The sequence below is a fragment of the Malaclemys terrapin genome, chromosome 3, assembly GCF_027887155.1.
Source record: "Malaclemys terrapin pileata isolate rMalTer1 chromosome 3, rMalTer1.hap1, whole genome shotgun sequence".
Classification (NCBI taxonomy): Eukaryota; Metazoa; Chordata; order Testudines; family Emydidae; genus Malaclemys; species Malaclemys terrapin.
The window spans coordinates 76,049,983-76,177,695 of record NC_071507.1 but is presented as its reverse complement, the minus strand read 5'-3'; the positions used below and the strand labels follow the sequence as shown (position 1 = coordinate 76,177,695).

General features: G+C 42.2%; 2 protein-coding genes across 2 annotated transcripts; one reads left to right on the top strand and one right to left on the bottom strand.

The window, feature by feature from the left end:
• Nucleotides 1–347: 347 nt before the first annotated feature.
• Nucleotides 348–42,772, top strand: GPR137B (G protein-coupled receptor 137B). Its single transcript, XM_054023163.1, has 7 exons — nucleotides 348–845; nucleotides 18,012–18,061; nucleotides 25,806–26,028; nucleotides 33,612–33,765; nucleotides 36,231–36,355; nucleotides 40,018–40,142; nucleotides 42,608–42,772. The coding sequence occupies exons 1-7, from the start codon at nucleotides 477–479 to the stop codon at nucleotides 42,717–42,719; spliced, it is 1,158 nt and encodes a 385-aa protein (XP_053879138.1). The 5' UTR covers nucleotides 348–476; the 3' UTR covers nucleotides 42,720–42,772.
• An 11,977-nt stretch (nucleotides 42,773–54,749) lies between these two features.
• Nucleotides 54,750–117,619, bottom strand: ERO1B (endoplasmic reticulum oxidoreductase 1 beta). The gene is made up of 16 exons (XM_054022680.1): nucleotides 117,321–117,619; nucleotides 103,581–103,700; nucleotides 92,330–92,413; nucleotides 91,310–91,351; nucleotides 82,844–82,926; nucleotides 80,265–80,338; nucleotides 76,894–77,014; nucleotides 76,755–76,801; nucleotides 75,367–75,378; nucleotides 70,916–70,942; nucleotides 68,032–68,124; nucleotides 67,354–67,600; nucleotides 65,781–65,850; nucleotides 59,326–59,412; nucleotides 57,438–57,571; nucleotides 54,750–56,235 (listed from the first exon to the last, which is right to left on the bottom strand). Exons 1-16 carry the CDS (start codon nucleotides 117,420–117,422, stop codon nucleotides 56,175–56,177), a joined length of 1,404 nt encoding a protein of 467 aa, XP_053878655.1. The 5' UTR covers nucleotides 117,423–117,619; the 3' UTR covers nucleotides 54,750–56,174.
• Nucleotides 117,620–127,713: the final 10,094 nt, after the last annotated feature.

Below are 127,713 nucleotides of genomic sequence, written 5' to 3'. Positions count from 1 at the left end.
TTAAAAAACAAAACAAAAAACAAACAAAAAAACTAAAAACCACAGCATCTGACTTGGCTATCACTAGTAAAAACATCAAGTAGCTGCTTCCTACATAACACACCAGTGTTACTGACCTCATCTTAAATCAAGATTAGCATGTTTAGGAAGGGGTTTGGTTATAAATTGCACAGGGAGGAGATGGGTTTTTTTTGTTTTCAGAAGGATGGGCAGGGGTTGTCCACAAACATCAGCAAAGAGCACTGCAGCCTTCAGAATCGTTCCCTGCCAATTGCTGACACAGGCAGCCCTAATGAATCATTCTGAATTGTGATCATGTGCTACCAGCCGTCAGTGAGCTGCCAAAGAGGAAGTGCAGCTTGTTTTCTCTCTCATTTTCTTGGTTCCTATGCTGCTGTAGGAAGATGAAAGGAGGAGGAAGCAGGAGCAGAAGCAGCCAAACTTAACAAGCAACTCTTTACGATTTCTGATCTCAAATGGAGGCCTCTGAGTGGGACCCACTGAAAAATGACACCCTGCCACCGACCCTGACACCAGCTGTCCCGCCGTATGTGAAGCTGGGCCTGACCACTGTATATACTGTTTTTTATTCCCTCCTCTTTGTGTTCATCTACGTCCAGCTTTGGCTGGTCCTCCACTACAGGCACAAGAGGTTCAGTTACCAAACTGTCTTTCTGTTTCTGTGCCTATTTTGGGCCTCGCTTAGGACTGTGCTCTTTTCATTTTACTTCAAAGATTTTGTCACAGCAAACTCTCTCAGACCCTTCATCTTCTGGCTTCTCTATTGCTTCCCAGTTTGCCTCCAGTTTTTCACACTGACACTGATGAATCTTTACTTCACTCAGGTAAGGAATGGACATTTCTGTGCCTGGGTTGATTAAGTACTACAGAATTGTAAAGCTTTGCTTTTTTTTTTTTTAAGAGGTTTGTAAGAGATGTGATTTCCCAGGCAGGGAAAGAAGTACATTTAATGTACTTAATTTGGAACTTTGTGTTTTGGAAGGCAAGTGAAAACTGCTACAATGAAGCAGCCACCCTGGGGAGAAGCAGTAAATAAATCTGTTGCCGAGTTAAAGGTGACATTTAACCTAAGGCTGAACAAATTGTACTGAAAAACTTGGAGTTATTTTACAGTGGCTGTCTAAAGTGCAGTTCTGCTCAAAGGGACACTGTAAAACCTCCTGGCTTAGCTGTTCTGCGTGCATTCAGAATCATATTGCATGGCTTTACTGACAAAAAATGAGATCTTGTTGTTTACTCCTGGTGGTACTGCAATGCCAGTATGAGTCATTGAGCTGTCTATTTTTCTTTGTGTATCAGTAACAGAATTGTTAACTAGATTCCTATTGCAGGCCCAATTTATTATTCTTATTTGTATTACAGTAGCATCTGGGGGGAAGCCCCAACTGAGACAAGAGCTCCACTGTGTTAGGTGCTGCACAAAACACACAGTAAGAGAGAGCCTCTGCCTCAAAGATCTTGTAATCTAAATAGACAAGATGGAATTGAGGGAAGAAAGTATTATCCCTGTTTTACAAATGGAGAATTGAGACAAAGAAAGGTCAAACAAGAAACTGGGATTTGCGACTAGAACTCCTGAGTCCTACTGCCTTAACCACAAAGCCAAACTTCCTCTGAATTCTGCCCTTAGATTACCTGTATCAGTAATGGGTCATCTTTCTAGCATACCCGGTAGCTGGACCTCATGGGTGAGCGTGCAGATCAGTCTCCCTGCTTGAACACTCCACAGAGACTACCTTCTAGAGTGCAGGTTGTAATAAAGAGTTTGTGATGTGGACTACCTATCCATTAGGTCCTAGACCGGACTGATTTTTTTTTTTTAAATACACACACCTTCTAAGTGGTTCCCAGAGATAACAACTACTGTAGGTCTGCAAATTACCTTACTGAAGAAAAGTGACTGGCTTCTGAAACCGAGCGCCACTAAATAAGAACTATAGAACCGCATGTGGTAAGGGTGAGAGCGGATAGTGGCCCAGGCTTGCTATTATAAGATGGTGATTCCCTGGCTATTGTGTAATGAATTTGGTGGTGGTCCAGTTTCCAAGAGACAAGTGTCCAATATCACACAAAATCCATCGGTCACCATAGTTGGCACTAAATGGTACCCTGGGGCCAAATTCACACACACATGCAACTCCCATTGAAGTCTTCTGAAGAGAGAATTTAGTTTCTTGGCTCCCAGTCAAGAAGCTAAGGATTAAGTGAGCATGGAGAATGCAGTGGGGAGGCTTAGTAGTATAGGTTATTGATTCCTTTCATCTCAAGGAAAATCCAAGAGAGAGAGCAAGCAACAGTTTATATCTCTGTACTCACATTTTCATTTTACTTGGATTATAACATTGCTGCCTGGTAGCACTTTGAAGCTATGTAATGAGTATGGTCAAGTGCAGTGCTTCTCAACCTGTGGCCCAATCAGCACACAGCTGCAGCCCATGTGACATCCTCAGGGCCATACAAGTAGATATATATTGTGTAGATGCAGCCCACATAATACATGGGGAGCTGCATATGGGACCCACAGCGGTAAGTAAATTGCGATCCACTAGACCAGGGGTTCTCAAACTGTGGGTCTGGACCCCAAAGTGGGTTTTGAGGCTGGTGTTGGCCCTGGACCCCAGCAAGTCTGAAGCCCAAGCCCCATCGCCCAGGGCTAAGGTTACAGGCCCCAAGCCCAGGGCAGAAGCCCTTGGGCTTCAGCTTTGCCCCCCCCCCCACACCCGGAGCCGCAGGGCTCGGGCAGATTCGGTCTTTCCTCCTGGTGTCATGTAGTAATGTTTGTTGTCTGAAGGGGGTCACGGTGCAATGAAGTTTGAGAACCACTGCATTAGACTGTAGTGCTTAAAGGAGGGCACAAAGTTAAGGCTCCTGGGTTCTAATTTTGACATCAATTGTGCTGTGTCACCATGAGCAAATCACAAGCTCACTAAGCCTTACTTTGCCCCTCTGTAAAAGGAGTATAATACTGACCTGGTGTTGTGAGGCTTTTAAAATTATACTTGCAAAGGACTTTACGAGTAATGACTGAAAGGTGCTAGAGACAAGCAAATTATTACTGTATTTATTGCCGTTTGCTTCCGTGCTAGTTAATCCCATGGAAAATCCCACTTGTAATAAGGCTCCACCCAGCTAAAACAAGGAGTTGAGTTTAGAAACACAAGCACAGCCATTGTGGAAATATAACCTAATACATGGAACAAATTTATACATTTTTAGTTCACTTTTATTAGTTCTTTGCTTCCAACCAATAGGGAGATGGTTTGTCTTATAATTAAAGATGTTGAGACTGTCTTTTTTACACCTACATTTCCACAGCAGACAAGCAAGAACTAGTGTGAAAGGGGTGGGGAGAGAGAATTTGTTTTCAATAATTGCTTTAACTTCACAAACCTGTTCAGAGGCAACTTTCACCCCTCGCAGAAGTAGACTGCAGATGTGCCTCACTGCATGAAAGCCAACTGTTATTTAGCAAGAAGAAAAGAAGGTAGCTAGCAAAAGCAATAAAGATGTGAAGCTTGGAATGAGAGAGACAAGATGGGTGAGGTAATGCCTTTTGTTGGACCAGCTTCTGTTGGTCAGAGAGTCAAGCTTACACTGAGCTCTTCTTCAGGAGTAAGGACCCTTTATAAATAAGGCCTCAACTGTGCCTTAGATAAAATGAGACATAGTGGCACCAGCACAGCAGGGGTTTTCCTGAGTTTTGAGCGTCACCTGCAGCAATAAAACCCCCCAAAGGAATTGTAATGCAGTGTGGGAGGTTGTTAAACCTGCTGGACCAGTGAGAAAAGCAGTTACAGATAATCAAGGTTTTGACTGACACTGACTGGTATCCTTGGGGTTGAGTGCTGGCTGCCGCTTGGGAGTATACAGACTTTTACTGTGCAGGGCTTTTGATGCCCTAGATATGGCATAGGGTGCTAGAAGAAAGCATATGTAATAGCAATAGCAATCACTTCTCTTCCAAAACAAACTGCTGCGGGAAGTGCACATGTTTCCAGTAAGGAAGACAAAGATCCTGCTTCTGTGTCCATTCATTGGTCTTCTAAAGATAGGAAATAATATAACCCACTCCTTAAGAGTAAAGCTTCCTCTGCTTGGAAGCTATGAAACTACGTGTCAGGTTAATGTAAGAACAAAACAAACAGCAGAGATATTACTTTTGTAAAACAATAGCAGGATGCCTGCAAATAATTACACAACATGAGCTAGAGCAACTGATACATCAGGTAACGTATGGATTGTTAATATGCCTTCCTGCCTCCAAGGAGTGTCTGCAAAACCTGAAGTTCTGCCTGTCTGACATCTGCCCCTCCCCAACCCTACAGGTTTAATTTAGCTGTTCAAAAACAATATATTTCCTACTTTAATTGAATTGAGATGGGTTGGCCTGGAATTCAAGAACTTTCTTATTTGCAGCCTCCCTGGTCGGGGTCCATTTCTCCTCTCTATCTCTGATCTACATTTGTTGTCACTTACAAGGTTGACCCAATAAAAGTCTTGAGATTTTGGAGGCAGTCACAAGAGCCTAAGAAATCCTTCAAAGTCTGAATTTAGAGACATGGACTATGGGTCAGATGAGATGCTAACCCCCCCACCCCCCTTTGGGAGGAATTCAGGGGTAGGGTGGCATGTTTCATTTTGTTTTGTTATGTTTCAGAGTTTAAATGTAGTACTTGCAGCACAGAAGTTTTGGGTGGGGGACATAGGTTAGGGTGCAGAGAGGTTGGGTGGAGAGGATGATGTCATGCAGACCTAGAGAGATGCTGGAAATCCCAAACCTCCCCCCACTCCCAGGACACATACAAAAAGCTTGTTGGCAGATCATAAGTTTAAACCATCAGGGTCGGTAGGGTTACCATATTTCAATACTGCAAAAAGAGAACACTCCACCCCTGGCCCTGCCCCAACTCCGCCCCTTCCCCAAAGTCCCCACCCCAACTCCACCCCTCCCCTGAGCACCCCGCATTCTCCCTCCCACCCCCCGGCTGCTGCTGCACTGGGGAAGTTGCTTCGGCCCCCGCTGTGGTGGAGAGTGGCAGGAGCCGGGAAAGTTGGAGCCCAGGGAGGAGGCGGTCCCCTTACCATACCTCCCCATTTTCCCGGACATGTCCGGCTTTTTGGAAATTCCTCCCAGACGGGGATTTGAGGACCAAAAAGCCAGACATGTCCGGGAAAATCTGGACGTATGGTAACCCTACCCCAGAGCCACCTCCCGCCCGCCGGAACCCCCAAGCCTCACCCCAGAGCCGCTTCCTCCCTCCCGTCGGACCCCCCAGGCCTCACCCCAGAGCCACCCGCTCTCCACAGGGCCCATCCTCAGCCTTCTCCTGCCTCAGTGCCCCTTCTCCTGAGAGCCTGCCCTCCACAGCCCCCCCACTCTCCACAGCCCCTGCCTCAGAGCCCCCCACCTTCCATAGCGCCCCCCACCTTCCACAGCACCCCCCCACCTCAGTCCTCCCCTTCACCTCCCTCCATAACCCCTACCCTTTATTTCCCCACCTCCTCCCATAGCCCACCCCCTCCACAGCCCCCCACTCTCCACAGCCCCTGCCTCAGAGCCCCCCGCCCCCTCCCATAGCCCCCTCCCCTCAGAATCCCCCCACCTCAGAGTCCCCCACCCTTCACCTCCCTCAGGGGAGCCTCCAGCCGGACCCGGCGAGGCTGTGGCAGCTCAGGCTGTGGGAGGCGCTGCAGCACGGGCCCTTACCGGGTGCGGGAGCTCGGGCGCCCGGGAGCCGCCGCCACGTGCCGAGAAACTTTCCCTTGCGCTGGGACCCGCCCCCAGGCAGCAGCTCTGCCGGGGGGGGGAGGCAGCCTCGGCTGCACGGACTGCTGGCGGGGGGGGCTCCTTGCATGGCCGGGACAGAGGGGGGAGACTGAGGCTCTGCCAGAGCCACAGGGGATACTCGGAGGAGGGAGATGCGGCCATGGGTCCCCCGCACCAGCAGCTGGCTGCAGAGACACCACCGCTCCTAGCCCTGGGGCGCAGGGTTGCAGCAGCACAGGGAAAGTTGCAATCTGCAGGCTAAGCAAGCTGACACCCCAAGAGGAGAGGGGGCAGTGGGTAGGGTTATCATATGTCCGTATTTTCCGGACATTTTTATATATTTAAAAATTCCTCCCGGACGGCAATTAACAACTAAAAAGCCGGACATGTCCGGGGAGATACGGACGTATGGTAACCCTAAGGGTCGGACACTTCCCAAGCATTGCAGATGACTTGAAGGAGGCTCTGTGGTGAGGTGTAGGGAGGTTCCATCCGCAGGGGAGGATGGCTAGATAGATCCAGTCCTACCAACTCCTCATTTCCCCTCTCCTCTTGGTATCCTGACTGGGGAGTTTTCCCTGCCTCACACAGCCGCCATTGCCCACCAAGAAGCAGGGTTCAGTCAACTGAGGGCAGGGAAAATCCAGTACAAGGCTTTAAGTGACAACCTAAATGGAATTTTAATTAATGTGTATGTTATCTCTGAGGGGAAGACAAGGGAAGTTGTTATTTAATTATTTTATATAGAATTTTACAATGTAATCTAGCCAGTAAGGGACAGAAAGTTCTTTTCATTAATAAAAAAAGGCAGTAGAAATCAATACACAATTGTTACAAAGTTTTATCCAGCACTTATTCATTTAGAGAGCACTTTAAATGTACCCAGTGCTTCCCAGGAGTAACACTACAGGTGGTAAAACATAAGACAATAGTCCTGACATACAACATTACACTCTATGCCGTGGCTACATTAGAAAAATTAATACCTGCACAGGTGCTAAGTTCTGGTATAAACAGGGCTCAGGTGTTTTTACTGAGCAAATGTTCATGACTTGATGGTAAATAGCCCTAGCATCTATGCCATTGCTACCAGCATTGGTGGTGGCTGGTGTATTACAGATACTGTGGGACAAGGTAAGAGTCAATGAGGCAGAGGTATAGGCAGGAGTGGGTGTTGCCAAGTGCTTTCAAGGTGTGAGGACAAACTCGCATGGAACATGGAGGAAGTGCAAAGATGGGCAAAAGACACTCGACTTCACAGGTCCCTGAAATGAGAACTGATAACGAAGGGTGAATTTCAGGCCTGTGCAAAAGTCTAGCCCAAGGCCTATGGAGTGCTTAAGTCCTACTCTAGCCCTCAGAGTGAGGTGTGGTCTTGGATCCAGCTCAGGAAAAAGGAGTTGGGTCACCTCACACTAACAACAAAGAGTCTGGTGGCACCTTAAAGACTAACAGATTTATTTGGGCATAAGCTTTCGTGAGTAAAAACCTCACTTCTTCTTTCACTCTATGCATCCGAAGAAGTGAGGTTTTTACTCACGAAAGCTTATGCCCAAATAAATCTGTTAGTCTTTAAGGTGCCACCAGACTCTTTGTTGTTTTTGTAGATACAGACTAACACGGCTACCCCCTGATACTTGGTCACCTCACACTGTGGCTCTAATCAGCTTGTTTCAAATAATTTGATTTTCAATGTTAAAACTGGATAGAAAATTTCCCCACTGTAGACAAGCTCTAGGAATGAGATTATTTGATGCATCAACTTGCAACCCCAGGGGGTAAGAGGTCGCGATAACACTTTTGCATACTCCTGATTCTGGTATACTCCTGGTGCCAGAGAGACCTGTGGTGTAACGTAGACAACTCTTGCTGGGGCTGTCTAAGTTATGACAGCTTTTCCCTGGCTGCCTTTGGGCACAGAGATATCCAGAATCTCTGCACTGCGGCTCTACCTTTCCTGCCACAGCCCCACAACTGGCACACCCCCTACACTGGGCTTTGCTTGGGGACTTCAGAGGAGAACCTGCTGCTGTTTTTCCCAGGTCCTGCAATAGAAGAATTCTCCCTGGCTGGATCTGGGACTTTTAGAACCCTTTATACCTCTCCAGCCAGTGGTTTCCTCAGGAATTGAAAGGGGGGGGGGAGGGTGTTTGAATTTACACGGGGGGGGGGTGTCAGGGCCGATGAGATATATAAAAAGAGATATGAATAAAGTAAACGTTTTGTTAGGATAATGCAAATTTAACATAAGGATAATGCAAGTTACACCAAAACACATAACGGGTCTAGATTTCTAAAAAAATAATTTAAATTGACTTTTGAAAAGTAAGCCATCATGGGATAAGAGGGAAGTCCTCTCCTGGATCAGAAACTGGTTAAAAGATAGGAAACAAAGGGTAGGAATAAATTCAGTTTGCAGAATGGAGAGAGAGAAATAGTGGTATCCCTGAGGGGTTAGTACTGGGGCCATTACTGTTCAACATAAATGATCTGGAAAAAATGGGTAAACAGTCAGTTGGCGAAATTTGCAGATGGTACAAAACTATTCAAGATAGTTAAGTCCCAGGCAGACTGTGAAGAGTTACAAAGGGATCTCACAAAACTGGGTGACTGGGCAACAAAATGGCAGACAAAATTCAATGTTGATAAATGCAAAGTAATGCACATTGGAAAACAATCTCAACTATACATACAAAATGATGGAGTCTGAATTAGCTGTTAAATACTCAAGAAAGAGATCTTGGAGTCATTGTGGATAGTTCTCTGAAAACATCCACTCAATGTGAAGCGGCAGTCAAAAAAGCCAACAATGTTGGGAATCATTAAGAAAGGGATAGATAATAAGACAGAAAATATCATATTGCCTCTATATAAATCCATGGTACGTGCACACCTTGAATACTGTGTGCAGATCTGGTCACCCCATCCCAAAAAAGATATATTGGAATTGGAAAAGGTACCGAGATGGGCAACTAAAATGATTAGGGGTATGAAACAGAAGGAGAAATTAAAATGACTGGGAATTTTCAGCTTAGAAAAGAGACGACTAAGGGGGGATATGATAGAGGTCTATAAAATCTTGACTGGTGTGAAGAAAGTGAATAAGGAAATGTTATTTAATCCTTCACATAACACAAGAACTAGCAGTCGCCCAATGAAATTAATAGGCAGCAGGTTTTAAAAAAACAAAATGAAGTACTTCTTCACACAACATAAAGTCAACCCGTGGAACTCTTTGCCAGGGGATGCTGTGAAGACCAAAACTATAACAGGATTAAAAAAAAAAAAAAAACTAGATAAATTCCTGGAGAATAGGTCCATCAGTGGCTATTAGCCAGGATGGAGAGGGATGCAACACCATGTTCTGAGTGTCCCTAGCCTGTTTGCCAGAAGCTGGGAATGGGCAACAGGGGATGGATCACTTGATGATTACCTGTTCTGTTCATTCCCTCTGAAGCACCTGGCCTTGACCACTGTCGGAAGACAGGATACTGGACTAGATGGACCGTTGGTCTGACCCAGTATGACCATTCTTATGTAAAAATTAATTATAATAATAAAAATGCTTAGTACAGGAACTCCCCAACATAATGGCCTCTCAAGATAGCAACAATGTGAGATAACAACCTTGGCAAATAATGCATTAAAAAAAAAAAAATCTTGGCCTACTAGGAAAATATTTATATAAGTTTCCATTCCCAGTCACAAATCTAGCATTCTGGAGCAAAGTCACTAAAATATAGTCCAACAAACAAATGTTTATTTAACGTGCCCCTCACTTTTTCCTCCACTGCACCCCACTCACCGGTGTTGTCCTTGGTCAGTGGAGACTCAGAGTTCAGAGGTGCTTTCACAGGAGTTCACCTCCCAGGTGGGGGGCAAGAAGGCACCTTGCTCGTTCCTCCAGCTACTCACTGTTTGCTCTAGCCACTGCTGTTCATTGTGGCACCGTTCACTCCACCATTCTGTTGCCAATGCCAAAGTCACCTTCTGCTACCACCTGCCACTGTGACCTCTGCAAGTTGGTCTCTTGAGGTTCCACCCAGCTCTCAGTGATTTCAGCTGAGTTCTCAGTGGGGGAACCTCACTGCTAGTGCAGTCTTGGCCATCTCTTCCACAGAAACTCTATCCCCACAGCAGGACTAAGCACTTACACCTGATTATCAGTGATTTCAGCTGCAGTGGTCACTTAACAGAACAAAAGACTATCTATGGAGCCTAATCAGCTCTGTCTTTAAACAGTGGAGGGGGACTGGTCCCCACCCTCTCTCTTGATGCCCTCAATCAGCACAGGCTAAGTACAGTTCTACTGCCCTTTACTCATACAATAAGAACAACAACATTTCTTCCCCCTCCCCACCCACATTCAAGTGATTTGTAACCCAACCCCAGCCAATATCTATCACTTGGGCAACACAGCTCTGTTTGCTGGATACCTAGGTAGATTAGGTGTGAATGTAAATACAATCTGGTCCTGAAGCCTTTCCCCCCAGCTCATCACTAGCTGTCAGGGAGAGCTCATTTAGACTTTGCTTACAAATCATCATTTGAAATTATTAGGTTGGCTAACATCACCAAAATGAATGCACTGATATTGTCATAAAAACAACAGCTGATTAAGGAAGCTAGTCTATGTTCATACTTTTCAAATCTATTATACTTTTTCAGATACATGTATTTTATCATACACTGTATATGCTTTTAAAGTGTGTATTAATGTTTCAATTTCAATTCAAATCTCCAAACAGTCACTAAATTGGCATGTAACTAGTTCACAACTGGGGGATGGGGGGGTTGGGAAATTCAGGGGGGGGGGGGTGTAGGGAAATCACTGTCTCCAGCTCTTACACTGGGGTAAAGGGGCCAGAGCAGGGAGAGATTCTCATCCTAGATCTTCAGTCTTTCAGGAAAAAAAACCAAGGAAACAAGGCAGGATATTTATAATTTAAAGAACAATCAGTAGGAAAAAATCTTTTAAGAAAAATAATCAAGTTTTTTACGCATGAGAAAAGCAGCAATGAAGATCACAAGCAGAGTTTTCCTTTTGCCATTCTCCTAGCTTCTGGGGGATGGTCTGAAGAATTTTTTAAAAGGGTCTCTTTTCTACTTGCTTTCCACTCTGTTCTAGCCTGGCTTTCCTCATTCTGCTGAAAGACCTTGGATGACTCAGATGTTGACTAGGAGCTTTCTTAGTCCTTCAGGGAAGGGGAGGGTCTGTTGAAGCTTTAACAAGCTGACCTTTTCTTCCAACTGCTTGTAGGGTGTTTGAGTTAAACAAGTGTTAAAAACAAAAAGGTGCATCGCCACTGGGAAAATCTGTAAGGGCCAGATTCTGATACTCCCACCCACACTGAAGAGTACCTTACTCTGTGACGAGCTGCATTAATTTCAATGGGGCTACTCATGCGAGTAAGCATTGCAGAATCAGACCCTCTGTTTTTCTGCTTTGGTGACATGGTGGTAAGAATGCCTATGCCCTTACACTACATCTTCTATTATTACTGGCAGCCTGGGAGCTGCACTAATGCAGAGGAATATTTACACATTTCCCTAGCATTGTTTAAACAGTTTGAATAAAAATCACTTATCTTTGATAAAATTCAGATGCAGCTTCACTAAAATGTACAGTGAATCCAACACAAGCCCCTTTAGCACTCTTTCATCTATACTTACTGCCCTGCAGTATCTACTCTTGGTAAATTCTGCAACCAGTTTTTTGTAGGGTAACCAAAGCTAATTTAGGACAATCTACACCTCTGTAACAGCTCTTTACATCAGCTCTTAACACTTATGTTGAGTACTACTTTGCTCATGAAAATAGTCCTATTGAAATTAATGGTAATACTTGTGTAAGTGCTACTCTATGTGAGTAAGGGTTGCAGAATCGGCCCCTTAGTTAGATGTCACTTGCCTGATCTCTGCAAGGTCATGATCCTACATGTTCTCCAGTTAGGGTGACCAGACAGCAAATGTGAAAAATCGGGACAGGGGGTGGGGGGTAATGGGAGCCTATATAAGAAAAAGCCCCAAATATCAGGACTGTCCCTATAAAATCGGGACATCTGGTCACCCTGTCTCTAGTCATCCAGAATGTTGTCTTCCAAGATAAATGGGATAAACAAAAGCTGAATTTCTAGTGCAAAAAGCATGCAAGAAAACAATTTAACCCCTGACTCCCCACAAAAAACCTGTTGGGCCTTGTTTATACATCACAGAGAGGCAAAACCGGGCATAAGCTTTTTGCTTATCTCCTTTAAGCAGCAAGTAAAATAAAACAACATAAAACCTATTTCTGAAGTCCTTTGAGTACATATTATTAGAGGTGTTTAGATAATTGAACACAGAATATTATGACACTACTATAAGGGATAGTGCCTGGGTTTGTAGGCAGCCCAGACATTTGACTTACTTTAAAAAGATTAGAAACCGTTGCAGAAAATTCTCTAGACTTTCAGATTTTAAATGAGCTATTATTTTGTAGGGCCTATTGAAAAGCTAGGCTCCCTCTACTGGCTGTAACTCAACAATAACCATCTCCAGCGAGGAGGAGGCTAGTGCACAAATGAAGACATTTTCTATTATAAGAGTTATATTCTGTAAATAGCTGTTAAATAAAAAACAGCAAATGTTATTTCAGCTATATTTAAAGCACATGGAAAAAGTAATTCTAGTGAAATGGAAAAGAAAAGACCAGTGGGAGAAAAATGGTTTTAAAAGCAAATCACCCACACTAAAACATGCAACATAATTAAAGGGTTTTTTTTTGTTTTTTTTTTAAAGTGGTGAGCAGGTTCCTTTTCAGTCCATGGCAAGGAAGCTGAGTTTAAATTCCCCCTTACAAATTGGGTTTACTTAGAAAACATTTTAACCTGTGAAATAACTAATGATGCTTCCAAACCATTTTTGATAATCATGAATCTATTCAAAGTGTGTGGGATATTTGTTTTTTAAATAATGTTATTTGAAAGAGGCTAGGTGGATAAGAAAGTGAAACACAGCACAGTCAAAGGGAAGATTATGGCAGGTGGGCATTTCAGTCAGGGTATGTCCTCACTGTCAGAAAAAATATATATGTTAAGATAACTAACATGCATTAGCTATTCTGCTGTAAAATCCTAGTGGTGACAAGGCACAAGAAGTTTTTACTGAGGTGTAGGTTGGTGAGTTCAATCCTATATCCCTCCGCCAGAACTGCCCACTCCTAGCTACATCATGATAAACATCCCAGTTCCTTGCCTAGATTTTGTTGTAATAATTGGGCCTACCAACTCACTCCATGTTTGAGCCTAACTGTGGGAAAGTGGACGAATGTTTATAAAGTATCCCAATAACCTAGAACAGTAAATGTTTCTGGGAAAAGGTAAAGACAGACTAAATTAGTCCAAACAGAGAGGCCTATTGATATAACTCAAGGCCTGTGTTAAGATCATGCCTGATAAACAAAAGAAGTAAGAAAAGTTTTTTTGGTGAACATTAACAGAAGAAGCAGCTGTCTGCTAACAACTGCTGCATGAAATTTACTATCATGACTGTCACCCTCACCATCTCCTGGGACCCTGGGATCTACCGTAACACTGTTGGGCCTTTGTCATCCTGATCCCAAGAGACATCCTGACCAGTCCGGGCCAAGAGAGGGGCCCAGATAACACTGCCACCTCCACTGCCTGCAGCTAAATTCCAGACATCACTTGGGATGTGAGATTTTGACACACCCACTCACTCTTGTGTATCCTTTTCCTTCCTTATTTCTCACCCACCTTATTTCTTTTTCCTATCCTACTCTTTTTTCCTTCTGTCTAATGAAAGTCTGGCTTAGCTGGCCAAGATTGTATATTTTCCAATGCTGCTGAAAGCTTCTGACCAGAAAAAGGCAGTTAAACGCAATGATCTGATACTGGTACAAGTTTGCCAGGTCTTTGGATGGCTAATAAGACTCTGAGCCATGCCTGTGCTTTTCCAGCAGTGAGGTTGCAAGTGAAAGTCAACACCAGAGACAGAAGCTGCATTTTTAAAAAATGAATCTTTGCTGTTCTTTTCTCTCCCCTCGTGTGTGTGTGTGTGTGTGTCTTGTTTTATCCTCTAGGAAATGTGATCAGAATTCAGACTTTAACAGTAACAACAGCTTCAGCTCAGCTCTTAGTGATGTGCAGGAAATAATTGATGGCTTTGAGGCAATGGGATTCCCTCACCGCGGCGGGGCGATAGATGGAACACATATCTGAATTTTGGCCCTTGACCATCTTACAATGGAGTATATCAACCGAAAGGGCTACTTCTCCTGCAGGCACTGGTGGATCATCAGGGCCATTTCACTGACATCAGTGCCGGAGTGCTCAGGAAAGGTGCATGATGAATGCATCTTTAGGAACACTGGAGTGTATAGAAAGTTGCACATTGGGACTTTCTTTCCAGACCAGAAGAATCCAATGGGGGATGTGCAAATGCCCATAGTGAACATTGGAGACCCCACCTATGCCTTGCTTCCATGGCTCATGAAGCCTGACTCTGGGAACCTAGACAGCAACAAGGAGCGCTTCAGCAACAGGCTCAGCAGGTACGGAATGACCATTGAAAGTGCCTTTGGCCAAATAAAAGGTCGCCGGCACTGTCTTTTTTGCAGGATAGACCTCAATGAGGAAAATATTCCAATGGTCATTGGGGCCTGCTGTACTCTCTCTACATAATATTTGCAAAGTGAAGGGGGAAAAGTTTCCCCAAGGATGGACTGCAGAGGCTGATCGACTGGTTTCTGATTTAGAGGAGCCAGATACAAGGACAATTAGGGTGCGCAGCAGGAGGCTATTTGAATCAGGGAGACTTTGAATGAGCATTTTGACAATGATTCCCAGTGATGCATTCGGTCAGCCAATGATTATTTGCTGCCTTGAATTACCTCTGTAGTGCTTGCTTCCTGAGCGTTAATTGTAGTGAGCAAATATACCTACCTATAACCACTGTGTTTCAGTGTTAGCACTGATCAATATGTGTATTTCAAAAATAAAGACTCATTTTATTTCGAAGATTTCACTTTAATAACAGGAAAAAACACAATTTTGGTCAAACAGGACATGACAATGAGGAACAGTCTCGCAGTTAGGGCTCTCACAGCTGTGTGTAACTCCAGTTTTCATTGGGAAACCAATTCCTAGGCATGGAGTGCATGGGGTACATGCAAGGAATGCGGTGGCGGAATTTGGGGAGGGCATGGAGCAGAGTTTTGTAGTGGCTGCAGGGGGAGTTGTGCCCGGATGTGCTCAGATTGCAGGGTGAATGAGGGACTTCATCATCTCTGTCTAGCCCTCCAGGAGCTTTATCATCCTCTCCTGTTTCTAAGTCCTTTCCAGGCTATTCAAGCTGAGTTTTTCATTAATTGTCTCCCTCTGCTCTTGTTTTGCTATGTGCTGTATCTATTGACTGCAGCACTTCATGAAACATATCCTCTTTGTTCACCGCCTCATCTGACAGAGGCACTACGCTGGTGTGGAGGAGGGGGTCCTCAAGGGCACATCTGCAGAAGCCAAAGAAACAGTGAATAGACACAGTATTGTGAGTGTCCTCAGAGCTGTGAATCACAAAAGTTATACACACTTCTTTCTCAGTGTTCCTAGCCTAGAACACAAGTTGGCCCAAGTCCCAAATATGGTGAGTTCGAGGTGGGGGGGTGATATGGGGGAATGGGCAAGAAGGGACAAAGAGTGGCTCATGAAGGGGGTTACTACAAGCAGATAGGGAGATTATTTTAAATATTAGTACCCTTTTCCACAGGCTAGGGCACTCAAACCCGATATCTCACTCCTAAGGCTAACCCAGGATGCAAGTGTGCATCTCTTGCATGCATGTGGATTCAGACTGGCTCCATATGCAGCTTGCCTGTGTGCCGCTCTAATCCTTGCAGAAATACTTTTTGGGCGGAGCAGCAAAGTTTCATATAGTGGGGGGAGAAATAAGGCAGCTCTTCCAAGGGACCTTTGGCAGAGGATTGAAGAATACCTACAGGAAAGTTTCCTAGAGATCACTATGGAGGATTCCAGGGACAGCCCTGTGTACATTAACAAACTTTTCTGCCATGGACCCAGAGCATAGAGGGATAGGCTCTGTTGTTAATTTCTGTCCCTTATCCCTCCTCTACTATTTAACAAAGTACGTGAGAGCTCAATCTCTTCTGACCGTGAAGTATCAAAGCAAAATGAGCATTTACTGGAGCTCCCCTTTCCTGCATCCTGCACACCAGAGCTGGACTGCTGGGACTGGCTAGACCCTCCAGAGTGGAAAAGAGGTCCTGACTCACTGCACTACCAGACAACTCTGCCATTTGCTCCAAGTCATCTTCGAGCGCTACTTCCTCATCCACCACTTCATCATTGAGGTTGAGTCTGCTGGCTGCTGCCTCCAATCCCCGCTGAAGTATCTACAGAGCTCTTGGCAGTGGAGGTGGGGTTGCCACCGAGGATGGTGTGCAGCTACTTAGAGAAGCGGCATGTCTTCGGTGCCACACCAAAGCAATGGTTGGCCTCCCTTGCCTGCTGGTATGCCTGCCGGAGCTCCTTGATTTTAGCACAACACGGCTGCATGTCCCTTTTGTGCCCCTTCTGTATGCCACCAGCAGTCAGCCCAGAGGTATCAAAATTCCTACGGCTGGAGTGAAGCTGTGACTACACAGCCTCCTCTCCCTATAGACTCAGCAGATCCAACAGTTCTGGTGTGCTCCATGCAAGAAAACATCTGCTGCAGAAAGCCAGCCTGATCAGCTGGTGCGCATGCTGAGCAAACAGGAAGAGGAACTTTAAAAATGTCTGGGCCTTTAAATCGGGGAGAGGTGCATAGCTCAGCACCTTCAGGGAAGCAGAGTTCAAAGTGTTGACCAGAGTGGTCAGGATGGGTATTGTGGGATACCTCCTGGAGGCCAATTAGGGCGACAAAACCAAGTGGAGTGTCTACACTGATGCTGCATCGCTCTAACTATGTTGCAAAAAGCTTTACACCGCTTGTTGAGGTGGTTTTATTATGTGGGCATAGCAGGGGCGTTACATTGGCAGGAGGAACATTTCAGTGTGTATACCTCCACTGTTTTGTCAAAGAAAGCTGACTTTTGTCACAAACTGTGTAGTGTAGACAAGGTCTTACTTAATACTTAACATTTCAAATGCGTTAACTGTTTTTCCTTCTGTTCTGTATCTTTAATAAAAGGTTTTAAAGATTTTAATGGTGTGTTTGTCAGGGTAATAAGCAGGCTGAGGTCTCTGTATACCAAATGCTGAATAACGTTTAAAACTGTTTAATATTGGATAGTCTCGGGATGGTCATGTTAACACCTTTGACTCTTTGGGCTCATATATTCCATTACAACAGATTTTACAGCAAGATAACTAATGCTCCGTAGCTATCTCTCTGTAAAAACACACCTTTTTTGGCAATTAAGATGTAACCGGAGAGAACTGAATAAACTTCAGTAGGGCCTTGGCTACACTTGCGGATTCACAGCACTGCCGCGGCAGCGCTGTGAAGCGCGAGTGTAGTCACGCCACCAGCGCTGCAAGAGCTCTCTCTCAGCGCTGCAAGTACTCCACCTCTCCGAGGGTAATAGCTTGCAGTGCTGCGAGCAAGCGTGCAGCGCTGCAGGCGCTGATTACACTGGCCCTTTACAGCGCTGCGCTCGCAGCGCTCAGGGGGAGTGTTTTTTCACACCCCTGAGCGCAGCAAGTGCAGCGCTGTGAATTGCCAGTGTAGCCAAGGCCTAGAATACACTCGGCCTGATTCGCATTTAGCAGGCCCCTAAAGTGGATGCAAACATTTATACCCAATTTAAGGCCATGCTACACTGCCAGGTAAAGGTGTCAACAACGGCTGGTCTACACTAGAAAGTTGCACCAGTATAATTATGTTAGTAAGGGGGTATAATTATTTACCAATATAGTTATACCAGTATATGTCCTAGTGTGGATATAGTCATAGCAGTATAAAGATGCCTTCTCCTGATCTAGTTAGTTCTGATTCCTGAACCGGACTAAGTTATACCAGTCTATCTGCACTAGGGTGGTTTTGCCACTTGGTATAGTTTAAGTGGCAAAATTTTCTAGTGCAGATAACCTGAAGGTGCAAAAAACATTTGATGAATCCTAATAACCTGTGACATGTAAGATGTTTTTTTTCCTCAGGATTACACTGTATTTCTTCATTTGTATTTACTTTGTGAATGATGCAATTTTCCCCCCTGTTATTGCAGGTGATTTTCAAAGCTAAGTCAAAGTACTCTCCAGAACTACTTAAATACCGGTAAGCACTATGCAAACATTTCTTGTGGTAAATATTTTAAAATGATAGGTTTGATGCCCACTTCTGCTAGTAATTTAGGAATGAGCTTAACTTTCCAACATTTAGCACCTGAATTCTTTAAAGTATTTATTTATTTAGGAAGTTTTAACAAGTCTACAAATCCTTGCCATGTAAATATCAGAAACAAAACAATCATTACAACAGTTGGCTTTTGTTTACAGAGACATTAGACAAGACTATAATCATCAGATCTATCTATCCATCTGCATTTTTATACAATTCTACTCAATACTGTTAATCAGATGTGAGTAGAAAGCATTCAGAATGGATCAGTTGGCTACTCACTGACAGGTTCATGTAGAAGCTTTTTATATTTGGGTTCAGCTGAATGCTCAGGGATAGTTGGGGAAGGTTGTGTCAAGTGAGGAAAGAGCATTCAGTTATGTGTGTCTTGGTCAGAGCATAGGTTCTGACAACAGGTGTGTGTGTGTGTGTGTGCGGGGGGTGGCACATGTTTGAGTCAGTTACATGTTTTGGTAAGAGGAGGAAGAAAGTTGAGAGGACAAGGAGCCAGGGAGGATGGATTCAGTCTGGTGACTTAGTTGGGGGGCACTTGGATGGGTTTCCAGCAATGTAGAGAGGTAAGGTTGTAAAGGCTGAGGGTTTATGTTGAGAGATATGGCTGGTGTCTTGCTGGGGCAGGAGGGATTGTCCCGAATTATCAGGAGGTTCATTATAAGGTGCTGGTGGATGTCCAAGAAGCTGAGAGAGAGATTAATTAATTAATTTCTATTGAGGCAGTAGCCAGAGGCCTCAATCAGGATTGCAGCCCATTGTTCTGACTGTTGTACAAGCAGAGTGAGAGAGGCAGCCTCTGTCCTGAAGAGTTTACAAGCTAAAAATGGCAACTCAGGCTGAGAAAATGGAATTATCTGGAATGCTAATCTCATAGATTATAAAGCCAGAAGGGACGACTGTATTTATACTTTGTATTAAAACAAGACAGTATTTTCAGACTAGTTATTTGGTTTGTTCGCATCCCTACTATTCGGTAGTACATGGTGCTATACCAACCATTAAAGAAATAACATTTTTCCTGCCCTGGAAAGCTTACATTCAGGTTTGGTATTGATACAACTCAAAAGGTAATAATCCAGAACAGGAGTTTAAGAGCTGTTTGGTGGAATACTAATACAGTAATTGGAAGGTTTGGTGATGAGACAGCTATACATGGATATTGGTTGAACAGTGTGTGAAACAGGTAGTTTTGGAGAAGACAATTGAATGAAGAAAGGGAGGATACTTGGTTGAGACCAGCTGGCACAAAAGGTGCAAAGATGAGAACAGAGAGTGAACAAATGTGTAGCAAAGAGAGAGGCTGCACAAAGCCTGGTGATGAGAAGATGAAGGTAGAGAAGTGAACGAGGATAATGTTGCAGAGGGCTTTGAAGGTGAGGAACAGAAACTTTGAACTTCCTCCACAGCTACAGATATTTACAGTAATGCCTTTTTCTACGTAATTTAAGAAATGCATCAGTGTCAAACAGGGAGTTATTAGAGACTTTCCATTCTGAAGTACATAGTAGCTGTACAATATGTCTGAGGCTTAGTCTACACTACACAGTTTTGCCATATAGTGATGTCAACTAGGAGTATGGGGAAGAAAACCTCAACCCCTAGCTGACATAGCCATGCCGGTCCTAAGACTCCAGTGTAGATGCAACTAGGCAAACAGAAGTGTGCTTCTGCCGCCACTACTAATGTTGTTTGGGGAGGTGGCTTTAGCAGAAAGGCTCCTTCTGTCAGCATACGCTGAACCTACACTACGGAGCTCTGCCAGCATAGCTCTACCAGTTTAGCGATACGAGCAAACCGTTTGTAGTGTTGACAAACCCTGAGTCATGCACACACTGTCCCAACACATAGCTTCATACATGCACTACATTTTTTCCTATTGCATTCAAAACATTTAGGCATGGTCTCCACACAGTTTTTGTACGTGTATAAATAACGATGGTGGTTAGGAATGTGAATTTTTTCTTTTTGTCTTACACAGGTATCACTAGATTGGTGTAATCCCTAGTGTGCCTCGTATTGGTATAGGTTATTCCCCTTCTGGTACAGAATAGCTGTACTGATATTAGTACATTTGTATCCGTTATAACTGCATCCACGCTCGGGAGGTTGTGCCAATTTATTTATAATGGGATAGTGAAAGAGGTACCACATTTGTGAGTAGACAAAGCTGTAGTAATATTGGAATCTGTACTAACTGGATTTGATTTGTCCTTATTTCTGAATATTGAATTCCTCATTTTATTTTTAATCTGTTTAAAAAAATTTCTGCTATAAAGATAAAGTAACCAGGATGTGATGATGTCACAACTGTATAAACAAGGCAGCTGTGAGAGGGTGTGTTCTCAGGCCTGTATTTATATAGATCAAGAATAATACAATTTCAAGATAGGAAAAAAATTAATAAAACCCACCTTCACAGAGCATACATGTAAAGAAAACTTCTCTCTGCTCTCTAATAGTATCAGACACTTTGGCAAAGGGGCTCATTGTTATGTTTGTAATAAAACAACCTAACGTTTTCCTCTGCTTTGGGGGTTTGTTAAAAACAGAATGCTTAAGCCAAGCTCACCTTTCTGTGAGCTCAGGTTGTTATCAGCAGGCCTCAGGCAATTTATGATTTCTCGTGGAAACCACATATGAAATTTGATAGTTTCACGTGATTAAACAACCAGGCAAAATTGGTGGTTTCAGTCAAACTTTGCTTTGAGTTTTTTGGTACAAATGAACCCAAACGCTCAAAGCAAAACTCAAAGGATGTGCACAAATGGAAACTGAAACAACAGAAAGCATCTGCATGGACCCTCTCTGAGCAAACCCCCAAATGTTGCACAGCCCTAGTTATGTGCCAAACTCAAGATCAGGATTATGGACAATGGGGTGATACTTAAGGACTGAAAGTTACTATAAGGTAACTGGCAGCACCCTATAAATTCATAAATAATGTACTTGTCACAGGGTGGCTGGCCCTTCTAAAGGGAGATAGTTCTCAGCTGTGATGCAGTTGATTTACCTCTCCAGGTGGAGACAATGCACATGCCTAACCAGGCTTCTGAGGGAGTAGAAAAACAGAGGCTGTGGGTAGCCAAAGGAAGAGATTATAGAGTGAAGCTGCAAGGAAAGCTAATGTTTCCTGCAGTGGTCCCTGAACTTGGGGCAGGGTAGAAAGAACCAGCTAGAAGTTTGGTTTTCCTTTTGGGGAGAAGACAAAGAAGCCAGACCAGGCCGTGTGTCTTTTCCTGAGGTTTAGGGAAGAGGCAGTTCCTCAGGGAGGAGGGACTGTGCCCAGATTACAGCTGGGTTCAAGGACCTTTTTTTGTTTATTTTGGAACTTTGTTTTATAAAAGCTCCAACAAGAGCTATTACTGGACTTGTGAAAGCCTCTTTGTGAGTTACTGAGGAACCAAGAGGGAGAAACTGAGGTAAGACACTGCACCATCATCCCTGGCCACAAGGGGGTCCAAGGGAAGCGGCTGAGCTGTTACAATACTGAGATCCTGCATCTGGAAATCCCGAAGGGAGATAAACAGTCATGTTGCCCATGAAATTTCTGTTTTATCTTGCCATTTGAATAGATGATATGCCATGGAACTCAGGGCTTGGACTGGACCAGCGTGCGGCAGTATGATGTGGCAGCACCTCTTCCAGACTGCCCTCTTGTTCACTGGCCTCTAAGCTTTCATGAACCAAAATTAAGTCTCTAGCTGCTATGGTTGCTGAGATAAACTCAGTTCATGTTTTTGAGGATAAGTGATGCAACGTGTCTGTTCACAGTTTTAGAACCTGATACAATACCTGTGAAATGGGTGACTTGCCCCAGTCTTTTCAATAGTTGCTAATTCAGAGGCCCAGTGAGAACCCGTTAATTGTCAGACCTGTTCAGTCTGCTGAGGACTGAAATGCTTTGGTTTGACTAACGTTACTGGGCTCAGTACCGGGGTAACTGGGTGAAATTTAAAGACCTGTGGTGAACAGGAGGTCAATCTAAATGATCTACTGGTCCCTTCTGGTCTTAAACTCTATGAAATCATGAAACTATGAATGGGGAGAGACGATCATATTATAAAGAGCTGTACAAACTGTGAGTTACAGCTCATCTTGACATCAGGATTGTATGAGTGGCAGGGAAGTACTAACACTTTTGGCTGTCCCCAATCCAGGATCCAAATGCAAGAAGACTGGTACAGCCCAGAGCACATCTCAGTCCCTCTAGTGGGGAACCAAGGTCAAAATGTCTAGCGGGGCATACAAGCATCACTGAAGCCCAAGAAGCCTAGCACAGCACACAGGCATGGGAGTTTTCAGACCCCACTGCAAGGGAGCTGAGCCAAAGGAACTCAGAGAGCATGCATGATCACATTTGGAACTTCTGCACAATCTATTGTGAATGGTGGCTCGGGGGCAGAATTTAAGAGCACCACCATTGAGGGAAATAGTTTTCCTAATCTGAGATAGAAAAGCAGAGTACTTTGTGTTGGGGGCATGCATTGAGAAGTGGTAGGGGAAGGGAATGAGGAACAGGCATGCCCATCGCTTAAAGCCTTTTGTGACCTTGCTTACATTTTATTCATAAAGTTACAATCACTAGAACAGGGAGCATAATTCTTCAGACCAATTCATTTCTATGAAAGATAAAAGTTGCAGGACTAACGTGCCCTTGACATTATTTTGTGGAGTATGAGGGAGATGTTTCAGAATGCTCACCCTAAAAACTTCTGCAGGCTGGAATTTGATCTATAAATAGCATTAATGAAAATACCCTATCCTTAAGGTTCACAGTGAGCACTATCTTCCTTCTGAGGGGTAATTTCCACCTCAGGCCATCCATGCTAACTGAAGAATGTAACTGGAAAAAATCAGATTGATTCATAAACGTAAGTAGTGGCTTTAGGCTCTTTAGTTCTCCCTGTTCCATATAAAAAGGCTTTCAAGGGAGCACCCTTTCTTTTCCAATGACCAGCTCTGGCAAAAGGGAGAACTGACTCATTTTGAAATGAGCTAACAATGCCGAGAGCAGGGGAGCCAGGCCCAGTCAGGTATTGCCACTGTGCAGTTATTGCGGGGCAGGCTAGCTTTTCAGCCCTGCCCAATTCCCAGTCCTCCCCTCTGCTCCGTGCTGGTGACCCTTCTTAAAACTTACCTGAGATGCACTGCAGGGTCACAACCCACCATTTGGGAAATACAGCTTCATTAAATCACAGACGCAAAGAAAAGTCTCACAGACAAACAGAAATATCGTGGTATCTGTGACATTTCTAACACCATGACAAACCTGCAGCCCTACTCATGATTCAACTATTAACCTTTTGGGGCAATATTTTCCACTGCTGTATAGGTGAGTGAAACTATTCTTTACCTTCTGAATTTAGATTACTCAAAAGATAACCTGGGCATATATCCCAACCCCAAGCCAAACCTCCAAGCAGACCCTATGGCAGAGGTGGATTTACAGTGAAACACAGGGTGCCCTGGCATGGGGGCCCCCCAACAACAGGGGGCCCCAGGGCCGGGCAGTTGCGGGGGCAGAAGCTTGGTCCTGCCGGCTCCTGGGGCTCCTGCTGCAGGCTCCGCCCCCACCGGCAGCCAAGCTCACCCCTCCGCAGTCTCCTCCCCCACCCCACACTTTCCCTGCCGCTGAACAGCTGTTTGCCAGCATTCAGGTTGCTCCGGGAGTTAGGGGGAGGAGCGGGGCCGCAGTGCACTCGGGGGAGGAGGTGGGGGCGGAGCCTTGGGGAAGGGGGTGGAGCAGGGGTGGGGCCCCCACATTCTCCCTACACATACCTGCCCCCTGCCGTGAGCCGCTCAGGGCAGCGGGCTGGCAGCACCCCCACAACCCCAGCCCACCCCCGCATCTCCCTGCCCTGACTCCTGCACCCCTCTCACATCCCCGCCTGCACCCCTTGCACCAAATAGGAGCTGCCCAGGTAAGTGCTCCACACCCCAACCTCCTGCCCCAACCCTGAGCCCCCTCCTGCATCCTAAATCCTGGCCAGACCCTGCACCCCAACCCTCAGCCCGCTACTGCACCCTAACTCCCTCCCAGACCCTGAACCCCCAGCTCAGACTCCTGCATCCCCCTCACATACTCCCGCCACCTGCCCTCCCTGACTCCTGCACCCCCACACACATACCCAGACCTGATTCCTGCACCCCTCTCACACACACACAGCCCCCCCGACTCTTGCAACTCCCCACACCCCATCCTCCCAACACCTCCAGCCCCCTGTCCACCCTGAGTCGTACATCCCCACCTGCACCCCTTGCACAAAATGGGAGCTGCCCCAGGTAAGCACTCCACACCCAACCCCCTGGCTTAGCCCTGAGCCCCCTCCCGCAACTAACTCCTGGCCAGACCCTTAGTAACTTAACAGAACTTGATAATACTGAAATAAGTAATCAATAAGAATGGTAACACTTTTGCTTATTTTTTTAATTATGAGACTGATTGTGATCTTGGCTCTGCTACTGCATATGGGAGTAAAGGAGCATCCTTATGTTTCTGCATGGACTTTGCATTGCAATGTTGGGGAGGTGTGGAGAAGAGGGAGAGCAAAGCACCTGCTGTCAAGTTGCTACCCCCTCTCCTGAACAGATGGCTGAGGAGGGGGCAGCTTTCAGACTCATAGTTCAGGTCTTGCTCTGATCTTGGGCAGTGCAGTTATGTGCTGTCCTTCACTTGGAGTGGGTTGCAAGGTGCCAAGCTGCCCCAAGTTTTAATATTTAGAATTCTGAATGTTCCCTCAAAGAAGCTGCATGTGACAAAGATATTTGGGGGAGGAGAAAGAGGGGTTGGGTAGCCAGCTGCCTCATGGCTTTTAGAGTTTAAAAAGGGCTTCCTCTATTTGACATAAAATATGACTTTAAAAAATGGGTAGTCAATGGGTCTACTCATGGTACTCAGGGCCGCCCAGAGGATTCAGGGGGCCTGGGGCAAAGCGGAGGAGCTGCAATGCTTGTATTCACCCGACGGAGGTCAGGGTCTTCCGCGGCATTTTGGTGGTGTGTGGGGGGGCCTTCAGTTGCTCCGTGTCTTCGGCAGCACTGAAGGGCCACCTGCTGCCGAAATGCCACCGAAGACCCAGGCCAGGCCAGGCCAGGGCTCGCGGGGCCCTTGCGGGGCCTGGGGCAAATTGCCCCACTTGCCCCCCCTGGGCGGCCCTGATGGTACTGAGTGTGTACAATACCCAGGCCTAAAGCCATGGTGTTCCACACAGCTCGACCATTCAGCCAACAATGGCTTCCTCACGCATGCTGAGTCTGGTTGAATGGTCAGAGGGGTTCCTGCGAGGTATGTTGTGCAGAGCCTAGCAAAGTAAACACATCTGTTTAAAATAGATGTAAAGATCTGTGTATATTACATTTGTCTTATACATGCTTTTCTCCCGTATGTGTTAAGACTACCCCATCTTTCATGCTTTATCCCTTACAAGTAAGTATATGGCTTGAATATCAGTTTATTCTGGATTTTAAAAATAGTTGTGAAATCAACTGTAATCATCCTCCAGGCCACGTAGAGCATTCTGAATCAGTTTGGTGTAGCTAGCTCAGTGTGTCAGCTGGGACAGCCTTGACGCAGGGACAGTATCTTCCCTTGCTCTGTGTGCTGCTTCAAGCACATTGCTGACACTTGCTAAACAGTAGTTCTAAACACCTGTTTTTCCCTCTCCAGGTTGCCTCTCTATCTGGCTTCTCTCTTCATCAGTCTCCTCTTCCTCTTGGTGAATTTAACATGTGCTGTGTTGGTGAGAACAGACAATTCAGAGAGGAAAGTCATTGTCTCTGTCCGGGTGGCAATTAATGACACATTGTTTGTTCTGTGCGCCATCTCACTCTCCATCTGTCTGTATAAGATTTCCAAGATGTCTTTAGCCAACATTTACTTGGAATCCAAGGTAAAGTACATTTTAGAGATCATTAAATCTTACTGAAGTATATTTTCAGTCAAAGGAGACAATTTAATGGGACATGACTCAGGTTTAAAAAATTATTTAGACTCTAAGGTGCCACAAGTACTCCTCATTGTTTTTGCTGAAACAGATTAACACGGCTACCACTCTGAAATCTTTAGACTCTGCAACAATAGATATTAGTTCCAGGAATTTCAATGTAGCCTTTCATCCTTCTAAAACAGATCAATTGAATACCATGTAGTTTACCAAGATGCTTTCTGCTCTGCATGGTTACTAATGCTGCCATAGCACTTTAAATAAGAGTAGGAGTTTGCATAAGTTGTCATTGGCCAGAATTTATCACATACCTCAGCTGTGTTTCAGTTAGCTGCTGTCCTCCACCTCAGACACAGGCTACGTCTACACTACCCGCCTGAATCGGCGGGTAGAAATTGATCTCTCGGGGATCGAATTATCGCGTCTCGTCGGGACGTGACATTCGATCCCCAAATCGATGCTTGTACTCCACCAGCAGAGGTAGGAGTAAGCGCCGTCGACGGGGGAGCCGCGGAGGTCAATTTGCCACCGTCCTCGCAGCGGGGTAAGTCGGCTCCGATACGTCGAATTCAGCTATGCTATTCGCGTAGCTGAATTTGCATATCTTAAATCGACGCCCTCCGTAGTGAGGAGGTAGCCACAGTTGCATTTCAGTGCTACTACAAGTAGATAGTTGAAGAGCAGTTTTGGACTCCCTCAGTCTGTCAATTTACTTTAAATCTTTAAGGGAGTGGCATGTCCATGAAAATAAACAGTAACACAAAATATGAACTGTCTTTCATGAACAGTGCATGTCCTTCTGTCCATGACTAAGGCTGTATTTAAAAATACTTCAGCTTAATAAAAATGGTCCAGTAGAAAAGGAGATTCACTTAAGATCCTGCAGCAGGTATTCTTTAAGGATATAGTCTGTTATTTTGACAAGTTTGGGATCTGTTAAGTAGACAAATGGGCAGACTCATAGTTAGTGTAATGCTATTGAAGCCTATACATATTTGGCACAAAGTCAATAGAGGATATTCTGTAACATTTATAAATAGTAAAGGAGGACTTTATTTTCTCAAAGATCCCTTGACTTTCTGACTTGCGCTAGGAGTTTAAGTCTGGAAGTAAGTGACTAGAGTTTAATGAAAATATATTATCCTTCTCATCATGATGAAGCTACCAATACTGTAAATTACAATTACTATGAAGAAAATAAATAAAATTCTTCCCTGCTGGTTGGCTATCTAATTACTTTTCCTACTTAGTCAATCTGGACATAGCATGCAACAACCGAAAGCCCATGACTGATTGGTAGATTTCAAACTGCAGCTTTGTGCTTTTCAGATTTTTCATTCGCTAACCAAACCGGCATGATCAGTGGATTTGTTTTACTATAAAGGAAGTTTATCCACTTCATGCAAATCATCGAAGCATGAGCTTTTGTAATAGAGAGGTATTTACCAAGTAGAGGTTGGGATAGATTCCTTCATTCATTTCCTCCTCCCACTGGAAATCCAATCTGTTTTACATGAGCAAAGAACAACAACTCTGAAATTAGTATTGAGGCGATGGAAACATATAACATGCACACCAATAGCTGAACCTGGAAGTATGAATAACCGCTAACTTATTGACTCCTATTGAACTGAAATGGGAGTTTTGTTTGTGTAATTATTGTAGGATTTCATTACATGTTTAGTTTACAGCTCTGAAAGCTGGAGATTGTAGCCAAGTGATTTTTAGCTTGAACTGCTAATGTTGTTCTGAAATTCTTAGTAAAAATCCATCCCATGTGGTTATATAAAATTGGAATGGTAGTAGGGTTACTAACTTTCTAATCGCACAAAAGCGAACACCCTTGCCTTGCCCCACCCCTTCCCCAAGGCTGTGCCCCTGCTCCTTCCTTCTCCGAAGCCCTGCCCCCACTCACTCCATTGCCCCTCCCTCTGTTGCTCACTCTCTCCCACCCTCACTCGCTCACTTTCACCCATCTGAGGCAGAGGGTTGGGAAGGGGTGAGGACTCCAGCTGGGGGTGCGGCCTCTGGGATGAGGCCAGGGATGAGGGGTTTGGGATGCAGGAGGGGGCTCTGGGCTGGGGGATGGGACCAAGGAGTTTGGAGTGTGGGAGGGGCTCTGGGCTGGGGCAGGGGGTTGAGGTGTGGAAGGGGATATGGACTCTGGGCTGGGGGTGCGGGCTCTGGCATGGGGCCAAAAATGAGGGGTTCAGGGTGTAAGAGGGGCTATGGGCTGGGGAAAAGGGTTGGGGAGTGTGTGGGGGTGGGGCACGGGGTTCCACGAGGGACTTTGCGGTGCAGGCTCCAGGTGGCACTTAACTCAGGCGGCTTCCGGGAAGCAGCTGGCATGTCCAGGGGGCTCTGCATGCTGCCCACGCCCACCACCCATGCAGCTCCCATTTGTCATGGTTCCCGGACAATGGGGGCTGCGTAGCCGGCACTTGGGTGGGGGCAGTGTGTGAAGCCCCCATGGCCACCCCTATGTTGAGGAGCCGAGGGACATGTTTCTCACAATATTCTTGCCAGCAAGTTAAAGAGGTATGGGCTGGATGAATAGACTATAAGATGGATAGAAAGCTGGCTAGATCGTTGTGCTCAACGGGTAGTGATCAATGGCTCCATATCTAGTTGGCAGCCAGTATCAAGCGGATTCCCCCAAGGGTCGGTCCTGGGGCCGGTTTTGTTCAATATTTTTATTAATGACCTGAAGGATGGGGTGGACTGCACCCTCAGCAAGTTAACAGATGACACTAAACTGGGAGGAGTGGTAGATATGCTGGAGGGTGGGGACAGGATACAGAGGGACCTAGACAAATTAGAGGATTGGGCCAAAAGAAATCTGATGAGGTTCAACAAGGACAAGTGCAGAGTCCTGCACTTAGGAAGGAAGTATCCCATGCACTGCTACAGACTAGGGACCGAGTGGCTAGGCAGCAGTTCTGCAGAAAAGGACCTAGGGATTACAGTGGACGAGAAGCTCGATATGAACCAACAGTGTGCCCTTGTTGCCAAGAAGGCTAATGGTATTTTGGGCTGTATAAGTAGGAGCATTGCCAGCAGATTGAAGGACGTGATCATTGCCCTCTATTTGACATTGGTGAGGCCTCATCTGGAGTACTGTGTCCACTTTTGGGCCCCAAACTACAAGAAGGATGTGGAAAAATTGGAGAGAGTCCAGTGGAGGGCAACAAAAATGATTAGAGGGCTGGAGCACATGACTTATGAGGAGAGGCTGAGGGAACTGGGATTATTTAGTCTGCAGAAGAGAAGAATGAGGGGGGGGGGGGATTTGATAGCTGCTTTCAACTACCTGAAAGGGGGTTCCAAAGAGTATGGATCTAGACTGTTCTCAGTGGTAGCAGATGACAGAACAAGGAGTAATGGTCTCAAGTTGCAGTCGGGGAGGTTTAGGTTGGATATTAGGGAAAACTTTTTCACTGTCAGGGTGGTGAAGCACTGGAATGGGTTACCTAGGGAGGTGGTGGAATCTCCTTCCTTAGAGGTTTTTAAGGTCAGGCTTGACAAAGCCCTGGCTGGGATAATTTAGTTGGGGATTGGCCCTGCTTTGAGCAGGGGGTTGGACTAGATGACCTCCTGAGGTCTCTTCCAACCTTATGATTCTATGCTTCTGGGGAGCCTTGCGGAGCCATGTAGGGAGCCTGCCAGCCCCGCACCAACCAGACTTTTAATGGCCTGGCAGTGGTGCTGACTGGAGACGCCAGGGTCCCTTTTCGACTGGGTGTACCGGTCGAAAACCAGACACCTGGGAACCCTAAATGGCTGAAATGCCCACCTTGTGGTATTTGGCACCCTTCCATTTGACCCTAACATGTGCTAGCTCCCTCTGTTCAAATATCACCCCTTGCTAAAGTGCACAGCGGTGAAATCTGCACAGGGCCGGCTCCAGGCACCAGCTGACCAAGCACGTGCTTGGGGCAGCACCTTGGGGCAGGGCAGCGCTTGATTTTTTTATTTTTATTTATTTATTTATTTGATTCGGCAGCACAGCACTCGGAGGGGGGGGTGGGGGCTTCGGGTGGCGTGGTGCTCGGTGGGACAGGGCTTCGGGCGGTGTGGTGCTCGGAGGGGGGGCAGGGCTTTGGGCGGCGCTCGGAGGGGGGGCGGGGGGCTTCGGGCGGCGTGGTGGTCGGAGGGGGGGGTGGAGGGCTTCGGGCGGCGTGGTGCTCGGAGGGAGGGCGGGGGCTTCAGGCGGTGTGGTGCTTGGGGGGGTGGGGGCTGGCGCGGTGCGGCGCTCAGAGGGGGGCGGGAGCTTCGGGCGGCGCAGCGCTGGGGGGGGCGGGGCTTCGGGTTGCGTGGTGCTGGGGGGGGCGGGGATTTCGCCGGCACTCGCGGGGGGGCGGGGTGTACGGCGGGGTGGCGCTCTTCTTTTTTGCCTGGGGCGGCAAAAAAGTTAGAGCCAGCCCTGATCCTGCATGGTCACAGAGTCTCAGGAAGTGGAACTCTTAGTTCTACTGTGCAAAGTTGGGGCAGGAGTGGGAGGGCCAGATGTGGGGTACATAGCACTCACATAGGTAGAGCCCCAGTCTTTGGAGGTTCCTTGCATGGCACAAGCACAGAGTGCTTGACTAGAGTCTTGCCACTTCAGGTATCCTCAGCCCTCTGAAGAGGGCATGTAAATCTATTGCAGCAAATACGGTTAAGCAACCTTTGTGGCCTGTGAGGAAGGATTCCCCTTCCCTTACTCTCCCTGTGTATCTTCCCAGCACCCCGCTACTTAGGCTGGACACTGCTCTGAGGATTTGGCCCATAGTGGACAAAACATTTTTATCATGCTATTTTATTTGTTGAGCTAGAAGTGATTAAAGCTACACCATATTTAAATATTATAGTGCACTAACCTTCCCTGTATTCTGGCAAAAACAGCACTGAAAAATGCCAGCTGCTTTCTTCTGTCTTGTGGTGGCTGCAGTGTGGAGAACTGAGCTGTGATATCTGAGTCAGCAGCTTCTGTCAGCTTCCTCCTCTGTTTCCATAACAGCATAGTTGAGTCTCCAGCACAGAGTGCGAATAGAGAAGTGCATAACAACTGTTTCCTCTTTACAGCATTTCCTGTCGTTTGCTATGGTCTCACCACAGCTTTCACTGCTACGTACTGTATTTTTGGTTTCTATTCCCTCATAAATATTTGAGTCTCTGAACTCAGCACAAATGTCACTGCAAGCCAGGCCTGCCACCATATTATGCTCCTGTTGACGGGCACTTCTGGCAATATTTGCAGCATCCTTCTAATCAGATGGTCAGTCATGCTGATCTACAAAGCTGTGCACTTACATCCAGGACATCAAGCAGGCTGAGTAGTACCAGGGATACAGCGTATCAGATGAATCAATGTCTTGAGTAGTTTTGCTGCGAAGGATGTGCTAGCTAGTTTTTCATAAATGGTGATATAATTCTCAAATGTAGGGGCTGGGCCAGGCTTCTTGTGTTGGTAGGAAAAAATACTGCTTGTGAAGGGGGATGATCAATATTGGTATAACTATATTCTCTCTCAAGGACAATTTTTAACTCTGCTGTTGGCCAACTTCATATACAGCTCAGTTTTTACAACACTGAGGAAAAAACAGCGAAAGCCTTCCTTTCTCTACTCATTCCTCCCACCTTTCCCTCCATCCCAGCTGCTCATGGTCTACTTGCAGCAAAGAGGAAGGTGCAGACAGGACAGTGAGTCTAGTGAGTGCTATGAAATAACACCCCCAAAAAATCAGCCAGGCAGGCCACTGCTTGAGAAGACTCTACTGCTCAGAGTACCAGGGGAAACTCCGAAGCAGAAAGCACCCTCACACTGTCAAGAGTTAGGAACACAAATTCCACAAGTCTCACAGAAGGCAGAAAAAAGTCAATACTGCATTGACATGACATTTATAAAAGTGTAACATCAGCGCAACAAGGCAATGGAATGTGGCATCTCAAGGGAAAGCACTCCCACAGAGTAATAATTATAATTCTCTGTACTTTCCACGCCTCTTCTTACAGATGAACAAACTGAAGCATTGAGAGGTTAAATGACTTGCCTGAGGCCTTGCAGTTTGTAAGTGGTGGAGTTGGGACTAGTACCCAGGTCAACTGAGTTGCAGGCCCCTACTCTAGCCACTATACCATGCTGCATTCCTGTGTACAAAGAAAACAGTGCATCCTTGTACAGCTTGTCACAGTTATTTGTGGTCTCATGAAGCCATGCCCCTTCCATTTTGCCACAACTGTACAGCTGAAAAGAACATAGAAATGTAGAAGAAGAAATATTTTATGTGAAGGTTTGGTGACCATTGTAACCTGGTGAAATGACATGACATGATACTTAAGTAATTGTATCCTCATTGTCCTAGGCCTTTGATCCCACTGCTGCTTGCCTTTAAACTTTGTAACCCAGGCTAGAAATCTTGGAGTTATGCTTCTGCATGGGTGGGCCCTCCTATCCCTCACACTATTGTAAAAGGGCCCATGATAAGGTGGGCAACTCCCAGCTCTGTCAGGCTCTGGAGCCCATTTATGGTACTACATGCCTCCATTGAGGGAGGGAGAGGGAGTCAGGTGAGATGGAAACAAGGGTTTTCCCTTCCCCGCAGGGGCTGAAAGCATTACCTCTGCTGATCCAGAGAGCTTAGAACCCAAACTTTGTTCTCTCCCATTTGGTTGTGTAAAAGGCTGCCACCAGGGCAGCCCCACAGAGTCCTCCTTGAGCCTCTTCCCCTCCCTCTATTCTCTTATCTCTATATGTACCTGTCTCCAGGACAGAACTAACATTGATCCTTAGCCTAGTCCTGTCTGTGCCCAGAGATTTATGCATCCTTAATCAGATCTTGTCTCAGCACCTGTGATGCCGACTTTTATGGTCTCTCTCTCAATCCCTACCCTCTGAATTTCTGCTGCAACCAAGCTACTCTCAATCTTGCACGTGGATCACACCATTCCCCTACAAATTCTATCCATTTCCACATCCAACTGAAGAGAGCTCTATCGTCCAAAACACTCCAGGGCCCCATTCCAATCTACATTCCTGACCTCAAATTCACTTACTGTTCCACACACTCATCCTACTCCTCTAGTCTTGCTCAATGAGACTCTCCTGTTGATACCAAATTATAAATTGGGCAAATCTGCAGTGTAGGATGTGAATTCCTGTGTGCAATGTGTTTACCAATAATATCAGTGAAAGATCTGATATAGGAAGTTCTCATTCTGGGGTGGTGTTGTAGGTTGTATTTTTGCATGAGGATGGAATGGCTGATCTATCCAATAGGTTTTATTCCCCATGTACAACTCCTTTGATCTTATTTTAGGTACTTTAAGACTAGCACTTCCTGCAATATTAGAGAGAGTCATTGAACAGTAGCTGACCATCCTAAGAGCTGGAACTGCCACTCTTACCTGGAAAAAGATTCCCAGATTAAAAAAAAATAAATTATATCCCAGATTATACACAGTAAAGCAGAGCTCACCAACCCCATGCAAATGGTGTTCTTGCCATTATCAGACATAAGTACTAAAATATGTTTAACTCTCTCTTCTAGGGTTCATCTGTGTGTCAGGTGACAACTATAGGCGTGACCGTTATACTACTATATACCTCAAGAGCCTGTTACAACTTATTCATCTTATCATTTTCGCAAACCAAGAAAGTCAATTCTTTTGATTATGATTGGTACAATGTATCAGATCAGGCAAGTATGATGTTTACTGCTAACAAGTAAAACTGATCCTGTATACTCAGAATTGACAACAAACAAGAACTAATATAATAAAATCCTTTGGAATTTTTTTAAATAAAAAAAATACACCAAGTTTGTTCTGCTCCAAGAATATGATCTTTTCAACAGTAAAATGGTTAGGGAAAAATAATCCAGTCAGAAGAAAAAGCAGTCACAAAACCAACAATATAAAAAACTTACCTTCCGGTTACTGCACTTTATTTACATTTATTTTTAAGATTTATAAAGGCAACTCCCCTCTATTAAAAACAGGTGTATGGGAATTGTTTTATTTTTTACCTTTACTGAAAGAACTGTACTGAATAGTTTGAATCATATTTGGGTAGCAATGGAGACAAGTAGGTGACTCCATTTACAATTTAAACACATGGGCAAAATCCTGGCTCCTCTGAAGTCAAAGCTCCATTGACTTCAGTGTGGCCAACTCTCACCCCCCCCCCCCCCAAAAGAAGTGTTTTTCCTGCTCTATCAATAAAAGCGAGAATAGCTGTGTGTTCCCTTCACATAGCACCAGTTTTAACATATGATGATGGGTCAAGTTTTAATTAAACCAAAATAACAGCTAAGACTGAATGGTGGTTCACTCAGTTCCTGTTGAATTTCAATGGGAGTTGAATGCCTCACTCCCTTAGGTTCTTTTGAAAATCCCAGCCTTTGACCTTAGATGTTTACATCATTTAAAAGTAAACAGGATAATGTTCAGGTCCCAGTACATGGGTGTTGGCTTAAAATCAGGGGAGTGCAATGAAATGGGAGGTGCCGTATCCTACCTACATTCCTGGTCCATGTGCTTCCCCTAACCTGCCATGAGGTTTCATGGGACGTGGCAGCCTGTGATGCCTCTCTTACATAAAGGCCTAATTCATTCTGAATTTAGCAAAATATGAAATGCAATGCTAGCAATGCTGGGTGCCTTCATTTTTGGGTGCCCATGTCTACACAACATTTTGGAGCCATTGGGAGCGAGCCTCCCTACCCTGGTCAACAGACTTGTACTGAACTCAAAAGATTGTAAGTTGTTTGTTTCTCAAAGCCTGAAAGAGTTTAGAAAGCTAGTATCTTATTTTCTCACTTTCTTGACAGTGTAAGAGCCTTGCAGGCAGTCACAAGGACTTAACTATTCTCTGTAGCTTTTGGGTAGGGGAGAAAAACACTGTCAGGAGGAGGAGGATCATTTAAAAAGGAGGAAGGGAAAGGTATTGTACAAAATAAAATAGAATTTTGTATCTTTCCAATGGGGGTTTTATCATTAAGAATTTATAGCCAGGTTAATCTGCTGCTTTACTTTTATACGCAGCTACTGGATATTCCATCAGATTCCCTAATGCTTACATACATTTAGAGTCATAGACTTTAAGGTCAGAAGGGACCATTATAATCGTCTAGTCTGACCTCCTGCACAACTCAGGCCACAGAATCTCACCCACCGACTTCTGTAACAAACCCCTAACCTATGTCTGAGCTATTGAAGTCCTCAAATCGTGGTTTAAAGACTTCAAGGTGCAGAGAATCCTCCAGCAAGTGACCCCTGCCCCATGCTGAAGAAGAAGGTGAAAACCCCCCAGGGCCTCTGCCAATCTGCCCTGGAGGAAAATTCCTTCCCTGACCCCAAATATGGCGACCAGCTAAACCCTGAACATGTGGACAAGACTCACCAGCCGGACACCCAGGAAAGAATTCTCTGTAGTAACTCAGATTCCACCCCATCTAACATCCCATCGCAGACCATTGGGCATATTTTCCGCTAATAATCAAAGATCAATTAATTGCCAAAATTAGGCTATCCCATCATACCATCCCCTCCATAAACTTAGCAAGCTTAGTCTTGAAGCCAGATATGTCTTTTGCCCCCACTACTCCCCTTGGAAGGCTGTTCCAGAACTTAAGTCCTCTGATGGTTAGAAACCTTTGTCTAATTTCAAGTCTAAACTTCCTGATGGCCAGTTTATATCCATTTGTTCTTGTGTCCACATTGGTACTGAGCTTAAATAATTCCTCTCCCTCCCTGGTATTTATCCCTCTGATATATTTATAGAGAGCAATCATGTCTCCCCTCAGCCTTCTTTTGGCCAAGCTCTTTGAGTCTCCTTTCATAAGACAGGTTTTCCATTCCTTGGATCATCCTAGTAGCCCTTCTCTGTACCTGTTCCAGTTTGAATTGCACCAGAACTGCACACAGTATTCCAGATGAGGTCTCACCAGTGCCTTATATAACGGTACTAACACCTCCCTATCTCTACTGGAAATACCTCACCTGATGCATCCCAAGACCTCATTAGTTTTTTTCACAGCCATATCACATTGGCGGCTCATAGTCCTCCTGTGATCATCCTTTCACCCTAAGAAAGCTGATTTTTGTTTCTTATACTTTTTAAAACAAACTCATTTTTGAACATGCTCCTTTGACTTTTCAACAGGCAGATCTGAAATGTCAGCTGGGAGATGCTGGGTACATCGTATTTGGAGTGATCCTCTTTGTGTGGGAGCTGCTGCCCACTTCCTTAGTTGTGTACTTCTTCCGTGTTCGAAACCCTACAAAAGATCTAGTAAGTAAAACCTTTTCTGGGCACAACCTTCAGATAATCCTCAGAACTCAATTTACTGAATTTTAACTTTTTATTTTCAAACTGTTCTCAGTAAAAATAAAATACTCTTGATCATCAGGCTGGGGTGGAGAGGAATTGATATGGAGCCTAGAGCACACATGTATAAGGCAGCAGGTCTGGTAGCTTCCCCAACCAGGTTATTACTGTAGAAAATTTACCTGGCACTTGAGTTTGATAATGGGGTACATTTAATTTTTAGGGCACTGATTCAAAGCCAGCTGCAAGTTATCATCTGATCGCTGCTCAGTGGCACATATGAAAAGGGTTTGATGGTCCTAGCCCAATTCTCCGTGAAGTTTCCATACCACAAAAACCAGCACCACAATTGGCACGAGCTGAAATCTTTGTTAGCAGTTTCAGTGGGGTGTGAGGCCAAGGTTTGAAAGCTAAACATATGTTAGATTTAAGTAGGCAGAGAAACCAAAATATCTTCTCATAGCAGCAGGCAATTCCTCCAGATTAATATGGGGGACACTGGCAAATGTGTGGGAAAGTTTGCACTGCTGTTAGCTGTATAGTGCCTGTCCTACAGAAGAACAAAGGGCTTAATTCCCCAAGGATGGTGGGAGTGCTAACGTCCTAATGACAAAGCCAAGATTAACAAGAGAGTAGCAGATCTCCGTGAAAAAGCCTTTTAACTGTTAAACTTGAACTGCCATGGGAAACCCCAGCCATTTAGTTCTAGCCCTGTTCATTATACCAAACAAGCCTTTTAAAAATCCTGGATCCTTCACTGCCTAGGAATTAGCCCCATATAACTGTGAAGAAAAGAAACCAAATTTTTAAAAGCACAGATTAGGATTTTCTCTTAACCGTTACGTTATAGCAAGTTCATTATTTAAAAATTTGACAAGTTTCAGAGTAGCAGCCGTGTTAGTCTGTATCCGCAAAAAGAAGAACAGGAGTACTTGTGGCACCTTAGAGACTAACACATTTATTAGAGCATTTATTATTATTTAGCACTATTCTAATAAATGTGTTAGTCTCTAAGGTGCCACAAGTACTCCTGTTCTTCTTTTTTTAAAAATTTGAGTTTAGCAGTATTGCACCTGCTAGTGAATTTAGGATTGTATGAAAGGGATTCACAAAAATCAATCAGAACAAAGGGAAATGTTCAGATACTCGAAGACAAAAAGGTTTTTTACCTTGCAAAAAACTAGACATTTAGGGTCTGATACTGCAAATCTTTACTCATATGAATAGTCCCACTGAAGTTAAACAAGACAACTATGGACTACATTCTTCTGATAAACGTTAGTGGAAGAACAAGTTCTACACCTTTGCATCTTGCCTAGACAAGACCTAGGACTCTAGAAGTTTGGTGGGGTAGGTTTAGGAGGAGCAAGCTAGTCCTAATTTAAATAGAGAACTCTGTAACTTCACTCATCTTATGGGTACTTTTACAGGGGATATTTTCTTTACCTAACATTGCTGTTAAATGTGTCTGATCAAATACTACGGTTTTCATAGATTCATAAATTCAAAGATTTCAAGGCCAGAAAGGACGATTGTGATCATCTAGTCCAGTGGTTCTCAAGCTTTTGTATTGGTGACCCCTTTCACACCGTAAGCCTCTGAGTGCGACCCCCCTTATAAATTAAAAACACTTAAAAATATTTAGCACTATTCTAAATGTTGGAGGTTTGGGATGGAGGCTGACACCTCACAACCTCCTGATGGGTACCGACCCCCAGTTTGAGAACCACTGATCTAGTCTGACCTCCTGTTAACACTGGGCAGAGAACTTTCCAAAATAACGACTTTTGAACTAGAATACTTTTTTTTTTTAAATAACCGATCTTGGTTTAAAAATTGCCAGTAAGAGAATGCCCCACAACCCTTGGTGAATTGTTCCAATGGTTAATTACCCTCACTGTTTAAAAATGTATGCCTTATTTTTGTGTGTGTAGAAAAATAACAAATAGGTTTATGTGTATCTGTCACAGTGAGAGGAAAACTGAAAATGTTAAATAAACAACCCCACTACCGTTAAACCCACAACTTTCAGTACAAAAAAATCAACAAAAGTCCAAGCCCTAGATCCTTTAGCAAAGCAACATCATGAATTTTCATGCAAATTTGCCACAAGATGGAGTCCATGAGTCACAGGAGAGTATTGTAATATAAACACTTATTAATAGTTGCAGAACTACCAAGTACTTATTAATATACCAGAAAAGGATTGCCAATAAAAGAAGATTATATATGAAGCATTACTATTAAAACAAACTGCATCCACTAGTCCAAAAAATATCTAGAAACAACAGAAATTTAGTGAAAATCCAACATTTGGCTCTGCTTTCCTTATTTATAAATGGTGATCGCTTAAATAGAAAACTTTAGGGAAGTGTTGAGTTGGTTGCATATTTCTCTCCAAAATTAAAAACTAGAAACTGCTTAGCTCTATTCAAAAATAAAGTTTTGGTTCTTGGAATTGTTAAGGCAATACTCTTGTTTTGCCATCTTTGGTAGTTTGTTTTTGCCTGTAGAGCATAACTGAGTGCTCTTATGCTAACATTGCTAGAGTCTCAAGCACATGAACTGGGGGAAAAACCCACACGTTTTTACTGCTTGAGTTTTGGATTGTTGTTTCTTTAATACAAAAGGAAAAAAGACTGTAACTAGTTTTATGCCAAAGAACAATGCAGGATCAACCCTTTCTCTTGCTCTGGGCCAAAAATAAAATTATTGCCCCACCATATCCAAAGAGCATGGGGGGGGGGGGGGGGGGGAGAGGAAATGGGGAACCCTCCGATACTGGCACTGAATAGAAGAGAAAAAATCAAGGGTGTATGGGAATGTGTAGGACAGTGTCTTGAATCTGAGCCACACTGTGGGTCAGAGTGAAAACACACTAGTTAAACTAGAATGAAAATGTTTTTTTTTTTTTGTAAATGGAAAAATTGTGCGTAGGCCCCTTCACTCCCTCACCCAATGGATGTTTCCCCCTGGATTGGCCCAGTGGATAAGTCTATCACTGATGAAAGACATAATAGCATCCTATTCCCATAATGTAATCGGATATAGTTTCATAGGGACAGATGGGTCAGTTTCCCTGGGTTGAGGGGAAGCTGGTAGGGGATGCTGTGCCAATAAAGATAGGAGAGTGAATTTCAGGACACTGGGAGGTTGAACTAGAGGTCATTTGCCCGGTGGCTACAGCTCTCCATCCCCTCTCCTGGGAATTCCTCACCTCCCCAACCTTATTGTCCTACTGTAGCCCCTTCCTTTGTCTGCCAGTTCCAAACTGCTCTCTCTGAGGGAAGCAAGTGGATGGTGGTATTGGGAGGGCAGGCTGGGGTGGAGAGGAATTGCTATGGAGCCTAGAGCAGACATGTATAAGGCAGCAGGTCCGGTAGCACGAGCACTTCTACTCATTGGAAGTCGGGGGTTGTTAGGTTTAATGGGAGGAAATGGAGAAAGCAGAACAGGAGGCAAGAGCAAGGGAAAAAATAGTTTAACAGACTCCTGCCATATCTCTTGACTGGGAGCTTTTAATAAGAAGTCTCCTCAAGGGTATTCTTTAGAAAATGAACAGGTGGCATCTCTGACACTCAGGTACAAATTGGTGTAACTTTCACTGATGGATGGTTTCCCCCTAGACAAATCCAGGAATGGTACCGAGCCATGGATTCAGTCCACGATCCTATTTCTTTGACAACCCTCGGCGATATGACAGTGATGATGATCTGGCCTGGAACATTTCACCTCAAGGCATACAGGGCAGGTGAGGTATTGGGATGGTTATAGGAGGAGGAGATCAGTGAGGAACGATAAAATGTTCTACTTAGTTTATCATGATTTTTGACCAAATTCAGACCCAATACTTACCGGTAGGGAAAAAAATCTATTAGAAAGGAGAGTTCAGCAGGAAGATGTGGTAGGGAACAAACATGCATGTATGTGTGAGTGTAAGGCTGGCAGGCAAAGCATTAAAGATGGCAGCACATAAACATTACAAGGACAACAGAATGAAGATAGTTAGAGTATCTTAAATTAACAGCTATAACAGAGGGTGCTGGCCCTTTAAAGGCCAGGACCAGATCAGTACTTTCAGTTTTGAGGTCAGTCCTTTAAGGACAGAAGTTCTCAGACTTGTAGTTCAGTTGCTATTAGAGCTATAAGCTCGAGAGCAAGAGATGCTAAGAGAGGAAATGGTATGAAGGCAAACTCCTTTTCCACGGGCAGCGCATGGCTCCGGCATTTGTGGAGGCTGCCCTGAGCACCGGAAGCTCCTCTGTTGTCTGGACTGTGGCCTCATCCCCCTGCTCTGCCCCAAGGTCCTGCCCCCATTCGGCCTCTTCCTTGGCCCACTCCCACCCATTGAGTTGCTGCACACCCCCCACCCCGACTCCCACCACCTGCCAAGTCTCTCCTCTCCCCTACCCCCCCCCAAGGTCCCCACTGCTCACACTCTCTGGTCCTCCCCTGAGCTGAGTGCCCATTGCAGAACTTGAGCAAGTACAAAAACTAGGGGGGGGGGGGGGAGTATTCACGGCCTACAGGTACCCCTAATTGCCGCCTGCTGCTTACCAAGAACACTCCGAAGGGTTCTGGGCCAGGTGTAAGTGGCAGGGGGATCCTGGCCATTGCAGTCAGTATTGCTCAGGAGCCACCTGGCTTAGCACCGGCCGTGCGGACAGCATGGTGGTGCCGGCCACACACTGATCCAGGCCTGCAGCAGCTTGGGAGGGAGGGAAGGTCACACCCACTGACTGCACAGAGCATAAGGCTGGCCCGGCCTCTTGTCTTGTGTAGCCCTCCCACGGAAGGACTCAGCAAGCAGCAGGCAACAAGTATCTCAGAGGAGGGGCAGAGCAGGGACCGGCAGAGGTGGAGCGTGGGCGGGGTCATGGGGGGAAAATGGCAGGGGGCCTCAGGGGGGCCTCAGGGTGGAGCACAGGTGAGGCTACCACACCTATACCCTTTTCCTAGTGTGGGGAGAAACCTAAAGGGAGCAAGAACTACTTGTGGATCTCTCCACTGAGGAGACCTGGAAAAGAGAGGGACTGCAATGAAGACTCTCTAGTCAGAAGAGATGTGGGCATGAGACTTCATGAACGGACTGAGCTGGTGGGATGAAGCCCTGAGGGGAGAAGCTCCTAGATAACTTATTTTGTACTTGAGAATCTATTAAATCACATGCAAGAGGGGAGACTTTACTGTGAAACTTTACTCAGTACTAGGGTTAGGTCCAGGGAGTGTCCTTTTCCACTGCTTGCGAAACACAGGAAGTCTGTATATTTGAAATCCACCACTAGTCAGCCCCTTATTTTTAAAAGTATTATCAGAGGAATAAAAATACCATGAAATACCTTTAAGATGACGATTCCCTTATTATCCAATTCCCACCCATCTAGAACCCAATTTTTGTTTTTCATTTATTTGCGTATAAAAATTAACTTGGCTGAGTTGTGTGCAGCTTTCTCTCCGACCCACAATGCAACCATACTTCAACAAAGCTTGCCTGTTCACAGCTACCACACTATCTTTGCATTTGGGAAAAATCTATACGGCCTTCGGCATACCATAGAGTGCTTGGAGGACCTACATGTACTGGCACTGGTGGCAGTGTAGTCTGGGATCTTCTACTGCCCAGAGAACCAGGAAGGAAAAGAGGAGGATCAGCCAAACTGCTTACAAAAGGGCTGGTTGGGGAGTGCCACCCAAAGAACATAAGTGTTTGGAACTGTTTACCGGCAGACAACCATATGGCATCCTAGCCAAGCTTCCAGTTACTGACCAAGTATTAACCATGTTGGGTGTGGACACAAAATATGTTTAGATCCAGCAATGCTACTAGCTGGATCCAAGTGGTTGGGACAGGAATTTAGGCAGACTAGACATACTATTGTCCAACATCCTTGAACACCCTGATCCCTTGTTTGGCCAAGTGAAGCCATTTAGGTGGTAAAAACCTTCAGTCATTAATGAACTGGACAGGATTTCAACTGGTAGCCTAAAGATGGAAGTCTCTCTAGTTCATGACCAATTCCTTGAGCCCACATTACTGCTGAACTGGGATGCATAACTAAATAGCTGATTTAGACTTAAGTACAAAGTCTCCTGTCTACTAGTAGCACCTCTAGAATTTATGTAAACTATATTTATGAAGTTATAGTCTGTCCCATTTAAGTAAAAGACATACAGAGAATCAAGGCATCAGCCATAAATTCTTGTTTTGTTTTTTAGTTTCTCTCCAGATTATTATGATTGGGGACATCAACACAACAGTTTCATGGCTTACATAGGATCACTGCAGCCAGAGTCAACAATGGACACAGAACGACCAAGCCCGATATAGTTCCAGTCAATGACAGTATTAAGACATTCTATATTAAAAAAAATATTCTGAAAAACAAAGTTCAGGAATTTTCCTTTATCTGTTGGTTTTTAAGGGCACTGTTTTGTACAAGGAGCAATAGAGGTCTTTGTCACAGGATTCTCAGCATTCAAGGAAAGTTGTAGATTAAGTAATGGTTTAATGTCATTGTGACGGGTTAGATCACAGAAACCCCCTTGGGGCTGCCAACTGATGTGCCAAGACTACCTCTGTTCCTGCTTTCCCTGCCAGCTCGGGATCCCAGCACCCTGTCTTGCTGAGCCAGACATGCCCATCTGCTCCTACACAGACCCAGGGTCTGAATTACTTGCCCCAAAGCTGCAGACTTAACTGAAAGCAGCTTACAGAAGTGTTCTTGCCTTTAACACTCAGATGCCCAACTCCCAATGGGGTCTAAACCCAAATGAATCCGTTTTGCCCTGTATAAAGCTTATACGGGGTAAACTCAAATTGTTCGCCCTCTATAACACACAGAGATATGCACAGCCACCCCCCTCCCTGGGTATTAATATATACTCTGGGTTAATTAATAAGTAAAAAGTGATTTTATTAAATACAGAAAGTAGGATTTAAGTGGTTTCAAGTAGTAACAGAACAAAATGAATTACCAAGTAAAATAAAACAAAACATGCCAGTCTATGTCTAATACAGTAAGAAACTGAATACAGATAAATCTCACCAGTTCCAGTAAGCTTCCTTTTACAGACTAGTCTCATGCTAGCCTGGGTCCAGCAATCACTCACACCCCTTGCAGACACTGTCCTTTGTTCCAGTTTCTTTCAGATATCCTTGGGGGGGGGGGGAGGGAGAGGCTCTCTCTTTAGCCAGCAGAAGACAAAATGGAGGGGTCTCCCACGAGTTTAATAGACTCTCTCTTGTGGGTAGCGACCCTCTCCTCTCTCCTATGCAAAGTCCAGCTCCAAGATGGAGTTTTGGAGTCACATGGACAAGCCACATGTCCATGCATGACTCAGAACTATAGATAGCAGACATTGTTCACATGCTACCTTGAACGTCCTCAAGTAGACTTCTTATGTGGATTGGAGCATTCCAAGATCCATTGTTCCTTAAGTGCTTCTTGACTGGGCACTTAACTTTGCAAATTCCTTTCTAAAGAAGTTGACCAAATGCCTTACAAAGCTCACTTAGAAATCAAGCAAGTATACAGACAATGTTCATAACTTCAAGTACAAAAATTATATGTATACAAATAGGATGAATAGATTCAGTAGACTATAACCTTTATATAGATATGTTACATGGCACATGTAGCATAAAACATATTCCAGTTATGTCATATTCCCATCAAGCATTATGGGCTACATTGTCACCAGTCATGAAGCCACATTTTAGTTATTACATTGTTCTAAGCCTTGGTATTTTAGACTGATCCCACATATGCTTAACTTTATACATGAAAATACCCATGTTGCAGGATAAGGGCCTTAGTGGGCATAATTTAATCATTGTACTGTACATGATGGCCTATACATGGACCCTACAGTTTCAGCTGCAAGTGGTGTTTTCATATCACAATTAACATGGCATTCTGCATAGCTGTAGATTTTGTGAAGGTAAGATGGGGAAGCCCATTCTGTATCAGTTTACGAGAACAAGAAATAGGATATCTACAGCAATACTTCAGTAGAAAACCATATATGAGCAAAGGGAAGGGTTAAACACTGAGCAGATCTGGCGGATCTCAAAACTCCTGCTCCAGCTACATCTGCACAAAAGTCCAGGGGATGAATTTGGTATAAATTGTCTGGAGATGTGATGACATTTTTGAATTAAATATATGAAGCTTCAAAAGGATAGAAATCAAAGAGCATTGGAAACTTCAATCATGCTTGAGAAAATGGTTCTCTTTTGTGTAAAGCATAGTGATGCCCCACCGAGTTCAAACCCTACTGTGAAGTGAGAAACTTTTAGAAGTAGTTTTTAAAGTAACTCAGATGCCCCTTTGCAAATAGGTCAAATTATTTCTAGTTTAAATATAGATACTGTAAAATGATCTATATTTCCCATTCCTACATCTCAGCTATTTTCTCAAACCAATCTCAGAGATTTAATATTTAATAAACAATCCCACTTTGGTGTATTACTAGAGAAGGGGTTCTCAAACTTGGGGTCATGACCCCTCAGGGGGTCACGAGGTTATTACATGGGGCGGGGGGGGGGGTCGCAAGCGGTCAGCCTCCACCCCCCAAACTCCACTTCCCCTCCATTATTTATAATAGTGTTAAATATAAAAAAGTGTTTTTAATTTATTAGAGGGGGCTCGCTGTGTGAAAGGGGTCACCAAGTCAAAAGTTTGAGAACCACTGTACTAGAGCATCTCAAAGAAATAAAACAAGGATGAAGTTTTTTTAAGCTCATAAAAAACCCTAGAAGCCTTTTAATATGTGCTGGAAAATTCTTACATATTTAACATTTCCCATTACACGACACATGCAGCCTAGATTTTCCTTGAAGTGAGAAATATTAGGGTTTCCACTGCTCTCTCCCACTTCAAAAGCTTTTTCCTGTATGTTAAAACAAAAGTAGGAAGCATGTCTTTAATCTAAAAATCTACATGAAGGTAAAACAAGGGGGGAAATTATTTGCCTTGTAATTCTGCTTCTCTAAAGATATCTGGCAGGATTCTCACTCCTGGAGCTTAGCTCCTTAGCAGGACACTGGCAAAACTGTCATAACTCAGAAGATTTTTTTGATCATCCAGGGTAATAATAGGGGGTCAAACTTGAGCCAGTCTCTCATGTGACTGCATGCTACACTCTTCCAAGTGCAAATGTTGCCCTCTAAATATTTTAGTCAGTTCCTTTGATTTAGCAGAAGGCAAACCTCTGGCAAATAAAAACCCAATTAAAGATCAACATAAGCTAAAAAGTGTGCCTCAGGAAAATGGAAATACAAATGCAAAAGAACAGGGCCGGCTCCAGGCACCAGGCAACCAAGCACATGCTTGGGGCGGCACCTGGTAAGGGGTGGCCAATCTTGGGGTGGCGGGGGGCAGCGTGGCGCGGCATTCCAGGGGGGGGCCGCTCCGGCGGCACGGCGCTTGGTGGGGGGGGGGCGGCGCAGGGCGCGGCACTCAGGGGGGGTTCCGGCGGCTTGGCGGGGGGTAGGGGCTCCGGCGGTGCAGCGCTTGGCGGGGTGGGGGCCTTGGCGGGGTGGCGCTTTTTTTTGCTGCTTGGGGTAGCAAAAAAGTTAGAGCTGGCCCTGCAAAAGAAATACCCCTGAACAAAAGGCAACATCCAAACTTATGGGAGGTGGGTAGATGGATGATTAGCCTGAAGGATATTTCCAGAGAAGGAGAATGTGCATGGTAAGTTAATTTCTCAGATTCTCAGTTCTGGAGAGCAAGCAGCTTGATGGATGTCCCCAAAAAGATTAAAGTACAACTGCAACAAGCAATAAGCAAGACCAAGGCCAACAACAGGGTGAAAGAGAACCTAAATATACATTTATTTAGGTATTTATTTATTTACCTCTCAAAAGCCATCTGGGGAAATAAAAAAGGAACACTGGCCAACTGAAAATAATTGGGACACCCTGAAGGGATGATTTTAGTCCATGTCTTCATTTAGTTTACTAATTTCTTTGTAGCAGCTAGTTGTACTACTACTGCAGCTGTTTGTTATATAGAGACTTTGAAAAATTAGGGGGAAAAGAAAATGTTCTTAGTTTACTAACAGTACTATCATCACATTAATATGTTACCCACCAACACTTAACAACTGAAAGAAATGACATTAGAACAAAGTTAATTTCACAGTAAAAAGGTTCAAAATTATTCTAGTCCCAAAGACGACTTTGCAACATAGCATAGCTGCTTACTGTTTAGATATGAATGCATTTACTTTGTGCTAATTTCAAATATAGTTGCAAACAATTATCCAGCAATCAAAATTTCAGACCTAAAGTAGGAATACATTTTACAGTAAAGAAGTTAACATGACAATCTGTCAATACAGATTACTAGGCAGCACTGAGAGTCTGCTCAGTACAAAAGAAACCAAATGAGCTCTATAAATAATTCACCTGTACCTTCCAGTACTGCCTCATGAGAAAGCTGTCACCTAAGCATTGGTATAAGCACTCGCTTGTAAAAAACAAACAAAAAAAACCCATACAAAATTTGAAAATTCAATATAATTTTCAATTTAATACCCAGCATAAGAGTAAATTAAAATCTGACACACACAACTTGAAACAATTAATATGCAAAATAGGTGAGGTCAGGTTGTCTTATAGCTAAAGTACTAAGCATGAGCAAGCTAGAAATCTGGATGAGACCCCAGAATGCCAATAAAAATGATCTTCTGGCCTTCCCATATGATGCAGCTTTTAGATAGAAAGATCTTCCATTTTTTCCCTTTTAAATCACTTGTTTCTTGTTGACCAGTTCTTTCCCTGCCATCCAGAACCAAAGGTTCAGACAGATAGTCCTGAGCTAAAGAAGTATGTCATTTATTTGCTGCTTCAGTGCTTTCAGTCCACTGAAACAGGGCACAGCATAGGGTTAAATGCAATGCAAGTGCACACCCACATTCAGGTACTTGCCTTAAATAACATACATTGTATAAATGCTTTTACTGCCTAGCACTAAGATTAGTTTGCTAACTCAGTTGTTTACCAGATCAGATTTCTGGCTCAGCTTTTTACCTTGCTGTTCTCTTTCCTTGCCAGATAAGAAGGCATCTTTTCACATGTCCCAATACCTAAAATATACATTTTACATATTACATCCCACATTTCTGCTGAAGTATTGGGCACTCAGAAAGCACTACTGTATAATTTACTAATGGTAAAGTGCGTACAAGTATTACAGAAATAAATACAGGGAGTCCTAGACTTTATGATGTTCGACTTACAATGAACAGCACTTACGTTTCTGAATTGACATCGTGATTTGACTTATGACAATTGGTTTCAACTTTACAATGGAGTGGATTGTGGTTCCGAGTTACGACCTTTTGACGCAATTTTCGGGAACCAATTTTGTCGTATGTCCAAGGACTACCTGTATGTTTAACTTCATATTCACTACAGCCTTCGTAGAGTCTAGGAAGATTTTTTTTTTTTTTTTAAGGAGCAATTCTTCTGGATGATGAACAAGCTAAAGTTACTCTAGAAATGAAGATACCCAACATACCTTTTCAAGATCTCCAGAATCCATTTGTTTAGCCAAACCAATCAAGTTAGTCTTAAAATTAAAAAAAGTTACCTTGATTTTCTAGGACATGGTTCTATTTTGTGCAGCTCCCTCCTGCTGAACTACATCAAAAACAGAATCATAACACAAAACTGAGCATGCCAGATGAAAATTTTTGTCCAACCTTTAATTTTTGGGGGTGTTACTTTGACAAAACAGTTGAAAAGTAAGATCTTGACCCTACAAGGTAATGAACATCCTTCTCTCTCAGTAATTTCAATAAGTTTGAAGTAGGCTTCTAAAAAGCCTGTCTTTGGAGGGCATATTCTGCTCTCTAGGGAGCCAGTTAAGATATCAGCAACTTCTTTAAAATATCCAGAACAGAAAGTTAAAAGGTTTCTTGAATTGACTCGTAAGTATATGAAAAATGCTGCACCCAAAGCACAGCTCAGAGCATTGAGTCTTTCCCCTGAATTGGTAGGTGTACACCTTTAGTTTTCTTTTTCAATCACTAGCATATTAGTGAATTTTGAGATCCACATTAATGTAGGTGTAACACCGAAAGACCTCAGTCATCAGCAGATGGGATTGAACCTGGGGCCTCTGGAGCTTAGTGCATGAGCCTCTACTGCATGAGCTAAAAGCCATATGGTGTAGAGGAGTCTCATTAATCTCTAAGTGGTCTCGGCACCACTAGATGGGACAGAACACCATACCCAGGAGGTAGGTGGGTGGGTTACATAGGCTCCTCCTTAGAAACCAGAATGTAATACTTTGGGCTCTACTGCCATGCCAGGGCAGAATCAGAACAGCCTGGGAAATTTATTATGGTGCTTGCACAAAAGTATTTCAAGATCTATTGCAAATCAATAGGAATTACCCCCAATTTCTTGAATTTATTGGCTATGTACATTTGTAGCTGTACTTTAAACAACTAACACTTAATCATGGTAAATTTGTATTTTAAACAAAGTGGACAAAATTAATCCCGAATCCCTGTGTATCTCCACAGAAACAAATGGACTTACACTATGGATGAATGTGACCAAATGTGTTACCAAACAATGAGCTTAGTTTTGATTTCAGACACTACCAAGTACGCCATAGATTAGCTCTCAGCTAATCAAAGACATACATACACAAAGGAATGAAAAGTGTAAGATTAAAAGACTCAACTTTAATCACATTACAATTTATTTACTATAAGCCATTAAACAGATGGTTGTGGCAACCTTCACTGGTCTTTCAACATAGTTAACTGTGTACTAGCATCCAGATTTGTGATAAAGATGCTCTGTGAAAAATGCATAAAGATGACAGAGCTATTTAGCCTTACATATTAGGACGATTAAGCAATTAAAACAATTAATTGCGATTAATCACATAATTAAAAATATTAAGTGCAATTAATCGTGCTGTTAAACAATAGAATATTTATTTAAATATTTTTGGATGTTTTCTACATTTTCAAATATTTTGATTTAAATTGCAACACTGAATACAAAGTGTACAGTGCTCAGTTTATATTTTTATTACAAATATTTGCACTGTAAAAAACAAAAATGGTATTTTTCAATTTCCCCATTGTAAGCACTGTAGTGCAATCTCTTGATCATGAGAGTTGAATTTACAAAATGTAGAATTATGTAACAAAAAAACAAAAACCCTGCACTCAAAAATAAAGCAAGGTAGTCTCTAAAGTTTTACAAGTCCACTCAGTCCTACTTCTTGTTCAGCCAATCGCTCAGACAAACAAGTTTGTTTACATTTGCAGAAGATAATGCTGCTCACTTCTTGTTTACAATGTCATCTGAAAGTGAGAACAGGCATTCACATGGCACTGTTGTAGCCAACGTCACAAGATATTTACGTGCCAAATGCCCTAAAGATTCATATGTCCTTTCATGCTTCAATCATCATTCCACAGGACATGCATCCATGCTGCTGACTGGTTCTACTCAATAACGATCCAAAGCAGTACAGACCGATGCATGTTCATTTTCATCATCTGAGTTAGATGCCACCAGCAGAAGGTTGATTTTTTTTTTTTGGGGTGGTTCAGTTTCTGTAGTTTCTGCATTGGAGTGTTGCTCTTTTAAAACTTCTGAAATCATGCTTCACACCTAGTCCCTCTCAGATTCTTGACGGCACTTCAGATTCTTAAACCTTGGGTCGAGTGCTGTAGCTATCTTTAGAAATCTCACATTGGTACCTTCTTTGTGTTGGTCAAATCTGCAGTGAAAGTGTTCTTAAAACAAACAACATGTGCTGGGTCATCATCCGAGACTACTATAACACAATATATATGGCAGAATGTGGGTAAAACAGAGCAGGAGACATACAAATCTCACCCAAAGAGTTCAGTCACAAATTTAATTAACACACTTTTTTTGAATGAGCGTCATCAGCATGGAAGCATGTCCTTTGGAATGGTGGCCAAAGCATGAAGGGGCATACAAATGTTTAGTGTATCTGGCACGTAAATACCTTGTAATGCCAGCTACAAAAGTGCCATGCGAACGCCTGTTCTCACTTTCAGGTGACATGGTAAATAATAAGCGGGCAGGATTATGTCCCGTAAATGTAAATAAGCTTGTCTTTGCAATTGGCTGATCCAGAAGTAGGACTGGGTGGACTTGTAGGCTCTAAAGTTTTGCATTGTTTTGTTTTTGAGTGCAGTTATGTAACAACAAAAATCTGTGTTTGTAAGTAGATTCACTTTCACGATAAAGAGATTGCACTACAGTACTTGTATGAGCTGAACTGAAAAATACTATTTCTTTTATCATTTTGAGTGCAAATATTAATCAAAAATAATATAAAGTGAGCACTGTACACTTTGTATTCTGTGTTGTAATTGAAATCTATATATTTGAAAATGTAAAAAAAATCCAAAAATATTTGATAAATTTAACTTGGTATTCTATTGCTTAACAGTGCAATTAAAACTGATTAATTTTTTGAGTTGATCACATGAGTTAACTACAATTAATCGACAGCCCTATTATTTATAAAAGACAGTTTCATAATGAGAGCCCAACTTGCTGAATAAAAAAAAACCTGATTATTTCCCATGTTTAAAAATAGAGTTAATTTCAAGAATTCTTCAGACAAACGTTGTGGCCAAATGGCATACATTGAATGTATTTATAGCCACTCAGTGAAGGATCATGGGAACCACACATGAACATCCATGGGCTGAATTTGGCCCTTGTGTATAGCTATGTACTCAGAGCTTATCTGCATCATACATCACAATACAGTTTAAGTGGTGACAGACATGTGGCAGTGTTATATATAATTAAAAGTCTGAATAATACATGAATTTACTTTTGTGTAGGATTTCTCCAAAAAGAATCTGACAGCCTGCTCATTTTCTTCTAATGGGTCGTTTGGGCAGAGTCATCCCTTGGGTACGGCGAATCGGGGTGACTGACCCCGGGCCCTGCACTTGGATAAATTCATGAGGAGGCGGGTGGAGAAGTGAAGTGGGAGTTAGGTGGGCGAGCGGGGTGAAGAGGCTAACAGGGAGGTGAGCGATAGGCGGGGGAGTGAGGAGAACCCCCCCACCAGAATCTTCTCCACCCCCCCAGGGCCTCCTGCTCGCCGGTAGGCCCCGCAGATCAGCACCTTCCTCTCCCTCTCAGTGCCTATCGTGGATCAGATGTTTTGTGGCATCAGGAGGTCCTGGGCGGAGGGGAGAGGAGCGAGGGCAATGAGCGCTTGGGGGAGGGGGCAGAACTGGGCTGGGAAGAGATGAGGCAGGAAGAGGCGGGACGGAGTGGGGGTGGAGCCTTGGGGGAAGGGGTGGAGCCTGGACAGAGCCAGGGGGAGCACCTCCCGGCAGATTAGAAATTGTGTGTGTGTGTGTGTGTGTGTGTGTGTGTGTGTGTGTGTGTGTGTGTGTGTGTGTGTGTGGAATAAAAATACAACATATGGTAAGTCTAAAGAAAAGAAATGGTATCTTCAATGAAAAAAAACCCTACAAAGTTATACCCACAAAAGGAAGATGTGTACCAGCAAAATAATTTAATTTGCATTTTTCAGATTCTGATCTAGATAAGAAAGATTTGTAAATGTGTGTGGATCCCTCCAAGCAGTCCAAGCCGTGAATTTTGGATTGTGAGAAACATGCTACATATTTTCATAAATTACTTTAGATACACCAAACATTCAGGTACTGTGGAGTTCTGAGGTGTAGGTGTTGTGGATGCTTTTGCTTATAAATTAACATATTAAAGACTATTGCCCAGAAAAAGCACAAAACAATGAAAGTCAGAGGGAGGATAGGTTTTTTTCCTTCCAACCATTAGAACGCAATTCTAGAAAAACATGGCCCCACGTGGCATTTCATGCATATACAGCAATGTATTAAACACAAGGAACACACTGAAATGGGAAAAACATTTTTACCAAAACAATTTGCAAAGATCAGTATATCTGTTACAGTTTAACAAGTTTATTCATCTCCACCTGAGGCACTGGGATCTTAAGTTCAATAAGAGTGTCTTAACAGTTTGTACCAGATCTTTTTTTACTGTCCCACTTAAATGGTATCAAATCCCAGTGACTAAGGGAATTTCAAGTGTTTTTTTCTCCTTATTACATTATTATATCAGCTATTATAATCATTCTGCCATTTACACTAGGAAGTATATTTTTGTTCTGCAGTGAATGGCAGACAAGAGCAGCGTTGACAAGCCAGCACTAGTCAGTATTTACTTGGAATCTAAAATAGTTTACAGCTCATGAACATCAGTGCAACTGCCTCGTTTTTAATATCAAAAACAGGTCTGCAAGCTGTTAAAATTTAATTTAATGTATAAAGGACTATATGTCATCTGATTCCCATGGCAAAACTTCATAAGCAACATATTCAAAGAATGTACATCAAATACAGTTAAAAAGGTACATGACAGAAGAAAGTTGTTTCAACTAGTTTCTACAAAAATGTCTTAATGAAGTAAAATACTTTCCTTATTTTGTTACTGAAGAGGTGAGCGTCATCCTCAAATGCCACGGAATTGTCTCATACAGAATTCTCTTAAGGTTCATTTATGCCCTTGTGTTACCCAGCCACATGTAGGAATAGAGAAAATAAACTCCACTGCCTTATACAACTGCATTAGCTTTGCGTGGATTATGGCTATGGGTGTGAGGGGAGAATAGTGGCTGTATGCAGGGCCGGCTCCAGGCACCAGCTTGCCAAGTAGGTGCTTGGGGCGGCCACTCCAGACAGGGGCGGCAGGTCCTCACTCCCGCTCGGAGCCAAGGACCTCCCGCTGAATTGCCGCCGCAGATCGCGGCTTTTTTTTTTCCGCCGCTTGGGGCAGCAAAAACCCTGGAGCCAGCCCTGGCTGTATGATCCCCTACCCCACTCCATATGAGCAAGTGGATGGAGTGGGTACACAGCAATGATGCCAGTTTTGGGCCCACACTACAAGGAGGATGTGGAAAAATTGGAAAGAGTCCAGCAGAGGGCAACAAAAATGATTAGGGGGCTGGAGCACATGACTTATGAGAAGAGACTGAAGGAACTGGGATTATTTAGTCTGCAGAAGAGAAAAATGAGGGGGGATTTGATAGCTGCTTGGAACCCCTTTCAGGTAGTTGAAAAGAGGATGGATCTAGACTGTTCTCAGTGGTAGCAGATGACAGAACAAGGAGTAATGGTCTCAAGTTGCAGTGGGGGAGGTTTAGGTTGGATATTAGGAAAAACTTTTTCACTGGGAGGGTGGTGAAACACTGGAATGGGTTACCTAGGGAGGTGGTGGAATCTCCATCCTTAGAGGTTTTTAAGGTCAGGCTTGACAAAGCCCTGGCTGGGATGATTTAGTTGTTGGGGACTGGTCCTGCTTTGAGTAGGGGGTTGAACTAGATGACCTCCTGAGGTTCCCTCCAATCCTGATATTCTATGATTCTATGTTTCAATGTCCATAAACGTTGGCCAAACTTTGGTGAGGAAGAGAAGATTAGTAATTTGTACCCCCAAAAAGGGGTAAAAACACTTTACTTTCCCCACAAAGCAAGGAGGAAGCAGGAGAGAAAAATATAACTGAGTCTTTCAGGAGCTAATGCTGGGGCTACGCAGCTAATTTATTTTGATTTAAATTATAACTAAAAAGATGCCTATCTAAGGCCATAGAGATCTGAACCCATCATTAATCGTACAATTAAATCTCACCTGTGCACCGCCTCTCACACAGGAGTGAGCCTAAAGGCTCAACTCTAGCCTTTAATGATTAACCCAAAAGCCAGGAGAATGACAAAAAAGGTAAATAATGGAGTGTCTCTCAGCCAGCTATAAGTAGTCATTAAAAACAGATATTTTAAATCTTAGTGGCTGAGAACTAAAAACATGGCAGCTAAGAAAAGAAAATCTTGTTAGATTACTGGGCAAGGAAACCCTCCATTAACATTTTGAGGTTGTCATTAGTTTACTCTATCACTGCCTTAAGATGTCTATTAATGAGTTATACCAATTTTAAGTAAGGATTAAACAGTAATGTATAAAGACCGGATATCAGCTTCAATGCTAATTTAACAGAAACCAAAATGATTTTTCCATTTAGTTTTCACCAGTTTGACTCCAAAGCAAATACTGAGAGCAGGGTAGCCTATTTCCTTTTCAATCAAATAGAAAAGGTAGTAGGTCCGTTTATGACTGGGATGGTTACAAGAAGAACACAGTATATACAGCAGCTTTCAAAGTATTTTCCCCTCTGAACTGTAGTGGGCAACATTATGGAATCTAACACAGTTTAACATGACCAATAGTTACACTACTATAAACTGTATAAACAAAAACACTGAGTAAGATTTGGTAGGATGAGAAAGGTTTAAGAGCACTTTTTATTTGTTTTGTAAAGATCGTTTTCAGTTTAAAAGTAAAAGATGCTATAGACATATCTATATACTGTACCAGCATTACTGACATTCATAATGTACTCAGATAACTTCACTAAATATTACATTTATTACAGCTTACGCAAGCTGTTCAAAAATACTATTTACTTTTATTACTTCCATTTTAAATTTAAACCACTGTTGGTTGCTACTGATCAGTAGTACTTTTTGGAACCTGATGGAGCAAATTAACAATCAATTTACATAAAATGCACTATAATATACCCGTTTCATTAAATATGTTGAATATCCTTTTGGAGAAGATATGGTTAGGGATTGCATAGATAAAAGTATGCACTATTAAATGTTGACATGTTTTGCCATTTTAAAATGTATTTTTTTTAAAAACCCAAGTCTATCAAAACAAGCTGTCTTTTTTGCACTGACCTTTTCATACAGCACAACAAACATAATCCCATTAAAGTCCAATCCAAGCTGTATCCTTTCTTAATGGATTTCCACCGCCCCAAGAGGGAAAGAAGTGTGATATTTTAACTTCTTATAATACTAAAAGAACAATTCCTAAAGACTGATCCTGTGATTCTAGGGGAGAAGAGGAAAAAAGGGAGGCTGGAGGGTATGCTTGACCAAAGCTCCTCATACTAGCAGCGCTCCACTAACAACCCCATAGGGTAGACCAAAGTTGCAGAGTTAGGGCTCTGGAGAAATAATTTTCATCCTTATTCCGTCAGTGAGAAGGCAGTTATGACAGTGTGTGTGTGTGCGGATCAAGGAAGTTTAAAAACAAAGGGATGGTGAGAAACAGTTGGCATCAATGAGGTGCCAAGGACCTCACAGCACAAAATAAAGTTTGTTAATTAATTTTCCATTGTTTACAATTATGCAATACAAGGAAATAAAAAAGCAAGTGAAAACTGAAGAAACACAAAAAGAAAATAAGGATTTTCTTCTATACAGCTAGAATCAAGCAGTGACTATTCCCTTACAATATTTTGATGTCCAATATTTAAAAGGAGGACCACTTATTTTTGTTTGAAGCAGTGCAAGTTTGTTCATATCAACATTGCATTCAAGATGTAGGGACAGTAATTTAATCTAAAACAATTATCCTTGAATGAAAGACAACAGTGAAACAAAGAAAAATTATATAAAATGGCGATACAATAGACAGGAGATCAGCATAATTTATGTGTTTAAAACTATATACTTCATTCATAAATATCTTTTCTAATTAATAACTATTCCTATTTTAAACATAAATATTCAAGTTGGTATCTGAATTTTAAATTTTTTTAAATCAGCTTGTAATGTAAGTCCTGTAAGGATTGATTTCTTTTTGCTTGATGCAGTCAGTTAACGGTCAGCACTACTGTGATGTGTAAAAACCATCATTACCTAGTATGTTGTAATAAAAGTTTAAAATTCTGCAACTCTTTTATACTTGTGGAAAGCCTGTAAAACAAAACAAAACCCCCTTTGTATTAGTGCATGTTGAAAATAGCAAAGATATTGCAAATTCTTCCATTTGTTTGTTTCAGTGCAGTAACTAGAGATTTAAACAACTCTAAAAGTAAAACTTCTTTTCCCTCCAAAAATCTGCCCTATTTGTAAGATTGACACTCAACTATATTTAAGTGAGAGATTAGAAGGATTTCAAAAGAATTCCCTTACTTCATTATTTTATTTAAAAGATGACCAAATTTGCTAAGCAAAGTTGAATGGCTGTTTAATCCTACCTAAATTGGTTTCAGCTGGGGGGAGGGGGGGGGGGAGAACGCCAAAAACCTGCAAAGCTTGTTCAGTTCCCCAGGGTCTAGTATGAAGAACAAAGTGGGTTTTTCACCCTTAAAAATTGCAACTCACACTGATGAAATAAAACTTTAGATTGGCAGAATTTTTTTTTACCAATGAAACACCTACACTAAAGATATATACTAATGTGGAAAAAATGAGCACACCACACAAACTTTGCAAAACTGAATTAGAACTAAGCATGCTTTTTTCTTTTTAGATTCTCTAACATGCACGTAACACTTTTACACCTGTCCCCCATTTTTCATGTGTGCATATTCAAGATCCAAAGTGCATCACTACTGAGAGAAGAGCTGCGCTCATAGTATTCCTGGCTCAGAAAGAAAAAGCAAGTATCAGAAATCTCATGATAAAGCTTGTTGAAGAGATTCAAAGCCAAAATTTCTAAACTTAATTTGTGATAGTTAGGATACACATTAATTCTTGGGTATTTATCCAAATATGAACATTTTGAGACATGCCATCATCATTATTCCAAATAGTTGGCACCAAGGTGTTAGTGATACACCTCTACCCCGATATAACGCTGTCCTCAGGAGCCAAAAAAAAATCTTACCACATTATAGGTGAAACTGCATTATATTCAACTTGCTTTGATCCGCAGGAGCACGCCCCCCCCCCACCCCCCCGAGTGCTGCTTTACCGCGTTATATCCGAATTTGTGTTATATCGGGTCGCATTATATCGGGGTAGAGGTGTATTTATAAACTTACTTACCCTCCTCCTCCTTCCCCAAAAAGGTAATCTTAAAAGTATCTATTTTTTCACAGATTTTATCAAGAGTTAACCTCAAAATCTACAGCCTGCTATTAGACTCCTTCAAACAAAAAAAGGTAACTTACCTTCCAAATGCATTTATGAGAGCAACTATTTCTTGACGTGTGAGTTGAAAACCTTTTGACGGACTATTCTCAGGAAGGTTCTGAATCTCTTTTTCAGAGAATAAAATCTTTAGAGCAGTTCCTAAGCCTTGAGTCTGAAAGAAATTCAGCATTTTTAACCATTAATAAAACAGTCTAGTTCACCTTTGCAAAATTGTCAAGAGAAATTTACTTACTCAGACATAAGTCCAGCTTACACACGCAACACTCTGCCTTCCCCTTCAACACCTGGACATGCTCCCACATGTACCAGAACACACCTAACCATGTGCATGCACTCCTCCAATTACACACCAAGTTCATCCTCTCTTTTACACATACTCCTCAGCTTTAAATTAATGAATTCTCTTCCCATCACCATCAAATTTCAGTTCTTCCCTCTCCCTAGCTGCTTCCTCCGAAATTCATGAGTTTTCTTCTCTGCCGCACCAAATCTACTATTACAAAGCAGCAGTTCTTCAAGGTTGCTAAAGCCACCTCAGCCCCTCTCCCCTAATCAGGCATCCTCCTGGCTGCCTCAAAAACCTCTCCCCCCACAACCAAACCTAGAGTTTTTCCTCATTAGGAGGCTCCTCACCTCCTGGCTGCTCTACTGTCAGTGTTACTATTTTAGCCTCTGCAGGGAAAGAGGGAGAGGTTTCTGCTTTAACTCCTCCCTTTGTGTGTAGAAAATGGCTATTAGAGATTCTGAAGTGCTAAGGTGCCAGTTATCTTCTATTCCCCCCTCCCGCCACACACACACTTATATGGCCTGGGGAAGGACCTGTTGGATCTGAGCAGGAGGCAGTAGTTGGGGACAGTTGCAAGAGGATGCTGCAGGACAGGAGGGATGTGTGCTTGGTTTAAGTTGGCCTCTCATGAGGAGAAAAAAGGGTAGTGGAAGCACAGAGGAGCCAATGGGGAGGAGGGGGCAGAGGGAGGGTCCTGAGGATTCAGAACAGGCCATTACATTTGCTCCTCCACTTATTCTGCTGCGGAGCTGAAAGAAGGTGAGAGAAACTCCCTACATGCCTGATGGTGTAATGCCGGCAATTGCTCTCACAGTACTGATTATTCTCAGTTCACATTTTAAAGACTATTTCCAACACTCAGGGCTAGTAACTTTAAATTTTGCTTTTAATTAAAGTTTAAGATCTGCAGAAGTCAAGACACTGGTAGTGTTGCCAACTCTTGCAGTTTTATTGAGAGTCTTGTAACATTTGGCTTCTCTCTTAAAGCTGCAGTTCCTGAAGGCTAATGAATACATGAGAATCTCAGCTTTCATTTTAAAAAAGGTTCTAGCCCTTATGGTTGCAGAGAGAAGTCTGAAATCATGAAGTGAGGAGGACACCCTAAAGATGCAGAAACTAGAAAGCAAACAGAGTCCAAAAACATTTGAAGTCTCAGGATTCTTAAGCCAATCTCATGATTTCTGAATGCTTGTAGGTAGAAATACTGCATGTGTTATACTTGCCAGGAAAGCTTCCTATTTTGCAAGGTTCTTCTATTTATTGCACATTAGAGATTGTGTGTGTGTGTGTGTGTATACACACACACACACACACACACACACACACACACATATATGTCGTAAGATGGTAATAAAAGACATCACTAATGGGATTTTGCTTTTGAGGTTTGCTGAAACTTATGTTTCATGACTTTGTGAACATTTACATCTTAATCAGTGAAATAACTGACAAATACTAATCATTTCTAGAACTTATTTTGAACATATAAGAAGTGCTATATATTTGAGCAATATCACATGGATACCAGAGAACTAAACTGTGACAGCCATCAAATTTCTAGATAAAATGGCAAATTCCCAAAAAGGTATGCATACACAGGAAAGCAAAATACAACGTACCTGCAGTTTGCCCCACAATCTGCATTTATCGCATCCAACACAATCCATTATGCGGGATATATTTTTGAAATGCAACCTGAATTCTTCCTAGCAATAAATACATAAAAAAAGTTTCATGCTAAGGCAGGCTTTTAAAAGAAGTCTAGTACTTTAAACAGTTTAGAAAGTAGCAGGCTCGCTAATTTGGGGAATTTACTATTTGGGGAATCTATGGAATTCTGGTTGTTGTTATGAAGTAGCTATGAAATTGTACACCTCTACATTAGTATAACACTGTCCTCGGGAGCCAAAAAAATCTTACCGCGTTACAGGTGAAACCATGTTATACTGAACTTGCTTTGATCCACCGGAGTGCGCAGCCCCTCCCTCCCCGGAGCACTGCTTACTGCGTTATATCTGAATTCGTGTTATATCGGGTCATGTTATATTGAGGTAGCGGTGTATTGTGCAATGCCTCTATGTGGATGTGAACGTAAGAATATAATAATGGCCATACTGGGTCAGACCAAAGGTCCATCTAGCCCAGTATCCTGTCTTCCGACAGTGGCCAATGCCAGGTGCCCCAGAGGGAATGAACAGAACAGGTAATCATCAAGTGATCCTTTTCCCGCTGTTCATTCCCAGCTTCTGGGAAACAGAGGCTAGGGACACCATCCTTGCCCATCCTGGCTAATAGCCATTAATGGACCTATCCTACATGAATTTATCTAGTTCTTTTTTGAACCCTGTTATAGTCTTGGCCTTGACAACATCCTCTGGCAAAGAGTTCCACAGGCTGACTGTGCATTGTGTGAAGAAATACTTCCTTTTGTTTGTTTTAAAAGTGCTGCCTATTAATTTCATTTGGTGACCCCCAGGTCTTGTGTTATGAGAAGGAGTAAATAACACTTCCTTATTTACTTTCTTCACACCAGTCATGATTTTATAGACCTCTATCATATACCCCCTTAGTCGTCTCTTTCCAAACTGAAAATTCCTAGTCTTATTAATCTCTCCTCGTATGGAAGCCGTTCCATACCCCTAATAATTTTCATTGCCCTTTTCTGAACCTGTTCCAATTCCAATATATCTTTTTTTGAGATAGGGCGACCACATCTGCGTGCAGAATTCAAGATGTGGTGTACCATGGATTTATATAGAGGCAATATGATATTTTCCGTCTTATTATCTCTCCCTTTCTTAATGATTCCCAACATTCGGTTTGCTTTTTTTGACTGCCGCTGCACATTGAGTGAATGTTTTCAGAGAACAATCCACAATGACTTCAAGATTTTTTCTTGAGTGATAACAGCTAATTTAGACCCCATGATTTTATATGTATAGTTGGGATTATGTTTTCCAAGGTGCATTTCCATGAGATGACCGTCCCTCTTATCCCATGGCAGCCTACTTTGCTTAAGAGCCTTTGGTGAGGGACCTTGTCAAAGGCTTTCTGAAAATCTAAGTACACTAAATCCACTGGATCCTCCTTATCCACATGCTTGTTGACCCCCCTCAAAGAATTCTAGAAGATTTGTGAGGCATGATTTCCCTTTACAAAAACCATGTTGACTCTTCCCCAACAAATTATGTTCATCTATGAGCCTGACAATTTTGTTCTTAACTATAGTTTCAACCAGTTTGCCTGGTACTGAAGTTAGGTTTACCAGCCTGTAATTGCTGGGATCAACTCTGGAGCCCTTTTTAAAAATTGGCGTCACATTAGCTATCCTCCAGTCATTTGGTACAGAAGCTGATCTAAACCTAATGATAGGTTACAGATTACAGTTAATTTCACATTTGAGTTCCTTGAGAACTCTTGGGTGAATACTATCTGGTCCTGATGACTTACTGCTGTTTAATTTATCAATTTGTTCCAAAACCTCCTCTAATGATACCTCAATTTGGGACAGTTCCTCAGATTTGTCACCTAAAAAGAATGGCTCAGGTTCGAGAATCTCCCTTACATCCTCAGCCATGAAGACGGATGCAAAGAATTCATTTAGTTTCTCTGCAATGGCCTTATCATCCTTAAGTGCTCCTTTGGCATCTTGATCGTCCAGTGGCCCCACTGGTTGTTTAGCTTCCTGCTTCTGATGTACTTAAAAATATTTTTGCTATTACTTTTTGAGTCTGTGGCTAGCGGTTTTTCAAATTCTTTTTTGGCCTGCCTAATTATATTTCTACACTTCATTTGCCAGAGTTTATATGCTCCTTTCTACTTTCCTCACTAGGATTTAACTTCCATTTTTTAAAGAATGCCTTTTTGCCTCCATTATTTGCTAACAGGGGCTATAGCATGTCTCTGCCAGATCAGGGATAATAGTAAGTGATTGAACATTAATGGTTGCCCATCAGGAAGAAACACCTTGGGATAATGAGTTGGAGAATCTAGCTAGCTCCTCCAACTTCTCTGTAGGGACTGGAGAGTGGAAAATCCTCAGTAGCAGAAGGAAGAAACCAGGTGTTGGTAAGGGTTACATATACTTGAGGAACTCACAGAGCATGACACAGGAAGCTTTGAGCAAGAAAGAGGGGCATACTTTTGTAGCAAGGGTGACCTGTTTAACTGTGGGACCTGCCAATATCAGAAAAAGCTAGCTAACCTAGAGCAGGAGAGAGGCTACATGACTCTAAAGAGGAACTATGATCTGAGCAGAAGACTTTTGGACAACCCAGAGGACTTTGCCAAAGCCCAGAGAACTCTCCAGGCTGGGAAATTAGAATCCTGTGCAAAGTCTGTTTGTGTTTGTTTTCAATATCACATGCCCCTAATGACAAACTAAACTCAGAGCACCCATGTGGCTGGAATTATGGCAGAGGTGTGGCAAACTATGGGAGAGTCTGAGGGATCAGCAGTAGTCCCAGGGACAAGCCAGTTGGACCACAGGGTCCCAGCAGAGGATCTGCAGCCTGAGAGTGTCCAGAGATACCAGCCAGCGACAGCTGCCTGTGTTCTGTTCAGGTTCAAGAGTCTGAAAGAGCACACAGGAGTCAGTAAGGTGGGCCCCAAACACAACATTCAGGTGAGTATTCAGATAGGGGGAGGTAGTGTGTGTGTGTGTAAGGTGTAATTACTGAGTAATGTTTTCACCAAAGGAGATGGGGAAAACAAGATTAGGGATACCATCTCCAATTCACTACATGGATTTCCTGTAAAGAATTACAAAATAGATGTTTAGCAGAAAATATGAACATGCAGCTATCTGTACTTCACAGTGAAACTAGATGGCCTGTTAACTCATTTACTACATCACAGGCCCTGGTTCTCATGGGAGACTTCAATCACCCTGATATCTGCTGGGAGAGCAATACAGCGGTGCACAGACAATCCAGGAAGTTTTTGGAAAGTGTAGGGGACAATTTCCTGGTGCAAGTGCTAGAGGAACCAACTAGGGGAAGAGCTCTTCTTGACCTGCTGCTTACAAACTGGGAAGAATTAGTATGGGAAGCAAAAGTGGATGGGAACCTGTGAGGCAGTGACCATGAGATGGTCGAGTTCAGGATCCTGACACTAGGAAGAAAGGAGAGCGGCAGAATACGGACCCTGGACTTCAGAAGAGCAGACTTTGACTCCCTTAGGGAACAGGCAGGATCCCCTGGGAAAATAACATGAGGGGCAAAGGAGTCCAGGAGAGCTGGCTGTATTTTAAAGAATCCTTATTGAGGTTGCAGGAACAAACCATCCCGATGTGTAGAAAGAATAGTAAATATGGCAGGCGACCAGCTAGGCTTAACAGTGAAATCCTTGCTGATCTTAAACACAAAAAAGAAGCTTACAAGAAGTGGAAGACTGGACAAATGACCAGGGTGGAGTATAAAAATATTGCTTAGGCATGCAGTAGTAAAATCAGGAAGGGCAAATCACACTTCGAGTAGCAGCTAGCAAGGGATGTTAAGAGTAACAAGAAGGGTTCTTCAGGTATGTTAGCAACAAAAAGAAAGTCAAGGAAAGTTTGGGCCCCTTACTGAATGAGGGAGGCAACCTAGTGACAGAGGATGTGGAAAAAGCTAATGTACTCAATGCTTTTTTTGCCTCTGTCTTCACAAACATGGTTAGCTCCCAGACTACTGCACTGGGAAGCACAGTATGGGGAGGAGGTGACCAGCCCTCTGTGGAGAAGGAAGTGGTTCAGGACTATTTAGAAAAGCTGGATGAGCACAAGTCCATGGGGCCGGGTGCTAAAGGAGTTGGCGGATGCGATTGTAGAGCCATTGGCCATTATCTTTGAAAACTCATGGTGATCGGGGGAGGTCCTGGATGACTGGAAAAAGGCTAATGTAGTGCCCATCTTTAAAAAAGGGAAGGAGGAGGATCCGGAGAACTACCGGAGGCCAGTCAGGCTCATCTTAGTCCCTGGAAAAATCATGGAGCAGGTCCTCAAAGAATCAATTCTGAAGCACTTAGAGGAGAGGAAAGGAACAGTCAGCATGGATTCACCAAGGGCAAGTCATGCCTGACTAACCTAATTGCCTTCTATGACAAGATAACTGGCTCTGTGGATAAGGGGAAAAGCAGTGGATGCGTTATTCCTTGACTTTAGCAAAGCTTTTGATATGGTCTCCCACAGTATTCTTGCCGGCAAGTTAAAGAAGTATGGGCTGGATGAATGGACTATAAGGTGGATAGAAAGCTGGCTAGATCGTCGGGCTCAACGGGTAGTGATCAATGGCTCCATGTCTAGTTGGCAGCCAGTATCAAGTGAATTGCCCCAAGGGTCAGTCCTGGGGCCGGTTTTGTTCAATATCTTCATTAATGATCTGGAGGATGGTGTGGACTGCACCCTCAGCAAGTTTGAAGATGACACTAAACTGCGAGGAGTGGTAGATATGCTGGAGGATAGGGATAGCATACAGAGGGACTTAGACAAATTAGAGGATTGGGCCAAAAGAAATCTGATGAGGTTCAACAAGGACAAGTGCAGAGTCCTGCACTTAGGAAGGAAGTATCCCATGCACTGCTATGGACTAGGGACCAAGTGGCTAGGCAGCAGTTCTGCAGAAAAGGACCTAAGGGTTACAGTGGACGAGAAGCTGGATATGAGTTGACAGTGTGCCTTTGTTGCCAAGAAGGCTAACACCATTTTGGGCTGTATAAGTAGGGGCATTGCCAGCAGATCGAGGGAAGTGATCGTTCCCCTCTGTTCGATATTGGTGAGGCCTCATCTGGAGTACTGTGTCCACTTTTGGGCCCCAAACTACAAGAAGGATGTGGAAAAATTGGAAAGAGTCCAGTGGAGGGAAACCAAAATGATTAGGGGATTGGAGCACATGGCTTATGAGGAGAGGCTGAGGGAACTGGGATTGTTTAGTCTGCAGAAGAGAAGAATGAGGTGGGATTTGATAGCTGCTTTCAACTACCTGAAAGGGGGTTCCCAAAAGGATGGATCTAGACTGTTCTCAGTGGTAGCAGATGACAAGGAGTAATTGTCTCAAGTTGCAGTGGGGGAGGTTTAGGTTGGATATTAGGAAATACTTTTTCACTGGGAGAGTGGTGAAGCATTGGAATGGGTTACCTAGGGAGGTGGTGGAATCTCCTTCCTTAGAGGTTTTAAGGTCAGGCTTGACAAAGCCCTGGCTGGGATAATTTAGTTGGGGATTGGCCCTGCTTTGAGCAGGGGGTTTGTCTAAATGAGCTCCTGAGATCTCTTCCAACCCTGATATTCTATGATTCTATGATTTAAGGAGATAAAATTAGTAGAGAACACAAACAGAATCCATACGTAGCCAGACTATTTTATCAAGTTAGTAGTTGCTGGACCTAACTAATTTTGTGACAACGCTAATAGTTTTGTAGGCAATGTAAATAAAATTACCACACTACAAATGAAACAATTATATGAAGAACAGATTTGCACCTTTACGGTTTACTAATTCCGTGATCCAACTTTCTGAATCTGAACAAAAAGACCATACAATAATGACAAATTTTGGGTCACGTGGATAAAGTGCTTTAAGATTAACTATCTGCCTCTAGGAATCAAGGTTTCCTAATGTAAAATTCATACTCAAGTTTGTTTGGAACTGCATTACACCTCCCCACCTTGTTTAAAGATAAGATGAGGCTTCATGGGAAACATTCTATTTAAAAACAATACTGCTTCTATCACTGAGACTGATTGTATGAATTTGTGTTGCCACAGTATCAGTGGCAGAGCAATGCACTCCAGAACAGATTTCTATCTGTCAGGCTGAGGATACAAGAGCAAAGCAACTCGTAAGCAGCCTTATGGTCATTTTTGGATTTGTCACACAATCTTCTTTATTGCCAAGCAGATGAAATTAGGTCAATTTGTTAAAGGCTTATCTAAGTAAGTTTCTTTTACAGGGTCCAAAATACGATGCTGTTTTCATTGTCCCTTTCCTGCATCCACCCCAGGTACACTGCTGTGAAGGTTTATTAAAAGTGAATAATATTCTGGGTATTAAACATTAAAAAAAAAAAAAGTACATTAGGGATGTGTTTAGGACTTTACCTTTAATGACTTGGCCCCTTTTTTATCTCCTGCAAACATGGACTTTTCATCGAAGTGCATTGGAAAGGATCTGCTCAAACAAAAAATTGTAAAGAAAATCAGCACACACTACAATATATCATCCAAGTGTACAGTATCACTCTACTAACTATTTTAAATTACTTGGAAGTTTCTGCTCTGGTTCATTGAAGACCAGTCACGATAGACTGTGCGGCAGTGCTGATTAATGCAAACACACACTATAAGCATAGAAAACCACAAAGCCAAAGGGAAAAAAAAAAAAAAAAATCACAATCCTCTGCCATGTCTGAGGTGTGTATTAATCTGCATTAACATACAGCCTAAAGCAGGGGTGGCCAACCTGAGCCTGAGAAGAAGCCAGAATTTACCAATGTACATTGCCAAAGAGCCGCAGTAATACGTCAGCAGCCATGCTCCTCATCTCCCCTGTCCCCGCCGCTCCCAGTGCCTCCCACCTACCGTCAGCCCTCCCCACACCTCCCGATCAGCTGTTTCATGGCATGCAGGAGGTTTTGGGGGGGTGGAGGGGGGGAAGCGAGGGCATGGCAGGCTCAGAGGAGGGCGTGGAAGGGCTGGAGTGGGAGCAGGACTTGTGGCAGAACCAGGGGTTGAACAGTGAGCACATTGGAAAGTTGGCGCCTGTAACTCCAGCCCTGGAGTCGGTGCCTATACAAGGAGTCGCATGTTAACTTCTGAAGAGCCACATGTGGCTCCGGAAGCATAGGTTGGCCACCCGTGGCCTAAAGAGTCTCAGGTTTATAAAGAGAGCATTTTTAAAAAGTCAACTTTTTTGAGCTCTCAGTCCATACAAAACAGTTTCTTGGGATTGCCCTACAGGGTACCCATTTTAGAAATTTAACACTACCTTATCTGAAGCAGTTTATTTGTTTTGCAGACATTGCTCTTTGCTCCTCTCTGCCCACTAATCAAGACCCCTTTCTCCCATAGATCCTCTTAGTGTTCTCCTTGCAGCCTAAAATTTACTTAGTTTCGTTATGATTTAGATCATGAATAACTATCTGAATTTTTCTAGTGCAAAGCAAAGCAGAAGGCTGACCGAGTCACACAGTAGCAGAGGGGAAATGAGGTGACCTAGAGCAACGACTAGTCAAAGGAGAGCCAAATATGGGTTGGTTGAGGGGACTCCCTAGTAGCAGACATACAGGTGGAGAGGAAATTGAGCAACAGGGGATAATCTACTTGTAAAAACTGGTTTAGCAGCAGGATCTCTGCTAAAGTTAGATACATTTTACTAATTTTCAATATAATTATGTACATTTTATATTGAAGAGCAAGAAATCTATTTTGAACACCTGGGAAAGTGAGGGTTGGATGTTTTAAAATGTTTCTTAATGGCTCTAACAAGAAATGTTTCCTCCTACTACTGTTTTTGGCCCCTCCTCCTTTCCAATTCACCCTTCCAACTTGTCGTCTCATTCTCTTCCCCACCATCGTTTTCTTTATCCGGCTTCCCCAAACCTTCTAGCCATGCAAAAGTCACCTCTCTTCCTAGAAGATGGCTGAAATAGTAATACAAAATCTCATGTCTCACTTTGTATCTCTGAAGATGTCTAGCAAGAGGGTTTTAGATTCAGCATCTTCTTGGACATTTCCAGTGTAAAGGTCTACAAATGAACGCTCAAAGTATGGTGCAACTTTTGACAAAGCACGCAGCTCAATCAAATATAAGAAATATAAATTCTTTAGCCTCCTTGGTCCTTCTCCTTTTGTTTCAATAGGGTCAAAGCGATGAATAAACTCCTTGACATTGTGTCCCCAACGAGGCTTCCCCCAGGTTTCTAAGCAGAAAACAGATAGATAATTTTCAGTAAAGACAAACAACAACTGCACAAATACATAGACTGAGGGTATGTCTACACTACCTGCCGGATCAGTGGGCAGCGATCGATACAGCAGCAGTCGATTTATCGCATCTAGTCTAGACGCGATAAAATCGACCCTGCGAGAGGCGCAAGCAGAGTCGACGGGGGAGTGGCAGCAGTTGACTCACTGCAGCGAGCAGATCTAAGTACGTCGACTTCAGCTACGTCATTCATATAGCTGAAGCTGCGTAACTTAGATTGGTCCCCCGTGGAGACGAGGCCAAACTGTGTTTACGTACACACACTTAATAGGCTTAATATACATACAGACAGGACAAACAACTATTCCCAATCGCCATATAAGATGACAGATATTTTCAGGGCTCTTACATAAAAATATAAATTACCTTCAAGAAGATAATTTGCACAGAGATGTAAGTTGATGCTAACATGAAGTCCAGAAATTAGTTTATAGAATACTCTTTTCTCCAGACAAAGACCTGGTTAGAAAAAAGCATTGATTACTAGAAATATCATTAAGATAAAAACCAACAACATTCACTGAAAATGTGATGCAAAATTTGCACTGTTCAGCTTTTAGTGTTGGACTTACAATTAAGGAAAATGTCACTTATTTAGTGTCACTTTTAAAAAATTCTTATTTCTTTCAGTGGGAAGAGTTTATATCTCAAGTCTACTGTCTCACTCACCTACCCCTACCCCTCCATAACAGGCACACTTGTTCATTACTGTAAGGCTTTTGTCAGCACACATTAAAAAGAAAGGAGTATCTGGTAAAAAATTCAAGACAAAGCTCCCATGCATGTAATTTGAGTAAAACAGATTTGAAATAATCTACTTGGGCCTCTACAGCTAGGGAGACAATTGTACTAGTGACCATCCAGAAAGTAAAAACAAACAAACACATACACACACGGTATCCTAACCTAATGGTCACTGCTATCTGTAACTGATATTTTATGGCCAAATTTAAAGGCAACATTTGAATCTGCTAAAATTGTTCTTTTTGGTCGCAGGCATAAATGCACAAAAAATGGCAAGAATAAAACAAATACTTGGACAAAACTGGCCAAGATAACTGAAACTTAATAGTGGCATTGGAAAACCTCAAGGCTGCTGCTTAACTATGATACAACTTAAATATAAAGTCAGTTAATATAAAACTGAGAACAGAAGGGGCAGAAAAACAAGACTAAAAGCAGTTTCCTGGGGACACAGAAAGGGGAAGCAATGAAGAGAACATAAAGAGCACCAGCAGTCACAAAACAATTTCATCACTAAAAATGTGATGATCCAACCATATGTCCAGTCACCTTAATGGCATGATCACGGACACCACCCATGAGGTGGTTTAACTGAAAAGTGCTATAGTAACTCAGAGGGCTGAAGACCCAAAAGATGTTGTTTAGTCCAAATATTAGAAAACAAATAACATACTGATGATATTTGAGGGAGCAAAATCAAATTAAAGGGCAAAAGTGATGGACTGGGAGTCTTCATTGGAAGGCAAACCAGAACAGGTTTTTGAGGAAGCATTTGAAGATGACAGTGGAGGTTGCATGACACACAAGAAATGGGAGGACAACACAGGAATAAAGGGCTGTAAGTAAAAGGACATGGAGTCACTTATGGTAGAAGGAGACCAGGAGAGAATCTGTTACGGTAAAGTTAACTAGAAACCATATTTTCTGAAGTCAATAAGCAGTGTTTCCCCTGGCGTATAGAGAGCAAACTGATATGTATGCTACTTCCAAATGTAGAGATTTTGTCTACACAGCGGGGTAATGTGCAGTAGGGGATTGTGATTTTTAAAGCGCAGTAATGTGTTTCACATTAATTGGTCTATGTAGACCCTGTTGTTGCACATTAAAAGTTCCCTAATGCACTTCAATGTAGTACTACAGCACTACACTGAAGTGCACTAGGAAATTTCTAGTGCACAGCAACAGCGTCTATATAGATCCATTAATGCGCAATATGTTAATGCACTTTAAAAATCCCCTCCCCTCCTACCCCCAGTGCACGTTACCCCACTGAAAGGGCAAACCCTTACTACATATTTTCCAAAAGATTCTGGATAAAATGGTACCACTGCCAATCTGAAGTAACTGCCTTTTAGGAGGTCTGACCTCATTTACAAGCATATTATTTATTTTAAAGAACACATTTGAGCTTTTATGCTTTCATGTGCTAGCAGCTGTAAAAGCTACTAATAGCAGAAGTAAATGCTTTATGCAGAATAAAATTAGCTGCTTAAAAGGCTTAATTATGTTTTCTTGCTCCAATTAACAAAATATTCTTTTCCACACTTCGAGGATACCTTTGGTTGCTATCAGTATTAAACCTGCTTGGCATTTTAAGGCAATAAAAAGGTAAAACATTGTATTTTGCTGCTAATTGCTCCTATCCTTGGTCTTAAAACCAATTCTGCTTGTATAAATGAGCGGTTCAACCACCATTGCTTTCAAAAACATCTGACAATTAGTCCTAATAAAGATCCTAGCAATTTCTTTGCCTACTTCCTCATTTTAGATTCTAAAAGTTGGGAGTCATGAGTAGCTAAATGGTGAGTAAATGTGTAAACAGCACAAGCATCACCACTGAGAAAATATAACCTTAAAGCATTTACAATAACATGACAACTGAACAAAAGAGGAGGTCTCTACAAGTCTTTGAATGCCGCTTAGAGTATTTTTATTGCACAAAGATACTTCTGCATAAAAAGAGTGCATTCTGAGCATGATTGCTTGAATAATTTCAGGAGGCTAATTTACCGATTTCAAGTCCAATTTAGTTCACTCTAAATACTTTTAAAAACCCACACTACCAAAAACTCTTGATTTCACACACCATATGTAGGTTCATAAAGAAAATATATTCATAAATCTTTGTGTAGATCAGCTGAACATAATATACAATCATCTAGATTGTCTAAAACATTTATGAGAACAGTTTTATCTATAGTACAAAAGCCTATTGCTTAGAGACAACTCTCTCATATATTATGGATGACTTGCAAAGTGAATACCAGTGTTCTTCTAGCAGTGTAGAATGCCAACATAAGGGTGCAAAATCTCTTACACATAGTACAATAACTGATCCATTAAGAAACAATTACTGGCTTTGGGATGAAGATGGACATTCACTCCAGGCACCAACCAAATATGACTGACAGTGAGTAAGGATAAGAAATTGGGTAATAACACTGGTATCTGTTTTTTCTAATGCAATTGACATTAATTTTAAGCATCATATCAACTTTCCTTTTACCTTCTAGCCATGTGTAGAAAGATTCTCCTGAAAACACAAAAATACATAGTTAAATCCATCAGTATTCATTTGTACATATTAACATCCTTTAAGTAGAAACTAAGGCTGTCAAGCTATTAAAAAAATTAATTGCACGATTAATCACACTGTTAAACCTCAATAGAATACCATTTATTTTAAATATTTTGGATGTTTATAACATTTTCAAATATATTAATTTCAATAACACAATACAAAGTGTACAGTGCTCACTTTATATTTTTTATTACAAATATTTGCACTGTAAAAAAATGTATTTTTCAATTCAGTTTATACAAGTACTGTAATGCAATCTCTTTATGAAAGTTGAACTTACAAACGTAGAATAATGTACAAAAAAACAGCATTCAAAAACAAAACAATGTAAAACTTAAGAGCCTGTGAGTTCACTCAGTCCTACTTCTTGGTCAGCCAATCACTCAGACAAACAAGTTTGTTTGCATTTGCAGGAGATAATGCTGCCCACTTCTTTACAATGTCACCTGAAAGTGAGAACAGGCATTCGCATGGCACTGTTGTAGCCGGTGTTGCAAAATAATTACATGCCAGATGTGCTAAAGATTCATATGTCCCTTCATCTTCAACCACCATTCCGGAGAACATGCGTCCATGCTGATGATGGGTTCTGCTCAATAACTATCCAAAGCAGTGCAGACTGATGCATGTTCATTTTCATCATCTGAGTCAGATGTCACCAGCAGAAGGTTGATTTTCTTTTTTGGTGGTTCAGGTTCTGTAGTTTCTGCATAGAGTGTTGCTCTTTTAGGACTTCTGAAAGCATGCTTCACACCTCGTCCCTCTCAGATATCGGAAGGCATTTCAGAGTCTTAAACTTTGGGTCGAGTGCTGTAGCTATCTTTAGAAATCTTACATTGGTACCTTCTTTGCATATTGTCAAATATGCGTGAACGTGTTCTTAAAATGAACATGTGTGGGGTCATCGTCCAAGACTGCTATAATATGAAATACATGACAGAACGTGGGTAAAACAAACAGAGCAGGAGACATACTATTCTCCCCCAAGAAGTTCAGTCAAAATTTAATTAACGCATTTTTTTTTTTTTTAATTTTTTTTTTAAAACAAGCATCATCAGCATGGAAGCATGTCCCCTGGAATGGTAGCCAAAGCATGAAGGGGAATACGAATGTTTAGCATATCTGACACAAATACCTTGCCATACTGGCTACAAAAGTGCCATGCAAACGCCTGTTCTCACTTTCAAATGATACTGTAAATAAGACGCGGGCAGCATTATCTCCCGTAAATGTAAACAAGCTTGTTTGTCTTAGTGATTGACTGAATAAGAAGTAGGACTGAGTGGACTTGTAGGCTCCAAAGTTTTAAACTATTTTGTTTTTTTGAGAGACGTTATGTAACAAAAAAAATTCTACATCTGTAAGTTGCACTTTCACTGGTTAGATTGTTGGGCTCAATGGGTAGTGATCAACGGCTTGATGTCTAGTTGGCAGCCGGAATCAAGCAGAGTGTCCCAGAGGTTGGTCCTGGGGCTGGTTTTGTTCAACATCTTTATTAATGGTCTGGGATGATGGGATGGATTGCACCCTCAGCAAGTTCACAAATGACACTAAGCTGGGGGGAGAGGTAGGTCCTGAGTGACCGGGGATCAACTGGCTAAGCAGCAGTTCTGCAGAAAAGGACCTGGGGATCACAGTGGATGAGAAACTGGATATGCAGCAGTGTGCCCTTGTTGCCAAGAACGCTAATGGCATATTGGGCTGCATAAGTAGGAGGACTGCCAGCAGATTGAGGGAAGTGATTATTCCCCTCTATTCGGCACTGGTGAAGCCACATTTGGAGTATTGCGTCCAGTTTTGGGCCCCCCACTACAGAAAGGATCTGAACAAATTGGAGAGAGTCCAGCGGAAGGCAACAAAAATGATCAGGGGACTGGGGACATGACTTATGAGAAGAGGCTGAGGGAACTGGGCTTGTTTAGTCTGCAGAAAAGAAGAGTGAGGGGGGATTTGATAGCAGCCTTCAACTACCTGAAGGGGGGTTCCAAAGAGCATGGAGCTCAGCTGTTCTCAGTGGTGGCAGATGACAGAACAAGGAGTAATGGTCTCAAGTTGCAGTGGGGGAGGCCTAGGTTGGATATTAGGAAACACTATTTCACTAGGAGGGTGGTGAAGCACTGGAATGGGTTACCTAGGGAGGTGATGGAATCTCTTTCCTTAAAAACCTCTAAGGCTCGACTTGACAAAGCCCTGGCTGGGATGATTTAGTTGGGGTTGGTCCTCCTTTGAGCAGGGGGTTGGACTAGATGACCTCCTGAGGACTCTTCCAACCCTAATCTTCTATGATTGTATGATAAAGAGAGTGCACTATAGTACTTGTATGAGGTGAATATACTATTTCTTTTATCATGTTTACAGTGCAAATATTTGTAATAAAAATATAAAGTGAGCACTGTACACTTTGTATTCTGTGTTGTAATTTAAGTCAATAGATTTGAAAATGTTGAAAAACATACAAAAATATTTAATAAATTTCAATTGGTATTCTATTGTTTAACAGTGCAATTAAAGCTGCGATTAATCACAATTAATTTTTTTTAGTTAAGCGCATGAGTTAACTGCGACTAACTGACAGCCCTAGTAGAAACCCTTGAGTACTATATGCACTGTATATTCTGAGGACATGAACTTCCAGTGGTGCGTGCTTTGGAGCAATATCATCAAAATTAAGATGAGTTAACTTTTCCTTTCTTGCAGGAGGAAGGGAGTATTATCCTCATTGTCTGCAACAACATTAAAGAATAAAGATAAAACTGTACTAATATATTGGGGAAGCCATATGTGGATAGTACTAGAGAAAGTAATAAAATTCCCACAATACATAGTTTTCCAATAACACTTCTAGGGAACAAGTTCATTCCTAACTCCGGGCAGCAAGTGACTGATTCAGGTCCCTGATGTTTAAGGGTTGAGATTTTCAGATTTTTATCTTAGCTAGCATAAAGAAGATGATATTTTTAATTCTATAAACATCAAATGCGTATGACTTTGGAGTAAGTTCTTTCCCTCAGTGGTCTGTAGCAGAGCTTTTCAGAGTTTAACTATATATTTCATAAAAAAAAGTATTACTTATTAGTTTTAATTTTGTTGCCTTTTAATTTAATTGGCTGTCACCTTGTTCTCGTATTAGGAAGACAGCAAGCCCAAATGACCTACACAATATCATTCATAAAGCTGGTCAGAACTGTTCATATCTGTTCAAAAGGCATTTTTATTGATAGAAATTGCACTAAAATGGCTTTCTGAACGATATGAAAATTTTGTGGAAAGTTTTCATATCTTAAAAAAAAATCTATTTTTCCATCAAATTGAAATAATTCATAGGTAGCCCCTGATCTTTTCCTTTCTCACTCACTTTTCTACTGGAAAAAAGGGAAACAGAAAGGGGGAGGCACCCAAAACGGAAACCTCAAAATGTGTTTGTATGCTCAACAATTTTTTCATTTTATTAGTGAAAAAATTAAGATTTCTATTAAATTAAAAACATTCTTGTTTCTTCCAAAAAATTTCAAGACTCTTATTTTTGACCAGCGCACACCACTCATTATTTCACACACAATAATGACTCCTCTTGTCTCCTTTGCAAACTAATTTTCTTAGTCTTTTTATTCTTTCCTAACATGAAAGTCTTCCCAAGCCTTTAATAATTTTCACTGATGTCCTCCAGATCATTGCTATTTCTACTACATAATTTTTGAGATGGGGTGATCAAAAGTCACCACAGTGTTCAGGCTAACGGTGTAACCACTGATTTATACAATAGCATATTTTCAACATTTTCTAATCTTTTCTTGACAGTTGAAAATCTTGTTTGCTTTGACTGCAACTGTGCAAGTTTTCACTGAGCTGTCCACAATGACCCCTAGATCTTTTTAGAAATCAACAATCATAAAGCATTTATCAACGGACACTGACTACAATGGGAAAAAAAAGGGGACAAAACACCTGGACTATATATAAAGAAGCTATCCAGGTCAAAAAAAGCTGCTCTTTTCCTCTATCAAAATAAAAATATTACATCTGCCATCAATGGAAAAGAGGAGAAACTCAAAGCCCTACACAACTCAGGCCCAAAAGACTTCTACCCCATGTCTTGTAAAAACCTTCCCAGACCCTCTTTCATTTCTTCACCTTCACTCTTCTTGATATTCATCTATTCCAGCAAGACCATAAATATTCTTATGGGAAAAAAACAGACAAGTGAGCTATATAATTAGGGCAATTATCTGGTTCCCCCCCAACTGGTAGAAAGAGTGAAAATTATTTCTTCTTTTGGATGGAGAGGAAGTTTATGCAACATTAAACAATCACAACTACCGAAGTAGCTCCCACTATATATTTAACGATTATGGAGAATGTATTAAATCAGGACTTACCATCATCCTGCCCTGGAAAAAAAGAAAAAAATTATAAACAAAGATCTAGGAACATTAGAAAAAAAAGCTCTTCCACTCTGTATGGGAAATGACACAGTACCCTGCCACAAAGATATTAAAAATGCAAGAAATGCTTCTTTGGTTCATGTCAGGAATCTTACAAATAGCTTTTCTTTTACACAGAAGATATGCTGTAGCTCAAACAGAAGTTATGGGCTTGGTGCAGAAATTAATGGATGAGGACCTATGGCCTGTGTTATGCAGAAGGTTTGATTAAATGTCTAATGGTCCTTTCTTGGACATATAATCAGTGAACTGTTCACTCCTGTGCATGTTACATTATAAAACATGCTTAACAGTTTAAATATAATTAGTTCAGTACAATATTCAAATATACTTAACTGCCTGCCAATGGTTAATATCAATATCACTGATCTAGGAGGTCAATATTTAAGATTTTAATTAGACTGAAATTTAAAAAAATACAGAAGGAAGTATTAGGGAGTAACCACAGAGACTCCGCCTATGTTGATGCACATAAGATATAGGGCTATATTGCGTTATTTTTTAGACTGAATTAACTGATTTCAATAGTGACATTTAAAAACAAAGACTGGTTACAATTTTGCCAGTAGTCCTCATCTATGCTAGATGAGTCTTCCTTCATTTCTAACATGCAAGGTTTCTTTTTGAATGAATTGATTTATATTAATATTTCATTGTTACAGGAACTAAGGAAACCATCAGTAGGGAAACTGAAGACTTCAATTTAGATTCACTGAGAAAATAAAAACTAACTTATTTTCATTTGGAATTTTAAATCAAAATTCTATTAGCAGAAAGTGTGCCTATTTAACACTGCTTTTTAAACTTTCATCTTTAAGGTAAATCTTTCCTGTGGATCCCACTCTGTATAGTAGTGAAATGATACTACTGTCAGGAAAACTTAATTTATTACTAACTTGACTATGAAAGAAAAGTTGTTACTGAGCATTGTATTAGCCAATAAATATACTGAAGTGACAAAATTAGATGCTCCAGGAAAAAAAAAAAAAAAAAAAAAAAAAAAAAAAAAATCACACGTGCTTTAATTTGCACACAAGTAGTCCCAATGACTTTAATGAGATTATTGACATTCATAAGATTAAGCATGTGTGCAATTTAACAGGATCAGAGCCTTAATTTTAGCTAATTAAGTTTTTGTATATTAGGGTCAATTTCTTTATATTTCATGATCTAGTTTCTGTCACTTTATATGACTGAGTGGACAACAGATAGTACTACAGTGTAGGATATTATTTGTATAATTTGGACTGGAAAATTCACCAAGGTGAGTTAAAATGCCTTTGAAAGCATTCTCATAAGTACAAAATAGTTAAGAGACCCACCCCTGCTGGGTGCCAATGGATTTAAAGGACGATAGACAGATCGAGGCCTGAAAAAAAGTTAAAAAATAAATGATTTTTGTATTTTGAAGAAATGTTACTGTTCAAAGTATAAAGTGCATTTTCCTCCCTCCCCAGTTACTTGAAGCAGTTTTCTTCATAGATGCTGTTCCACACTCTCCATGCAGAGGGTCCTTTGTATCCAGTGTAACGTTCTGGATTCAGCAGCAAATCCACATACTGCGCATCTGGAGATCTCTCATCTAAACAGGAAACCCTTTGTTACATATTCTAACCAGTCACTTTAAAAGGACTGAGTTTCACAAAAAGCAGTTATACAGAACTAAGTAAAAGTGAGATCTCGGACATCAAACGCTACTTTATCCTCCAATTTGGTTTTAAACACCAGCATAAATATCCTGTATGTAATATACAGTGTTATACACTAAAGGTGACATTAAATAAGATCTGCTTCATTCTATACAGGTTCTTGTACTGCTCTCATCACTGGAGCAGTTGAGTACCTTCCAGTAGGGCACTAAGCAACAGGACTAGCACGGTCATATGTGGTTCTCTCTCTCATTCTTTTCAGAGGAGAAGATTTGTGTATGCAAGTGTAGTAGTTTTCATCTTTTTTTTTTTTTAAACATACATGCTTCCTCTGGAGAAGAAGGTGGCGAGGTCTGTGGTGGTCCTTTGCTCCCGTGGGAGTTCGTTCCAAAGACTCTGGCTATTGCAAATATAGGCCCCAATCCTGAAAAAACTTATGCTTGATCTTAAAATTTAAGCATGTGAATGGTCCCATTGACTTCAATGGGACTACTCAGATGCTTACTGTACGTTGACATGCTTAACTGTAAGTGTTTTTAGGATTGGGCTATATGTTAAAAAAGAACATTAAATAATGATAAAAATTAGGACTTCCAATGTTCAAATTCTTCTAAAATCTGAAGTTTATTTTATAAAAGTTATGATTCCTTTTACAAGATGTATTTCTCAAATTTTATTCATTAGCTAAAAGAAATTTGTAAGATTTATTTTTAGATGCTTTAGTCCAAATTTTCTACCATTTACAATGCTGCCAACTAGAAATATTTTATAGTGCATTTTAGAATTCTCTTATAGCCAGGAAAAGCTATAAATTGCAACAGAGCATTTAATCATTCCCCTTATTTCTAGGTATATTATTTAAGTTCAACATGAATTCAAAAGGATCACATCCAAAAATAAAATTTCAAGATAGCTAAATTCAGCTTTCAATGTTTTTTTAAAAATGTGAAAGGTAAACTGAAATACTGCTCCCAAGTTATTAAGTAAAAATAGAAATAATTACATATAAATAAAATACTGTATATACTCATTCATAAGCTGAATTTTTTTAGTAAAAAGGGAAGCACGAGAGAAGGGAGTCGGCTTATGAATGGGTATAGAGAGGGAGAGGTGGGACGCAGCCCTTCCCCCCAACAGAGGGAGTAAGGAGAGGCAGCACAGCCAGCAGAGCCGGAGTCTCTCCGCTTCTGGCCACGCTGCTCTCCCCCCAGCCTCCGAGGGCTGGCAGGCTGCAGCCGAGCCGCTCGGCCCCACCCCCAAGAGCAGGCTGTGGCCACGCTGCTCAGCCCGCTGGAACATGCTGCGGCCGCGCCACCCGGTCTGGCCCACCGGAGCAAGCTGCGGCCGCGCTGGCCCTCCCTAGATAAAGTGGGAAGAGATGGGATGGGGAGAGTGTGGGGGTCCCAGGCTAGGGGTGAGGTCACGTGGGGGGTGGTCATGGGGTTACTCCCAGCTTCTCCCCCCAAAACAATTTCCTCACCAGCTGCTGTCCAGGCCCGTCAGGGTAAGCAGCTGGCGCGCCAGAACACTTTGTTTACCTAGGTTTACCTCCGTGCCTGTGGACGCTCGAGGTAAACAACCATCTTGGCCCACCAGCAGCTTATCCTGATGGCTCGGGAGCCAAAGTTTGCTGACCCCTGAATTATAAGGTCAGCTTATGAACAGGTTATAAAAATTTTCCATCTTTACTTATCCATCTTGGGGGGGTGGGGGGGGTCGGCTTATAAATAAACCGGCTTATGATAGAGTATATACGGTATCTGATTTGAAATGTCAAAAACTGCAACCAAATTTCAAGACTGTGTCACCCAATCAATCAGAAGAGTAAGCCAACAGAAGCCCCTGAGCACTTGCTCTAGTAATGCTGAATGATGAGAAACCATAGAAGAAAGTAAGAGCTGTTCTAGCAATGAAAAAAAGAATACCATCAGAACAACAGTTAAGAGTCATTCCAGAAGTGGTCAAAGAAGAGTAGATAGAGGTGGAAGGGAGACAGTCAGTAGCTAAAATCATCTTGGGAAGCTGAACAGGCAAGGTGCAGGCAGCAGGCAGAAATGATAGTAGAGAGGAAGCAAAAGCCTATGCAGGCTGTGGATTCCAGAACTACAATCTACTTCACATAGAAATCCATACAAGCCAGAAAATTATGTTTTATGTGTTCTAATACTTTACCAAACACTTACTACCGAGACAGCTTTAGTTCTATCTATAACCTTTGTTAATAAGTTATCTAGAATAGGCTGCAATAATCAAAACTACTATAGCAGTTACCAGAAATAATAGCAGCCATGTTCTCGGATGAAGACAAATGTCAATCAAAAAAGATCAATTTTTGCAAATTATTAAAGATAACATGTTTACTAAAGGTAAAGAGGATGACTTCAATCCAGAGGCAACTAGGAAAAAAGCCATGCTGTGAAGGAACAAGCTCTTTTAAAGTGCAAATTTCTGAAGGTTAGCAAAGGGAATATAGTAAACAACTGAGGGTATAGCTACACAGCAAACAAAACAAAACAAACCAAACAAACCCAAGTAGCCAGCCTCAGAGCTCAGATCAACTGACTTGGGCTTGTATGGTTCATGCTGCAGGGCTAAAAATAGCAGCGTGATGTTTGGGTCTGAACTCGGAGACCCTCTCTGCTCGCCAGGTTTCAGAGCCCAGGCTCCAGGACAAGCCCGAATGTCTACACTTGTTAATCCCACAGCCTGAGCTCTGGGAGCACAAGTCAATTAACCCCGGGCTCTAATAGTTTGTTTTGTTTTGCTGTGTAGACATACCCTCAATAGGTTAAAGCAATCAGGTTTTGCGTAAGTGGTCTTATGTTTGCCCCAGTATGGAAGTAAGATTTCAGCATCTTTTACTGTTACTTATGCACTCTCTTTCTTTTTCATTTCCATGAAATAGACACCTGTCTATCCACTATCAAATGCCTCACATGTCAGTACTAATAGAGACTCTCTCTCTCTATGCCCTTAGGTTGTACTTTTTCCCTCCTGCCCTAAGCACTTTCCTTCTACATGAGAAGGTATGAGATTTTTATTTGGCCATTCAGCACAACATTAAGCATTAAGTCATTTGTATAACACCTTTAAACTTATTTACTGACAGTGCATAAAGCAAACATGCTTTCTTAAAGAACTTCAGCTGTTTTAAAAGCTTATTCACTTCCATATCTATTTTACCATCAAGTTCACAAAAGTGGTCCTGTGAATCATCATATCTTGCCCAGTCAATGAAAGCCTCTTTACTTTGGTTACTGAGAAAAAAAGAGAAAATAAATACATGTAATTGAATTTGACCTGTAAAATGTTTTTATTTTTATTTTTAAATGTATCCATGAAGAGTGTCAAAATAAGCAATCATAAAACCACAGATAATTTTGAATACAGAGAATTGATGGTGTGCAATATCTCTGAAGCAAAATTTAAAATGACTATATCCAAAGCACTGGAACATATCAACGAGCTATTGCCTGTTAGATGCTTGTAAATTTATCTCAAGAGAAAGAACATGAATGACTGTATTCAGACTTGCCATACAAACATACCTTTCATGGCAAGCTGGAGTGTAAATCTAACATGCGTTAGCCTGCAACGCACGAAGTGCCGTGTGGACACTGCTGCTGTGCACTAAAAGTTCCCTAGTACACTTTAGTCTACCCTGCATTGAACTAGGAGTAGGTTAGAGCACACTAGGGAACTTTCAGCGTGTGTGTTGGGGTAGATACAAACCCCAGCTTGCCAAGAACTGTGTGTCCGTATAGACAAGTCTTTATATATTGTAGAAAAAACCCTGCATTGGCAAAAATGGACATGGGTCTTTCATCTCCAACATCAACTGATTCTACATTACAATATGAGACAAGCCAATGATCTTGATTCTGTATATTGCTTTATAAATAGGATTATCCTCTTGGGAAAAAAAAAAAAAAAAACAGAAGAAAATACCAAGGATTAACTGTCACATTTCCCTAACTCTTCCTGTCCAATTACCTTGTAGTATTTGTAACAAACTACAATGTTTCGGTCTTGAGCCTTTAGCAAACAATGGTAAGCCAGCCATTAACTACAGCATTTCAAAACCAAACACCAATAAACTATCTCATTGGTAAATAGCAGCCATGTAGTGCCTTGGGAAGTAATGAATAAATCCCTTCAACCACCCATTCTTTCTGACCAAGTTAACCCAAACTCAGTTTTACAAACCTAGGGCCCAGTTCTACAACAAGATCCACGGATCCCTCTCCCTCTCCTTTTGTCATATTTGGAGAGAGCAGGAAGAACCTGGAGGTGTATCAGGTGGAGAGAAGCTCTATTCCTAGGAGCTTCCCCATCCAGTCAACTTCCTGTATTTTGCAAGCAGGCAGTCCCAGTTTGATTAAATTCAGCCAAACAGGCAGAATACCCCAGAGCTAGGAGCCATCAAAAGGATGTATTGCTGGGTTTGAAGGATTTGCATGGGAGGCACAGATACCGGCTATCTCCCACTTGTTCCTATATCAATGATTATCTTCCGGTTCCCTCCCCAACTTAAACGCTCACTTTCCATGTTCCCAAGAAGCATGCTTCTCTCTCCAACCCTCTACATGCCCACTGTCCACTTTCCCTACCCCAAGAGCTTTCACACTCCTTTTAACTCTCTTTTTCTTGGGAAAAAAATTCTCTCTCTTAGTGACAGGCCAGTTTGGTCCTTTTTTCTGCAGAGAGAGAAGGTGCTGAAACTTTTTTATTTTGTTTTGTTTTAAATAAAAGCAACAAGTTAGGAATCTTGCTGTCTCCTGATTTACTATAGCTTACGCTGAGCTTCCAGAAGCCAACACTCTTAAGATGATGTTCCCAAGAAGAAACCAAGATCTTATAGGTCAGGTTTACCTGTTCAAAACTGGGGCCCAAAAGTACTAGATCTCTGCTAAGAAAGTCCACTAAAGTTGATTTTATCTTTCTACCTTTTTGGGGAGGATGGGTGGTACGAAATGTCAAAAAAAAAAAAAAAAAAAAAAAAAAAAAAAAATTACATTCTGAAACTGTTTACCTACTCAGTTTTTAAGTGGGCTCTAACTCAAGAGCCTCTTATCCAAATCATTTTTAGTTTTGTAGAAAAATATCATTCCTGCTTCAGATCAAATCTACTTTTGTTTGTTTTGGAAGGATGGTGCTTGGTGGAGGGAGGAGGGGTTAGAGAAGGGGCCAAAGTTGAGCTTATAGGAAATTGGTTCCTCAACTATGGAGCAACTGCCATTGCTGCACAGTCAAGCTCCTTTGATCAAAATGGCCCTTCATATCCTGCTCCAAACTTTTTTCTGCTGGGAATCCAGATCCTCCTATGAAGTCCTCAGTAAAATGCTATGTTCTAACATTGAAATTTTAGAAGCGGAGATAATTCGTTCAGGATGTGCAGATAAAAGATTTTAGACCAAAGTCCCCATTCTCTAGTATTTGTTTATACCACTCTGCCCAAGACAAAGTGGTAATAAAAAAACTCAGATGCTCTTTTTCTTGGGTTTCCTGCCTTCCCTGCTCATAGAGTTTTGTATACAATAAAAATCTTACTTTAAAAAAGGGAAGATATTTGTTCTTTCTTCCGATCTTTAGCTTCGGAAGTTTTTGAGTCCATTAACTCGTATTTAACACCATGGCTATTTTCCACTGTTTTTACAGGGACTTTATAAAAGTGAAGAGAACAAAAAGCAGTAGTTTCCAAAATAACATACCAGAGTCAAGATGACCTTTTGTTGGTACTATTTACTTTAAGCACAGCTTACCTTAGAGTACTGTTAATTGCTCCCAGTTTGTTAGCTTGTTCACAGTCTTCCAAATCTTTGCTGTTATTTGCTCTTTTTGAATACTGTAAAAAAAAAAAAAAAAAAGAGTTATATTTAGTACACCAACATTAACTAGAGATGTCCTTCACCTCACCCCTTTCTTAGGGAAGTCAAAGTTGTGCAGTAAATACAAATCTGCTGATATGGAAAACACAAGGATTCTGAGGATGCAAGGTAATCTTGCTGATTTTGGAATCTTCTCCAGAATCAAAATTTCCTTAAACTTTTTTTTTTTTTTTTTTTTTTTTTTTTTTTAAAACCTTTCCTATGTAATACAAATCAATGAAGTATTTGCTTGGAAATTGTGCAGATACCTTGAAATACAGCACCAATGCGGATGTAAACATTCCCTTTCAACTTAAATAGAGCACTAAATTCAAAGACTAGCATTATGACCACTAGAATACTTACAATTTTAAGGCAGTTTGTACAGAACAAGAGCATGATCTGATCTAGGAGATCATTCATCACTGGAACCTGTCCATCGGCAGGTAAGAACTTGCTGTGACTGAATTTAAAGACACTCCGATGAAGACCAAAGAGTTTTGAGTTACACTGGGGAAAGCATGAGTTGAAAGCATTGATGAATTGGACTCATAGGCTTCTTGACATGGTCTTGGCAAGGAGAAGCCAGTCATCAAGATGGGGGAAAATGGTGAAGCCACAATGCTGATATGGGCTGTTATTACTAAGAAGGTCTTAGCAGCGACCCTCGGGACTGTATTGAAAATGGTCACGGCCCACCAGGAATCTGAGAAAGCATCTGATGGGGTGAATGGCCACGTGAAAGTATGTGTCCTACATATCAAGAGCTTTAAACTACATGTTCTTTTTTAGAGATGGAATTATAGATGCCAGCGTGACCATATGAAGTTTCAATTTGCAAATAAGACAGTTAAGATGGCAGAAATCAAGGATAGCCCAGCTGCCCTTCTTTTTGGGTACTAGGAAGTATATTGAGTAAAAACGCTTTCCTTAAAACTGAAGAGGTAACCGCTCACTTGCTCCTCACTAGAAGAAGAATTCTGCTACTTGTTTGAGAATCTCCTTTTGAGAATGGTCCCTGAAAAGGGAGGAGGGGTTGGGAATTTTGGAGGGGAAAAAAAGATAAATTTGATAGTATAGCTAGAACAGATGATGTTTATTACCCACTTATTCATTGTTATTGCACTCTAGATGCGGGAAAAGAGTGCAAAAGGGGTGTGGAAATCAACAGGTGGTGGCATCATTGGTTTGCAGCTCTCAAACTCCCATCAAAAAAAATATTGTTTAGATGGGGGCTGGAACTGGGATGCTATTGCTGCAGAACTGGATGGAAACGGGACTTCTGAACCCTTTGCCTGTTACAGGCTAGCTCATAAGGCCACTGGTGGTCAAACTGCTGAGCCATTGGTCTATCCTTGTATAATTGCCTGTGGAATTTTCACTTTGAGAGAGTGGGATATATACTCCCAGGGAGTGGAGGGGGGCTCTGGAGTCCTTTAGACTGTGCAACGACTTATCTGTCTTTTGGTTAAAAAGATAAGTTTCACTGAAGTGCAGGTCCTCCTAGATACCTCTAGATCTCTCTGTGGCAGCTTAGACAACCAAAGAATTAACAGCAGGATGAGAAAAAGGGAAAGTGCACCCTTTTGGCAGGGATAAAATAGCATTTTGCTGTCCTCTTAGGGATAGGAGCACAAATGGCCAGGGTGTACCAGGCTGTTCAAGCTGGTTCCAGAATGGCTTCATTAATACTATTTGGTTGGATCCGGAGGATTGCCAGGAGTGTATGTTGAAGATCCTGAACTTCCTCAAGGGAGATCTGCAGCTCCTCTGCAACACTATGTAACAGTTCCTGGAACTGCTTATGGTCATCGAGGGGACGGAGATATTGGAGTGACTATTTATCCAGATATGAGGACAGTCTCGTCAGTACCGCTAGCTCCAGATCCATCATCTTATTCCCTGGCATCAGAAGGAATTTCTAGTTGTCCTCTTGCAGGGGCAGGGTGGACTGACTCCCTAGGGGATCATGTTGACTCCGCAGAGTAGTACAGGTCCCAGTATCCCAGAGAAGGCCAGGAAGATGGGTCAAAGGGTGGCTTTGGGAGTCTCCCTGGCATAGGGTACCAACAGTTCTGAGGCAGCTGCTGAAGTGGAAGTTGGTTCCAGACTGGTCTGGGAAGACATGCCTCAGAGGAGGAGACATCAGTTCCTCGGGTTGTTCAGAGTCTCCGAAGAAAGAAAATGCTAAGTCTGGATCCATTGGCAGCACCAATGATTCCACTGGAGGGAAATCATGGCTGTCTGATAGAATGGGAGACAAACTCCTCCCATAAGCTGCATCTCTTGATGTAGTCAGGACCACTCTTGTGAGGGAAGGACCTGGGATGATGGATTCTGGGAATCAGGGAGAACAAAAATGTCATTGGGTATAGAATAAGACTCTGCTCTCCCTTGAGAGATCCTATCTGCCTGAACTACTGGAGTCAATGCAGTTATGGTTTGTGCCAGTTGGGAGAGGCAGAACCAGTATTGTCGACGGTTAAGGCTCCCAATAGTTGCCTTTTGTCAATGCCATCAGTTCTCAGAGTTTAGGCTTGGCTGGTACCAGAGGCATCGTTGCCTCTGGAGTGCCATTTGGTACCGGGGTGCTGGAAAAAAAAAGTTACCTATCTCTCGTAAGTGTTGTTCTTTGCGATGTATTGCTCATGTCCATTCCAATAGGTGTGTGCGTGCGCCACGTGCACGATCGTCAGAAGGTTTTCCCTTACCAATACCTGTTGGGTCAGCAGTGGAGCCCCCTGCAGTGGCACCCTAATCGTGGTGTATATAGGACACTGCCGACCCACCACCTGCTCAGTTCCTTCTTGCTGGAAGACTCCAACAGAGGGGAGGCGGATAGGATTTGGAATGGACATGAGCAACACATCTTGAAGAACAACGGTTATGAGAGGTAGGCAACCATTTTTTCTTCTTCGAGTATTTGCTCACGTCCATTCCAATAGGCATCTCCCAAGCAGTTTCTGTGGTGACTTACGAAATGGCTTTCTGTGTTCAGTGTAGAAGACTAGGGCATGCCTGATGTCCAGGGAATGAAGCATCCGCTCTCCGCCAGTGGCATGAGGCTTGGGGAAGAAGACCGGTAAAAACCATGTCCTGATTCACATGAAACTGGCAGACCACCTTGGGTAGAAACGCAGGGTGAGGATGCAGCTGAACCTCGTCTTTGTAAAAGACAGTACATGCTTTGAGCTCAGAGACCCTTCTGGATGATGTTATAGCCATTGGAAAAGCAACCTTCCAAGAGAGGTAGGAGAGAAGGCAGGTGGCCATGGGCTCAAATGGAGGGCCCATGAGCCTGGACAAGACTAGGTTGAGGTCCTACTGGGGAACAGGCTGCCACACCTGTCCAAGCCCTTGAGGAACTGGCTTACCAGGGGGTTTCCGAAGACTGATCTACCCACTGCCCCTGGCGGTAGAAGGCCGAGATGGCAGCCAGGTGCACTTTTATAGATGATATTGCCAGCCCTTGTTGCTTCAGATCCAGTAAGTAGTCTGAAACGAGGGGAACTGGCGCTTGCTGCGGTGGGATACTCTTCTGCAGGGACCAAATAGAAAACCGCTTCCACTTTGCCAGATACATGACTCGGGTGGAAGGTTTCCTGTTTCCCAAGAGAACTTCTCTCACTGAGTCTGAACATTGGAGCTCCAACAGGTTCAGCCATTGAGTTTCCATGCCATGAGGAGGAGGTACTCCATGCTGGGGTACTGGAGCTTGCCGTGGTCCCTGAGTGATGAAGTCCAGGCATAAGGGAAGGGTTACTTGTCTGTCGACCAATAGGCTTAACAACATGGTGAGCCAGTGCTGACAGAGCTACACGAGGGCTATGAGATCAACAAAGCCCTGTCCTGGTGGACCTTGAGGAGGACTCTGTATGAGAGGAAAGGGCAGGAATGCATAGAGCATGTGACTCGTCCACGTGAGGTGAAAAGGGTCCACAATGGAGCCCGGGCTGTGGTTCAGAAAGGAGCAAAACCATTGGCACTTCCTGTTGCTCAGTGTCGCGAACATGTCTATGTCCCACCTCCTGGAGAAGGAGTTGCTCATGAGAAGGGTCCCTGAAGAGGGACAGAGAAGGCAGGAGGGAACAGAATTGGATAGAATATCCCACCCCTATCATGCTTGGAGCCCAGCGATCTGTTGTGATCTGGGACCAAGCACGGTAGAAGAAGGGAGGATAATTGAGTCCTGGTGCACCGTCCTTGGGCGCACCTTCAAAAATTAGGTTTCAGCCCCAGGGGCTGTTTGGACGAGCCCAGGTCTTGGCCTGAGAAGGACTGTGATTGGTACCTCCTATTATTCCTGCCCCTTCTCCTGACGGAGTCCTGCCTCGGGGGTCTGGAGTAGAAGCAGAAGGGAGCCTGGGGTTTGAAGGGCTTCCTCTGGGGTGTGGGAGTGTGGATCCCCAGGGACTTCAATGTTACCCTTGAGTCTTTCAGACTGTGCAAGCGGGAGTCCGTGTTCTTGGCAAACAAGCCTGCATGGTCAAATGGCAGGTCCTGAATGGCATTCTGGACCTCCGGAGGCATGCCCGAAACCTGTAACCAGGCGCTCCATCTCATGGCGATTGCTGTGGCCGTAGTCTGAGATGCAGAATCAGTGGCGGCCTGGAGGGAGGTCCTTGACACCACCTTCCCCTTCTCAAGAAGCACCGCGAACTCTGGGCATGAGTCTGACAGGAGCAATTCCTGGAACTAGCGCTCTCCAGGAATTGAAGGCGTAGCAGCTGAGCACCACTTGCTGATTAGCAACACGAAGCTGGAGCACCCCGGTCGAGTAGACTTTACAGCCGTAAAGGTCCAGCTTCTTAGCATCCCGTGACTTTGGGGCAGGACCTGGTTGACCTTGCCGCTCTTTGTGGCTCGCTGCATCCACCACTAATGTTCCAGGCTGAGGATGGGTAAAAAGGTGTTCGTACCCCTTTGGTGGCACAAAATACCTCCTTTCCACCCCTTTGGCTGTGGGAAGTATGGAGGCCTGGGTCTACCATAGCACCTTTGTGGTGTTTTGTATGGTCTTTATAAGGGGCAAGGCTACCCTGTACTGGCATGTCCTGTGATATGCAGTGCCGGGACCAGTGCCTGCTGACTTGAGCTCACGAGGCTCGGTCAGTTTCACTGCAGAATAGACTTCATGCTGGAGTCTGAGCTCTGGGATCCTCCCACCTCACAGGGTCCCACAGCTCAGGCTCCAGCCCAAGCCCAGAAGTCTACACTGCAATGAAACAGCCCTGCAGTGTGAGCCTTGTGAGTCTGAGTAACCTGGCATGGGCCAGCCACAGGTTTTTCATTGCAGTGTAGACATACCCAAAGTCATCATGCAAATACATATTTCATATTCAGACCATATTAAATTGTATTGACTTGAAGAAACTACTGTATTTGGTAGCATCAACGTCTATGCGGGGGAAGAGGTGTCAGAATACTGTATCTTTATGCAGCAAAGTGAGAAGTCAGTGTCCAGAAATACATGCTAAAAATAAAAAGTGAAGTTAAAGAGATTTTGATCAGGTCTTCAGGAGATTAGATAAGCGGTAATGGAAATGTTACAGTTAGTTGATTTCTGAGGCTAGCTTTGTGGTCAAAACTTCTCCTAAACTTTCATTTTCCTATCTTCTGTGTATTTATAAAAGCCTTTTTGTTCCATCTGCAACCTACACACCAACATAGCATCCCTCCTCTCATCTACAGAAAATAATGCTGTTCCTAAGTGCACTCTGGCAACAAGGCAGACAAATTTGCATACTCACAGCAAGGTATCAATATTTTTAGCGCTTATATGTAAATTGTTATTTCTTTTCATAAGCATCAAATCAATGTTACAAGAGTAATAAAGCATCACAAACATTTATTTTGTATTTCTGTAATTTAAAACAATTTTATAAAAAATAATTATTGTATTCTGTAAAGTTTTAGCAAGCAGCATAAAACATTTAAAATGCAGATTTATAATAGAAAATGATGGACCCTTACTTCAAAGCAGCATTAATGAGTAAGGCTATTCACTGACTTGGTTAGACTGCTGGTGTTTTGAGACCACTGCCTATCATGTTGACCAATATTGTCTCATTGTTTCCTTGTACTCTCCCATCTGTTGTCCCATTTGATATTTCAACTGTAAGTTCTTTGGGGAAAAGAAGAAGTCTTTTTGTTCTGTGTTTGTAAAGCGCCTAACACAGGGCTCCCAGTGGATAACTAGGGCCCTGAGACATTATGGCAGAGATCCCCAAACTTTTTTTGATGAAGTATTTCCTGACGAGACCCCAGACAGCATAGAGCAAAATGGTACCCTCCACGCAGCATGACTACATACGCATGCCATGTGGAGAATGCCATTGTGTAGAGTAAAATGGCGTCTTCTGAACATCATGAGCTCGTATGCACCATATGTGGGGGTCATGCTGTTCAAAGCAAAATGGTGTCCTCCGCACTTTTAGGGTGGCAACCAAACAGTTTGGGAACCACTGCGTTACAGTAATAAAAGTAATTCATGTTCCTTCTCTTGAACATGTTGCAATGGAACACTGACAAGAAAAATCCCAGGACAACAATTCAGAGGTGGAGAGATCACCACAGGACTCAAAGAAGAGTGTTTGAATGAAGAGATTTGAATTAATTAGGGAAAAGGAGAAAGACCACTTGACAAACATGAAGGGGGAGACTGTCCCAAGCAAAGGGGCAGCATGAAAAACGTACTAAGCTAAGAGTCTAAGAAAAGAATGATATAGCAGCAAGGACAACAAAGGATCCAGATAAGCATAGGAGGGATCAGAGCAGAGACATAGGCAGTGGTGAGATTATAGAGGTCTTAAAGGGGTGAGAAGAAGGATTTTGAATTTGATACAGAAAAAAGACAAACCAATGAAGAGGAGGAAAAAAAAGTTTAATTTTGGACAGAATGAGTGAGATGGTGATGGGACCATCTAGGAGGTTACTGGAACTGCAAAGCTTTGCAGAGGATCTGAGATTAGAAAATACACAGCTTTCTTAAGAGGTAGATTTTGGAGAAGTAGAAAGGATGAATTGAGGAGAGGTGAGCAGGAGCAGATAGTGTGCTCATGACCTAACAAATAATTAGCGGCTAGTTTAAGTTTACAAATCTCATTGTTGGGCTGAATTTTCATCTCAAAGGATTAAATGCATCAACATACTGCGACACAGAGACCCCTTGCCAAAGGGTCCCCTGTTCTTTGCAAACATCTCACCTCAGACCTGACAAACTCACTACACCACATACCTTACCTGTTACTCTTTATGGAAAAATATCCTGTAAGACATATCTACACATAAGCACAGCCCAAGAAAGTGCTACTGATATGGCTCCACTGAGCACATGAAAAGAGACAGTCCACAATAAAGGGAATTCAAATACAAACTCCGATTGGCCCAGGTTAATGCACCTACCTTAGACTCAAGACCCACAGAGGTGTCTGAGGAGACCCTAATGAATTTTGTAAGGTCTGACACATTGGTGGATGATCTAGAAAGTGAATGGCAAGGTATGCCTAAGTTGGAGGGACACTGGCATCCAGGTTTCTCTGGTCAGAGAAGAGTGTTATAGAAGCCGACATGCTCCCAGAGGAGAATGTAAAAATCCTTGCATTGGGAAAATCTGAAACTAATGTACACTTAGCTCAAGCAGAGTTGGAGTCAGAAGGTTTAAAAGTTACTTTAAAATAAAACAATGGTAAGAGAAGGGAGACCTCTCAATATTTATACAGTCAGGATAGGTGTCCTTTATTATTTCATTAAAAAAAGACATTGCTGGCGCTCTAGTCATTCTGGCTTCTCTACCTGAAATTCTGTTATTAGATTCTTCCACATATTCATCATTGTGGGCTATGTGTAGCCATAAGGTAATAGAACCCCTACCATGCTGCATGTCTGGGGACCAACAAATAGGGTCACAACAGGGAGCCGCAGAAAGGGAAAGGATGAGGAGTTCATTTACGAGAACTCTGGTCCCCACAGAGCCCATCCTTCCACCTTACCTTTTATTGATGTAACACACCAAGACACTTTTTCTTCAGACTTGATTAGTCTGCTGAGACTCAGTGCTGCCAGCACACAGTGTCGGATTGAACTGTATGTGGCAATTATACATAACACCAAATATATACATGCAATATTTGTTATTTACCCACAATTCCTTCACATTGAATACATAAAAGGCATAGGGTTTTGTTTTGTTTTTTGTTATAAGCAAAAACCACATACACGAGAAGACGTGTAAAAAATAAAGTTTACCACTGATCCAAGGCTAAAAATGGACAATAAAGACTATACATAGTATTTGTAATTTTGGGGTTATTTATTTTTTAATCAGAAAAATAGCTTGGAAAATAAAAAGACATTACTTACTTTATTAGAACTCCCAGCTTTAATTCCAATTGGTACTTTACTCTAAAATAAAAAGACAAATTATCATCTTTTTGCACTGTTCACAGAAATGATTATGCCACAATGCCTGTAAGATTGATAGCTAACCAAGCTGTTAACTATTTTCTGCAAGTTGACACCTTTTAATTCCTTGCTGGGGTGATTCCTAGTTCTCTCAACTTACGTTTGCTACTCCAACCCAAGATAAGAGCAGTCGGCTCCTTCTAGGTTGAAAGCTTATTTCAGTTTCTTTTAATTATTTGGTACTTATTTTTGCCTGACTAAACAATGAGCAATAGCTAATACTTTGTATACCCATCATTCAATTTTATCAGTAATGGATACTATTATTAAAAAGTATTTCAGTTGTATTACCCTGAACAAAAGTGGCAATAACTAAGTTTATTATTGCCAATTTCTTTTACCAATCTAAGATTTCACTAGCAGATATTAAACATTAGAGACTAGAATGGTGTGTAAATACACACATTTGTCTAATAAAGCTCATCCCTATAATTTAAAGTAGTTCTGGAAAGTCTACAAGAAATATTTATCTCTAACCAATATGAACCCAATACCTCAATTTCATCTACCAAATCTGATTTTTTTATTGCAAGTCTGGGGAAGATTAGCTTTCAAGTGACAAAGTACAACCTTCAACTCAACAGTCTGGGAGGAACTGAAGTTTATCATGTGTACATTCCAAAAGTATAAGTTACATATACACATTTATGCCTGCTCTAACCACTCAGTGGGTGACAGGATGAAAATGTCAATTACTATTGATTTTACTCCCACACATGTCATGAAACTTCATTAATCAATGTTTGTAGAATGCTTTGGCATCTGGATGAAGGGAGCTACAAAAATGCAAGCTATTCTGACCATCCAAATTGAGGAATAATTGACCCAGATTTTCAAATCTAGTTGGAAACAGCCAGACCAATTTCTTCTATGGTTATGTGAGAAAATAATGATTTCTTGTTTTACTTCGATCCATACCTCAGGACAAGGCTCTACGTGACAATCTCTGATAGAACAATGGCCATCATCAGCCCAGAATGGACATGGTCTCTTAAGATTAACCTAAAAAAAAAAGGCAGAAACAGAAATATGCTATTAACAAATTGATATAGAGCTACTTGAAAGTCTAGGAAATTCTCTTCATAACAGGATAGTCTTCCTACTGGAGGATGGAGAGCAAGTAATCATTAATGATTTGACAGTCTACATTTTTTAAGTTAAACAATCCTCCCGCTTTGTCTTTTCACAAGAAGTGAATATTGAATCAATAAACTCTTCCACTAAGACTGACTTCAACCCACGTTGCTATAATACCACAGAGCCCTCACAAATGAATTTTGTCTTTGTACACATATAGATATCTTTTAGCAATAACTGGTCTCCTGAAAGTTAAGGTTGAATTGATTTTTGGGTTGTTGTTTTTTTCTGCAATCATTTCAAGGAAACTAGAATAGCAGAATACTAATGCTCTCTTAACCAGAGAGCTGATGTACTCAATTATATTTGGATATACTAAAAAACTTACCAAAGTACAGTTTCTTACTTTGCTGGTTACACTTCTAAAACCACATGAAATATTCTCTAGTGTAAATAGAAGCAGTGAAGAAGGGCCAAATGGTGACCTCAATGGTGAACACCAATGGCATTTCCTGATTGAGACTGCTATCGGTCATCAAACAGTACAATGATAAAGCAATGCAGTACAGATTGCGCTGTGGAGATAAACTAAAGAGAGATTCCGAATTGTTCATCTCTGATCTTTTTAATTATACTTTTTAACAATTCAAGTTACAAAAAAGTAGTAACACACTGTTTTCCTTCCTTTGAATTAGCCTAAAAAAAGAAAAAAACCCAAGACACCGACTGAGATTTGAAAGCACCCTTTTGCCCTCTACTTACCTCACACAGTGAAGTCTTTAGTCTTCAACCCCCAGAACTTGTCTGCACTGAGAAATTTAGCAGTGTAATTATACCAGTATAATTATGCCAGTAAATTTCTCCTTTTAGGCAAGCCCCCAGAAAATGAGACATTTGAAATCCAACACTATTTCAATTGAAAAATAAATCAGAAGGTATACTCTTGAGTCTTTGTACTTGGTTGCCAAAGCATTTGAGGCTAAAAAATGGCAGACTTCTGAATAAAAATAGTGATCATTTAACTCTTTCGTGCCTATAGTGCATATACTTTTTAAGACCTCATTTTGTTGTTCTTTTTAATATGGCTTATACAAAATGTTCCCTCAGTTAAATATACACCACTCTGAAGGGCACTCAATGGATTGGGATATTATTTAGATTCAGTGTTGTCCAACTTGAACATCTTGTTAAGAGGTAGCTAACTACCACTTTGAAACTGATAAGAGTAAGGGACTTAATCATGCTATCAAATATGCAGGCTACAAATCTTGTAAAAAGTCAGCTACTTTGCTGGAATGCAGCAAAACTGATCCAGTTATGCAAAACCGCAATAACCCTAAAAAAATTCAATACTAAATTTAAAGCAAAAACCTTAAGCATATTGGATGTAAGAAGTATATACAAGTAATTTAACAATTATATGCAGACTTTAAAGAAGATTTTAAATCAGAAACCAAACCCAAGTAGTTTGTTTTATGGAAATATAATAAATAATAATAATACCTATTTCCTATACAGCACTCATCAGTAGATCTCAAAGCACTTCACAATCTAATACTATAGAACAACTTGAAACTATAAAATTTAGAACAAAAACAATAAAATCTTAACTATGAACAAGAATAAAAAGAGTTTTTCTAAATGTTTTGGAAAATGCATCACCAAGGACAAAAGAGTATAGTAGAAGCTATGACTCAGACCATACAGTGGTGAGAAGGAACTGGAGATGTTGGTGGCCTGCCCCACCATTTATCACCTGAGGAGAAACCATGAGGCAATGCAAGGATGCATGTGCAGACTGCCAAATAGTATTACTTTCAAAAGCTCCAGCTTCGGGCGCATGCGCATAACCCTCATGGAATACAATTGGAACCATCCAAAGAAGGTTAAGTGACTTGTCCATTGTCAAACAGGAAGTTTGCACAGAAGCAAGGAATTGATCCTGGGTCTCCCAAGTCCTAGCCTAGGTTGTGAGTCGAGAGAAAACACAGATACCACAAATAAACCATTCCTATCGTTTATAGCATCAGAAATCTTTGATAAATTTTGTTTTAGAAAAGTCTTGGCTAGTTTACATCCGAAAATAGTTATTTCCTCCATCTCTTTCCTACAATAGGTAAGGTGAAGTTCCAACATCCATTTTCACCACTATTACCCTGTAAGTGCCCATAATTTTCTCAAGTTAATTTGGAGCTAAAATGTTCAATGCTTGTTTATAGCATAATGGTGAAATATTCTGTAAAGTCTAAGCAAACCATTCAGCCCTTTTTCAATCATCAAAACGTTTAGTAACCAGCTACCTCACATATTTTCCCCCTTGTTTTCAAACAGAAGTACTGACACTTGCATAACTCAAATCTGCTCAAGCTAGAAACTCCATCCACAAATTTTAAAGTTACAAGCACTTAAAGTCATCAATTTCATGCATATGGTAGAACCAGAACTGCCACTCAAACTGAATTTCTTAACTTCTGAGTACTCATTTTCTCAACCTTAATGATGCATTAGTGGTAGATTTTCTATTTAAGAAATACATATACACACAGAATAAGTTCAGAATTAAGATTGCATTTCAGTCTCTTTGCCCCTAAAACACTTTCACAGGTCACACACATGCAAGAGGTAGAGTTACACAATGCCAGTACAATGGCATAAGAAATTTTTATATAGTATGTCAATACACCAGTATTAATCTGATGCTTCAACATGAAATTTGTAATGCACCACATTTATTCATTTCTAAAATAATTTTTGCCCAGTAGTGTTTCACTGCCTGCAGATAGCATATGTAATAACATAATTGGAAACCTTATGTCCAATCAATTTTATACAAAATACTTGTATGTAACAAAACAACTTCAGATTTGAAGCAGAAGGATTAGGGAGGACAACAGAATTATATAAATCTCCATGAAGAGCAAGTATTAGAAGGGGTCTTCTCTTCTCTAAAGAAGGCTTAATAATACAGCTCAAAAGTATTTATTTATTTATGTAGCTATAGGAAAGGCAAACAAATACAGTTTTAATTAATATTCTTTAATAAAGCAAACAGCATCTCCTACTCAAAGAAAAAAAACAAATCTGTTACACTTACAGTACATTTTTTCTTTTTAATTACAAATGAGGAATAAGATATCCCCTAATTATGAATACCACCACCACCCCCCCCAAAAAAGCAGAAGCCAGTCTGTTACAAACAGGCCAAACCTTGATTAGTTACACAATGTTGAGTCCTAGTGATGACGTTTAGTAATACAGTTTGTATTTATATGCCACCTTTTATCAGAGGATCCCAAAGTGCTTTACAAAAGTTGATACACTATCCCAATTTTACAGATGGGGAAACCAGGAAATAAAGAGTATCTGATTTACCCAAAATCACAAAATGAAACAGTGCCAGAGTTGGGAACAGAACTGAGCGCTCAACACCAAATCCCCTGTTTTAGCTACTAGACTATACTGCTTCCCCTATTCTCTAAAAGAAAGCTGAGAAATCTACTACACATAGCACAAGCAGGTTTTCTGACTACTAACTAATGTGACAAGGTTCCTCCTCTACCTTGGTGGGTCCTGCGCTTATTGACGGATTTACTCGCTTCACAGATTCACCCTGTGGGTCAGGAAACAGTCCAGAGACCTTCCCCACTGGTAGAAGCTATAGTCCAGATCAATTCCTCCTCTGTTTGATCGGGAGTTGGGAGGTATGGGGGGAACCCAGGCCCACCCTCTACTTCGGGTTCCAGCCCAGGGCCCTGTGGACTGCAGCTGTTCAGAGTGCCTCCTGGTACAGTTGCATGACACCTACAACTCCCTGGGCTACTTCCCCATGGCCTCCTCCCAACACCTTCTTTGTCCTCACCACCGGATCTTCCTCCTGATGTCTGATAACACTTTTACTTCTCCATCCTCCAGCAGTACGCCTACTCACTCTCAGCTTCTTGCACACCTCTTGCTCCCAGTTCCTCTCTCACACTTCTTCTCCTCTGGCTCCCCCTGGCTTGACTGGAGTGAGCCCTTTTATAGCATCAGAGGGGCCTTAATTAGAGTCAGGTGCTTAACTGCCTCACCTGATTCTTAGCAGGTTAATTGGAGTCAGGTGGTCTATTAGCCTGGAGCAGCCCCTGCTCTGGTCACTCAGGGAACAGAAAACTACTTATCCAGTGGCCAGTATATCTCCCTTCTGCTACTCTTCTGTTCCCAAATGGTCTGGGTCTATCACACTAAGTTCATACAGGCTAAAAATAAGAGAAACATTCTCTAGTCAGAACTGCTTTGCATGGCAAGAATCAATTGATGGAAAACATCAAGACCTTCTGAAATAGTAGCTCAGATGGAAAAAACAAAAATCATATTCAATCTGCCTTCCCTTAGCTAACTGCCTTACAATGCAAGAAGTGCTTTAAATTCATCCATTTGGGGGATGCTCAATTTGTTTTGTTTTAAAGTAATTTTGCATTGAGATTTCTTTTTTGTTTTCCTGTATTTTGGAGGAATTTATAACTTCTGCTGCAGTTGCAGAAGAAAAGTGGAATTCAGAACTCAGGAATTAATTGATCTGTTAGGTACAAGAGAAGGGGATGAGATTTTCAAAATGTTTTGTTTTTAGCCATTTGTTATTTCTAAATCTCCATGTACATTATGCTAATTTAGCATAGAACTCTTAAAAGCTGAAGATTTGAAATTAATCCTGAAAGTTAAATCTCTTCTAAAGTAATTCAATTCTTGAATCTCATTAATTCATACTAGCTGGGAGACTCAAATCCTGCGTACAAAGATTCAATGATTCTCCCCAATAATTTAGCACCGAGGAGCTGCACTAATGCTAAACCGAAAAAAAATTATCAGTGTAGGCAAAACCATGGTAGATAAGACTTTGTGATTTAGTAAGAGAACAATATGTGAGTCTCAAGTATGCTGCATCACAAAATTGAATGTTTTATTATTTTGACAGGTAGACTAATTTTTAATTATGTTATCACTTCATATTATATTAGCCAATATGCTGCAGCATTTAGTGTAGATGTAGCCAAACTGATCTGTAGCGAGTTGTCTAGTCATATAATGCTGGCTCTCCTTGTTTCCCGTTGCTAATTGCATTAATAGGTAACTCAAATATATTAAATACTGCCCTAAGATTACTCTTCCAGTTTAGCAATTGGTGTAGTTAACATGGGGATATTATGTAATTGTGAATGAAGAAAGGGCAGGTGGGTCCACAAGACTACATTTTTTTGTGGTGTGGTCCACACCACAAAAAAAATCAAGAATCCCTAACTTAATAAGAGTTCAGTAATAAGATCTCACTACAGAACTACTAACAAATCTTTGAAAAGTAGAGCAAGACTCCTGACTGTTTTGTAATAATTTTAGTAGCAAAGTGAGAATTAGCAATGTTCTGTCCTGACCCCGGAAACAAATGATACTAACAGACAGAAATGCTAGCCCCGACTTGATATACTGCTAAAACAAAGGCATCTGGAATGGATTCTCAGTGCCATCAGATGCATCATGTATTTCTTTCACATTTTAAAAGTTACATTAAATAATATTTGTCTGGATTAAGTCAATTTGTTTTAAAAGCAATTTAGTTCACTCAAGTGCAAACCCTGAAGATGATTAGATGCTTTTGGTCATATTATTCTCAACAAATTTTGGATTGCCCTAGTAAGCAGAAGATAGATTACTTACATATATGCTTATATTTAATTTTCTTCCCCTTCAGCAATGTTATAGTCTATGCTTTGTTACTTCTTTGATCAGCTGCAAATTACAACATAGCTTGCAGTTAGCCTTAAATGCAGGACTTCAAAAATATGTTAGAAACCACAAGATCGCCTGGAGTTTACGATTCTTAAAAGGAAATAAGGTTAGACCAGGGCTTTGGAGCGGAGCCCAGAGCTGGAGCACGGAGCAGCTCCGAAGCAGTGGAGCTGCAGGTTTTTGCCTGGAGCTGGAGCGGAGCCGGAGCACAGCTCCAAAGCCCTGGTAGACATTAAACGTTTTTCCCTCCATAATACATAAAGGAGGTCAAAGCGCTATCTCACCCTGCCACTTCTATTGTGAAAAACTTTTCTTTTCTTCCTGCCTTAAAAAAAAAAAAAAAAAAAAAGGCCCACAACAAACATTAGATATGTTGTTCTCATCTACCTTTTCTCTCTCCTGTTGGCCCACAATCCCCTACCAAAAAACTATGGACAAAGCAGAACTGCTGGATACCAAAAATACCAGACAAGGGAAATTTGAGTAAGAGCACAAGTGATTTTTAGTTCAACTGTTTAAAAACATTTAACTCAAATGCCTACGTAGCAATTGTGGGAAAAGATGTGTTTGTTAAAGATTCAGTACTCTGTTAATTAAAGGCTAAAAAAGCTTGCATTCCATTTCCAATAAATTCTGCAACAAAATCAGACCAAGACCAGATGACATTCCTGATATTAAGTTCAGGCCGTCTGATACATCATAAAGAATCAACAGGGCATAAGCTTTTTTTTTTTTTTTTTTTTTTTAAGCAGATTACTTTTAATCATAGACATATATTTTTCTTTGTCAATCTATCTAGGCTGTTTGACTTTTCCACAGCATTTCTCTCTCACAACTTCCAGTTCCCCGCCACTAACACCTAGGATACGTCTACACTGCAATAAAAAACCCACAGCATTGAATTTCAGAATCAGGATCAACAGACTCAGACTCAAATGTCTCAGACTGTAGGGCTAATACTTGCAACACATATGTTTGGTTTTGGGCTGAAGCCCAGTTTTTGAGACCCTCCTCCCTCACAGGGTCTTAGAGCCTGGGTCCAGCCAGAGCATCTACATTGCATTTTTCAGCCCTTCAGCCTGAGCCCTGCAAACCCAAATCAGCTGGTCTGGGCCAGTGCCATAAGTCTTTTACTGCAGTGGAGAAGTATCCCTACAGGCATTCTGAGGTCAGGTCAGGGGCTAAAAGTTAAGATATAAACTACTGAAGGTCAAAAATATTTCATTGGTAAAATGGCTAGATTAGTACCTGCTAAAACTGCAGATTTTAAAGCCAATTATTTTTGTAGCAGAACCTCAGCGGCAAGAACGAAAAATCATATTCAAAATCAGTTTCTCTAGCCATTACGTATGATGTGGCTAACCATATTATGAAAAAAAAAAGATGTATCAAGATGTGGTATTTGATTTGTAGTGCAATGAGATGTGGAACCCTGAATTCTTACTATATACAACAATCCTCACTCTTCCCCTCCAATCGCTCTTCTTCCATTGTCCTGGCAGCCGGGGGGGGGGTGGGGGGGGAGAGAAGAGAATCAAATCTCTGGACCAAAAAAGTGAAATCTCTTACTTCATGCTTGAGGGACAAGCTGTTCTCTGTCACTTAAACCATCTAGTCCCTGACTGGCATGTTCTGACCTGAAACAATATGAAAAACAACCTCCCATTTCCATTGCCTTGTGAATATTTCAAATTGCAGTAGGGCACAGTTGCCATTTTGAAGACCACTAATTCTGTATATGCTATCACCACTCTTCTCAAAGGGTACGTCTTCACTACCTGCCAGATCGGTGGGTTGTAATCGATCTATCCCCCCAGTGTAGACCAGCATGAAGTTTACTTCTTGAAAAGAGCAGAAGGAGAAATTTAGCATAGTAGTGACCTGCACAAGCAAGATATCCATTTCTTCTGCTCTAATGTAGTAGTATTTGCAAGACAAACAAACAGTTTAATCTTCAGACTCAATTTGGTTGTACTATATACTCTCGCTTAACTGAAACTCTATTACCCAAACCTCTGAATTACCTGAATCCCTTCCTTGTCCCCAGCATGAGATACATGTTGTGGAGGCCATGGGAAGAGATTCAGGCATTGAAGAGGTTCGGCTAATAAAGCAGATAGCTCTGTCCAGGACTGTGAAGAGAACGACAATGACAAGTGGAGGCTACCTTGATGCTGAATGGCTCCTGCAGTAGTGCACGGAGTCCTCTACAGCCCCACTGTCACGGAAGGGGGCAGTGCAGAACAGAGATCCCCTGCTAGGATTGCAAGGAGGAGGAGGCGGCGGCCCTGGATGTGGGGGAGACCCCCACTACTGAATGGCTCCTGCCATCTCGATTATAGGAACTTCTGATTATATGACTAAAATCCATGTCCCCCGTGCTATTTGGATAACTGCACTGTACTCCTTCGGTACACTCAGGAGTGTTAAGTTCAGGTCCATCAGATCAGGAATTCATCCCTCAGCAAAGAACAAGACATGCAGTGCAGAGAATACAATTTATTTTCTTTTCAACAACTCATTTGGACTACTAAAAAAAATAAGAGTAAATTACAACTATATTTTCTAGTAATGTAAATTACAACTGTGACCAACTTGTACTTAGACAAGACCCCTTAAAACAACAAACAGAAGTTACCTAGCAGTCTCCCTTCCCCTCTACTCCCTTTCTTTCTAAAAGCTCCAACCTTGAAGAACAATACACAAAGCTTCAGAATTTGGGATTCTAGTTAACTTTTGTTGTATTTTCTTTTTCTAAGCATATTGATACCAAAGTGGAGGAAAGAGAAACACAGTGCAAAATCCCTACCACAAAAACAAAGACGGGAATACAGAAAGGTGCATAAAGACATGTTTTCTATTCCCGATTTCCACAAAAAGGATCCAGTTACAAAAATCTCATTATTTCTGGTGAGGAGTTATGGGCGAATAGTAAAATATTCTGATATGCTATTTCTCGAGAATATGCAGGCATCAAATAATTTACCAGGAGATTGCCCACATACAGTAGACCACTTTAGATGAAAGATTATTACAGAACCTTAAACTGCAGATTATTTCATAAAGACAAATTGGTGTAGAGATACTCCAAATCCCAAAATGAGACAAAGGCACTAGAACCCATTACATGTTTAGTATGTGTGTTTGCAGAAGGGACACTGAAAATACAGGCATTATGCAATCACCCAAATTAACAAAATACTGTACTACACGGGGGGAAATAGCCAAAAAGTATTTAGCAAGAAGTCTCATGACCATCCTTGCAGCCTCTAGCACTACAATCAGAATTATTGAAGTCATCCCTAGTGAGCATTACTGGATATCTTGTCACAATTTCAGCATAAAAGATGTAGTTGACTAGTCAGGAATCTATCAAATTACAAACGTTTAAATAATGGGTTTCTACATTCCTTAACTGCTTTGGTGCTTTTTTTTAATTTATCAAAATATTCCAGTACAAAGTTGCTCATTCCTGTAACTCTTCCACTAAAAAGTTTCCTTGCAATACAGTCATGTTTGCTGCCCATTGGGGTAAGGAATATCATAAGCATTGTTGTATTTTATTTTCTATGGGCTTGTCTTCACTGCATTGTCAGCTCAAGCTATAACTTGAATTTTACCCCTAACTCCACTACTATCCACACAGGAAAATCTCTTTCTCAAGTTAAGCAGTGATTTAAACTCAAGCTAGCTAGCCTGTCAGGGGATGTGGATTGAAGGTCGAGTGCTGGTGACGCTGGAGACAGAAATGCAGCGGGGATGCAGCAGCTTCTGTTACATCATTTTGGACTGTTAATTAAATCACTGTATAGTTGGAGTGTTTTGCATTGTGGTTATTCTAGTTCTATTAGCTCAAGTGAGGGTGGAGAGGAATAACTCAAGTGGAGTAACTCAGCCCAACTGTTGAAGTGAAGACAAGCTGTATGATCGCAGGGTAGGAGTACTGTGGGACAATTTTTGTTTACAAGGCTGAAGCCTTGTCTATCTGGTGTTTTAATCTGCACCAGAGGAGTGTAAATTCTAGGGCACGCTAACTGGCTCGTGTGGACCCTGATGGTGTACACTAGGGATCCTTCAGTGCACGCCAGCAGGGTCCGTCTGGGCCAGTCAGTGCGCAACACGCTAGTACACATTAGAATTTACACCTCTCCAGTGTGGGCTAACACACTGTGTAGACAAGCCCTCAACTGGCTTCAGTATTTATATTAGGTACAGTTACTTTTGGGGTTTTTTTATTTGTTTTTTGTTCCATTTCGGTTAGACCCTCTAGAGGCACCATAATAAGTTACAATTTATTACTACTATGTTGTATATACACTCAAACTGTTTGAGTCCCATTTTCACTACCTAAATTGTACATAACTAGCTCCTCTTGAACATGGAAATTAGAACTGCTATGCCGGGGCATAGAAAATATTGGACTTTAAACCCTTTCTCCAAATTTAGGGATTGCATTAATGAATACAGGAAAAACTGAGTTTAGAACTGTAGCTCATTTATCTCACTTTCATTACAAGTGAACAGATTTAGCCAAAGTACAAAACTACTCATTACAATGATATTAAACAACTATTTTATTATTTTATTTTAACTTTAAGCTCACCTCCATCAAATAAAAAAGTTGTCTACATCCCTGCTATAAGAGTAGCAAGAGACCCAAATTTGCCTTTCATACTACTCCAGGAGAAGGAATCAGAGTATTGACTTCTTCCACAACAAATATATGGAAGATATTTAATAAAACAGGGCACACTTATGCTCTGAAATCTTGTCATTTTGATCATCATCTAATACCAGCCTAATTTTGGAAGCAAATGTCTCAAGAGCCACTACAGTTAGAAATTAATTACTATTTGAAAATAAAGATTGCTGTTTTCAAAAGGAATAAAAGCATATGGGTTTCTAACTCTATCTGTTCTCTAGATGACACAGTGAGGAAAGGAGGTCACCATAATATGATTTTTAAGCTTGATATCTGATGACTTGCCAGGAAACAAGTGCTATCAACTGCTGGAAAGTGAGTATGCTGCTTTAGTTTCTAGACATAGGTATTCAAAAATACTGAACTGTAAAACAATCACTTATCCATTGGATTAGTGATTTAGTGCTGTGTTAAGCCCTGTATCAGTGGCAAATACCAGAGCTCAGATAGCATAATTTTCAATCAAAAAATTAAAGACTATCAAGTGATAAAAGGGAGTTTTGGGCTGCTAAGAAAGAAGTTGATCAGATTTCAGAAAAAAGAAAAATGAAGATCAGAATGAGTTAGTCTATAGACCATCATATACTGGTTTTCACTTAGCTATGTATGAAAGTGCCATTCTCACTGTACCTTGTAATATCTGAAGTAGTCTCGTTCTTGCAGTTTCTGTATATTGGGGAAGATCTTGTAAGTATTGAAGTCATCAATGCTTTCTATATCACACAAGCAGTCATCCAACACTCCGGTGAGCTACAAGAAACGAATATATTATATTCTATTGCTTTCCGGAAAAGATTCAAGGTAGTAAAAATAGTTCTTAGTTAAACAATTCAACCCCAACAAAAATTAAAAGATTTTTCTTAATAAAGGTAGATGAGGAGTTAGATAACTATTACATTAATGCATCATTGACAATTTAGTTTTGTTATGAGTTGGGTTAAACTCTTGCTGAAACCACTGGATGTAACAGCCACCCTTAATTTGTGCAAGCAACAGTTTAGCTCCTTTATGGAATAGGACAGCTGAAAAATAGTAGCTTACACACAAAAAAAAGGTATATGAGGGCAGAGATTTTGTTTTGTGTGTCTGTGAAAGTTAGAAGGCAAGAGAGAGAGTCAGCAAGCAAGCATTAGGCCTGGTCTACACTACGAGTTTAGGTCGAATTTAGCAGCGTTAATTCGAATTAAGCCTGGACACGTTCACACGACGAAGCCCTTTTTTTCGACTTAAAGGGCCCTTTAAACTGGTTTCTTTACTCCACCTCTGACGAGGGGATTAGCGCTAAAATCGGCCTTTGCGGGTCGGAATTGGGGTAGTGTGGACGGAATTCAACATTATTGGCCTCCGGGAGCTATCCCCCAGTGCTTCATTGTGACTGCTCTGGACAGCACTCTCAACTCAGATGCACTGACCAGGTAGACAGGAAAAGCCCCGCGAACTTTTGAATTTCATTTCCTGTTTCCCCAGCGAGGAGAGCACAGGTGACCATGCAGAGCTCATCAGCACAAGTAACCGTGATGGAGTCCCAGGATCACAAAAGAGCTCCAGCATGGACCGAACGGGAGGTACGGGATCTGCTCGCCATATGGGGAGATGAATCAGTGCTAGCTGAACTCCGTAGCAGTAAACGAAATGGCAAAATATTAAAAAAGGTCTCAAAGGCCATGAAGGACAGAGGCCATAAGAGGGACGCACAGCAGTGCCGCGTGAAAATTAAGGAGCTAAGGCAAGCCTACCACAAAGCCAGAGAGGCAAACGAAAGGTCCGGGGCAGAAACACAAACATGCCACTTCTACGCGGAGCTGCATGCAATCCTAGGGGGTGCAGCCACCACTACCCCAACCATGTGCTATGACTCCGTCAATGGAGAAACACGCAACAGGGAAGCGGGTTCGGGGTACGAGGAAGATGAGGATGAAGATAATGTAGATAGCTCACAGCAGCAAGGAAGCGGAGAAACCGGTTTCCCCAACAGCCAGGATATGTTTATCACCCTGGACCTGGAACTAGTAACCCCCGAACTCACTCAAAACGTGCTCCCAGACCCTGAGGGCACACAGGAGACCTCTGGTGAGTGTACCTTTGTAAATATTACACACGGTTTAAAAGCAAGCATGTTTAATGATTAATGATTAATTTGCCCTGGCAATCGCGGCCAGTACAGCTACTGGAAAAGTCTGTTAATGTGTATGGGGATGGAGCGGAAATCCTCCAGGGACATCTCCAGAAAGCTCTCCTTCGTGTACTCCCAAAGCCTTTGCAAAAGGTTTCTGGGGAGGGCTGCCTTATCCTGTCTGCCATGGTAGGACACTTTACCACGCCAGGCCAGTAGCATGTAGTCTGGAATCATTGCATAACAAAGCATGGCAGCGTATGGTCCCGGTGTTTGCTGGCATGCAGACAACATCCATTCCTTATCTCTTTGTTATCCTCAGGAGAGTGATATCATTCACGGTCACCTGGTTGAAATGCGGTGATTTTATTAAGGGGACATTCAGAGGTGCCCGTTCCTGCTCGGCTGAACAGAAATGTTCCCCGCTCTTAGCCACGCGGTAGGGGGGAGGGGTGAAGTGATCATCCCAGAGAATTGGGTGTGGGAGGGGGAAGGGGGGGTAGTTGGGTTTGTGCTGCATGTTAACCCGGAAATCACAGCCCCTCCTTTTACATTGCAATCCCATTTTAAATGGCCAACCCAAGGGGTGCTTGGTATGGGAAATGAGGGCGCTACTGTTTGAAACCATTCCCACATGTTAGGAAGGTTAAAAAAGCCAAAAGACTGTGGCTTACCATGGCTGCCTGCAAGCTGAAATCTGTTGCCTGGCACTGCGTGAGTGATCTCTCACACCAAACCGGCAGGCCCTCAATATAAGAGGAAAAATGTGACCTTGTAACGAAAGCACGTGCTGTGTAATGTGAACAGCAAAATTTAACGTGAAAGAGTGTACCCATTGTTCTCTAAAATGTGTCTTTTTTAACCACCCCTCCCTTCTCCTCCACCAGCTGCAAATGTTTCTCCTTCACAGAGGCTAGCGAAGATTAGAAGGAGAACACGGTGGACTCGGGATGATATGTTCTCAGAGCTCCAGATGTCCTCCCACGCTGACAGAGCACAGCAGAATGTGTGGAGGCAGTCAATGTCAGACTACAGAAAAGCACAATATGAACGAGAGGAGAGGTGGCGGGCTGAAGATGATAGGTGGCGTCAGCTTGCAGACAGAAGGCAAGAGTCGATGCTCCGGCTGCTGGAGCATCAAACTGATATGCTCCAGCGTATGGTTGAGCTGCAGGAAAGGCAGCAGGAGCAGAGACCGCCGCTACAGCCCCTGTGTAACCAACAGCCCTCCTCCCCAAGTTCCATAGCCTCCTCACCCAGACGCCCAAGAACACGGTGGGGGGGGCCTCCGGCCACCCAGTCACTCCACCCCAGATGATTGCCCGAGCATCAGAAGGCTGGCCTTCAATAAGAGTTAAAGTTTTAAACTGCAGTGTGTCCTTTTCCTTCCCTCCTCCCCCACCCATCCCGGGCTACCTTGGCAATTATCCCGCTAGTTGTGTGATGAATTAATAAAGAATGCATGAATGTGAAGTAACAATGACTTTATTGCCTCTGCAAGCGGTGCTCAAAGGGGGGGGGGGGTTGGTTTACAGGGAAGTAGAGTGAACCGGGCGGGAGGGAGGGGGCGGAGGGTTCATCAAGAAGAAATAAACAGAAGATTCACACCGTAGCCTGGCCAGTCACAAAACTCGTTTTCAAAGCTTCTCTGATGCGCACCGCGCCCTGCTGTGCTCTTCTAACCGCCCTGGTGTCTGGCTGCGCGTAATCAGCGGCCAGGCGATTTGCCTCAACCTCCCACCCCGCCATAAATGTCTCCCCATTACTCTCACAGATATTGTATAGCGCACAGCAAGCAGCAATAACAATGGGGATATTCTTTTCGCTGAGGTCTGAGCGAGTCAGTAAGCTGCGCCAGCGCGCTTTCAAACATCCAAATGCACATTCCACCACCATTCGGCACTTGCTCAGCCTGTAGTTGAACAGGTGCTGACTACTGTCCAGGCTACCTGTGTACGGCTTCATGAGCCATGGCATTAAGGGGTAGGCTGGGTCCCCAAGGATCACGATAGGCATTTCAACATCCCCAACGGTTATTTTCTGGTCCGGGAAGAAAGTCCCTTCCTCCAGCTTTTGAAACAGAGCAAAGTGCCTGAAGATGCGAGCATCATGTACCTTTCCTGACCATCTCACGTTGATGTTGGTGAAACGTCCCTTGTGATCCACCAGGGCTTGCAGCAGCATTGAAAAGTACCCCTTGCGGTTTATGTACTCGGTGGCTTGGTGCTCCAGTGCCAAGATAGGGATATGGGTTCCGTCTATCGCCCCACCACAGTTTGGGAATCCCATTGCAGCAAAGCCATCCACGTTTCCCAGAGTCACTACCCTTGATATCACCAGGTCTTTCATTGCCCTGGCAACTTGGATCACAGCAGCCCCCACAGTAGATTTGCCTACTCCAAATTGATTCCCGACCTACGGGTAGCTGTCTGGCGTTGCAAGCTTCCACAGGGCTATCGCCACTCGCTTCTCAACTGTGAGGGCTGCTCTCATCCTGGTATTCTGGCGCTTCAGGGCAGAGGAAAGCAAGTCACAAAGTTCCATGAAAGTGCCCTTAGGCATGCGAAAGTTTCACAGCCACTGGGAATCGTCCCACACCTGCAACACGATGCGGTCTCACCAGTCTGTGCTTGTTTCCCGGGCCCAGAATCGGTGTTCCACGGCATGAACCTACCCCAGTAACACCATGATTTGCACATTGCTGGGGACTGTACTTTGTGAGAGGTCTATGTCCATGTCAATTTCCTCATCACTCTCGTCGCCGTGCTGCAATCGCCTCATCGGCTGGTCCTGGTTTTGCTTTGGCATGTCCTGGCTCTGCATATACTCCAGGACAATGCGCGTGGTGTTCATAGTGCTCATAATTGCCGTGGTGATCTGGTTCCATGATCCCAGTGCTATGGCGTCTGGTCTGAAAAAAGGCGCGAAACTATTGTCTGACGGAGGGAGGGAGGGAGGGAGGGGCGAGTGACAACATGGCGTACAGGTACAGGGAATTAAAATCAACAAAGGTGGCTGTGCATCAGGGAGAAACACAAACAACTGTCACACAGAATGGCCCCCCCAAAGATTGAACTCAAAACCCTGGGTTTAGCAAGCCGTTGATTTCATGGAGGGAGGGAGGGAGGGGGAAGCAAATGAATACAGAACAAATCTATTTTTTACATCTTAAGCTGACAGCCGACGGTGCAGCATGACTGATAGCCCTCGGCATCTTCTGGGTGCTAGGCAGAAAATACTGGGCACTTGGCAGAAAATAGTGTACTACAACTGATAGCCGCCATAATCATTGGGAAGGCAGCAGAATATGACTGGGGGACATACGGAGTTTCAGCCATCATCTGATCGAACCAGTCGTAATACACCATCTACTGCCAAAAGGCAAGGGGCTGCTGCTGTGTAGCAATGCAGCCCCACGTCTGCCAGCCCCACGTCTGCCAGCACCCAGATCGCCAATGAAGGCTACCAGTCGTATTGCACCGTCTACTGCCAAAAGACAATTAGCTTCTGCTGTGTAGCAATGCAGTACCACGTCTGCCGGCACCCAGATGATATATGGTGACGGTGAGCTGAGCTGAGCGGGCTCCGTGCTTGGCGTAGTATGTTGTCTGCACAGGTAACCCAGGTAAAAAGGCGTGAATCAATTGTCTGCCGTTGCTCTGACAGAGGGGGAGGGGCCTGACGACATGTACCCAGAACCACCCGTGACACTGTTTTGCATCATTCAGGCATTGGGCTCTCAACCCAGTATTCCAATGGGTGGCGGAGACTGCGGGAGCTGTGGGATAGCTACCCATAGTGCAACACTCCGGAAGTCGACGCTAGCCTCGGTACTGTGGACGCTGTCCGCCGATTTAATGCACTTAAAGCATTTTATGTGGGGACACACAATCGGCTGTATACAACCGATTTCTATAAAACCGGCTTCTATAAATTCGATCCAATTTCGTAGTGTAGACATACCCTTAGACATAGCCACAGAAGCATTGATAGTCTGGCCCTCAGTGAAAGCTATGCGAGCTTTTGGGCAAAGTGCTGTCTAGAAAGGGGCTTGAACCATTGGGCAAAGAAATTGTCTCCTGCCTTTTGATTCTTGCGATGTTCAAGAAAACAGGACTTTGTACATTCTTTGTAAATAAACAGGATAGTATCAAAAGGTATCTGGCTGTGTCATCAATTTCTCCTCAAACAAAACCATAGGACCCTGAATTTTGGCTAACCTCTAAACTCAAAGAGGGGTGACAATATCTTAACTTTACACTTGTTTAGAATAGAAAACTAATTTCTGATGCCATGGACTGGCATCAGTTCACCTCCAGGTGCAATACTATTCGAATGTAGCAACTATGGAGATTAATGCTATGGTCCTGCAATTTGTACTTCAATGGAGTCAGTCTCTATAGAACATGTTGCAGCCTGAAGGGCCTACATTTCCCAAACCAGGAGGATATATTATGTTAAAATATGATTTTCTGAGATGCATAGTACTGTCACAGAAATTGTTTACCAACTTATGCGATTGAACCCCTAATGTACATAAAAATCTTGCATTATCTTAAAATACTTCACTTTGAGTTTAAAATAAGTTCTGTTAACCCATTTCTAAAAGAGGAATAGTTACATTATAGTTCCAACTCTTTAAAGTATTTTGATACTTATCTGCAGAATGTAGTAGGAAAAGTATTAGAATAATAGACTGTTACATACCTTACAGTTTTAATAATAATATAAGAGCAGCCATAGTGGGTCAGACTAATAGTCCATCTAGCCCAGTATCCTGTCTCTGACAACAGACAGCGTCAGATGCTTCAGAGGGAATGAACGGAACAGGGCAATTTTGAATGATCCCTCCCGTGTTATCCAGTCCCAGCTTCCGGCATTTGAAGGTTTAGGGATGCCTGGAATATGCAGTTGCATCCCTGACCATCTTGAGTAATGGCTATGGATGGATCTATGCTTCATGAACTTATCTAATTCTTTTTTGAACCCAGTTATATTTTTGACCTTCACAATATCCCCCAGTTCCACAGACTGACTCTGCATTGTGTGAAGAAGTATCTCCTTATGTTTGTTTTAAACCTGCTACCTATTAATTTCATCAGGTGACCCCTGGTTCTTGTGTTATGTGAAGGGGTAAACAACATCTCCTTTTCAATTCCTCCACACCATTCATGATGTTAATAGACCTATATGCCATTACCCCTTAATCATCTCTTTTCTAAGCTCAACAGTCCCAGACGCTCTTCACACGGAAGCTGTTCTATACTCCTAATCATTTCTGTTGCCCTTCTCTGTACTTTTTCCAATTCTAATGTATCTTTTTGGGTGACCAGAATTGCAAGCAGCATTCAAGGTGTCGGCATACCATGGATTTATATAACAGCAATATCTATTCCTTTCATAATGGCTCCTAACATTGTTAGCTTTTTTGACTTATGCTGCATGTTGAGAAGATGTATTCAGAGAACTAACCATGATGATTCCAAGATCTCTTTTTTGCGTGATAACTAATTTAGACCCCATCATATTGTATCTGCATTTATCAACACTGAATTTCATCTGTCATTTTGTTTCCCAGTCTCCCTGTTTTGCGAGATCACTTTGTAACTCTCCACAGTCTGCTTTGGACTTAACTATCTTGAGTAATTTGGTATCATCTGCAAATTTTGCTACTTCACTGTTTACCCCCTTGAATATGTGGAACAGCCCTGGTCCCAGATCCTTGGGGCACCCTACTACTTACCACTCGACACTGTGAAACCTGACCATTTATTCCTACCCTTTGATTCCTATCTTTTAACCAGTTACTGATCCATGAGAGAATCTACCCTCTTCTCTCATGACTGCTTACTTTGCTTAAGAGCCTTTAGTGTGGGACCTTGTCAAAGGCTTTCTGAAAGCGCAAGCACACTATATCCACTGATCACCCTTCTTCACATGCTTGTTGACTCCATCAAATAACTTTAGTAGATTGGTGAGGCATGATTTCCCTTTACAAAAGCTATGTTGACTCTTCTCCAACACATCATGTTTTTGCATCTGATAATTATGCTCTTTACTATAGTTCAAACAATTTCCCTGGTACTTAAGTTAGGCTTACTAGCCTGTCACTGCCAGCATCACCTCTGGAGTCTTTCTTAAAAATAAGCATTATATTTGCTACCCTCCAGTCATCTGGTACAGAGGCTTATTTAAAGACACACATAGGATTTGATCCTGTAAATACTTATATGACTAATCCCACTGGTCGTTACTCAAGTAAGCCTAGCTACTCACATGAGTGTTTGCGGTATCAGTGCCTAAAATTACAATTTAAAACACAAAGCATTTTTAAATGCCTTTAATAAATTTAACCATACTTGTAGATCTTAGTCCATGGTCAGCTATAGAAATGGCAATAGAACAATGCTACACATTATTGTTTTTCATTAAAACCTACAGCTTGTGTTTTAGTCTTCCAAACACAAATTAAGAGTTATTCAGCAAGCAACAAAACACTGAAGATAAAAGATGGACCCTTCAGAAATGAGGAGAAAGATGACATCTGAGAAGTCCTGAGTCTAAAGATAAAACAATTTAAAAAAAAGAACTAACATAGATAAGAAACAATACAAACTCCAATTATCTGTTTTCAAAAGGGAGACAATGTTTTTATAAATAGCAAAAAAACTCTTTGCAAAGTGTATTTAAAATGAAACGCTGTTATAATTGTATTAAGATACTCTTTGAAGGTGTTTATATGGCCCATATTGTGCGTCAAGGCACAACACTGGAAGATGATAACCCTCGTTCATGATAAACCAGCAAAATAGATTAAGGGATTTCAAGCTACTCATTAAATTTACAGAGCGGTTCTACTAGTGTGGATTCCACACTCAGAGCTTTATCTTACTTCAAAGTACTCTATCATTCAGTAAATTAAATGTAACAGGTTTCTGCATCTTCTCTATTAGTGTTTGAATATTTGCATGGAAATAATTCTCTTTACTACATTGTCAGAAAAAGAATTGCATTTAAAAAGATCCTGTGTTAAAACATTATTAGAACAAACAACATTAAAAACCTATTACTTTTCACTATTCACGCTGGGTTGTTGGGGTATTTTTTGGGGGAGGGAGGGGTTGCATTTCATTGATCTTGGACAATGAAACTAGACTGGTTAGTTCACTTGATAAGTATAGGGCCAAATGCTGCCCTGGCATGAGTTATCACACCTCCAGTGAGTTTAAAGGAGTTGCATCAATTTATGCCACAACTGAATTTGGTCCATAGCATTTTTCTGCTTCTTATACAGTACTTTTACTTCTGATACTGTAAGGAATTTTTGTCTTTGGAGGAAGTGATTTAGACACTTAATTGAAATTTAACTAACAATTTAATGAAAACATTTCTAGTGCTAATAAATATGTAAAACTTTTTTTTAAAATAAGTCTATTTACAAAAATTACATCTACAACACCTCATTAAATATTCCACTTCTTACCTTGGAAAACACGGCAATGTTCAGTTTTATATATAAAACTGAGGAACATAAGGACCTAAGAACATAAGAATGGCCATACTGGGTCAGACCAAAGGTCCGTCCAGCCCAGTATCCTGTCTACCAACAGTGGCCAATGCCAGGTGCCCCAGAGGGAGTGAACCTAACAGGTAATGATCAAGTGATCTCTCTCCTGCCATCCATCTCCGCCCTCTGACAAACAGAGGCTAGGGACACCATTCCTTACCCATCCTGGCTAATAGCCATTAATGGACTTAACCTCCATGAATTTATCCAGTTCTCTTTTAAACCCTGTTATAGTCCTAGCCTTCACAACCTCCTCAGGCAAGGACTTCCACAGGTTGACTGTGCGCTGTGTGAAGAAGAGCTTCCTTTTATTTGTTTTAAACCTGCTGCCCATTAATTTCATTTAGTGGCCCCTAGTTCTTATATTATGGGAACAAGTAAATAACTTTTCCTTATTCACTTTCTCCACACCAGTTATGATTTTATATACCTCTATCATATCTCCCCTTAGGAAGGAGAAGAATGATAAACTTCTAGCTAACATAACAAGGCACTTAAATTATTAATGTTGATATTATTTTTTCAGTTACAACTGTTATGCACAATGCATACGTGTTATAGGAAGTGGAAAACAGACCAGCTAAATATAACCACAATGTATGCAATTCTCTCATCACTGTCTTACTAGCAACTATAAGATTCAAATTAATTACAAATTGAAAAATACTATTGTATTACTTTTAATTTTATTTGTATAAAATGGATCAAAAGTGACTACCCCACAATCTTGTTTCCAGGAAGTGTATTAAAATATTTTTTAAAGTGTCTATTACATATGCCATGTAACCGGTAAACTTAATCCTCTAACTTGTTTTCCAATATAAGTCAACCTTTTATAAAAATTATGCTTAAACAAGATTTAAGTGCTAAGTTATATGCATTTAAAATATGGAATTTATAGAAACATCTAAATTTGTTATCTTGTGAAACATACAAGTTCTGCATAGAATACATGAATGCAGTAACACTGTTAGCACATTTATACAGACAACCTTAAAAGGTGTGCTATCAGGTGGTTGTATTTTAATTGCTTAAACATATTTCCTCATTAGAAAACCAACTGGGATACCTTGTTTTGCTCCTCACAGTTTTACCACTTTGCTGCATACGCAAAATGAGAGACAGAAAACTAGTAGTCAAAACACTGTAAAGAACCAGGGGGTAATAGATATCTAGAATTTGAACTGCAGTTGAAATATTTTATTTCATGTTTAATATTTTATTACAAATATATAGGGCTGTCAAGCGATTAAAAAAATTAATCATGATTAATCACGCTGTTAAACAGTAACAGAATACCATTTGTTTAAATATTTGTGGATGTTTTCTACATTTTCAAATGTATTGATTTCAATTACAACACAGAATACAAAGTGTACAGTGCTCACTTTATATTTATTTTTATTACAAATATTTGCACTGTAAAAAACAAAAGAAATAGTATTTTTCAGTTCACCTAATACAAGTACTGTAGTGCAATCTCTTTATCATGAAAGGTTCAACTATGAATGGAGAATTATGTACAAAAAGAACCCTGCATTCAAAAATAAAACAATGTAAAACTTTAGAGCCTACAAGTCCTACTTCTTGATCAGCCAATTGTTCCCAGACAAACAAGTTTGTTTACATTTTCAGGAAATAATGCTACCTGCTTCTTGTTTACAATGTCACCTGAAAGCGAGAACAGGCGTTCGCATGGCATTGTTGTAGCCGGCGACACAAGATATTTACATGCCAGATGAACTAAAGATTCATATGTCCCTTCATGCTTCAACCACCATTCCAGAGGACATGCGTCCATGCTGATGATGGGTTCTGCTCAATAACGATCCAAAGCAGTGCGGACCAACGCATGTTCATTTTCATCATCTGAGACAGATGCCACCAGGAGATGGCTGATTTTCTTTTTTGGTGATTTGGGTTCTGTAGTTTCCACATCAGAGTGTTGCTCTTATAAGACTTATGAAAGCATGTTCCACACTTTGTCCCTCTCAGATTTTAGAAGGCACTTCAGATTCTTAAATCTTGGGTTGAGTGCTGTAGCTATCTTTAGAAATCTCACATTGGTGTCTTCTTATTTTGTCAAATTTGCAGTGAAAATGTTCCTAAAACGAACATGCGCAGGGTCATCATCAGAGACTGCTATAACATGAAACATATATGGCAGAATGCTGGTAAAACAGAGCAGGAGACATACAATTCTCCCCCAAGGACTTCAATCACAAATTTAATTAACGCATTATTTTTTTAACAAGCGTCATCAGCATGGAAGCATGTCCTCTGGAACAATGGCCGAAGCATGAAGAGGCATATGAATTTTTAGCGCTTCTGGCACGTAAATATCTTGCGACCCCAGCTACAACAGTGCCATGCAAATGCCTATTCTCACTTTCAGGTGACATTGTAATTAAGAAGTGGGCAGCATTATCTCCCATAAATGTAAACAAACTTGTTTCTCTTAGTGATTGGCTGAACGAGAAGTAGGACTGAGTGGACTTATAGGCTCTAAAGTTTTACATTGTTTCGTTTTTGAGTGCAGTTATATAACAAAAAACTACATTTGTAAGTTGCACTTTCATGATAAAGACATTGGACTACAATACTTGTATGAGGTGATCTGAAAAATATTTATCATTTTACAAAGCAAATATTTGTAATGCAAATAATATAAAGTGAGCACTGTACACTTTGTATTCTGTGTTGTAATTGAAATTAATATATTTGAAAATGTAGTAAACATCCAAAAATATTTAATAAATTTCAATTGGTATTCTATTGTTTAAAAGTGCAATTAATCGTGATTTTTAAAATCACAATTAATTTTTTTGAGTTAATCAAGAGTTAACTGTGATTAATCGACAGCCCTACAAATGTATAAACCTTGGTTTAAAAAAAACAATTGATAACCCTCCCAGTTTAAAGATTAAACATACAGCGAAACTTGCATTAAGGTTTGTTAATGACAGCATTAAGGACCACCAGCAAAAAACAAACACACAAAACAAAAAAACCCACCAATCCTGCTTTAAAGGCAATTTAATTTGGATATGGACGGATGTATCATTTAATGTATCCCATGAAATTTCCAACACATTTTCATAGATTCATGGAGTTTAATGTCAAAAGGAACCAGGAGATCATTTACTCTGACCTACTGTATATCACAGGCCATTACATTTCACCCAGTTACTCCTGTATTGAGCCCACTAACTCTTTTTTCACTAAAGCATAAAACTTTCAGAAAGGCATCCAGTGTTAACTGTAATTTGAGGACATCAAGAAGAATTCACCACTTCTCTAGGTAGCTTGTTTCAACGGTTAATCATTCTCACTTAAAAACGTGCACCTTATTTTCACTTTGAATTTGTCCGGCTTGAGTGATTTGTTTCACTTAAATAAAAGGTAACCTATACTGGGCAAGCAGCAAAGAGTCCTGTGGCACCTTATAGACTAACAGACGTATAGGAACATGAGCTTTCGTGGGTGAATACCCACTTCTTCGGATGCATGCAAGGACTCTTTGCTGCTTTTACAGATCCAGACTAACACGGCTACCCCTTTGATACTGAGCAAGTGATTATTGACAGTCCTTACTGTAGGGCAGGTTTCACAGTATGAAAACCTTTAAAATGTAAATATATATTTAAAACAACCAAAAGAGACAACAAGAATCTGCTTGCTCTGCGTGGATGTCAATGATTCCATAGGTTTTCCCTAGTCTCTTTGGCTAAAGCTTCACCTGCCCTCCCACATCACAGCTGCTACCTTAGATATGGCTGTTTCTGATAAATAAAAGTAAAAGACTCTCCACTTCCATAGTATTTTTGGCATATGACGCTCTCAGTTTTCCAAAACAATTCAAAAAGAATGGTAAGCATTACTATCTCCATCTGTACAAGGGGGTAACAGAGCTTAATTTATATGCACCATCACTAAAGAGCAGTCAAAGTAACAGGAGACCTGAGTTCTGTTCCGAGCTCTAACTCCCAGGTCCTTAAGTACTACCAATAGACCATACTATACCTACCACAGACTTCCTAAAGAAGTCAGAGGTTTGCTTAAAAATGAATGGCATGATACAACCCATATCTTGTGAAGCACTCTGGGATTGTTTAGAATGAAATGTGTACATATGTATATAGAGTACTGCTTCCTGAATTAAGCAACTACTCTATTTAATGTCTGAATCTTTGTATAAAAATATTATATCCCAGAACAGAGAACTTCTCTGTGCATTCATCTTTTCAAAATTTCATAGAATACCCCAATTATGCACCTCCTTGGCACGGTTACAAGTAAGCCACATTAAACATCTGCTCTGCTACTGTTAGCAAATGAAACCAAAATAGCTCCCCAATGAAACCTCAGCGCATCTCACTCAGCAAGAGGCAGCGGAAAGAGATATAAAGTAGATAATGCTTGGTCCTGCAAACTGCTGACAAGCTGCAGTCCCCCACTTCGGATCAGCAGAAGCAGAGGGCAGCCAGCAGCACCAAACGCAGAGTCCACGAAGCTCTTGGGATCCCTCAGGACAGAAAACGCTGCACACATGTGAGCCGTTATCCAGCGGCGGACTGGCCGAAGGAGGAAAGCCCGGAACTCCAGTCCTCCTCCTCCTCCAAGATCCGTCCCCCCAGCCCCCGACACAGGCAGCAGCCGCCGACCCCTCCCGCCGGGCCCCATCTCTCACCTGGGCCTCCACCGGACTCCAGATGCTGCCCAGCAGCAGGAGACTCACCGCCAGCCCCGTCCCCGCCGCTGTTCTTCGGGCGGCTCCGCGGGCGCTGCTCATGCTGCTCCCCCCTCGCTCCGCCACCCCGGGGGGCCCTCGCCCCGCTCCGCCGCGCGGCCAAGGGCTCGGCACCGGGCAGGGGATGGACTCGGGTGCACAGGGACCGGCTAACGCTGTCGGCGCTGCCTCTGCCGGGCACCTGTCAGGAGAGGGCGCCGCGCTCACCTCCGCCCGCCTCAGCCACGCTCCCGTGTGCGCTGCGCCGGCCCGGCCCCCAGCCGCCAACGGCCGCCGGCCGCGCAAAGCACTCTGGGAATTGGAGTCCAACCGGCCGCACTTCCCAGTCCGGTTTGGGGGCTGGGACTACAGGAGGCGGGGCCCCAGCGGCGGCCAATCAGAGATAACCACGCGCACCTCCAAAACAAGAGGTGGTGACTTAGTACCTGTCAGTGGGAGGGAGAGGAAGGCAGGGCTAGGGCTGCCCAGAGCCTCGTGTCCCCCTCCCCCTGCGCAAGGGGCTAGGGAGCGTCCGAGAAAACCTTCTGTGACTGTGACGTCGTCTGCACAGCTGGCTGGCCTCTAGTTCGCGCCTTGCGTGGCCTCTGAGCCCGGCGCACACATCTGGGGGGCAAGCGTGTCACTGGCTGATTCCCACGTCGCAGTCAGTGGGGTTCCTTCGTGCAGCCCCACAGGGAAATACTCATTTATTTTAAAGGTAGAAAATGTGATGGTAACCCCCCAAAATCAGTGGGGAGCTTGGGCAAACCTGGTGCCTGAAACCAGTTATAATTCCTAATTCACTGCTGCTGGGGTTTGGGCCGTTATTGCAAAATATAGGATTGTTTTTAAATAAAAATAGCCATATTTTGACAATTGCAGGAGGCCACTATGGTGATGGCAATACCATCTTGTACTGAGACCATGGCGTGGGTCTGAGGACCCCTGAGTTCTTTGTCCTTTCCTGAAAATGATTTGTTCCGTGACCTGAGACACTTCATTTAATCCTTCTCTGTCATCTGCAACATGGCTAGGGTTACCATATGTCCGGTTTTTCCCGGACATGTCCTGCTTTTCGGCAATCAAACCGCCGTCCGGGGGGAATTGCCGAAAAGCCAAACATGTCCGGGAAAATGCCGGCCGGGTACTTCCTCTCCCGTGGTTGCTCTGCTCCGCTCCTCCCCTCTCAGACTTTAAGAGCCGAGCTGCCCGAGCCAGCGCTACCGGCTTCGGGCAGCCCCCCCTGCCTCCGGACCCCGAGCCACGGGCCAGGCACTTCCCTTCCCGGGCTCCAGCTGAGCTGCTCCGGCGGCTCGGGGTCCGGAGGCGGGGGGGCTGCCCGAAGCTGGTAGCGCTGGCTCGGGCAGCTCGGCTCTTAAAGTCTGAGAGGGGAGGAGTGGAGCAGCTCAGCTGGAGCCCAGAAAGGGAAGTGCCTGGCCCGCGGCTCGGGGTCCGGAGGCAGGGGGGGCTGCCCGAAGCCGGTAGCGCTCGGGCAGCTCGGCTCTGTTTAAGGCCTCTCCCTTTGTAACTAAAGGAAATGTAGGAAGCTGGGGAACAAGCTTCAGTCCTGTCAGGTTACTCTCTTGAAAAAGTAGAGACGCTTTCAGACATGTCCATGTATTACAACGAACTGAAGTGCAAGTCCCTTTCCTGTCTGGCTTGTTTTTCAGAGGTCCAGCCATCATGGGAACTGCAACAGGAGCGATACCTGTACTGTTACTCTCTTCTTTTCCAACTGCCAAGGAGTTGGCACAGTAACAACCATTAGTCCCAGGCAATTAAGTATATAGCTGTAATTCATTGCCAATGTTTGCAAGAGCTCCTCTTTTTAATGTTCGAAAAGGAGGGTTATATGGATTTCAAGAGCAATGCTTGCTTCACATAGATGCTAGGCTCTGGTAGCTAAAAAAAAAACCTCTCCCACATTCATGAAAAAAGACTTTTTATTCCTTAGAGGTTCTTTACAGAACTACTGCGTTTTGTAAAAATCTGAGAATGGTTTCTTAGTTATATACAAGGTCCCAGTATGTGCTGTTTCACATTAGACCTAAATTATGTGCAGTGGTGCTAGAATTATGGTTCAGTTTTCAATCCCACTCCTAAACTTCCCCCACACCCCTCATGATCTTCCTAGTCCCACAGAATATCCCTTATAGGGATGATCTAAAGCTCATTGATGTCAGTGCGATCTTTAAAATTATTTCAATGGACTTTGGATCAGGCCAATATTATTTATTTTCATATTAATTCAAATTTGTTTTACATTACTCCCTGAAAAATTTAAATGTGCCACAGATTTTGGTATTGAAAACAACTGCATTGCTGAAGCTGTCCTGGGAAAAAGTTTTGACAGATAGGTAGGAGGCATTTGTGAAGGTCACACCAGTGAATACGTGGGAGGCAGGGTTTTTTGAGTTTTTTTTTTAGAGAGAGAGGATGCAGTTGCTTTTTTCTTCCTCTTTTAGGTAGCTTCAGTTGAGACCATTAATTTAGGGAACAGAGGGTTCAATACTTCATTCCCCACCTAAGGAAACCTTAACAGCAATTTCTGATCCCATCCCACTCCAGAATCTGCCACTACTTCCTACAGCAGAGGATCAGTATTTTTACTGAATGTTTCAGCTGAAATGATTAGTGGTAAAATAGTTAATGGTGACAATTACATTGCCATAATTAAACTTTAATGTCAACACTCCACTGTACTTAATGAAGACAGTTCACACTTCTTACAGAGCTCTTGTTTCAAGCTGTCTGCAAATTAAAGTGACATCACTGCATCAGTTTACATTGTGATCACATTATGAAAGTTTTCTTCACAACTTCTTAAATGAAGGCATACATTCAGGAACACTGTATGTATGGAACACTACGGTAACTCCTTGCTTAACATTGTAGTTATGTTCCTGAAAAATGCGACTTTAAGCGAAACGATGTTAAGTGAATCCAATTTCCCCATAAGAATTATTGTAAATGGGGGGGTTAGGTTCCAGGAAAATTTTTTTCACCAAACAAAAGACTATATTATATATATACACACACACAATATAAGTTTTAAACAAACAATTTAATACTGTACATAGCAATGATGACTGTGAAGCTTGGTTGAGGTGGTGGAGTCAGAGGGTGGAATATTTCCCAGGGAATGCCTTAGTGCTGACTGATGAACTAGCACTCAGCTGAGCTCTCAAGGGTTAACACATTGTTGTTAATGTAGCCTCACACTCTACAAAGCAGCACAAATGGAGGGAGTGGAAACAGCTTGGCTGACAGAGACACACACCCTGTGTGTGTGTGAGAGAGATGTGCTTTGCCCCTTTAAGTACGGTGACCACAATCTAAGTACATTGCCTTTTTAAGTAGATCAGCAAGTTGAGAAAGCAGCTGCTGCTAGCAAGCTCCCTCCGTCCTGAGCCCTGTCGTGCCACCCCTCACTCTATGGAGATGGGGTAAGCGGGGGCAGGAGCAGGGGGGAGGGGGACACCCTGACATTAGCACCCCTCTCCTGCCCTCCCCGCACAGCAAGCAGGAGGCTCCCAAGAGCAGCTCCAAGGCAGAGGGCAGTAGCAGCACATGGCAGTGGGGGGAAGGACAGCTGAACTGCCGGCAATTGATAGCCTGCTGGGGGGCTGCTGCACAGGAAATTTAGGGGAGCGGGGAGCTGATGGGGGGCTGCCGGTCCACCCTGGTTCCAAGCCCCCACCAGTCAGCTGCAACAGGCTGCTCTTTCTGCAAGCGGTGGACAAAGCAGGAGGCTGCCAAACAACATTAAAAGGGAGCATTGCGCAACTTTAAACGAGTATATTCTCTAATTGATCAGCAGCGTAACAACAAAACAACATTAACCTGGATGACTTTAAGTGAGGAGTTACAGTATGACAAACTTAAAGCTCGCAATTATGCAACCATTTCCACTGCCACATAATTGCATTATAGATAGGGCTGTTTATTTAATAGAAATTAGAGACAAAGTATTTATTGAGTCATTGTTGCTTATTCAGTTGTCACTGCAGATTATTCTACTTTATATACAGAGAGCTCTGTTTGCCTTTAACTCAGATTGGGCCTAATCCTGCTCACATTGAAAATCAATGGAAATGTTGCTTTTGACTTCATACCATAAGAACCACCATACTTGGTCAGACCAAGCATCCATCTAGCCCAGCATCTTGTCTGCTGACAGTGGCTGGTGCCAGATACTTCAGAGGGAATGAACAGAATAGGGCAATTGTTTAGTGAATCATACCCCACCATTGTCCAGTCCCAGCTTCTGGCAGTCAGAGTCTTAGGGACACCCAGTGCAGTGGGGTGTGTCCCTGACCATCTTGGCTATTAGCCATTGATGGACCTATCCTCTGTGAACTTTTATTCTTTTTTAACCCGGTTGTATTTTTGGCCTTCACAACATCCCCTGGCAATGAGTTCCACAAGTTGACTGTGTTGTGTGAAGAAATACTTCCTTTTTTGTTTTGTTTTAAACCTGCTACCTGTTAATTTCTTTTGGTGACCCCTGGTTCTTGTGTTATGTAAAGGGGTAAATAACACTTCCATATTCACTTTCTCCACGCTATTCATGATTTTGTAGACTTCTATCATATCCCCCCTTAGTATTCTCTTTTCCAAGATGAACAATCCCAGTCTTTTTAATCACTCCTCATAGGGAAGCTGTTCCATACCTTTACTCATTTTTGTTGCCATTCTCTCCATTTTTTCCAATTCTAATATATTTTGTTTGAGATGGAATGACCAGAATTGCATTCAATAATCAAGGTGTGGGCGTACCATGGATTTATATAGTGGCATTATGATATTTACTGTTTATTATCTATCACTTTCCTAATGGTTCCTAACATCTGCTCGCTTTTTTGACTGCCACTGCACATTGAGCAGATGTTTTCAGAGAACTAGCCACAATGACGCCACGATTTATTTTTTGAGTAGTAACAGCTAATTTAAATCCTGTCATTTTGTATGTGTAGTTGAGATTATGTTTTCAAATATGCATTGTTTTGCATTTATCAACATTGAATTTCTTCTGCCATTTTGATGCCCAGTCACCCAGTCTTGTGAGAGCCCTTTGTAACTCTTCGCAGTCAGCTTTGGACTTAACTATCTTGAATAATTTTGTATCACTGTTCACCCCCTTTTCCAGAGCATTTATGAATATGTGGAACAGCACAGGTTCCAGTACATATTCTTGAGGGACCCCGCTATTTACCCATTTTGTACACTGACCACATTCCTGCCCTTTGTTTCCTATCTTTTAACCAGTTACTGATCCATGAGAGAACCTTCCCTCATATCCCATTACTGCTTACTTTGCTTAAAAGCCTTTGGTAAGCGACCCCTTGTCAAAGCTTTCTGAAAGTCCAAGTACACTATATCCACTGGATCACCCTTGTCCACATGTTTGTTGTTCCCTCAAAGAATTCTAATAGATTAGTGAGGTGTGACTTCCCTTTACAAAAGCCATGTTGACTCTTCCCCCAACAAATTGTGTTTATCTATGTTTCTGATAATTCTGTTCTTTACTGCAGTTTCAACCAATTTGCCTGGTACCGAAGTTAGGCTTACTAGCCTGTAATTCCCAGGATCGCCTCCAGAGGCTTTCTTAAAAGTCGATGTTACATTAGCTATCCTCAAGTCATCTGGTACAGAGACTGATTTAAGCAATAGGTTATATACCACACTTAGTAGTTCTGCAATTTCATATCTGAGTTCATTCAGAACTCTTGGATAAATACTATCTGGTTCTGGTGACTTATTACTGTTTATTTATTTGTTCCAAAACCTCTTATATCAGCGGGACCAGCATTGGGACCTGACTGTGGAAATGTGCAGTAATATTTTTTAGCAGACACTGAACCAAATTCATCATTGGTGTAACACGGTTGGAGTCAATGGAATTATACCAGGGCTAAATTTTGCCCAGTATAGCTCTATCTAATCTCACAAACTTTTAAAGAAATTCCCTACTGTTGCTAACATTGATTCAGCTGCACCAATGTTATTTTCCCAATGGTGGGAAATATTTGAAAAATACCCCTTGTGTAGACAGGGCCTGTGTTTTATAGGTTTTATGAAATGGCTGTAGAGGAAACAGAGTTGTATTGCAAAATGCAAATCAGTCATAGCAGCAAAATTATAAGTCTGGTAATAATAACGAGAAGTCTTTGTGGCACCTTAGAGACTAACAAATTTATTTGGGCATAAGCTTTTGTGGGCTAGAACCCACTTCACGAAAGCTGATGCCCAAATACATTTGTTAGTCTCTAAGGTGCCACAAGGACTCCTCGTTGTTTTTGCTGATACAGACTAACACGGCTACCATTCTAAAGGCTGGTAATGTATATTAAACCTGCTTCTTTCAAGGAAAAGTGCAGCAATATTATAATACCTTGCCTAGGGCTGTTACTGGGAAGAGAGGGATAGTCTCATCTTCGGCCTTAATGGTATATAGCATGTTCAGCTGGGTTGGTGGCGATAAATTCACAGTATATTTAATTTTTCAGTGTATAGTGTGCTGCTAGGCACAGGAATATAGATATAAAATTTAAAATTAGATGATAATATTACTTTAAAAATGCAAATAATTTTTGGCAAGTCCTATCCTTTTCTTACCATCAGCAAGCATGGAAGGCTCTGAATGTGTCAGAACACATACAATTCTGCAATGTTGGTGGGTGGGCCAAAAAATGGGAACTCCACACAGGAGATCTACATCACTGAACTCTGCGGTGATGGCATTGCTCCCTGTTTTTGTGCATAGGTACATTTTGGGGCAGGGTAGAGAGCAGTGTGGTGGGGCCCATGGATTTTTACATGGATCCATTGGTCAAACTTTCCTTTGCAGTAAGGCAGAAGGGAGGTGTGACGGGTCAGCCCCACCCCGCCCCGCACTAGCCCCAGCGGCGTCAGACCAGTAGCTCTGACGGAGGAAGTCCCGTCCCGTTCGTACTGGGCATGGTCCAGATGCTCACTGAGTATAAAAGGAGGGAACTCATCTCAGTCGGGGCTGATCGCCACAGGGGAAGGACTTAACTGGGAAGCTCCTGCAAAAGACCAGCCGACGCTCTTGAAGCTGCCAGGAACAGAGGCTTCTACAGGCCGGTAGGAACCCCTACTGCGGGAGGAACCAAAGGAGGCAACGGATCCGGAGACTCGCGGAGAACCCTGGGATCCGTGGGAGACCCCATCTCCCAAGCCGGTAGGAAGCGACCTGGGGGAGGTGACGGACTGGTACCTTGACCCCGGTAAGCCTCAGCGTGTTTCGGTAGGACCCCCCTGCTGAGCCAGTAGTAAGGTCCTATGGCCCTGCAACCAGGGACAGTTATATGGACTTGGCCACTAGGCTGTGCTGCCCTGCAACCAGGGGCAGTTATATGGACTTGGCCACTAGGCCGTGCTGCCCTGCAACCAGGGGCAGTTATATGGACTTGGCCACTAGGCCATGCTGCCCTGCAACCAGGGGCGGTTATATGGACTTTAGCCACTAGGCCGTGCCGCCCTGCAACCAGGGGCGGTTATATGGACTTGGCCACTAGGCTGTGCTGCCCTGTAACGAGGGGCGTAAACCGTCACACGAGGCAAAGCAGCCACTGAAGCTACTGCAACCCTGATGCTTTACAAGTAGTGGCTTCATTGACGCTGTGTGGCCAGTTTTTCATTTCCCAGCATATCTCCCCTGCACATAGCTCATATATTCTGACTGTGCACATGACCCAACATTTGGCACTCGGTATCTGGGTAAGAGTTTGTCACATGCTATCTGTTTTAATTTAGGAATGTGTTACTGCACAGCTGTAAAAGATGGCCAGCTTCACATTTCAGTTTAGTAAGTCCCAGCTGATTTGCCAAGTTTGTGAAATGGGTTTCCAGAATCTTGCACTGCTGGGTTTGAGAGCTTTCTGACCTTGAACTTTACAGGTTTTTCCTATTTGAACTTCTCATTTCTAAAGTTAGCAAAGTAAACTAGCAGAATCAATACATTACTGATTCCTCTTGCAAACAGGCAGACACCAGTGGTGGGAACATGGGGGCTGCTGAGTAACAACAGCACGTATTGTGATAATATCTCACTCTCCCCACTAGTATCTATCTGTTTAAAACCACAGCATATACTAAGGACTGATGGAAAATCACACTATAAGTCACTTTTTAAAAAGACAGAAATAGCAAAAGACAAAGGGAATGGACAATCATGCAAACAAAGAGGGATGTATGTGGAAAGGTTCTTAAGAACATAAGAACGGCCATACTGGGTCAGAACAAAGGTGCATCTAGCCCAAAATCCTGTCTTCTGACACTGGCTAATGCCAGGTGCCCCAGAGGGAATGAACAGAACAGGTAGTCATCAAGTGATCCATCCCGTCACCCATTCTCAGCTTCTGGCAAACAGAGGCTAGGGATACCATTGCTGTGCATCCTGGCTAATAGCCATTGATGAATCTACCCTCCATGAATTTATCTAGTTCTTTTTTGAACCCAGTTATAGTCTTATTTACTTTCTCCACATCAGTCATGATTTTATAGACCTCTATCATATCCCCGCTTAGTTGTCTCTTTTCCAGGCTGAAAAGTCCCAGTCTTATTAATCTCTCCTCATATGGCAGCCGTTCCATTCCCCTAATAATTTTTCTTGCCCTTTTCTGAACCTTTTCCAATGCCAATATATCTTTTTTGAGATGGGCGACCACATTTGCATGCGGTATTCAAGCTGTGGGTGTACTATGGATTTATATAGAGGCAATATGATATTTTCTGTCTTATCTATCCATTTCTTAATGATTCCTAACATTCTGTTTGCTTTTTTGACTGCCGCTGCACATTGAGTGGATGTTTTCAGAGAACTAGCCACAATGACTCCAAGATCTCTTTCTTGAGTGGTAACAGCCAATTTAGACTCCATTTTATATGTATAGTTGGGATTATGTTTTCCAATGTGCATTACTTTGCCATTTATCAACATTGAATTCCATCTGCCATTTTGTTGCCCACTCACCCAGTTTTGAGAGATCCTTTGGTAGCTCTTTGCAGTTTGCCTGGAACTTAACTATCTTGAGCAATTTTGTATCATCTGCAAATGTTTACCCCTTTTTCCAGGTCATTTATGAATATATTGAATAGGACTGGTCCCAGTACAGACCCCTGGGGGACACAACTATTTACCTCTTTCCATTCTGAAAACTGACCATTTATTCCTACCCTTTGTTTCCTATCTTTTAACCAGTTACCAATCCATGATTGGTACATACATACAATGTGATGGGGGCTAATTTAGCTACAACAACTCAGGAAAAAGATCTTGGAATCATCGTGGATAGTTCTCTGAAAATGTCCACGCAGTGTGCAGATGCGGTCAAAAAAAGCAAACAGGATGTTAGTAATCATTAAAAAGGGGATAGAGAATAAGACTGAGAATATATTATTGCCCTTATATAAATCGATGGTACGCCCTCATCTCGAATTCTGTGTACAGATGTGGTCTCATCTCAAAAAAGATATACTAGCACTAGTAAGGAATGGTGTCCCTAGCCTCTGTCTGTCAGAGGGTGGAGATGGATGGCAGGAGAGAGATCACTTGATCATTGCCTTTTAGGTTCACTCCCTCTGGGGCACCTGGCATTGGTCACTGTCGATAGACAGGATACTGGGCTAGATGGACCTTTGGTCTGACCCGGTACGTCCTTTCTTATGTTCTTATGTTCATGAGAGGACCTTCTCTCTTATCCCATGACAGCTTACTTTGCTTACATTTTCTATTTCTTTCCCCCATTATTAAGTATGTTGCTCAATCTGGTGTCATTAAGACCTGGACCAGGCAGGCTTTGAACTGCATACAAGACAAGGGGTTAGACAAGGAAGTACAAGAAGAACAAACCAGTACGTATAGAAAAATCACAGAGCTAGATCTTTAGAACAAATATGTGGAAAACAGAAGACAAAAAAAAATTGAGTGAAGAAAAAGAGGTAAAGAATAACTGAGTACAAAGAGGAATAAAAAGAAAACAGATCCACGTGAAAGGGAGACGGGTGTACAGCTGAATTCTGTGCTCTTACATTTTGTATATGTGTTATATTGAATACTGACAAGTGTCACTGTGTGGTGCATAGCTGTTGTCCTTGTCCCTAATACTAGAGAGTACAGAGGCAGAACAAGCTGTGGAAGACTTACCATAGTTACCTTTAGAACCTTTCATTATTGAAAAGATAGGACTCCAGGTGCTAACATGGAAGTACTGGACTAATACTGAGTAAATCTCAGCAGGCACTAAATTCAAAATTTTTGGAGTTAGACAGCTAAATCCATATTTAGACATCTAAATTAAAGTGGTCCAATTTTCAGAAGCATTGAATA

What these genes read in the sequence shown, in the direction of transcription:
- ERO1B (XM_054022680.1), bottom strand. Translation starts at nt 117,422, where the DNA reads ATGAGCAGCGCCCGCGGAGCCGCCCGAAGAACAGCGGCGGGGACGGGG. An exon ending in AAGCTGGGAGTTCTAATAAA is followed by an intron (nt 82,927 to 91,309) that starts GTAAGTAATGTC and finishes TTTTTTTTACAG; the next exon opens with TATTCAAAAAGAGCAAATAA. An exon ending in GCAATTAACAGTACTCTAAG is followed by an intron (nt 80,339 to 82,843) that starts GTAAGCTGTGCT and finishes TTTTTTTCTCAG; the next exon opens with TAACCAAAGTAAAGAGGCTT.
- GPR137B (XM_054023163.1), top strand. Translation starts at nt 477, where the DNA reads ATGGAGGCCTCTGAGTGGGACCCACTGAAAAATGACACCCTGCCACCG. An exon ending in TGAATCTTTACTTCACTCAG is followed by an intron (nt 846 to 18,011) that starts GTAAGGAATGGA and finishes CTGTTATTGCAG; the next exon opens with GTGATTTTCAAAGCTAAGTC. An exon ending in CAATGTATCAGATCAGGCAA is followed by an intron (nt 33,766 to 36,230) that starts GTATGATGTTTA and finishes TTCAACAGGCAG; the next exon opens with ATCTGAAATGTCAGCTGGGA.